The sequence below is a fragment of the Tursiops truncatus genome, chromosome 8 (genome assembly GCF_011762595.2).
Source record: "Tursiops truncatus isolate mTurTru1 chromosome 8, mTurTru1.mat.Y, whole genome shotgun sequence".
NCBI classification, from domain to species: Eukaryota; Metazoa; Chordata; class Mammalia; order Artiodactyla; family Delphinidae; genus Tursiops; species Tursiops truncatus.
The window spans coordinates 30235012-30376793 of NC_047041.1; the positions used below are offsets into that span (position 1 = coordinate 30235012).

Sequence of the window (141782 nt, forward strand, 5' to 3'; positions counted from 1 at the left end):
CTTTCTGAAAGAAGAAACACTCTCAAAAATTGTTAATGTGCCACTTTTTCTATTATATTGAATTTAACCTACAATTTTCCATATCAACCAAATTTGTGTAAATCCAGTAAGCCCTGGAAAAAGGTCAAGAACATAAACACAGGTAAAACACCTTCTCTTCTTTCAACAAATTACCTTCCTTTAAGAGAGTGAAGTCAAGGTGAGGAAAATATGAAAAGTGCTTTAAGGAAGTATAATGTTCTATGAAAATTCATAGTAGAACTATCTCACAGAGCAAGGAAAGGGAAAACTTTGTGAATGAAGTAACATTTAAACTGGACTTTGAAGAATAGGTAGAATTGTATTAAGTAGAAATAGAGGGGAATAAGAAGTATGACAAGGTAGGGGAACAAGTTTCAAGACACATTTGAGAAATAATGTAATTCAGTTTTTTTGGAAGAGTGGGAAGTGAAGCTCAGAAGTCATTTTCAGTCATTTTTAAACATGGCAGGTTCTGAGTGTTATAATTGGTATTTGCCTTGGTAGGTAATGTAAACCACTGAAGTCATTGAGGGCTCACTAAATGTTAAATGCTATTTCTCTTGCTCAGCACTTATAAGTGTTGACTGACTCAGCTGTCATCGCAATAAATTATAATTGGGGCATGAGTAGTTGAGAATTAAAAAGAAATGAATAAAAAGCTAGTGAGCTTAGTGAACATTTTACTTTTTCAAAAGAAAAATAATAATAGAAAAAAGTTCTGAAGGCAGCAAAGGTGTATACATCAGAGACTCCCAAACAAGCAAGCAAGTCATGGTCTGGGCATTGTCTCATCATCAAAATCTCATAGAGGTGTCCTGAGCTGCCTCACACATCTCAAATCCATATCACAGACTTGAGTGCTGGGAGAGAATGGTTCCAACATGTCTGGGCTGAGCCATGGTACAAGCAGTACTTATCCCCTGCAGGACACTTGATTTGAACTTCCTTAGAGGAGTGCTACAGCTGCAAAAGTCTGTAGGCTACTCTCAAGTATGTGTTCCTGATGAGCATTTTCCAGACTGTTTAATAAAATATTTAGATGGAGAAGTATTATTGGCAAACAAATTAAAATGCTCAAAATAATCGGTGAATAAATGGCTATAGCATGACATACAAATAGCCAAAACTAAATGTGCAGTGCTTCATTCAAAATCTCCACTGAATGGATATGTCCAGATTTTGCCTATGATATTTTAAATAATTTTAATCTTAGGAGAATGAAATAAATAAAAATCTAACCATGAGTATGAGACTTTTTGCAGACAATTGAGCCTTCCAAGAAATGCCCTTTTATTTGTATCATTTAGTATCTATTTATTCATTCATTCATTTATTTATTCGTTCATTCAACAATCATTTGTAAATACCTACTATGCTGAGGAAGTAACTATAGGCTACAATTTTATTAATTTTGGTAAAGAAGTAAATGTTATTGAGTGGTAGCTTTAAAAGGAAGATACTTTCAGCTCTGAGGGGCAGGGTGGTGGCACAGAGACATTATTGTAGACATGACATGACATTAGACAACCTAGCATCTCACAACATTATCTCTGTTAGGGAGGCAAAGTTTCTATATCCAGAGTGTGTGTGTCATGTCTCCTCACAAGAGCACCATGAAGACTGCTAGGAGGTGGACTGGAGTTCCACAGACACATGTCAGTAAATGACTTAGTGCTGCTGTGTCCATCATTTTTACCTGGAGGGTAACCACGAGGACTGAAGTAACCAAAGGCGCAAAGTGTCTGTTAAGCATCTGGCACACAGTGGTTATCCAAAAAGCCACCATGTGGCCATATGTAGGGAAAATATATTGGGTTGGATAGATCTTTCCCTCATGTTACTCCGAAAACAAAGCAGCATTAAATATTTAAAGCTTCTGGCTAAAGGCCATTTCAAGATCTGTAGGACCAAAAAAAAAGAAAAAAAGTAAAAAGAAAAGAAAGAAAAAATATCTGACAATCAAATTGAATTATAAAATTAAAAACTGAATCACTTTGCTGTACACCTGAAACTAACACAACACTGTTAATCAACTATATTCCAACATAAAATAAAAAGTTAAAAAGGGTTGAATTTCCAAGCATAAAAAATATGAAGCAAAATTGAAATTCCAAGATTGAATTTAATATGGAAAAATACAAACACATTTGAGTCTTTCCACAAAGCAGCCAGCATGGAAATAATTTGCCTGTTTGGAAATAGGAGTCAGTTGACACTCCATACTTCTGAGAGCCCTCTTAAACCTGTCATTCTCCCAGAGGGAAAAGGGTAGCAGGATAATTTCCACAAAAGTACATCCAAAAGGGGATTATGGGGAAAGAAGAAGCTCCCAGAGAAAAAAACATTCAGATGTGAAGAGCAATACAATTTTAACACGTTTTGAGTTTCTTGGAAACTATACTCAGTGCAAGCATTACTAGGATTTTGGTAGGATTGAATCACCAGCTTTTTGTTCTAGATTTTTGTGTTTTCTTTTTCACTCTCAAATAGATCACTCACAAGCACGAGCCTGGGAGTTAACGTGTTCTGGTATAAATACCTAACTTGAAATTTCAAGATTTAGGACCATGTGAATCTTTGAGGCTTTAAACAAAACTTAACTTAAAATTCTTTGTTATTTTAGGAAGAAATTTAACAAAAAGCTATTTTAGGTATCCAGTTTCCAATCCATGTCAGCATAGCTGAAGTTGTAACAAAAGACTTAGAGCATTTAAGTCGAGAGCTCTGGACTCAGACCATGAGAAAAATGTGTTAGTCCAGGCTCTGTCTCCTCTTTTCCCCCACGCTTATCCTCCCATCCCTGCAGAGGTGTGATCCCAGATCTGTAGGCAACTACTCTGTCCTTTAGTTTCAACTGGAAAATCAAGGTCCTGGACTAGGTCCATGGTTTTTGAGATTCACTGCACTGAACCCTCATTGTTCCTTAGAAATTGAGGACTTTGCTAAAGAAAGGGGGATGGGGGCAAACTGGGAGTGATATAGATGGGTCTCGCAGCCCATTTCCCCTTTCATTAGAGCACTTCTCCTATCATCTGGTTTACAAATTGGTCTTCCAAAAGAGATTTTGTTTAAATGATACAGTAGTTTACAAGGTTTGAAAACTTCTAGACCATAAGATATAGACTCCTGCCAGACTGAACAGTTTATGAGACTCTTCCAGGGTGATGCTTATGTAATTTCTGGCCCCATCCCAGATGGTCACAATGTTGTTCTCTTGTGTTAACCTAGTGACCCTTGTTCTCCAGACCCCAGTGGAGTTGGGGGCAACGTCACATTGACCAGATTCCCTAACAAAGTGTGTCAACCACCCTTTGACTGAATACACAATCTGTGTTCAACCTCTAATGTAAAGAGTTCCTTTCAGTATATACCTTGCCTGTGCTGGAGTGTCTTTAATTGCCAGTGTTCTTTGGTCCCCACCCTCCATCTAATGCCTGTGAGAAAGAGAAGGTTTCATCTTCATGAGAGCTTCTTCCAATTCCTCTCACCTCCATGAACTCACATGTTAATCCACTCAGATGAGGAACCTGTGGTTAAAGATTAAAGAGGAAATAAGCTCTTTCACATCAATTCAACCACTACTGAAGAAAGATTTATGCGTAAGATGCATTTCTTAGTGTCTCGAGGAAAACAGAAATTGGTAACGTGAGAAAAGTCCTGAGAAATCAAACCTGACATGATGGGGAAGGTGGGTGACACCATCAGGTGCTAATGTCGAAGAACACAGGCAAGTGATTCTCAACTTTATGTCACATTTAAACTCTTTCTTTGAAGGAGGGTGGGGCATGGGTAAAGGAAGCTACAGATTTAGACCAGCTTGCCTTACCAAGAGTGGAACAGGTACCACTGGTGGCCCCAAGACACTTTAATGTGGATCCTGAAGAATGAATATACATTTTTCATTACATAGCCATGTATTTATTTTAATATGCAGACAAAAATAATGACCCACTAAGCTATGATTTTATGGATATGATAGCTTATAATGAGGCAAAACTTTTAGAGTAAATTTAAAGAAAAACACAAAAATGATATTAGAGGTGGCACTAAGATTTGGCAAAAATCATGACAGAGGTAGAAGGATTAATGAAAGTCAGAAAACTAGGGCTAGACCAGGTCCAGAGTCTCTCGTATCCCAGTACTTTCCAGTAAAACTGATCTGTGCAACTTCATACAGACTTCTGTTAAAGCCATCTTAAGGTGTCCCATAAGATGTTTCTTTATTAATTAACCCCATTCCATCATAATTGGTGCACAGAAGATGCTAAATAAGATCTTTGAAATAGATGAATGCATAAATACATGAATGAATGCATACATGAAAGAATAAATAATTGCTGCCTAGCCCCAGGGAGCAGAGATGTGCTCACATTGAGGGGAAGATTAAAAATAAGACCTCAGACTCATAGTTGGTCTTTTGCTAGCCCCTGGCTCACCTGCTACATTCTGACAGGTTTCAGGGAAGGATCCTATTTGTCCCATGATGCCGCTGGGCAGTGTCTACACAGGGTGGGGAGTTACCTCATACCCCACCTGTGGACGGGGACCTTCTAAGCCAAGGTTCTCAAATCTTGGGCCTGAATGAAAATTAAGGGAAACTATGGTGTTAAGAAAATAGTGTACAAGGCAGCTTAGCAAAGGTAGAAGGGAACCCCACTGAACCTGGGAGAGCCACCCCCAAATGAATGCCTGTCAGTACAGGTGATGAACAGCCATAGGGCATGGATGTCAGCAATTCTGTCCTCTGCTTGGGGAGAAAGGTGTGTGTATAACCCAGAGCACTTTATGACCAGCAGGATCAAGTACCAAAGTCTATTTTTTAAAAAGTCTGTGGAGTACTCTGTGATCTGCAGATATAATAACGTCTTTCTCAAACAGGATAGAAATGAATTGAAGAAAACAACTGTTTACATTTTGGATGTGTCTCCTTTCCCCATGTTCTGTTTAATGTTAATCATAAGCTTGCAACACCGAACAATCTCAAATAATCTGCTTGGAGTCACCATTTGTGATGATTGCTCAGATTATTCACTGATAATCAAGAGGATGTTATGAAATGTGAGTCAGACAGCCTCTGGCTTTCTGGAAGTGCCAGAACCCTATATATATAGACGGAACTTCCTAGTTGAGACATTGGAGCAGCAGGGAGGTGGGAGCCATCAGATTCCTTAAGCTGAGAAGGAAGACAGAGGCCAGCATGCCCAGACTGCCTTTGCTGCTGCTGCTGCTTCTCTGGGGCGTGGGGTCTCACAGCTTCCCAGCAGCGACTTCAGAAACACAAGAGCAAGATGTGGAGACAGTGCAGGTAAATGCTGAATTTCATATGCCCCAAATGCAAAAGCCTTTATTTACATTTTCCCACAGTATAACAGAGTAACAGCAGTATAATAGAGTTTATTTAAGGATGGATGCCCTACAAAGATAAATTTTTGTCAGAAAGGGCACTATCCCCAAAAATGTATCTATCCATGCATAGACTCTCCTTTTCCAGTTAGAAATGATAGGGAACTAAAAGAACAATATGCAAATTTGTCTCTACAAATTATAATTCTGACTTCATAATAACTAATGGTAGGGAAATTTCTACTCCAAAATTACAGTTTCCACCAATAATAAGAATAATAAGGACCATGCAATCTAAACACAATTTTAAAAGTAGTTCTGTGTTTCAGCTATAACTTTATACTGTCAATATTTAGAAAAATTAGAAAGATTTCCCATCCAGTGTTTCAATAATTTTATCTTTCATCAGAAATACCTGGAAAACTACTACAACCTGAAGAGTGATGCGAAGCAAGTTGAAAGACAGAGAAACAATGACCCAGTAGTTGAAAAACTAAAGCAAATGCAAAAGTTCTTTGGGCTGAAGGTGACGGGGAAACCAGATGCTGAAACCCTGAATGTGATGAAGCAGCCCAGATGTGGGGTGCCTGACATGGCTCAGTTTGTTCTTACTCAGGGGAGCCCGCGGTGGGAGGACACACACCTGACCTACAGGTAATTAGACTGAGCACCAGAGTGGGAATGCTATTTCCCATCAGAGCCATCAGAAATGAAATCCGATGTGTCTGTATTTTATTTCATTTGAAGGATTGAAAACTACACACCAGATCTGTCAAGAGCAGCTGTGGACCATGCCATTGAGAAAGCCTTTCAACTCTGGAGCAGTGTGTCACCCTTGAGCTTCACCAAGGTCTCTGAGGGTCAAGCAGACATAATGATATCCTTTGTCAGGGGAGGTAAGCTCTTCTTGTAGCATGAAAGTATTCTCACCTTAACTTCCCCCTGCCTTTGAATCTCTTCAGCTTTGCAACTAGATCTCCTTGTTTAAGAAAAGTGTTTATTTTATGGACTTAAGAATGAAAACTATATTGCATTTGCTGCAAATCTGTTGGCCTCTTAGCAAAGCTAATGCTTACTCTCCTGGGTTAGCCTAAGTAAGAACCAAGAGGAACTTTTGTTGAATTTTGTTTCTTGCAGATCATCGTGACAATTCTCCCTTTGATGGATCAGGTGGAAACCTCGCTCATGCTTTTCAACCAGGCCCACATATCGGAGGGGATATCCATTTTGATGAAGATGAAAGGTGGACCAACAATTTCAGAGGTAAGTCAGCTCATCTTGCCTCTCTCAACCCTTCTCCCCCCACCCACTTTCTTGGTTCATTGTAATATTGGTTGACTTAACTGAAAGAATGCATTAAAAAAGTATGCATTTTTCTGCTACCACTTAGAAAATTAATGGTGCATTTAGAAAATGTAAGAGAAGAATTATTTCTGTTAGTAAGAACATCTTATTGGCTACAAATAGGCTACTCTGAAATTTCTAGTAAGTAAATGTTGAAAATCTTAATGTTTTCCTTGTGGGCATCTACATAGAATCTTTTTTATTGGAAGAAGACACCAAAGTGTAATAATGTTAGTAAGATATGTGGAAATCAAGAGAAGAGAGGTTGTATATATTTTCCAAAATTTCCAGCATTAAACATGTATCAATCTGTAAATAGGAAAAAAAATGTGTTAATAGAAGACTATTTCTTCTCTGTGAAATAATATGTGCCATCTAGCCACTGACAAGACTGACTAATCTGTGCTAGACTCTTGGTTGGCTGAATTTGCTTTTTAATTGTAATCATAGAGTTTAGGCTTTAACTGGTCTCTTCACTATTAATAAATGCATTCTTCTTACCTTCAGAAAATTATTTTATACATTTCAAAAAGCTATTGAGAAAATAAGAACATTAATCCTTTAGAGTTATAGATTACTTCTTAATTAAATGTCTCAAAACTGAAAATATTTCAAATAATTGCAAATGGGTTTATTATCCATTTTAGATTATAACTTGTATCGTGTGGCAGCTCATGAATTGGGCCATTCCCTTGGAATTGCTCATTCTACTGACATTGGGGCTTTGATGTACCCCAACTACATCTTCAGTGGTGATGTTCAGCTATCTCAGGATGACATCAGTGGGATCCAGGCCATCTATGGTGAGTATAAAGAAAAACATTATAGACAAGGGGTCATTAGAACAGCCATTGGCTTTATCCTTTAAGAAGCTTTCATTGGTTATGTAGTTTTCCAAAGCCAGGTGGAACTAACTCCAGATCTCTTGTTCCTTTAGGACCTTCCCAAAATCCCACTCAGCCAATTGGCCCGCAAACCCCACAAGTGTGTGATAGTAAGCTAACTTTTGATGCTATAACTACAATCCGGGGAGAATTGATGTTCTTTAAAGACAGGTAAGACATCAGTTCTTCTTTGTGTTATGTATGTGTAATAACAGGACTCACTGCTATGGGTACATATGGGCCACTACTATGCTTCACACATTGTTTATCTTACATTTGTTTACATACATTATTATAATTATAGTTGAGTGTAAACAATTGCTTGCTCTTGCACAACATAATGAACTTATAACAACCTTTTCCCCAGCATGTATTCTGTCATTTGATTCTCATAAAAATTACCATTGAAGTAGAAAATCAGTAAATATAATTCCATTTTACAGATCAGTAAAGTAAAGCAGAGAGAAGGAAAGAGATCCTTCAGGGCACAGAGTTTCTTGGCAACAAAGCGGTAATTGGTCTTCTGACCTCTACTCCAGGCCTCTTCTCATTTTTGTCACTCTTTAGAATGATAAGTATGTCAGTATTTTATTAGGAGAAATCAGTCCTTTTCATAGCACCATCATGCTGAGAAGGATTGTGTAGACCCCTTTTAAGTATCATCCTGGAAAAGACAGCCCTTCCAAAGCCTGTGGTCATAATAGGACTCTGTCTCCACCCCTTTACCCTGGGAGGGGGCAAAGAAAGATAGGAGCCATTGCAGGGAGAATCCCCGAGAATTCATGAGGACCCTGTCTGTTGAGGGTCAGGGGATATGGGCAGTCACAATGTGCTTCCCTCCTCAGAGGAGGATCCTAGAACTCCCTCAGCAGTGTGTGGCCTCAGGAAGGCTAAGGTCCCCTCACACACAAGGAATAGGCCTGCTCTGCATACAGTTCTGATTCCTAAAGGACAAGGCAAAATAATAATACAGTCATTTTCTGAATAATACAGTCTGCCGCACATAGAAAGTAAGGATGCTCTAAAAGGCTCCCTTCTCCTCACCTCTCTTCTTGGAGTGTCACTGGAACTGTTTTACCGCTTTGTGATCATATCTACCCCAGAAAGCAGTGTATTGGCTCCTAATGCTTCCCATCCTGTGCTTTACTATTTCTGAGTATAAAAGATAAGGATGGATATAAACCATACAGGGTGTGGCTCAGTGCTGGGGAGTGCTAGGAAAGACTTGGTTTTAAAGGAAAGCTGTCAATATAGCAGGATGTGCTTATCAAAGCAAGTATTTGAAGGATGACTCCAAAGAACAGGAAAAAGTCTAGGATTTGCAAGAACTGAAAGGACACTGAGATCATTTAAATGTCACCAGGTCATGAAGCCACAGAAGGTTAAGTCTAGAAACAGTAATAGTAACTGACTTGCCCAGGGTCTCACAGCCAGGCAGAGGCAGGACTGGATCGAGAAGTCAGATTTGACTTCCAAGGCCAGAGTCTTCCCTGTGGCCTGGAATTGGGAAAACTCTTCTGTCGGCCCATGTGACAGTCTATGCTTTGTCGTTACCCCAGTCAACTTTGTAAACCACCAACCAAAGGAAGACAAAGGGAGTAGCTGCTAGATCTGAGTTTAAAGTTAACCTTTGCCTCTTAACAGTTGCATGGCCTTGGACACCTCCCTTCGCCTCCCTGACCTCAATTGCTAATCTGTGAGATGAAAGCAATGTTCTCTTGTAGGATATTTGTGAGGTAGGGCATGATGTAGGTAAAGTGTGCACTAAATGCAGGATGTTAGCGCTGTGTCCTAGGCCCTGGTGTGCTTGCCAAAGATGATTGTTACATTTCGAGAATTTTGCAAGCTGGTTGTTAAACAGCATTATTAAAAGTTAAATTATTAACTTTAGAGTTAAATTATACAACTTACAATTGTATTTAAACCAAAGGTAATAAAAGTAATCAGAATTCATCCCTTTGTAATTGTTTTGCTGCATTTTACTATTTATTTATGTTCCTGAGGCAGTTTATGCCTGATGTATCCGTAGAGTGGAAACGCTATACAGTGGTGCACCACCGCAAATCTCTTGATTTGCAGTGGTTGTAATATTTCCACCATGAAAATAAGCAAATGCTACAAACCAGGACTCCTCCCCAGCCCCATCGTGGAGAGCCAGATGTTAAACATTTATGAGCACACTACTAGTGCCAGCAATAGAAGGACCTGAATGACAGCCAGAGCTTGCTATGGATTAGATAAAAACATTTTTCCTTCTTTCAAATCAGGTTCTACATGCGCACAAATCCCTTCTACCCAGAAGCTGAGCTCAATTTCATTTCTGTTTTCTGGCCCCGTCTGCCAAATGGACTTCAGGCTGCTTATGAGGTTGCCGATAGAGATGAAGTTCGGTTTTTCAAAGGTAATGTTTCCAATTATCTTTCAGTTTTTATGCATTAAAGTTTCTTCTGCTTTTGGGCTGATATATGAGACTACTAGCTACTTTATTTCCATAGACTTAGGAAAATCTAGCAAATCAATGGGAGTCTATCACTTTAGTTAAGAATTGCATGGTGCATGTCTGAATAAATTTAAGTGAATAGCATATGACTGGAGATACATATTTTATGGCCTGTTCGTGAATGTGGACTTATGTAGCTGTTTTCTGTGCAAACTGTTTATGTATTTTAAACCCTCTCCACATTCTTGGGGTGCTCAGGAGTAAAACTGAGAAGATGGAACAGAAACATTTGAGTTGGATGGTTTCCTAGAGCCTATTTTATACTAATAACTCTCCTGAGAGAGGAGGCCCCACAGGGCAGCCAGATGGGGGTGCTGCATCCTTGATGTCAGAGTATGGTCTTCAGACCAGCAGCACTGACACTGTCCTGGGATCTGTTAGAAATTAAGAATCTCACTTAACCATAATACTGACAAAGTTCATCCATATTGTCAGATCCTATTCCAGACCTTCTCGAAGTTTAACAAGATTGCCAGGCAATTCGTACGTACATTAAAGTGTGAGAAGTCCTGAACTACCATGAATAGAATGGGGTAAACTTCTTTGATTCTATCAGAATGAAACATGCTCCAGTGATCAGCTCCTGACTTTGAAGACACTATGCCAAACATCAGTATTTCTCCAAATGTATGTTTGGCATAGTGCAGACAAACATTAAGACACCTGACCCAGTCACACACTCAAGGCAAAGAACTCAATACAGTTCAGATGGGCAAAAAACTTTGAAACGGGCTTTCTAGCCCTTATATAATGAAATTAAATGAGATTTTAGATACACAAAGTTTCAGACTGGTTTTTCCTGAGAGATAAATGAGGATACTTGAGCGAAAAGTACAAGCCTGGCTACAAGACGTAAGACCAGTTTTATATGACATGGAGTTTACTAAGTCTAAATATGCAGAATCTGGACACAGCCTAAATTCAAGTACTTGGAACTGTAGTCAGGTGCAATGATTTCTACCCTGGGTTGCTAGTCATTACAGATTGTGAGTCATTACAACACTCTGGCCTTTAGGATACCCTTGGTGTGAACTTCCACAACCCATGGGCAACCTGGAGAAGTGAGGTTTCTATCACTGAGGTGGCACGATGAACTCTGTAGTCATTTGAACATCTGGCTTTGGAAGGAAGCCCCCAACTCCACAAACCAGTCATTCTCAAAGCTTGCTACAGGTTAGACGTGTCTAGGAAATTAAAGAAAAATACTGATTTAATTGGTATGGGGTAGGATACCAACAACGGTATTTAAAAAAAAATAAATCTCCCTAGATGATTCTAATGTGCAGTCAGGATACTCCTCTAGCACACGAGACTAAGCATTTAGCTGGAAATCCACTTACTGTCTACTGGTGCCCTGGGCAAGTGTTTTCATCCTGTTCCTTGATTTCCAGGTAATAAGTACTGGGCTGTCAAGGGGCAAGATGTGTTATACGGATACCCCAAGTACATCTACAGATCCTTTGGTTTCCCTAGGACTGTGAAGAACATCGACGCTGCTGTTTCTGATGAAGATACTGGGAAAACGTACTTCTTTGTTGCTAACAAATGCTGGAGGTAAAGACTGGGTACAGAAAATGGTAGGGTATCTATTCTTTCTACATAGAGAGAAGTTACTAAATTGAAACATATAAAAATGAGTCTCATAGTGCCTTGGCTAGCTGCCTTTTCTGGGAATGGCTGTAGCTTGTCCAGCTTCCAAGTTGGTTGACCAATAATCATCACGCAATTCCTGTCCCAGAGATCCAGGGAGAATGTGGACCTGAATTTGAAAACGAAGATGTGAAAAGGAGGGCATTCATCTTCATAGGGCTGCTGTAGCCAACAGGAACTTATCTTTCACTGCATTTGACATTAATAGCACCTACTGGAGAAGTAGAATTAGATGTTGGAGTTCAGAGGGAACTTATAAATCTTCTAGACCACCCAACATCCTACCTCACATCGTCCCACCTCCTATTTTTACACATGACCTATGGAATTAAAAGGTCTTATTACATTCTTGCTGGTGAATTCCCTGTAATGGTTTTGTGAAGGCTACACATTTAACAAATAGTTCTGACACTTCTAATTATTTTTTTACCAGGTATGATGAATATAAACAATCCATGGATGCAGGTTATCCCAAAATGATAGCAGAAGATTTTCCTGGAATTGGCAGCAAAGTTGATGCTGTTTTCCAGAAAGACGGTAGGTGAATATATACATATTTCCTCTATTTTGTTGCCATGGAATAGCATCAGTATTGTTATTTGGAACAGAAAATACCAAAAATATTTATTCTCACAAATGACTTGTATTTTTGAAGACTTAAAGTTAAACCTAGAAATCACTTGTATAAGGTAATAAGTCTCTTTTGTTTTATTTCTAGGATTTTTCTATTTCTTCCATGGAACAAGGCAATACAAATTTGATACCAAAACTAAGAGAATTTTGACTCTCCAAAAAGCTAATAGCTGGTTCAACTGCAGAAAAAATTGACCACCTGTTAAAAAGTTAAACAGAAAAATATATTTCAGGAGTCCAAGGAAGGTGCTTTCCTGAAGAGACATATATTTAAATAAAATACAGAGTTATGAAGTATAATCTTATTTATACCCCATTCTGCATAATTTTTATGACTTAGAATGTAATGTTTTATGTACTGCTATAATTTAGTTCCACAAATAAGGTCAAATTCATGGCTCCACAGTTCAATTCTCTGCAGATGTGGAAGGAAGGAATAGGCAGTCACATTTGGATAGTCCTGGCCAGTGGATTGTGCCCAGAAGTGACCAATATCACTTCCAGATGGAATCATTGGATTGCTGGTGCAAACTTCTCCAGCGCTGTGATGATTGTAAAAGCACATCTTGAGAGAATTTCCACAAGGTTGAAGAAGCCTGAATTCCTGGGCCAACACTCTGAACAGTTACCTTAAACCTCAGTAGATTTTGCTTAAGAAATAAACTTTCATTGTGTTAAGCCACTAAGATTTTAGATTTTGTTAAAGCTGTGTAACCCAGTTTTTCCAGACAAACATTATCTAGTTTATCATGCCTAATTTGGGAGGATGTTAATGGAGGTAGGAGTCCTGTGGGTAGCTTCCAAGCCCTATGAGTTTTCTGAGTAGCTCAGAGAGTGCTCAGAGTGTTTGCAGACTTTCCAAATACACAGAGAGTCTTGAGAATATTTTTTGAGTTATTCATGATTCTGAGGCAGGCAGTTCTCAACTCAAGAATTTGGACAGCAGTGTAACCTTCACTTTGGACAAATCTCTCTCTCCATTAAACATTTTTATATTAAAGTATAACATAAATGCAGAAAAGTGCACATATCATAAATGTTCATGTCAATGAGTTATCACAAAATTAACAACCCCACGTAATTCTCACTCAGTAAACAAAACATTACCAGTGTCAGGGAGGGGGAAATATCTCCCTTACCCGTTTTGAGCTCTTGTGGCTGAACTAATAATAAAGTTGACACAAGACAGATTAACAGAAGAAAAAGAAAGTTAATTTAATTCATGCACATGGAGGTATCATAGAAATGAGACCTAAGGATTGGCTAAAGCAGGCAGCTTTTATACTTTTTAGATAAAGAAACAATAAATTTGTGAGGAACTGAGAAGACGAAGAAAGTTAATTGGTGAAGAATCTAAAGAGAGTTTGGGCTTGGGGTAGTAAACTAAAACAGTAACAAGGTTTGTATATTCAGTCCTGCATCCCTATCTCTGGAGATAAGGATGTCCTACTACCACCAGATGCAGGGATGACACTGCTGTCAATCTGATCCCCCCATAAGTACTGATATGACAGCTGTTTATGATGAGGGCTCTCAAAAAAGTCTTCCTTTCAAATTACCAATTTATAGGATCCAACATCTGGCCATTGATGTGTAAGGTATTATATTCATTTCAAATACTGAGTCAAACCAGTAAACCTTTTTTGTGGCTTAACCAAAGATGCAAGAGACATCTCACAAGAGAGTATGTATCCCTCACATGATCCCATCACTGCTCAACTCTTTCTTAGCTTAGTTCTTCAGAATAAGAGTCTGAAACAGGAATTCTTTGGTGTTGTCATTGTGGGAGGAGTGCTCTCAGGAGAAGAGGAGTGGGGGACATAGTTTAGAACAGGGAAAAAGCTAAAGAATGTGATCTCAAACAGAGCTTGCTTTGATCTTATGAACAAGGAGCTCTGGAGCAAAAACTGAATTACAGTGAGTCCCACCTTGAGGCAAAGGAACTAGACTTTTGCACCTCTGTGTCAATCAGTTATCAGTTGAGGTCTGTTTTGGGGAGAGGAGCATTGCTCCCAGGCAAGATGATCCCATTTGGCAAAGTAACAGGGGACAACTGGAAGTTGTAGCAGTCAACACTTGCAGTATCCATGAGGATGCCGAGGGGGATCTGGGGACAGTACCAACAGCATTCTCTATATATTCTCTATCTCCCAGAGTAACCACTATGCTGACCTCTAATACCTTAGATTAAATTCACCTATTTTTTAACTAAATTAGAACAACTGTGTATTATTTTGTATCTACCTTATTGTGTTGAACATTATTTATCCACTGGTAATGGGCTTTGTGTTGTTACCATTTGGGGGCTTTTATAAATAATGTTGCACATATGTAGGCATTTCTGTTGATTATATACTGAAGAGTGCAATTGCTGAGTCATAGAGATTATCAGACACTCTTCAGATTCTTCCTTGGCCTCATCTTTCTTTTATCCCTGACACAGCAGTGGTGACTGGCTTTGTACAGGTTCTAAACCAGCTTCTAAACTAGAAGCTGTTCTCGTTGGTCTGTGCAGTGTGTTTCTTGCTTCCTTCTCTAGGTTTTTCCATCTTTTCTGTTGATGGTCCATCCAGCTCTGTTATGGAACTCATTCAGAGCTCATGAACATACAATCTAGAAGTGAGAAGAGTAATAATTTGTGGGACAAATATTTTACCAATGTGAGAGTAATGGATGAATAAATGCATTTCCCTTTCTTTCTTCAGAAGGGTGTTTCTAAGACACATTTCCAGTAGTCCCTCAGACAGTCCCATATCGTACAACACATTTCTCATATCTGTATACAGTTGACAATTCATCTGTGTATTGTCTCTCCTGCTTTCCCTGCTTCACTCTCCATGTCTCTCAATCCAGCTCCCTGGATTACACTTAAATTTTGTCTCAGGCTCTGCTTTCTAGGAATGCTAGAGTAAGATAACTTGTGCTGAAATGTGGTAGTGATAACGCTTGGTATGTAGTGGCATCACAGTTACTAAGACTTTCATCTGTGGTTGATTGTGAAAAGATGATGAATGGTGAGGTGTTGGGTTATCAGGTGTCTGGGACACTTCAACAGTATGAGAGGGAGGGTAATTTTAAGAAATGTGGAGTGAGCTGGTTAACTGCCCTGGAAATTTGATAAAGAAAGTAATAGGCTCAGAGAAGCCAAATATCAACTCAAGACGTACTGTGAAAGCTAACAGACTTTAATGGCAACATTTAAGAAAATCCTCATCTATTGTAGACTATGCCAAAAATCAATCCCAGATCTAACTGCAAAATTGGACACTTTCTAGCTGGAATAATGGGTAAACAAACCTGAAAATCTTGAACATCTAAACTTCTCTGAAAGCTCCACATGGGTAGAAGTATCAATAATATCTCCCTCTTGACAGAGGAGGACAACTTACCCTTGTGTAGAGAATCAACAAAGACCATATGTGACTCAGCATCTCACAAGATAATGCTCGTCCTCCTCCCAAATTATCTCCCTCACCCCTCATCATTTTCAGGCAAATGACTAAAGTCAGGTCTCAGTTTAGCTCAAATCCTAGCTATAGCAGGAAATCACTAACACACCAAACTTGTTGTGGAGTGATTTGAGAGGAGAGTTTGGAGATTTCCCTTACTTTCTATAAGCCCAGTTGTGCTGAAAAGTATTTTTTATTAAATATAGTTGATGTACAATATTATGTTAGTTTCAAATGTACTATATAGTAATTTGACGTTTGCATACATTATGAAGTGATCACTATAATAAGTCTAGCCATCTGTCCCCATGTAAAGTTATTACAATACTATTGACCATATTTCTTATGCTGTATAATACATCCCTGTAGCTTATGTATTTTATATCTGAAAATTTGTACCTCTTAATCTTCTTCACCTATTTCACCCCTTCCCACCCCTCTCCCCTCTGACAACCACCTGTTTGTACTCTGTATCTATGAGTCTGTTTTCATTTTGTTATGCTTGTTTATTTCTTTTTTTTTAGATTCCACATATAGTGAGATCAAATAGTATTTATCATTCTCTGTTTGATTTATTTCACTTAGCCATAATACCCTTTAGATGCATCCACATTGTGGCAAATGGTAATATTTCCCTTTTTTATGACTGAGTAATATATCATTACATTTATATACCAGATCTTCTTTATAAATACATCTATTAATGGACACTTAGGTTGCTTCCATTACTTTCCTATTGTACATAATGCTACAATAAACATTGGTGTGCATATACCTTTTTGAATTTGTGTTTTTTCTTTCTTCAGGCAAATACCTAGAAGTGAAATTGCTGTTCTACTTCGCTATCACATATGACAGTTCAATTTTTAATTTTTAAGGAACCTCCATGCTGTTTTCCATAGTGGTTACACAAATTTACACTCCTACCAACAGGGCATGAGGGTTGTCTTTTCTCCATATCCTTGTTATTTATTGTCTCCTGGATGACAGCCATTCTGACAGGTGTGAGTAGTATCTACATGAGGTTTTGATTTACTTGACCCTAATGATTAGTGCTATTGAACATATTTTCATGTGTCTGTGGGCCATCTGCATGTCTTCTCTAGAAAAATGTGTATTCAGGTCCTCTGACAATTTTTAAATTAAGTTGCTTGTTTGTTTGTTTGTTTATGTTGAGTTTTATGACTTCTTTTTAGTTTTTGGATATTAATTCTTTATCGGATATATCATTTGCAAATATATTCTCCCATTCAGTAGGCTGTCTTTTCATTTTGTTAATAGTTTCTTCCCTGTGCAAAAGCTTTTTATTTTGTTGTAGTTCCATTTGTTTATTTTTGTTATTATTTTCCTTGCTGAGAAGACAGTCAAAAGAGTATTGCTAAGATCACTGTCAAAGAGCATACTATGTTCTCTTCTATAAGTTTTATGGTTTCAGGTTTTACATTAGAGAGTTTAATCCATTTTGTGTTTATTTTTGTATATGGTGTGAGAAAGTAGTCTAATTTGATTCTTGTGCATTTAGCTGTCCAGTTTTCCCAATACCATTTTTTGAAAAGACTCTGTTTCCTTCATTGTATATTCTTGCCTCCTTTGTTGTAGATTAATTGATTGAAATTAAAACCAAGACTTCCTGTTTTCCACAACAGTGTCCTAAATGCATTTCTAAAACTAAAAGGCTTCACTGAAATTTTCTTGGGCTTCTTTTTTTGATAGGCAATAAGTTCTGGGCTGTCAGAGGAATTGAGGGGCAAGCAGGTTATCTAAGAGGCATCCACACCTTGGGTTTTCCTCCAACCATAAGGAAAACTGAAGCTGTTTCTGGTAAGGAAAAGAAGAAAACATACTTCTTTGTAGAGGACAAATACTGGAGGTAAGAAGCAATAGGAATGACTTTGTATGGAGCCTAATTAGGAAAATTATTTTCTTTCTTTAAGGATATCCCCCACTCCCACAATCAAACTTCCTCTAACTTCAAACTTTCTGATTGTGAGGAAAACAACTTGTAATTATTCAACTTCCCAGATATAACAAAGGACTCTCAGAACGGCTTATCCCTGGGTTATATGTCCAGACACCAAAAGACATCAGGAGAGACAAACTGAGGTCCAGACAATGAGCCACCATAGGAAACCCAGGTGTATCAGGCTATAGAGACAAGGTCTACAGGGCAAGTGTGATAAAGAACCAAAAGCTATTTTAGCCAAATGATTTAATTCACTTTGCATCTTATTTGTATATAGTTCTCATGCATTCAAAGCAGAAAGGCACTTGGGCTCTGTGTGTCTAGGCTTAGAAGATTGACCTCAGACATATGTATGGAACCTTTGTAGAAGAGCATGATGTCCTTGTATCTGGAGAAAATATTGATTTATGTGCTAAGCTTTTAAGTCTAAGAAAGTCACATATTTGTATAGTTATAAAAATATTTAACACTTCCTTATACCACTTGAGAATTTTATCCAGGATTTCACACTGGAACATTAACATGATATCATACTGTTGCATGTAATGGGGGCTCTACATAATGCTGAATTGTATTTTTTTTCACTTGGTACAGATTTGATGAAAATAGCCAGTCCATGGAGCAAGGTTTACCCAGAATAATAGCTGATGACTTTTCAGGAGTTGAGCTGAAGATTGACGCTGTGTACAGGCATTTGTTAAGGGGACACTCATTGCATTGCCAGTGGGGACACTTTGGGACATTTTATGGTATCAAAATGAAGAGGAGACACAAACCAATTTTTAAATTGTTCAAGCTTATAACCTTTTAACTCTAAACTCTAGAAAATTTTCATTTTCCAATTTATGCTAATTGGGCTTAAATTTTTTTCTTGAATAATTTCCAAGTCTGTTTCATACTTGCACATAAAATCAAAAGATGCTTCTTCACATCATAGCCATTTCAGGTCACTATTTTGGTATAAAAATACAACCAAGTGAGAGCCACGTTTACTAATGGCTGGTTGTCTTTCTCCCCTGTCTCCTCCTTGTTGTCCATTCTCTCCTATCCCAAGGAGAGATTAAAAGAGCCTTGTCTGGCTTTCTGTTGCAAGCTGCAATTGTCTACATTAAATAATTCATTTGTAAATAAATGTTAGTCCTGTTATATGCTGAAAAGAGACACAATTTGATTCCTGGTAATGAGCGGATGGGAAAGCAAAACATGTACCTGCTTTTAAGGAATTCTGGAGGGAGTTGCCAGGGCTTGACATCATAATGTTCATAAGATTGCTGATCTTGTTACTAAGATAACTTGGCCTTAAAGTATGCAAAGCAGGAAATGGACCTCCAGTGCATTTTATTGTCGGCCTGATTTTCTTGGGTCCAATTGCATCTCAAGCTGTGATTAAGTATCTCGTGGGCGGAAAGGGGATTGGGAAGAAAGAGGGGAATAAACGAAGGTTTTAAAATAATCCTGGAATTTTATCTATTTGAAGGTAGTATAATCTAATGTTTTTAGATCACTGGCTTTGGAGTCAAAAGAATTGGAGTTCTCCCTCCATCTTTTATTAGAGATGTTACCTTTGGAAAATTGCAAAATATTTTTTATATTTAGTTTTGTCTTCATTCATAATACTTCATACTTTTTTTGTACGGACAGATGAATAAAACATGTAAAGCACTTAGCACAGTGCCTGGCACAGTACCACTTAATAAATATCACTCATTATTAGCTCACTCTTATTTTGAGTTATGCATGTTGGAAAATTAATCTATTTGAAGAATGCCCCATTATTTTCCTCTTTTAAATTCATAGGACTTTTCTATTTGTTCAGTGGGTCATCACAGTTTGAGTTTGACCCTAATGCCAGGATGGTGACACGTGTATTGGAGAGTAACAGCCGGTTATATTGTTAGGTGAGATATGGGAAAGACAGATTCATTTTAAGTGAATCTAATCATTATGCACATCATTTATTACGACTCAAAATGTTTAATTCTTCCTGCATGTGCCATTGCCAAAGAAGATGAGCCTTGCAGACATCATCATGGTCATACAGCACTTATCTGGACTACTCCACTTGCTGTCAGATTACATTGAATAGAAGTGAAAAATACTCATGTGCAATAAGCAAGATAATCTACATCCATGAGTGCTTTATTTACTGTTTAATAAAAATTTTGATTTTGGACCTGTTCCTTACTTTCTAGAATAACTCATATTCAATACAACGACCACACTGTGGACTGAGCATTTAACAGATGTTCTGCTGGTAAGTGTAGTAGGAACACATATTCCCTGGATGGGGCATATGCTGTCATGTAGTTTCTCCCATCCTCCTCCAAGACGACCTTTATTTTCACCTCCCAGATAGTGTAAGTGTTCCTTACACACCTAAGGAAGAAAGAACTTAATCAGTAGTTGTCCTGTAAGACTGGTTCTGGACAAAATTGGGAAATAGAATTCTAGAATGTTGGTGCTTAGGAACCTAGAAAATCATCTAGTCTGTGTCATCATTTACAGGTGGGGAAAAAAATTTGTTTGGAACCCCGCCCCCTCTCTTTTTTCATATTTATTACTATTTGCAGTTTTATTCCCAGATGGAGAGTCTTCATAGTCTTCTAGTACTTTAATTTTTTAAATTAATCTTTATTAGAGTATAGTTGCTTTACAATGTTGTGTTAGTTTCTACTGTACAGCAAAGTGAATCAGCTATACGTATACATATAGCCCCTCTGTTTTTGGATTTCCTTCCCATATAGGTTACCACGGAGCATTGAGTAGAGTTCCCTGAGCTATACAATAAGTTCTCATTAGTTATCTATTTTATACATAGTATCAATAGTGTATGTGAAACCCAATCTCCCAATTCTTCCCAACACCCCTTTTCGTGTCCACACATTTATTCTCTATGTCTATGTCTCTATTTCTCCTTTGCAAATAAGATCATCTACACCATTTTTCTAGATTCCACATATATGTGTTAATATATGATATTTGTTTTTCTCTTTCTGACTTATTTTACTCTGTATGACACTCTCTAGGTCCATCCACATCTCTACAAATGACCCAATTTCTTTCCTTTTTATGGCTGACTAATATTCCACAGTATATATGTACCACATCTTGTTTATCTATTCCTCTATTGATGGACCTTAAGGTTGCTTCCATGTCCTGGCTATTGTAAATAGTGTTGCAATGAACACTGGGGTGCATGTGTCTTTTTGAATTATGGTTTTCTAAGGGTATGTGCCCAGTAGTGGGATTGCTGGGTCATATGGTAAATACTATTTTTACTTTTTTAAGGAAACCCCATACTGTTCTCCACAGTGGCTGTATCAATTTACATTCCCACCAACAATGCAAGAGGGTTCCCTTTTCTCCACACCCTCTCCAGCACTTATTGTTTGTAGATTTTTTGATGATGGCCATTCTGACCAGTGTGAGGTGATACCTCATTGTAGTTTTGATTTGCATTTCTCTAATAATTAGTAACATTGAGCATCTTTTCATGTGTTTGCTGGCCATCTGTATGTCTTCTTTGCAGAAATGTTTATTTAGGTTTTCTGCCCATTTTTTAATTGGGTGCTGGTTTTTTGATATTGAACTGCATGAGCTGTTTGTATATTTTGGAGATTAATCCTTTGTCAGTTGCTTCTTTTGCAAATATTTTCTCCCATTCTGAGGGTTGTCTTTTCGTCTTGTTTATGGTTTTCTTTGCTGTGCAAAGTTTTTAGTTTTATTAAGTCCCTTTTGTTTATTTTTGTTTTTATTTTCATTACTCTAGGAAGTGGGTCAAAAAAGATCTTGCTGTGATTTATGTCAAAGAGTGTTCTGCCTATGTTTTCATCTAAGAGTTTTATAGTGTCCGGCCTTACATTCAGGTCTTTCATCCATTTTGAGTTTATTATTGTGTATGTTAGGGAGTGTTCTAATTTCATTCCTTTACATGTGACTATCCAGTTTTCCCAGCACCACTTATTGAAGAGTCTTTACTCCATTGTATATTCTTGCCTACTTTTTCATAGATAGGTGACCATAGGTGTGTGGGTTTATCTCTGAGTTTTCTAACCTGTTCCATTGGTCTATATTTCTGTTTTTGTGCCAGTACCATATTGTCTCGATTACTGTAGCTTTATAGTATAGTCTGAAGTCAGGGAGCTTGATTCATCCAGCTCTGTTTTTCTTTCTCAAAGATTGCTTTGGCTATTTGGGAACTTTTGTGTTTCCATACACATTGTAAAACTTTCTGCTTTAGCTCTGTGAAAAATGCCATTGGTAATTTGTTGGGGATTGCACTGAATCTGTAGATTGTTTTGGGTAGTATAGTCATTTTCACAATATTGATTCTTCCAATCCAAGAACATGGTATATCCATCTGTTTGGGTCATCTTTGATTTATTTCATCAGTGTCTTATATTTCTCTGTACAGGTCTTTTGTCTCCTTAGGTAGGTTTATTCCTAGGTATTTTATTCTTTTTTAGCAATGGTAAACAGGAGTGTTTCCTTCATTTCTGTTTCTGATCTTTCTAATCTCATAGCATTGTGTTCAGAAAAGATGTTTGTTATGATTTCAATTTTATTAAATTTACCAAGGCTGGATTTGTGACCCAAGATGTGATCTATCCTGGAGAATGTTCAATGTGCACTTGAGAAGAAAGTGTATCCTGCTGTTTTTGGATGGAATGTCCTATAGATATCAATTAAGTCTATCTGGTCTAATGTGTCATTTAAGGCTTGTGTTTCCTTATTTATTTTCTGTCTGGATGATCTGTCCATTGGTGTAAGTGGAGAGTTAAAGTCCCCCATAATTATTGTCTTACTGTTGATTTCCCATTTTATGATTCTTAGCATTTGTCTTATGTATTGAGGTGTTCCTTTATTGGGTGCATAAATATTTACAGTTGTTATAACTTCTTCTTGGATTGACCCCTTGATCATTATGTAATGCCCTTCCTTGTCTCTTTTAAGAGTCTTTATTTTAAAATCTACCTTGTCTGATATGAATATTGCTACTCCAGCTTTCTTTTGATTTCCATTTGCATGGAATATCTTTTTCCATCCCCTGACTTTCAATCTGTATGTGTCCCTAAGTCTGAAGTGGGTCTGTTTTAGACAGCCTACATAAAGGTCTTGTTTTTGTATCCATTCAGCCAGTCTGTGTCTTTTGGTTGGAGCATTTAATCCATTTACATTTAAGGTAAATATCAATATGTATGTTTCTATTACCATTTTCTTAATTGTTTTGGGTTTGTTTTTGTAGGGCTTTTTCTTCTCCTGTGTTTCCCACCTGGGGAAGTTCCTTTAGCATTTGTTGTAAAGTTGGCTTGGTGCTAGCTTTTGTTTGTCTGTAAAGCTTTTGATTTTTCTGTTGAATCTGAATGAGATTCTTGCTGGGTAGAGTAATCTTTGTTGTAGGTTTTTCCCTTTCATCACTTTAAATATATCCTGCCACCCTTCTGGCTTGCAGAGTTTCTGCTAAAAAATCAGCTGATAATTTTATGGGGATTCCCTTGTGTTATTTATTGCTTTTCCCATGCTGCTTTTAATGGGTTTTTTTTTTTTTTGTATTTAATTTTTTTAGTTTGACTAATATGTGTCTTGGCATGTTTCTCCTTGAGTTTATCCTGTATGGGACTCTCTGCACTTCCTGGACTTGGGTGGCTATTTCCTTTTCCATGTCAGGGAAATTTTCAACTATAATCTCTTCAAATATTTTCTCAGACCTTTTCTCTTTCTCTTCTTCTTCTGGGACCCTTACAATTCAAATGTTGTTTAATGTTGTCACAGAGATCCTTGAAATGGTCCTCATTTCTTTTCATTCTTTTTTCTTTATTCTGCTCCTTGGCTGTTATTTCCAGCATTCTATTTTCCAGCTCACTTTTCTGTTCTTCTGCTTTGGTTATTCTGCTACTTTTTCCTTATAGTGTATTTTTTATTTCAGTTATTGTGTTGTTTATCTCTGTTTATTTGTTCTTTAGTTTTTCTAGGTACTTCTTTAAAATTTCTTGTATTTTCTCGATCTGTGCTTCCATTCTATTTCTGAGATTTTGGATCATCTTTACTGTCATTACACTGAAGTCTTTTTCAGGTAGATTGCCTATTTCCTCTTCATTTATTTGGTCTTGTTGGTTTTTACCTTGCTCCTTTGTCTGTAACCTATTTCTCTGTCTTTTTATTTTGTCTACCTTACTATGTTTCTGGTCTCCTTTCTGCAGGCTTTGGGGTTGCTTTCCCTCTTGCTTCTGCTGTCTGCCCCCAGTGGGTGAGGTTAGTCCAGTGGCTTGGGTAGGTTTCCTGGTGGAAGGGACTGGTACCTGCACTCTGGTGGGTGGAGCTGTATCTTGTCCCTCTGATGGGCAGGGCCGCATCAGATGGTGTGTTTTGGGGTGTCTGTGATCTTAGTATGACTTTAGGCAGCCTGTCTACTAATGGGTGGGTTTGTGTTCCTGTCTAGCTTGTTGTTTGGTATGGGACATTCAGCACTGGAGCCTGCAGGCAGTTGGGCAGACCCAGGTCTTGGAGTTGAGATGGAGACTTCTGGGAGAGCTCTCACCAGTTAATATTCCCTGGGGTCAGGAATTTTCTGGCAGTCCAGCATCCTGGACTCAGCACTCCCACCCCAGAGGTTCAGGACTGACCCCAGCTGGTGAACCAAGTCTCTGCAAGCCACATGGTGCAGAAAAAAAAGGGGGCGGGGGGTGGAACAGACAAACAAAACCCAAGACAGATAGCAAAGACAAAAAGAAACAAACAACAACGATTAAAAAAAAAAGAAAACAAACGAACAGACAGATAAAACCCAAGACAAATAGTAAAAGCAAAACCAAAGAAACAAAAACTAAGAGTAACAAAGAAGCACACATACAAAAAAAGAAACAAAAACAAAGAAACAAAAAAAAGGAAAATCAGAAAAAAAAACCAAAACATAATCAATTAAAAACAAACTAACAAAAACAAAACACAAAAGTATAATGCATACTAAAAAAAGAGAAAACATAAAACAAACACACAAAAATGATTTTTAAAAAGATTTAAAACAAAACAAAGAGAAAAAAACAAGGAAAAAATACAAAAAAATGAGAGTAAGTAAAAATTTAAAAACTAAAAATATAAAAAATTTTAAATTAATAATAAATTTTTTTAATAATATTTAAAAACAATGGAAGAAAGCAAAGCATAAAAAATAATAGTAATAATATTTTCCTGAGGTCTCAGCTGTCAGTGTCCTTGACCTCATTGTGAGCCACAGTCAACCTCTGCCTCCCCAGAGGCCCTCCAATACCTCTAGGTAGGTCTCTGGACCCACTGTGGGCACTGTGGGGCAGCTCAGACTCTGATCTGGCCCAACTCCCACGTGTACTTGTCCCCAAAGGCCAAGGCTACTAAAGCTAGACCAGTCTTAGTTGTGGGAACACTCCTTGTCCATTCAGATATTCCATAGACACAGGGTTTACCAAGTCAATTGGGTGATTTAATCTGTGGCTTTTGCAGCTTCACAGAAAGATATTCATTCCTCTTCCTTAGTTGCCCTTCCCCTGGGACTCAGCTATGGTTTAAGCCCTACCTCTGCATGTGGGCCACCTACAGGGGTCTTCTCCCAAGGCTGCCCTGCAGCACTCAGGTCTGCCTTGGTGAGGACAGGGCACAGAGGTGGCACAGTTGCTGGGGTTGTGGGAGCCCCATGAGCAACAGGTGTGCAGGGGCTGTTGGTGGCCACAGGCATGAGAGATCTGGCCTTAGAGGGAGATTTTCCTAGTGCCTTCCAACTATCATGAGAGGATCAGCCCTGGCGGTGGCCTTTCTTAGTACCAGGTGGCAGGCATGCAAGGGCCAGCCCTGGTGGGATACTTTCCTAGTGCCTGGTGGCAGGTGCAAGAAGGCCAGCTTTGGTAGGGGCTTTTCCTAGCACCTGGCAGCAGGAACGTGTGTTCTGGCCTCGGCAGGGACCTTTCCTAGTGCCTGGGGAGGCAGGGGCCGGCATGTGGGAAGAGAGCTGCAATGGCAGCTCCACCCCTTGAGCATCACTCAACAGTGATGCTTTGCTTCTATGGCAAGGGGTTTCCTCCATAAGCATTCCTGGTTGTGCATTTCCTTCCTCCCATCCCCTCAGTTGTCTCCTCATAGCCACTAGCAGTCATCTCCGTGGTTTTTCTCTCCAATGCCCATGTTCCAGCTCCCAGGCCTCATATGCACTGGCAGACACATGTGAGTGAGAAACAGGTCTCACTCTGTCCTGTCTGCCACAGAAGCCATTTCTCCCTCCTCCAGCAGCCTCTGATCTGCTTCTGTCCCAACTGATTTCCCCATTGCTTAGGCAGCTTCCCCAGATACAGGAGCCTCTCCTCTTCCTCAGATCCCCTCCAGGGGTGCAGGTCCCATCCCACTTCCTCTCCTCTTCATTTTCCTTTCTTCTTTCTTTTGTCCTACCCAGTTATGTGAGGACTTTTCCTGTCCTTTCTGGCATCCAAGTTCTTCTGCTAGTGTTCAGCTGGTGCTCTGTGAGAATTGTTCCATCTGTAGACGTATTCTTTTTTTTTTTTTAACATCTTTATTGGGGTATAATTGCTTTACAATGGTGTGTTAGTTTCTGCTTTATAACAAAGTGAATCAGTCATACATAATAAACATATGTTCCCATATGTCTTCCCTCTTGCGTCTCCCTCCCTCCCACCCTCCCTATCCCACCCCTCCAGGCTGTCACAAAGCACCGAGCCAATATCCTTGTGCCATGCGGCTGCTTCCCACTAACTATCTACCTTACTACGTTTGTTAGTGTGTATATGTCCATGACTCACTCTCACTCTGTCACAGCTCACCCTTCCCCCTCCCCATAACCTCAAGTCCATTCTCTAGGAGGTCTGCGTCTTTATTCCTGCCTTACCCCCAGGTTCTTCATGACATTTTTTTTTCTTAAATTCCATATATATGTGTTAGCATACGGTATTTGTCTTTTTCTTTCTGATTTACTTCACTCTGTATGACAGACTCTAGGTCTATCCACCTCATTACAAATAGCTCAATTTCGTTTCTTTTTATGGCTGAGTAATATTCCATTGTATATATGTGCCACATCTTCTTTATCCATTCATCCGATGATGGGCACTTAGGTTGTTTCCATCTCCGGGCTATTGTAAATAGAGCTGCAATGAACATTTTGGTACATGACTCTTTTTGAATTTTGGTTTTCTCAGGGTATATGCCCAGTAGTGGGATTGCTGGGTCATATGGTAGTTCTATTTGTAGTTTTTTTAAGGAACCTCCATACTGTTCTCCATAGTGGCCGTACCAATTCACATTCCCACCAGCAGTGCAAGAGTGTTCCCCTTTCTCCACACCCTCTCCAGCATTTATTGTTTCTAGATTTTTTGATGATGGCCATTCTGACTGGTGTGAGATGATATCTCATTGTAGTTTTGATTTGCATTTCTCTAATGATTAATGATGTTGAGCATTCTTTCATGTGTTTGTTGGCAGTCTGTATATCTTCTTTGAAGAAATGTCTATTTAGGTCTTCTGCTCATTTTTGGATTGGTTTGTTTGTTTTTTTGTTATTAAGCTGCATGAGCTGCTTGTAAATTTGGAGATTAATCCTTTGTCGGTTGCTTCATTTGCAAATATTTTCTCCCATTCTGAGGGTTGTCTTTTGGTCTTCTTTATGGTTTCCTTTGTTGTGCAAAAGCTTTGAAGTTTCATTAGGTCCCATTTGTTTATTTTTGTTTTTATTTCCATTACTCTAGGAGGTGGGTCAGAAAGGATCTTGCTGTGATTTATGTCATAGAGTGTTCTGCCTATGTTTTCCTCTAAGAGTTTGATAGTTTCTGGCCTTACATTTAGGTCTTTAATCCATTTTGAGCTTATTTTTGTGTATGGTATTAGGGAGTGATCTAATCTCATACTTTTACATGTACCTGTCCAGTTTTCCCAGCACCACTTATTGAAGAGGCTGTCCTTTCTCCACTGTACATTCCTGCCACCTTTATCAAAGATAAGGTGTCCATATGTGCATGGGTTTATCTCTGGGCTTTCTATCCTGTTCCATTGATCTATCTTTCTGTTTTTGTGCCAGTACCATGCCATCTTGATAACTGTAGCTTTGTAGTATAGTCTGAAGTCAGGGAGCCTGATTCCTCCAGTTCCTTTTTTCATTCTCAAGATTGCTTTGGCTATTCAGGGTCTTTTGTGTTTCCATACAAATTGCAAAGTTTTTTGTTCTAGTTCTGTGAAAAATGCCAGTGATAGTTTGATAGGGATTGCATTGAATCTATAGATTGCTTTGGGTAGTAGAGTCATTTTCACAATGTTGATTCTTCCAATCCAAGAACATGGTATATCTCTCCATCTATTTGTATCATCTTTAATTTCTTTCATCAGTGTCTTATAATTTTCTGCATACAGGTCTTTTGTCTCCTTAGGTAGGTTTATTCCTAGATATTTTATTCTTTTTGTTGCAATGGTAAATGGGAGTGTTTTCTTGATTTCACTTTCAGATTTTTCATCATTAGTATATAGGAATGCCAGAGATTTCTGTGCATTAATTTTGTATCCTGCCACTTTACCAAATTCATTGATTAGCTCTAGTAGTTTTCTGGTAGCATCTTTAGGATTCTCTATGTATAGGATTATGTCAGTTGCAAACAGTGACAGCTTTACTTCTTCTTTTCCGATTTGGATTCCTTTTATTTCCTTTTCTTCTCTGATTGCTGTGGCTAAAACTTCCAAAACTATGTTGAATAAGAGTGATGAGAGTGGGTAATCTTGTCTTGTTCCTGATCTTAGTGGAAATGCTTTCAGTTTTTCACCATTGAGGATGATGTTTGCCCTGGGCTTGTCATATATGGCCTTTATTATGTTGAGGTAAGCTCTCTCTATGCCTACTTTCTGGAGGGTTTTTATCATAAATGGGTGTTGAATTTTGTCAAAAGCTTTCTCTGCATCTATTGAGATGATCATATGGTTTTTCTCCTTCAATTTGTTAATATGGTTTATCACATTGATAGATTTGCATATATTGAAGATCCTTGCATTCCTGGAATAAACCCCACTTGATCATGGTGTATGATCCTTTTAATGTGCTGTTGGATTCTGTTTGCTAGTAATTTGTTGAGGATTTTTGCATCTATGTTCATCAGTGATATTGGCCTGTAGTTTTCTTTCTTTGTGACATCCTTGTCTGGTTTTGGTATCAAGGTGATGGTGGTCTCATAGAAGGAGTTTGGGAGTGTTCCTCCCTCTGCTATATTTTGGAAGAGTTTGAGAAGGATAGGTGTTAGCTCTTCTCTAAATGTTTGTAGATGTATTCTTGATGCATCCATGGAGAGAGATTAACTCCACGTCCTCCTACTCCTCCACCATCTTGAAATCCCAGCCCCCTCTTTTTTAAGCCAAATGTTTCTTCAGTGGTGCTCCCTGACTGCTCTACAGACCAGATTTCTTATACCCTTCTCATTGTCTCATTAAAATATTCTCTTGTTATCATTTTGTACCTGGCAGTTCCTGAGAGATAAGACTTTGTGTGGACATGCCAATGGTATGACAGGCTGATCAACACCAATTTTATGCATTACGTCATACCAGGTACACTAAAAATCTTGTTCATTCTTTTATTGATTCACTTAAATGAAAGGCACTGACTTGGGTACAAGGTGTAGGATAGTGATGAAAACACATTTAACCCAACTTCCTTCAGTTTTGTCTTGTGGGATTAAGAAATCAAACAAAAAGTATACAAATTAATATATAAATTATAAGAATGTTATTAAAGAAATAACGGAGTGGGCTTCCCCGGTGGCGCAGTGGTTGAGAGTCCGCCTGCCGATGCAGGGGACGCAGGTTCATGCCCCGGTCCAGGAAGATCCCACATGCCGCGGAGCAGCTAGGCCCGTAAGCCATGGCCGCTGAGCCTGCGCGTCCGGAGCCTGTGCTCCGCAACGGGAGAGGCCACAACAGTGAGAGGCCCACGTACCGCAAAAAAAAAAAAAAAAAAAAAAAAGAAAAAAGAAATAACGGAGTGGTAAGGGAGAATAATGTTGGTGGGGAGGGAGCTACCTGGTAAAGTTTAGTTGTTAGAATAATTCTCTCTGGGACAATAACAAAAAAAATCTAAATTCAATTAGCCAGGTGGTTGGATAGAAGGATATACATCATTTTAGGAAGAGAAAATGAAAAATAATGTGGATGTTCATAGGTGGAAAAATCTCGGCATATTCAAGGAAGAGAAAAAGATGGGTGCCTGGAGGGTGAATGTAGAATAAGATGATATTAAATAGGTAGGAAAAATCAAATTGTTCAGGGTCTTTCAGCTGTATTAAAGAGTTCTATTTTATTTTAAGTGCATTATGGATTTGTTGAAGGAGTTTTTAAACAAAGAAATGACACAAGCCATTACATATTTTGAATGACTACTCTAGCTGGAGAGAATTGGAAGAAAATGATGTTGAAAGATGGAAGACAAGTTAAAGGACTATTACAGATGACAAGGGAAGTGGCAAGTGTAGGGCGTCTCATGGGAGATTGAGAGATATGACGGAACTTGAGACATTTTAAAATCATTCAGATTTAACAATGAACTAGATAAAGAGTTCTGAGGGGGCAAGAAAGAATATTCAAATAAATAAAAATTATATTTAAGTGGAAAATAAAGAGTTCTGAGAGAAAAGAAAGTGGGGGAAGACTGGAAGAGAAACACTTCTGTGGGAGATGGTTAAGAGTGTAGGAGATAAAAACTCCCATGAGATAACCAAGTAAAGGTTTCAATTGTCCATTAGAGAAAGGAGTCTGGAGTCCAAAACAGAGTAAGTAAAACTGTGGGTGGTTGGGCAAATTAGTGAAGTCATGGGAATTGATGAGGCTATATGTAGAGACTGCAGATAGAAAAGAAAACAGTTCAGGACTGAACCCTGTAAAATGATGTGTCCCTCAGGTTAGGCCAAGTTATGCTGTGATCAAGAACAACTCCCACATTTCAGTGGATCAAAACTAAAAGTCCATCATGATATTCTATTGGGATTTCTACACCAAAGTGTCCTCACTTCAAGACCCAGACTCATGAAACAGCCACCACTTTGAGCTCTGTCCTTAACTGTGGCAGAGGGAAAGAGGAATTGGTAAATTTCACACTGACTCCTAAAGCTGTGTGAAGGTATAACAAACATTGATCTGTCTACATTTCATTGATCAAAGGAAATTTATATTGCCTCCTCTAATGCCAAAGACTGGCAAATGATATCCTGTCATACGTCTGGGAGAAGAATCAGGAATATTTAGTGTATAGCACTAGTCATAACCACAAAAGCATTTTTCTCACACAAAAAGGTAACATTTCTTTATTTTACATATTTTACGCTAGATTTTTTGCATTGAAAGTACATGGAAATGACCTAAGGTCTAAAAGGGAGGAAATATTATTTATTTAGTGAAAAGTTCTCCTTCCTATTTCATCTCAGCCTCCTAATTCTCTTTTCCAGAGGAAAACAATGCTACTAATTTCTGCTAATTTTGTGTGAATCTTTCCATCTCTTCTATGCACTTATAAGTATGTCTACGAAGTCTTTTCCGCCCAAAATGTAACATACTTTATATCCTATTCTAAACTTCACTTTTTCTCACTTAATATATCTTGGAGATTGTTCTACACCAGTAACAGAAGCTGCCTTATTCTATTAAATAGAGACATAGTAATCTAGGGTATTAATCCATCATTTATTTAACAAATGCTTGTTAGTACACAATTGGGTTTGTTTTCAATATTTTGCTTTTAAAAACAATAATGTAATTAATAGCCTTTTACATATGTGATTTCATAGGTGTATGTCTGTTGAAAAACTCTAATACTTAAGGTCTAGGCAGAGCAGAAAGAGCTGGAGAAGCAACTCATTGATTTGGTAATATGAAGGTCATGGATGATCCCCAAAATGGCAGCATAGATGGGGAGATTGTGGCAGACATATGACCAAAGCATCCCTTAGGATGATTTTTGTAAAGATTGCCTTAATAAAGGGAACTCATTGGCTCACCAACTAAAAGAAAAGTCTTTGGGCAGTTTTCAGTTTCAGTTTACCCAGTTTCTTCTGCTGTTCTTTTGGCTCTGAACTCTGAATGACAGCTTTATCTTTTAGGTTGAATTTCCCTGTGGCAGCCTGATGACTTCAGGCATTACATTCCTTCGATATGTTATGTCTATCTGCCAAATAAGATTTCTCTGCTCTCCTCTGATTGAGCTATCTTTGTTTATGAGCCACACGGAATCAATCTTCTACACGGAGGAAGAGAGAGCAGGACTACCACGACTGGCTTAGACCTCTGGAGGGTGGAGGTGTGCTTAATCCCACCTTAATCACACTGCTGCTATTCAGTGGGTAAGGAGAGAATTAACAAAGAGGTAGCAACATCAACATTTTCCACTAAGAATGATTGCGAGATAAGAAGATGGAAAGTGTACACTGTCAATTTTGGGAAAGGAAGCACTAATGAAAATGTTTTCTGTTATGTTTCCAGGCTAGATTAATGGTTCTAATGAATTCATTTATTCAGTTGGGGAGGTGGGTAAAGGAGAAAAGGAACTTCAATTTATAGACACTGTACAAGGTGCTTTATGTGTTCAATTCATTTAGTCTTCATAATAATATAGTAAATTGTAATGTCTCTCAATTTCAGAACTTAGAAGGATAAACTTTCCTTGATCAGGAGCTGATAAACAGTCACACCAGGATTCTACTTCAGAACTCTTTGGCTTCAAAGATCTAGTTCTTTTTGAGGTTAGATTAACATATTATAAATCATTATACTCTAGTTAATGTTTTTGCTTTTAAGGGCACAAAAGTTTGTTGAGATTGTTGTCCTCTGAGATTGTAGTTCTCTGATATTGCTACATCATCCCCACCAATGTGTTTCTGATTCTACAGAATACATATGAAAATAACTGAGAAGAGTAAGCACTAAAAGAAAACAAGATTCTGACTCAGAATCTTGACACTGATTCAGGATTTTTCCTCAGAACTGATGGAGAAGTATTGGCTTCATGGTATTTTTTTTTTTGACAGGTTAGGAGATGTTAGACTCAGCAATATCAAGTGGAGTCCTTTGGATTCCTAAAGACAAGAGAACTCTGATGCTTACAATTCTATTCCCTCAACACTATGTGTCCTTTTCAGGCTTGTTTCTTCAACAGTGTTCCCTGGTTTAAATACAGCACTAACCTTATATATTCATCTTGAAGGCTCAGTCTACTTTGATTTCTTATTTTGCTCACAAGCCACATTCCCTCAGTTGCCATATCCTGTGAATTCTGCCTGAGCCACGTCTGGAGAGACACAATAAAGGGCTTCAGCTGGAGAGTGGCAGAGTGGACAGGAGGAGATACACATGACAGATGTTACTCAATCTTTGTAACTTTCCAACTACATGTCTGTGCTCTTGTTGCCCCTACTCTGACCAATCTTCACCTGGACACTTTCCACCCTGTCCATGATACCTTCTCACATAAAATTAACTTCTGGCACAAATTTGGTAAGTCTTGGAATCAGTTATGGCATGACCAATTTCTTAGAGCAAGAAACCATTTCAGATGCAGGTGCTAATTAGATTACATCCAGTGGACAAAATACAGCTCCAAAAGGGTTATAAAGTCAAGACCAGTCATAATCTAGTCGAGCAAATGAAGTTTAAAGATTAGTCAGTGGAGAAGCCTGAGGCTATCCTGAACTTTGTCCTCTTTAAGTCTTGATCTCTTTATCTGGATGCAGACTATATATAAATATATACTAAAACTATGAAACTTTACTAGGATGGATTTTGGTGTTGATCATTCTCTTATTTTTTCTCTTGGATATGGCATATGTACCCCAGCTGTGGATTCAAGTCTTTTATTTTTGGTAAGTTATCTTGAGTTGTATTTTTAAATATTTTCATGGTTACATTATTTTGGTTTTCTTGGTCCATGACACTGATTTACTTGTCTTCCATATTCATTCTTTTCTCTCTTGCCTTTTTAAACTATATCAGTACTCAAAAAACTAATTTTGGAACAATCAAACACAATTAAGTTTTGAAAAAAGAGTGACTCAAGAATCTTTATAACTAGACAAACTGCACTTCAACATAAAAGCAACAATTTTGAACATATAGAAATTCAAGGAATATAGTTTTTGAGTTATTTTTAACTTCAGCCTTCCTTTGATGAATGGAGAAACTACAGCAAAAGGATTGATTATGAGGATTGAATCCATTGTCCCCGAAAATAAGATCAAAATGAATGTGAGAATTATGGTAAATATTATAATGTAAATGTTAAAAATTGGACAATATGGAAATTATATATCCAACAAAAGTGAGGAGATGAGAGGGAGAGCAGTAAGAGGTGAAATAAGTATGCTGATCTCTTTTTGTAATAAGATGGATAGCAATATTATTTAAAGCTGATAAAGTAATAGAGATATAAGTATATCTAGAGATATAAAGGTGGATTGATTTTGGTGGTGTCATGGAACAGATGACAGAAGTGTGACTGAAGACAGAGAAAGACAAATAGGATATGATATCACTTATATGTGGAATCTAAAACAATGATACAAATGAACTTATTTACAAAACAGAAACAGACTCACAGACTTTGAAAATAAACTTATGGTTACCAAAGTTGGGGAGAGCAGGGATAAATTCAGAGTTTGGGATTAACAGATACACACTACCATATATAAAATAGATAATCAACAAGGACCTACTGTATAGCACAGGCAACTGTAGTCAATATTCTGTAATAACCTAAATAGGAAAAAATCGGAAAAAGAATGGATATACGTCTATGTATAACTGAATCACTTTGCTGTACATCTGAAACTAACACAACATTGTAAATCAACTATACTCCAAATAAAATTACAAAAATAAAATAGAAGAGAGAATCAAGATGGCAGAGGAGTGAGACGTGGAGATCGCCTTCCTCCCACGAATACATCAGAAATACATGTACATGTGGAACAACTCCTACAGAACACCTACTGAATGTGGGCAGAAGACCTCAGATTTCCTAAAAGGCAAGAAACTCCCCCACATACCTGGGTAGGGCAAAAGAAAAAAGAAAAAACACAGACAAAAGAATATGGACTGGACCTGCACCAATGGGAGGGAGCTGTGAAGGAGGAAAATTTCCACACACTAGGAAGCCCCTTTACTGGCAGAGAAGGGGAGTGGCAGGGGGAAAGCTTTATAGCCACAGAGGAGAGCACAGCAACAGGGGTGCAGAGGGCAAAGCACAAAGATTCCCATACAGAGGATTGCTGCCAACCAGCACTCACCAGCCTGAGAGGCTTGTCTGCTCACCCACCAGGGCCGGTGGGGGCTGGGAGCTGAGGCTCCAGCTTCAGAGGTCAGATCCCAGGGAGAGCACTGGGGTTGGCTGTGTGAACACAGCCTGAAGGGGGCTAGTGCACCACAGCTAGCTAGGAGGGAGTCCAGGAAAAACTCTGGATCTGCCTAAGAGTCAAGAGAAAATTGTAGTGGGGTGCGCAAGGAGAGGGGATTCAGAGCACTGCCTAAATGAGCTCCAGAGACTGACGCGAGCCATGGCTATCAGCGTGGATGCCAGAGACAGGCACGAAACGCGAAGGCTGCAGCTGCAGTCACCAAGAATTCTGTGTGCAACCACAGGTCACTATCAACAACTCCCCTCCTGGGAGCCTGTGCAGCTGCCACTGCCAGGGTCCCGTGATCCAGGGACAACTTCCATGGGAGAATAGGCGACCTACATGCAGAAGCGAGGCCAAATCCAAAGCTGAAGCCCAGGAGCTGGCGGGGTGGGGTGGGGGGGAGAAGAGAAAGGGAAATCCCTCACAGCAGCCTCAGGAGCAGCGGATTAAATCTCCACAATCAACTTGATGTACCCTGCATCTGTGGAATGCCTGAATAGACAAAGAATCAACACAAAACTGAGGCGGTGGACATTGGGAGCAACGATATATATATGTTTTTATTCCTTTTTCTCTTTTTGTGAGTGTGTATGTGTATGCTTCTTTGTGTGATTTTGTCTGTATAGCTTTGATTTTACCATTTGTCCTAGGGTTCTGTCTGTCCTTTTTGTTTATTTTTTTAGTATAATTTTTAGAGCTTATTATCATTAGTGGACTTGTTTTTTGGTTTTGTTGCTCTCTTCTTTCTTTCTTTTTTATTATTATTTTTACATTTTTTATTTCTAATAATTATTTTTATTTTAATAACTTTATTTTATTTATTTTTTCTTTCTTTCTTTCCCTTTTTTTCACTTTTCTTCTCAGCTGTGTGGGTTACAGGGTCTTGGTGTTCCAGTTGGGTGTCAGGCCTGTGTCTCTGAGGTGGGAGAGCTGAGTTCAGGATATTGGTCCACCAGAAACCTTCCAGCTCCATGTAATATTAAATGGTGAAAGCTCTCCCAGAGATCTCCTTCTCAACTCTAAGACCCAGATCCACTCAACAACTAGAAAGCTACAGTGCAGGACACCCTATGCCAAACAACTAGCAAGACAGGAACACAATGCCGCCCATTAGCAGAGAGGTTGCCTAAAATCATAATAAGGTCACAGACACCACAAAAAACACCACCGGACACAGTCCTGTCCACCAGAAAGACAAGATCCAGCCTCATCCTCTAGAACATAGGCACCAGTCCCTTCCACAAGAAAGCCTACACAACCCACTGAACCAAGCTCACCCACTGGGGGCAGACACCGAAAACAACAGGAACTATGAACCTGCAGTCTGTGAAATGGAGAACCCAAACACAATAAGTTAAGCAAAATGAGAAGACAGAGAAACACACAGCAGACAAAGGAGCAAGGCCAAAACCCACCAGACCAAACAGATGAAGAAGAAATAGGCAATCTACCCGAAAAAGAAATCAGAGTAATTATAGTAAAGATGATCCAAAATCTTAGAAATAGAATGGAGAAAATACAAGAAACGTTTAACAAGGACCTAAAAGAACTAAAGAGCAAACAAACAATGATGAACAACACAATAAATGAAATTTAAAATACTCTAGAAAGAATCAATAGCAGAATAACTGAAGCAGAAGATGGATAAGTGACCTGGAAGATAAAAGAGTGGAAATAACTACTGCAGAACAGAAGAAAGAAAAAAGAATGAAAAGAATTGAGGACAATTTCAGAGACCTCTGGGACAACACTAAAAGCAACAGCATTCGAATTATATGGATCCCAGAAGAAGAAGAGAGAAAGAAAGGGATTGAGAAATTATTTGAAGAGATTATAGTTGAAAATTTCCCCAATATAGGAGAGCAACGAGTTAATCAAATCCAGGAAGGGCAGAGACTCACATACAGGATAAACCCAAGGAGAAACATGCCAAGACACATATTACTCAAACTATGAAAAATTAAATACAAAAATATATATATTAAAAGAAGCAAGGGAAAAACAACAAATAACATACAAGGGAATCCCCATAAGGTTAACAGCAAATCTTTCAGCAGAAACTCTGCAAGCCTGAAGGGAGTGCCAGGACATATTTAAAGTGATGAAAGGGAAAAACCTACAACCAAGATTACTCTACCCAGCAAGGATCTCATTCAGATTCGACAGAGAAATTCAAATCTTTACAGACAAGCAAAAGCTAAGAGAATTCAGCACCACCAAACCAACTTTACAACAAATGCTAAAGGAACTCCTCTAGGCAAGAAACACAAAAGAAGTAAAAGACCTACAATAACAAACCCAAAACATTTAAGAAAATGGTAATAGGAACAAACATAGCGATGATTACCTTAAATGTAAATGGATTAAATCCTCCAAACAAAAGACAGAGATTGGCTGAATGGACACAAAACCAACACCAGTGTGTATGCTGTCCACAAGAATCCCACATCAGACCTAAGGACACAAACAGACTGAAAGTGAGGAGATGGAAAAAGATATTCCACACAAATGGAAATTCCAAGAAAGTTGGAGTAGCAATTCTCATATCAGACAAAATTGACTTTAAAATAAAGACTATTACGAGAAACAAAGAAGAACACTACATAATGATCAAGAGACCAATCCAAAAAGAAGATATAACATTTGTAATATTTATGTACCCAACATAGGAGCACCTCAGTACATAAGGCAAATGCTAACAGCCAAAAAAGGGGAAATTTACAGTAACACAATCATAGTAGGGAACTTTAACCCCCCACTATCAACAATGGACAGATTATCCAAAATGAATATATAAAAGAAACACAAGCTTTAAATGATACATTAAGCAAGATGGACTTAATTTTTATTTATAGGACATTCCATCCAAAAACAACAGAATAAACTTTCTTCTCAGTGCTCATGGAACATTCTCCAAGATAGATCATATCTTGGGTCACAAATCAAGCCTTGGTAAATTTAAGATTATACAAATCATATCAAGTATCTTTTCAACCACAACGCTTTGAGACTAGATATCAATTAGAGGAAAAAATCTGTAAAATATACAAACACATGGAGGCTAAACAATACACTACTTAATAACCAAGAGATCACTGAGGAAATCAAAAACTACCTAGAAACAAATCACAATGAACACACAACCACCCAAAACCTATGGCATGCAGCAAAAACAGTTTTAAGAGGGAAGTTTATAGCAATACAATCCTACCTCAAGAAACAAGACACTTCTCAAATAAACAACCTAAACTTACACTTAAAGCAATTAGAAAAAGAAGAATAAAGAAAATCAAAGTTAGCAGAGGGAAAGAAATCATAAATATCAGATCAGAAATAAATAAAAAAGAAATGAAGGAAATGATAGCAAAGATCAACAAAATTAAAATCTGGTTCCTTTAGAAGATAAACAAAATTGATAAACCATAAGACAGACTCATCAGGAAAAAAAGGAAGAAAACTCCAATCAATAGAATTATAAGTGAAAAAGGAGAAGTAACAACTGGCATTGCCGAAATACAAAGGATCATGACAGATTACGACAAGCAACTATATGCCAATAAAAGGGACAACCTGGAAGAAATGGAAAAATTTTTAGAAAAGCACAACCTTCCCAGACTGAACCAGGAAGAAATAGAAAATATAAACAGACCAATCAGAAGCACTGAAATTGAGACTGTGATTAAAAATCTTCCAAAAAAAACAAAAGCCCTGGACCAGATGGCTTCACAGGTGAATTCCATCAAACATTTAGAGACGAGATAACACCTATCCTTCTCAACCTTCCAAAATATGGCAGAGGGAGGAACACTCCCAAATTCATTCTATGAGGCCACCATCACCCTGATAACAAAACCAGAGAGAGATGTCACAAAAAAGAAAACTACAGGCCAATATCACTGATGAACACAGATGCAAAAATCCTCAACAAAATACTAGCAAACAGGATCCAGCAGCACATTAAAAGGCACATACACCATGATCAAGTGGGGTTTATCCCAGGAATGCAAGGATCCTTCAATATATGAAAATCAATCACTGTGATACACCATATTAAAAAATTGAAGGACAAAAACCATATGATCATCTCAATAGATGCAGAGAAAGCTTTTGACAAAATTCAACACCCAGTTATGATAAAAACCCTGCAGAAAGTAGGCATAGAGGGAACTTACCTTAACATAATAAAGGCCATATATGACAAATCACAGCCAACATCATTTTCAATGGTGAAAAACTGAAGCCAGTTCCTTTAAGATCAGGAAGAAGACAAGGTTGCCCAATCTCACCACCATTATTCAACATAGTTTTGGAAGTTTTAGCCAGCAATCAGAGAAGGAAAAGAAATAAAAGGAATCTAAATCAGAAAAGAAGAATTAAAATTGGCACTTTGCAGATGACATGACACTATACATATAGAATCCTAAAGATGCTACCAGAAAAATATGACAGCTAATCAGTGAATGCGGTAAAGTAACAGGATACAAAATTAATGCACAGAAATATCTTGCATTCTTATACACTAAGGATGACAAATCTGAAAGAGAAATTAAGGAAACACTCCCATTTACCATTTCAACAAAAGGAATAAAATACCTAGGAATAAACCTAACTAAGGAGACAAGAGACCTGTATGCATAAAATTATAAGACACTGATGAAAGAAATTAAAGATGATACAAAAAGGTGGAGAGATATACCAAGTTCATGGATTGGAAGAATCAACATTGTGAAAATGACTATACTACCCAAAGCAATCTACAGATTCACTGCAATCCCTATCAAACTACCAATGACATTTTTCACAGAACTAGAAAAAAATTTTCACAATTTGTATGGAAACACAAAAGACCCCGAATAGCCAAAGCAATCTTGAGAAAGAAAAACAGAGCTGGAGAAATCAGGCTCCCTGACTTCAGGCTATACTACAAAGTTACAATAATCAGGACAGTATGGTATTGGCACAAAAACAGAAATATAGATCAATGGAAAAGGATAGAAAGTCCAGAGATAAACCCATACACATATGGTCACTTTATTTTTGATAAAGGAGGCAAGAATGTGCAATGGAGAAAAGACAGCCTCTTCAATAAGTGATGCTGGGAAAACTGGACAGCCACATGTAAAAGAATTAAATTAGAACACTCCCTAACACCATACACAAAAATAAACTCCAAATAGATTAAGACCTAAATATAAGGCTGACACTATAAAACTCTTAGAGGAAAACACAGGCAGAACACTCTATGACATAAATCACAGCAAGATCCTTTTTGACCCACCTCCTAGAGAAATGGAAATAAAAACAAAAATAAACAAATGGGACCTAATGAAACTCAAAAGCTTTTGCACAACAAAGGAAACCACAAAGAAGACAAAAATACAACCCTCAGAATGGGAGAAAATATTTGCAAATGAAGCAACTGACAAAGGATTTATCTCCAAATTTTACTAACACCTCAATATCAAAAAAACAAACAACCCAACCCAAAAATGGGCAGAAGACTTAAACAGGCATTTCTCCAAAGAAGATTTACAGATAGGTGAGAAACACATGAAAGAATGCTCAACATCACTAATCATTAGAGAAATGCAAAGCAAAACTACAGTGAGGTATCACCTCACACTGATCAGAATGGCCATCATCAAAAAATCTACAAACAATAAATGCTGGAGAGGGTGTGGAGAAAAGGGAACCCTCTTGCACTGTTGGTGGGAATGTAAATTGATACAGCCGCCATGGAGAACAGTATGGAGGTTCCTTAAAAAACTAAATATAGAACTACCATATGACCCAGTAATCCCACTGCTGGGCATATACCTTGAGAAAACCATAATTCAAAAAGAGTCATGTACCCCAATGTTCATTGCAGCTCCTTTTACAATAGCCAGGACATGGAAGCAACCTAAGTGTCCATTGACAGCTGAATGGATAAAGAAGACATGGCACATATATACAATGGAATATTACTCAGCCATAAAAAGAAACAAAATTGAGTTTTTTGTAGTGAGGTGGATCGATCTAGAGTCTTTCATACAGAGTGAAGTAAGTCAGAAGAGAAAAACAAATACTGTATGCTAACACATGTATATGGAATCTAAAAAAAAAAAGGTTATGAAGAACCTAGGGGCAGGACAGGAATAAATATGCAGATGTAGAGAATTGACTTGACAACACGGGGAGGGTGAAGGGTAAGATGGGACAAAATGAGAGAGTGGCATGGACTAATATATACTACCAAATGTAAAATAGATAGCTAACGGGAAGCAGCCGCATAGCACAGGGAGTTCAGCTCAGTGCTTTGTGACCACTTACTGGGGTGGGATAGAGAGTGTGGGAGGGAGACACAAGAGGGAGGAGATATGGGTATATATGTATATGTATGGCTGATTCACTTTGTTATACAGCAGAAAATAACACACCGTTGTAAAGCAATTATACTCCGATAAAGATGTTTTGATTGATTGATTAATTAATTAAATGTTAGTCATTGGAGAACACTCTGAGCTAATAAATACTGGGAAATTCAGACAGAGAGGCATGCCACAGGCACTTGGAAGTTTGGATATGACTAGGTACCTGGGTCCCAACCTCTAGTTCAAGAATAAAGCCCCAAATTATGAGGCAAGGGTGCGGGTGGTATAACGTAAATATGAGGAGACCAGCCATAGACAACCTAGTCTTAGAACAAGAATTTCTTAGAAGAAACACAAGACAGACTATAAGTTATCCAAACTAAAGTCAAAGACTATTAAACAGACTTGAACTCCCACATTATGACAAGACCAGCACTAATGGAGAATTGAGAAGAATTCTCAAAAAGATGTGCAGTGGATATTTTAGTGATTCCTACCTCTGGTCAATTTTGGTTCCAGAAATTGGAAAATATATGACTGCAACTTCAGGAAGGGATCAAGTGGCTCTAGCTTTGGAGAGATGGAAGGGTGTTGTGATTGTGAATAGGCAGGGACTTGTCAATAAATAGCCATAGGATGGTGGTGATGAGGCACAAAAGAAAGTAAGTAAATACAACCTGAGTGAGCTCAGAAGTGGGTTTTCCCCAGTCAAGTCTCAGTGACTCCTTGAGATCCTATACAGAAATCCCAGAAAACCCATGGTTCGACTTTATCCCACAGAAATGGAAATACTGTGTGTTGTTTTAATCCACTAAGTTTGAAGTAATTTTTAAACCAGTAATACATATCTAATACAGTGAGTGGTCTTATTTGGAGTCACACATACATAATAATTATCTGATAATTCAGGTAAAAAATCCTGCTCAAGAAGGTGTGAAGGCAGAAATGTCTCACTACTTTTTGGAGTTCCAAATCTGGCAGTGATACCTGTGACGTAGAAAGATGTACGACTGCATCAAGGGTGAGCTCAAAGGCAAAATTTTATGGTAGGGAAAACTGGCCATTTATGCCTTTGCTTGATTTGGGGTATTTTTCTTTTTCTATTTTACCTTCTTATCCAGGCACCAAGTAATACACATTTTTTGTAGCCATTAATGAAATTATGAATGATAAAATGTCTGATGTGTTTGAGTTATAAAAATCTTTTCTTGTTATTGACAAATATTGGGGTTCAGATGTTAAATACACTTGTAAGAGACAGAGAAATCGTAGAGTCAGAGCAAAACACACACAGATAGAGAAAACAGAGACAGAGAGACAGATGGACACAGAGGCAGAAGGAGAGACAGAGAGAAGGTAAAAGGTGACCTGGTAGCAGTAAGTACAGGTTTAGGCAAGAAAGTGTGAACCACATTTGAAATGCCTGAAGATGATCCAGGTATGAACAAACCTAAGGAGGAGAAGTCTGTGAATCGGTGAAGGGGCAAAGTGAAGAAGGAAAAGACTAAGATGGCATAATTAGGACTACATTTGGAAGTTACACTGGGCCAGGCCACCTAGGAAGCAACCTGGAGATAAGGGAGGGGAGAGCAGCCTGGAAAGCAGTTTTATCCTAAGCCCCAGAGTGAGACTGAAAACCTAGTAGAAGGGTGTGTATGCCTCACAGACCATGAGCAGAGAGAGTTCAAGCCAGTCTACCTAAGAAGCAAGCCCTGACTGTTCTCTAAATAGAGAAAGAGGTGCTTGCATGAAACAGGTTCCTGGAGGTTGGATGGCAGTTGTTCCTCCTCTACTCCTTCATTCATTGAATAACCCACTCACTTAGATATTCGGTGAAGTCTACTGTACAGTGGGCATTATATTAGAGACATGGACATAGAGCTTTACAGACATGCCTGTCCTCTTGCAGAGCTTATATTCTCTAGAGGGAGACAGAGAAGTGAACAGTCTATGTGATACAATCACAAGTGCTTTGGCCATATGGCGGAAGCATACAGAGCTGTGGGATCACCTAGAAGAAGTTCCATCCCAATAGCCAATACTGATGAGTCATGGGAGGCCATCAAGAGGAAAAAACACTTAAGTGGAAAATCAAAGAACAAGAATTTAGAGAGTAAGGGAGACTGAGGTGGTCAAGGTAGAGAGAAATTAGAGTATTAGAAGGTGTTTAGACCTTGTGGTCTAAAGCAGTGCTTCTCAAACCACTGGTTGTGAAGGACCAGTTTCTTAAATTCCCAATAAATTATCGACCAATACTTTTGTGAAATACAATAAAAAGTAATTACTAAGAAAATAAAATGACAACGTTTTGAGTGCTCAATTTTTGGACTCAATAGACAGAAATTTCTGTCAAACTGCTAGAAGAGCCTCGAAGCATTTATTCCCCATTTTTGTACTTATCTCATTATAGAATAATAACAAGCCATTCCTGGACCAGCAAAGAGGACACTTTGAATAGCACTAGCCTATAATATACAAGTAAAGATATGCATTACACAGAGGGGAAAAAATCAGGGAACTCTACTGACTGAAGCATTTTCTGTGTGTAGTTGGCATTCAGACTACTGAAAATCAAGTCTAAAAATTAATTATGCACCTAATTGTATTGTAACAGATGAATCCTCAACACTCCCGTTAACACCAAGGCTAATATTCTGATAGAGACAGTGAGATCCCAGCAACTGGAACAGGGAGAATTGGGAAAAGTTGGGAGAGGAGATGGGGAAATCTTCCCTTTCTACCTGTTCTTCAAAGTACTTTTATTATTTGTTGCCATGAAAACTTCTTAAAATAAACCTTCTGTAGTTCAATTTGATTGACTTGGTTAAACAGAAAATCAAATAAACCACAAAAGCTATCCCCCACACATTTTCTCCATTGCTTTCCAGCTACCTCCTTGAGCTTGGGACTCAGCTCAGGAGCTACCTCTCTGAGATGCTCCCTTTGTTCTCCCAGATGTGTTACATCATACTCAGGTGCTCACAAAGCACTTTCACTCTCTATTATAACTAGTGCCTCAAATTTGTCTCATATCAGGATGAAACTTCCTTGAATTATTTACCATTCTAAATTGCTCAAGAGCATAATAGTTAGCATGAAGTAGGTGCTCAATAAATGATTGTTGAATGAATGAATAAATAGGTCTCTAAGTCTAAGCAGGAAGTAGTGTTTGATCTTAGAGTAAAGAATGAGTGGGAGTTGTCAAGCCACCAGTTTGGAGAGGAAGGGTGTTCTAAGTGCAGGGAACCACATGAGCAATGGCATGGAGATATTAGATGACGTGTCATGTTTGGGGACTCCCAAGATGTTTGGTTAGAGTCAAGAAAAGAGATAAGTGGGACTTCCCTGGTGGTGCAGTGGTTAAGAATCTGCATGCCAATGCAGGGGACACAGGTTCGAGCCACGGTCCGGGAAGATCCCACATGCCGTGGAGCAACTAAGCCCGTGCGCAACAACTACTGAGCCTGTGCTCTAGAGCCCATGAGCCACAACTACTAAAGCCCACAGACCTAGAGCCCATGCTCTGCAACAAGAGAAGCCACAGCAATGAGAAGCCCATGCACAGCAACAAAGACCAAACGCAACCAAAAATAAAATTAATTAATTTTTTAAAAAATTTTAAAAAAGAGTAGGCACTTTTGATGTATATTTTGGAGAGAAGATTATGAAGCATTCAACTTATAATTAAGACCATGAAATTCTATTTAATATATATGACAGTTGAGTTAAATGCCTCCACAGGGTTCATGACTAACCTTACCTTATTTATTTCATGATTCATTTACACACTTATTAATTCAATAATAATTCAATCATGGCATCAAATCTATTTTTGAAGCAAGCAGGATATACGTTTTGAAATAATGTACTCAGTCAGCTAAGAAGCACACCAAACTACCCTCTACTACATGATACATTTCTTCAGCAACTCAATAGACAAACATTATTTCAGTAAGTGAGCAGGGGAAGGAATGACCTGGCCTCCCAAAGATTTAATCAAGGGAGATTTTCTGGTTGTTTATTGCTGCATAACAAAAAAAAAAATTCCCAAACTTAGTGACTTAAACTGACAATCCCTCATGATTCTGTGGGTTAACTGTTTACAGCTGTTCAGTTCTCATTCACGCTCTTATGTGGCTGTAGTCAGATGTTTACTGGGGCTGGTCATTGCAGGCTTCTTCACTCACATGTCTGGCGCCTGGCTGGAAGGGCGGAAACAGCCTGACCCCCTACAATGCAGCCTCTCCATCTGGCTGACTTGGTCTTCCTAATAGCATGTAGCCTCAGCAAAGGTAGATTTTTGAGACAGAAAGTGAAGGCTGCCAATCTCCTAAGGCACTATGTCATTTCTGCTTTTTTCTAATGATCAAAGCGGTCATAGAATTCACCCAGATTCAAGAGGAAAGGAGACATAGACCTTTCAAAAGCTGGGGGGAATAGAATGCCAAAAATTTGAGGCCATATTTTTTTATCTGCCACAGAGATATTTAAAGATTTGTACAAACTTGATCCCCGCAAGGTCAGTTGTAAACACAGCTCTTGGGGAAGAGTCTTCCCTGGAGCATGAACATGGCAGTGATAGATCTGTTGATATCCAGAATTTGAATCCTAAGTGATTATATCAGTAAAGCTTTCCCAACAAGATTAATGGGGTGGTATTACATTGTCATTAGCTAAACCAAAATTTGGTTATGCAAGATACTTGACTTTAGGGCACAGTTTATCTCTCTTGGAGACATGTCATTTTAACAACTATTCTTAGAATCACATTTAACTTGTGGTGATGATGATTGTGCAGGAACACCTGACCACATGGCTGTTTCCTGGGCAAGGCTCCTAGATTGATAAAGGACATGATTCAATGTATAGTTTATAATGTGAATTCAACAGAAAATATTTTTCTCTTATTGCAGTTTCCTCAAGAGTTACATTTCTTTAGGAAGTTGAAATCCACTTTGAATGACCTCACTCTATTCCTTGAATCATTTTCCAGTTGTTTTGTTTCTAAGAAATAAAACAACCTAGGATTTCTCAATTTTCCCATCTTTCACGTGGAGTTTAATTAGATGATTTTTAAAAAGATCTCTTGAAACTCTAAGAAAAATGAACACTCATTGAGAAATGTGTTTCAGTGTGACAAACCATGAACTACAGATACATCACACACATTATTCCATTTAACTCTCCCAAAAACCTTTTTTTTGGAGGATATTTTTATCATTCTTCCTATTCTCCAGTCAAGGAGACCAATTTCCATAGAGAGATTAACCGGCCAAGTTCTTCATACCTAGTTGAGAAGGGACTTAGGATTCAAAATTTTATCTTCCTCTCCCCAAAATCTTACTTCAAAATGTTGCCTTCCATCCAACAATTATGAGCCTATGATTATGAAATTATTCAGCATTTGCAATGAAGCTACTTACAGTATCAATCACTCAGGGTTTCTATGATATGTGTCCTATGTTTTTAGTACTTTAGTTTATATTCTCTCTTTTTATGCCAGAAAGACACTTTATGTACAACATTTCCCCTTTATATAACTGATCACAGAGAAAATCTATTATGGAAATTATAATAATTATAGTTTTTATTAGCACAACTCGCAAAGGATTCATCAGTACAGTTACGCTTTAAAAAATTCGGTGGGTGAAGCATTATAATTTCCTTTTTACAATTGAGCATCAGATAGGTTAAGGAAATTCTCCACATTTGTGAAGTTTATAAATGGAGGAACTGGAACTTAAACCTAGACCCTTTGACTCTAATCCTGTGCTTTTTCAAGGCTGCTGCTTGGAAGGTGTAAAAGAACCACCTCCAACCTCACACATGCACAGCTCTCCGCAGACCCAAAGTCATTATTTGAGGGAACAAAGCACAAAAACCAGAAAGAACATTGACTTTGAAGTCAGTTCAGCTGTGTTGCTCCCATCCCAACTGGGGAGGATAATCTAAGTGTTGATTTTTCCTCACCTGTCAAAAAGATCAACTGGCACCTTTCCTCTAGGTGCCTAGTGAGAAACAGGCTTCTCTCATCATGCCACAGATGTCCTCTGGATCTTGGCTTCCCACATATAGTTGCCACTGAGCTGGAAAGTGGAGCAGGATTCTCCAGACTGAAGGGCTGCTCCTTCTCCTCTGATGCTTTTCCAAAGCTTTACCTCAACCCTCCCACTGCAGGACATGGAGGATTAGATATTCAGGTGGTATTGAGATTTCCAAAGGGCAGAGACATGTTGCCTTGAAGGAGTTTTACTTTCCATCCTGGAAACCAATCTAAGTCTAGAGATGACAAAGCATCTAGCTTTCTTCTTGACAAATTTCAGAAAAATTAGAAGGCAAAGTAATACAAACTAGTATCTCAATATATTATCCTGTTACTATGCTTTTAAATTCATATATCCCCAGAAAATAAAAATATGTGTGCATAAATATATGTCTGTATATATGTATACATACACACACACAGAGTGCCCACCTATATATTCATATATGTGTGTGTGGAAATATAGAAATAAATATGCAGATACACAAATAAGTAGCCATTAATATACATATATGCAGAAGCTGAAAGTAACTATGATCTCAGATGGGGCTTACAAAGCCAGGGAGAATAATAAGCCACTAATGTGCTTGTGCAGTTTCATGGAGAGAGCCACTTGTGGGATCTTAGCCATGGCCTGGGAGGTATTTTCTCTGAAAATGATTATGCCCTATTCACTCTTTCTATACATCTTCAGCTCCAGAACAGACTGTTCTCCCTTTGAGGAGAGCGTAGTCTGGGATCTGTTCTTCCTCAGGTACCATGCTTTTCCTGAGGTGGAGAGCACTGGCCTTTCTAGAGGTCCAATTTTACCCACCGTTAACACCTGATATTTTAAGATATAATTGTGGGTTTTAGGACTATGGGAATTCTCTGTCCTTTAGCTTACAATGTGATTACTTGGTAAATTAAAAATCATAATAATTACAAATTAAATAAAAATAGATGCAGATAAATTAAAAAATTATTTTAAAATATTAGCATGTATTTGTGACAGGCACCATCTTGAATTCCTTGCATATAAACAATACCTATAGAAAATAATGGTAATATCATAAAAATAGTAATGAGAAATTGGTAAACATTAGAAGTTACTTCCCCTTTCAGTTGAACCTGGAGATAAAATATCACTCCATGGGAAACACAAAGACCATATTTAACCCACTTCCTGAGATTGCATGAATCTCTAAAAATTTACACAATGTGGCTTGTAGAACTAGAATTTCCTCTCCATGTCCCTTAACTTCTATCTCTAACCCCAAACCATATTTATATTTAGTCAAGTTTCAGTGTTTGAAAAAGTTTGGAGATTATTCAATTTTATCATCTCTCCTGGATCCCACAGAAGAATGTCAGACAGATCACAGGAACTATTAGACAACAAGTGGTATTTTCCAAAATTTAACAAACTATATAAACACGTAACTCCTTTAAGTTTTCTTTAGTTAAATCTCCAAAGAATGCCAGGTGGAAAACTCATGTCCATTTTGCCAAGATCTGTTACTGTTAATAAGAAGCTAGGTAGCCAAGATAAAGTCCCCCAGAATGTGGCATGCTCAGGAGAATAGAGATAATGGATTTATGGAAATTAGTACTGTAAAGGCTGAACGTGGCATTACCATTACTGTACTCTTGAGAAAATTTCCTGGAAAACATACACTTGTTTTATTGGTCAGGGTCCAAAGAGGAGACAGAAACTGTATAGTAATTTGAGCAGGGAAAGTTTAAAGAATTATTAACTATAAAAGAGGACTGAGTCATGAAAGATTGGCCAGTGAGAAGTAAGGAGAACTCTAAAGAATACATGAATAACAGATACAATCTATGTCAACAGCTGAGTAGAGCTCCAAATAATTTCTCTCACTTGAAGACTTCAATCCAAATCTCACTGTAGAGGACGTGGCTGCAGCTTTCTGGATGGTAGAGAAGTTGCTGAGATGGTGTACCACTAACTTTCTGGAACTTTCCAGGGACTTTCTAGAAAGCTGCCCAAGGGGGTGCCATGGGATACTGTTTACAAGGAGGAGCCTTGGGAGGCATTCTACCGCAAACCTAACTGAAGGAATGTCATGGAAAACTACTGGCCACTGGGTCATATCAGCAGGAGTCAGACTTGGAGAATGCACACACCACAGGAGCTGGTCACTGGGGAGGACACACACACTGCAGAACCTGGAGAGAGAAGCACACCAGAAACAAGAAAAGAGACTGAAGAGGTCTCTTCCAATGTCCCTGCTGAGCCCACTACTGGCACAACTGAATACGATGCTAGCCAACAAAAGAGAATTATTTACTGGGATCATCTCCATTATTGTATAACAAGCACTGATGGGTAAAAATGTATCTAACAAGCAGTGACTTGATAAATGGCTCAGTCCGTTTCATTGGCTACTCAGGTTCCATATGTACTCTTCTACACATAGTTGAACTTTCACATGACAATGAAGCAACATTTTTATTTCCACCTAATAAGATGAAGTTATCCTTCTTGCAAGCGAAGAAGTATGTAACCTCTTCCCCCAAATGAGGAACTACACAGTCCCAACAGTACTTGTATCCATTGCTGTCTGTACGTATTATTCCTGTCACAGAATATCTCTTACCTAAAGACTAAATGGTAAAGTTGACTTTCGACAACTTGTACTTAAAATAAAAATGGAAAGGAGAGATAAGAAAAAATGGTTAGCATATACAAATAAACACAGACAAGCAAAGAGAAAACAGGTGAAGCTACTATAATCATCTATCTTCCCTTAACAATTCATTCAGAAGCCAAGATGTCTGCATTGTTTCTTGATATGCACTGAGAGCTTGGTTTCTTGTTTTGTGCTCCAAAGACCCGAGTTTCATTCCTTCCTCCACTACTTACTGACTGTGCAATCTCAGGCAAGTACCTTAATTTCTGTGAGGGGTTCTTTATCTATAAAATGTGACTAATAGTATCTGCCCTAATTGATTTATAGGATTGTTGCAAAGACAGACTTAAGATCATGTTTGTAAAAGGTGTAAAGCCCTAAAGATATTAAATATTCTTGCTTTCATCTAGTGCACATTTGATCAAGTGTTGAGTAATTGAAGGAAAACAATAGCTCAAACCAGTTGGCATTATAATAAATTAGAACTGAGAAATGAATAGCCTAAAAAAATAAAAATAGAATGCATACAAATCTTATAGTTTTTTGTATTGTGTAATATTCCTCTTTGTCAAAAAACAGAAGCAAATTTAGCAAAATAGAACATAATCTGATTCGTCATCTAAACGTGATTCACAGAAAACAGATCTGAAGGTAAGAGATAAACATACAACCAAAGACACAAACAAGCAAGTCATAGTCTGGTCATTGCAGCATGACAAAGATCTCAGAGTTGTCCTGAGCATCCTCATATATCTCAAACCCTTGTGCACAGGGTTGGGGGCTGGGAGAGACTGGTTCTGACTAATCTCAGCTGAGCCATACTACAAGCCATTTTAGTTTGAACTTCTTAGGAAGAGCTACACTTAAGAGACAATTTGGCTTGTACAAGGACTGTGGTTTCTGTCTGTACTGATACGCCATAAATCTGCATATCGCACTGATTGTTTGATAAATTACACAAAAGAGAAAATATTGTCGGCATGAAAATGAACAAAGTGTGCAGTCAAAGCTGACATGAAATGACCTTGGGAAAGGATATCAATCTTTATGTACAATGTCTCACTCAGACCATTCACTCAACATACACTCATTCTCTCTATGATATTTTAAGCAATTATGCATCCTAAAGAAGATAAAATAAACTAATCTAATCATAGAGTAAGGTATTTTTGCAAGTAATTGAACCTGAAAAATCCATCGCTTCCTCTGTTCCTTCACTCAGTCAATAGTTATGGATCATCTCCTAAGTACCACATGGGGAAGTGGAGGGAGGGAGTATAAACTCTCCTTGCAAAAAAAATGTTGTTATGAAGGAAAAAAGAGAGACAGAGAAGTAGCATGAAGGGGAAGTATGATCCTGGAAAGTTTCTTTTAGGATTAAAGAGGACAAGGATAAGAAGGGGAAGAACGAGAAAAAATTTTCATTGAAAAGATATTGATTAATGTAGCAAAAATAGAAAATTACTAATAGATGGAGTAAACTACCAGAGCAAATGAAATAGCAATAATAAAATCTTCTAAAAGACTTCTGATTCCAGGTACAGACAAGCAACTTGCTTCTTATCATCACGTGACCACCCTGAGGAGCAAATGTGAACCTGAGGAGCACAAACATTTCTGATCTCAGGTGAATTTGAATGAGAAATCCTGGACAGTGGGAGACAATAGAGGGAGGAAGGAGGTCCAGAGGATTCACATTAAGGTGGGAAAGTGAGGGTGACTCAACAGGAGTTGCAGTCCTTTGGGTCTCTCTAGTTTGGCTGTGATGCACTTTAAACCAGCAGGGACCTTTCCACAGCAACCGTTGGGGATTACAGGATCCTAGAAGCAAGTAGCTCAATCATCGCACTTCCCTGTGGGACTGTGAGGCTTGAGTGAGAGCCCACTTTGAGGGCCCAAGGGTGATTTTATGGCATCTCTCCTTTCTTAAAAAAAAGAAACAGATCTGGACAGCAGTCAACATGGTAAAATCAGATTTTGCTCAAGAGCTATTGCAATAGGGGGAGAGAGAATTGGTATAGAACTAGGCTTGATTCTGAATACAGCATGGACAAGGGGGGATTTATAGCCAAAGAGCAGTGTGGACGTCAGTGGATAGAAAATTATTAAAAGGAAGCATTAAGGTTGAGGGAGATTCTGGTTAAATTGACTTGACAGGATTCTTGCTGAAGGCTGACCAAGGCAATCAAATACCTAGAGATATCGAGGGTAGGGTGTTCTGCTAACCTGACTTTTAGAAGATTCTTGTTACAACTGGACAAGGCAGGCCCAAAAAGAATGGACGCCAAGGTTGAGGCCTAGAGGGCTTAGTGGGGTCTGACTAGAGTTGGTCAAAGAGGGCCCTTTATCATCTTTCACAGCCAGTAGACAGAACATTTGCCTTGATTCTCAAGAATTGCAATATGGCTCCCTTGCACCAGGCTGCAACAGCATTGTTCCAGTCTGCCCAATTTTAGCCAACAGTGACAATCAATTTTACCAGCAATGGTGGTGGTGGCAGCAGACTAGCAGTGAGAGACAAATTCTGACCTCAGACAGCATCTTTTTGGAGCAGCTGGGTGAGGAGGGAGATGGTTCTCTCAGCTCCTTCATCTTCATGAAACCCCTCCCAGTGAGATAGTAATATCTGTGAATGTCTTAATGACCACTGCAGAGGAGTTCCTTTAGGGGAAAATCATAAAATGGAAATAAGAATTCTGTCCTTTAAGAAAAAAAAGTGAAGAGGAATCTTAGATAATTAAATGAAATATTTGCAAAGTGCTCCACTAATGAAAACTATACAACAATACTTGGGCCTTTGAATTCAGGCAGAAAAAGCAAGATAGAGCAAATATTGTACCCATGGGATACCCAAACGATACTGCATCTAGTATTAAGGTAAGGGGTGAATTTTCCAGGCAAGCAGAAGGATGATAAGAGCACTGAGACTAGGAGAATAAATCTAAACTGTGCCCATGTGTTTTTACAGTCTTAGGAAGCCTGGAATGCCACACATTACACAAGCAAAGGCAAGGAGAAGGGGTCTACCACTTAACAGAACACCTTCCACATTCTAACCTTTATGATCTGTACTTTACCAGTAAGTAACTTCCCCAAGGTCACAGAGCTGGTGAACTGTGGAAACAAAAGTTGAACGAAAGTCAATCTGGTTACAAATTATTCCATGTAGTAGTTTCAGTTTTCCCTCCTGCCTCCACTGGACCATGTCATAACATATCAAGTGTGATTTCATTTCTTAATTAATCTCCTTCCAGCTGGAGATTTCCATGGTAAAATCTAAACGGATACCATGTGAAGTAAAGACCTGGTGAGGACTGTAGGGTAAGAACATGTGGCATCAGACCTTTGGTGCCATGGGAAGTCTTCTTCCCTAGTCTCATGGGAATGTGGGAGATAATTGTACCAATTCTTATTCCTTGTGATATTTTCTGTCACTTAGGAGTGAGAACTTCTAGAATGTGTGAATGTGTTCAGGCCTGGGGACACTGGAGCATAATGAATGAAGACTACCAGAACTCTAGGGTCAGACTGATGAGGGTTCAGCAGACTTTTCCACATCTCACCTGTGCTGTGATCTTGGGTTACTTACTTAACCTTTTTGAGCATCAACTTCCTACTATTTTTTAAATGGGATCAAATCCCATTTTCTACCACCTGAGTCTTGTAAGGATTAAATGCACAAAGTATACAAAGTCTCAGAGAGTGCACCCAGCACACAGTAGGTATTCACTAACTGTAAATTATCATGTGAAAATGATTGACTAAGGAGTAAATAAAGTATGATGAGATGGTATGGGGTGGAGCTTCCTCAACATGACACATCAAATGATGAATGCTTCTGATCAAAGACCATTGGCAAGATTTGCTTAAAAGAGTTAGAAAAAAAACTCAACCTCAAAATGAGTTGAAAATTTGAAACAGAACCAAATTAAGTTGGACTTCTGAGCATTAAAGAACATTCTATAGTTGATATTAAGATGGAACGTATGGTATAGGAAGGAATGTAGCATGAGGGCTTCCACACTGTCAGCAGTGAAGAACACCAAGAATAAGAATGGACTGGAGATTATTTAACTATTTAAGGGAAAAGTCAGCAGTCAGCACATGCCCTTACACATTAGAGCTCTCTAGCATGAGCAATTATCCCAAAGATTGTGGCAGCAGGGGAGTGAGGGACCAGAGGTTAGAAGTGGAGGACTAAGTACACCAACCTCCACTCCACCTCAATCAGAGTAAAACTGCTTTAATTTCATCTATGTGGAGGATACATACAAAGGATTTTGCTTGGGCAAAGTGTATAGCAATTAAAAAAACTAGTTACCAAGCACTATATTGAATAACCCCTAGATTTATTGTTGTATGAGTCTTTATTAAACCACAGTCATGGTTCCCTGAGTTCACCAGGGGTCCCCTTTCCTATCACCATGGCTACTGAGTGAGACTGGAAATCCCTGGCTGGAAGCACCAGAAGAACTGAGGTGACAGCCCCTCCACTCAGTGCACATACTCCCTCACCTTGGCTGGGAAAAATGGCATGTGTGCCACCTGTCCTAGAAAATACCTCCTTTCCTGACATCCCTTGCCTTTGCAGGCATCAGAAGTACTCTGTAAAAAAAAAGATTTAATTTCTCCTGAGAAATTCATTCACTTCCCCTTTTCTGCTTGTACTCATGTAATACTCCATTGAGATGAGGAAGTTGTGGTTAAACACTAAATTGACAGGGAGCAAACTAAATTCTTACCCATCATACATTGGAAGTCCACACGAGTCCATTACCTTGTACTTACTGTGTACAAGGTAATGTTGGGGTCACCAGTTTGAGGGCAGAGATTTGTAAAGCCCGTGGAATTCTGTGAAATTAAATGGGCTCGGAAGGAAAGAGGAGGAAGAGGAAGAATACAGCATGAACACTCCCTCTACTTTGCCTGTCGAATTCATGCTCTCAGAAAAGGAGGCTGGATTGCTGAGAAGGGAGGAGAAACCCTCAGGTTTTTCCCAAAGGGTGGAAAGCAAACCACTGTAGGCACAGATGATTGTATGTAGTACAGGGATAATATTGAATGTGAAATCAAAGTACTAATCATGTTTCCATGGATATTATTGCTTAGAATGAGGTTATTTTTGAAGCAATTGAATTAAAAAAAAAAGATTAAAAAAGGATATGGATATGTAGATCTGACAAACCTCCAAGAGGAGGAATGAAGGTTAATGCAGGTCAGGAACCACAGAGCCAGGCCAACTCTACTGTCTCCCCTTGCCCGAGTCTTCCAGGGGAACTAATGTCTGTCTTCTGTGCAATTGTAGCACTTTGTACAAATCTCTTATAGCACAAATTCAAGGTACCATGGAAAATGTACTGACCCATTTCTCCTGTCTCCACCTTAGATGACTGGAATACTGAAGATATTAAGTAAATATCTGTTGAATAGATGAATGCATATGTGAATGGATAATTAAATGCAGTCTATCCCTGTGGATCAAATATGTTCAAGCCTATGGGGAAAATGTTGTTAAAAGTAGTAACAGGGCTTCCCTGGTGGCACAGTGGTTGAGAGTCCGCCTGCCGATGCAGCGGACATGGGTTCGTGCCTCGGTCTGGGAAGATCCCACATGCCGCGGAGCGGCTAGGCCCGTGAGCCATGGCCGCTGAGCCTGCGCGTCCGGAGCCTGTGTTCCACAACGGGAGAGGGCACAACAGTGAGAGGTCCGCGTACCACAAAAAAAAAAAAAAAAAAAAGAACCAAGCTCATCAGTGTGAAGGAATACAAGGTACAAGGGAATGGCCCAGTTCATGTGCAGCAGGGTTGTCAGATTTTCTACTGTTACTAATTTTTGCAAATGATTTTGCAATTATTTTGTGCAATTCCTTTCACTACTTCCCTCTCTAGGATGATAAGCATGTTAGTGAGTTAGAGAAAATAGGTTGCTCTGGTTGGCGGCGTGAAAACAGCCTGCAGGGGGTTAGTGCACCACGGCTAGCTGGGAAGGAGTCCGGGGAAAAATCTGGACCTGCTGAAGAGGCAAGAGATTTCTTCTTCCCTCTTTGTTTCCTGGTGCACGAGGAGAGGGGATAAAGAGCGCTGCTTAAAGGAGCTCCAGAGACGCGCGCGAGCCGCGGCTAAAAGTGCGGACCCCAGAGACGGGCATGAGACGCTAAGGCTGCTGCTGCCGCCACCAAGAAGCCTGTGTGCGAGCACAGGTCACTATCCACACCCGCTTCCGGGGAGCCTGTGCAGCCCGCCACTGCCAGGGTCCCAGGATCCAGGGACAACTTCCCCGGGAGAACGCACGGCGCGCCTCAGGCTGGTGCAACGTCACTCCGGCCTCTGCTGCCACAGGTTCATCCAGCACTCCGTACCCCTCCCTCCCCCAGCCTGAGTGAGCCAGAGTCCCCGAAGCAGCTGCTCCTTTAACCCCGTCCTGTCTGAGCAAGAACGAACGCCCTCTGGCGACCTACAAGGAGAGGCGGGGCCAAATCCAAAGCTGAGCCCCCGGAGCTGTGAGAACAAAGAGAAAGGGAAATCCCTCCCAGCAGCCTCAGAAGCAGTGGATTAAAGCTCCACAATCAACTTGATGTACCCTGCATCTGTGGAATACATGAAGACAACGAATCATCCCAAATTGAGGAGGTGGACTTTGAGAGTAAGATTTATGATTTTTTCCCCTTTTCCTCTTTTTGTGAGAGTGTATGTGTATGCTTCTGTGTGAGATTTTGTCTGTATAGCTTTGCTTCCACCATTTGTCCTAGGGTTCTATCCGTCCGTTTTTTTTGTGTGTGTTTGTTTGTTTTTTCTTTTAAAAAAATTTTTTTCTTAATCATTATTTTTTATTTAATAACTTTATTTTATCTTACTTTATTTTATTTTATCATCTTTCTTTTCTTTCTTTCTTTCTTTCTTTCTTTCTTTCTTTCTTTCTTTCTTTCTTTACTTCTACTTTTTCTCCATTTTATTCTGAGCTGTGTGGATAAAAGGCTCTAGGTGCTGCAGCCAGGAGTCAGTGCAGTGCCTCTGAGGTGGGAGAGCCAACTTCAGGACACTGGACCACAAGAGACCTCCCAGCTCCACATAATATCAAATGGTGAAAGTCTCCCAGAGATCTCCATCTCAACACCAGCACCCAGCTTCACTCAACGACCAGCAAGCTACAGTGCTGGACACCCTATGCCAAACAACTAGCAAGACAAGAACACAATCCCACCCATTAGCAGAGAGGCTGCCTAAAATCATAATAAGTCCACAGACACCCCAAAACATACCACCAGGCGTGGACCTGCCCACCAGAAAGACAAGATCCAGCCTCATCCACCAGAACACAGGCACTAGTCCCCTCCACCAGGAAGCCTACACAACCCACTGAACCAACCTTACCCACTGGAGGCAGACACCAAAAACAACGGGAACCACAAACCTGCAGCCTGCAAAAAGAAGACCCCAAACACAGAAAGATAAGCAAAATGAGAAGACAGGAAAACACACAGCAGATGAAAGAGCAAGATAAAAATGCACCAGACCTAAAAAATGAAGAGGAAATAGGCAGTCTACCAGAAAAAGAATTCAGAATAATGATAGTAAAGATGATCCAAAATCTTGGAAATAGAACAGACAAAATGCAAGAAACATTTAACAAGGACTTAAAAGAAGTAAAGATGAAACAAACAACCATGAACAACACAATAAATGAAATTAAAAATACTCTAGATGGGATCAATAGCAGAATAACTGAGGCAGAAGAATGGATAAGTGACCTGGAAGATAAAATAGTGGAAATAACTACTGCAGAGCAGAATAAAGAGAGAAGAATGAAAAGAACTGAGGAGATTCTCAGAGACCTCTGGGACAACATTAAATGCACCAACATTCGAAATATAGGGGTTCCAGAATAAGAAGAGAAAAAGAAAGGGACTGAGAAAATATTTGAACAAATTATAGTTGAAAACTTCCCTAATATGGGAAAGGAAATAGTTAATCAAGTCCAGGAAGCACAGAGAGTCTCATACAGGATAAATCCAAGGAGAAATACGCCAAGACACATATTAATCAAACAGTCAAAAATTAAATACAAAGAAAACATATTAAAAGCAGCAAGGGAAAAACAACAAATAACACACAAAGGAATCCCCATAAGTTTACAGCTGATCTTTCAGCACAAACTCTGCAAGCTAGAAGGGACTGGCAGGACATATTTAAAGTGATGAAGGAGAAAAACCTGCAACCAAGATTACTCTACCCAGAAAGGATCTCATTCAGATTTGATGGAGAAATTAAAATATTTACAGACAAGCGAAAGGTGAGAGAGTTCAGCACCACCAAACCAGCTTTACAACAAATCCTAAAGGAACTTCTCTAGGCAAAAAACACAAGAGAAGGAAAAGGTCTACAATAACGAACCCAAAACAATTAAGAAAATGGGAATAGGAACATACATATCGATAATTACTTAAATGGAAATGGATTAAATGCTCCCACCAAAAGACACAGATTGGCTGAATGGATACAAAAACAAGACCCATACATATGCTGTCTACAAGAGACCCACTTCAGACCTAGAGACACATAGAGACTGAAAGTAAGGGGATGGAAAAAGATACTCCATGCAAATGGAAACCAAAAAGAAGCTGGAGTAGCAATTCTCATATCAGACAAAATAGACTTTAAAATAAAGACTATTAGAAGAAACAAAGAAGGACACTACATAATGATCAAGGGATCGATCCAAGAAGAAGATATAACAATTGTAAATATTTATGTACCCAACATAGGAGCACCTCAATACATAAGGCAAATACTAACAGCCATAAAAGGGGAAATCGACAGTAACACATTCATAGTAAGGGACTTTAATATCGTACTTTCACCATTGCACAGAACATCCAAAATGAAAATAAATAAGGAAACAAAGCCTTAAAGGATACACTAAACAAGATAGACTTAATTGATATTTATTAGACATCCCATCCAAAAACAACAGAATACAAATTTTTCTCAAGTGCTCATGGAACACTCTCCAGGATATATCATATCTTGGGTCACAAATCAAGCCTCAGTAAATTTAAAAAACTTGAAATTGTATCAAGTATCTTTTCCGACCACAATGCTATGAGACTAGATATCAATTACAGGAAAAAATCTGTAAAAAATACAAACACATGGAGGCTAAACAATACACTACTTAATAATGAAGTGATCACTGAAGAAATCAAAGAGGAAATAAAAAAATACCTAGAAACAAATGACAATGGAGACACGACGACCCAAAACCTATGGGATGCAGCAAAAGCAGTTCTAAGAGGGAAGTTTAAAACGATACAATCCTACCTTAAGACAGGAAACATCTCGAATAAACAACCTAACCTTGCACCTAAAGCAATTAGAGAAAGAAGAAAAAATAAACCCCAAAGTTAGCAGAAGGAAAGAAATCATAAAAATCAGATCAGAAATAAATGAAAAAGAATGAAGGAAACGTTAGCAAAGATCAGTAAAACCAAAAGCTGATTCTTTGAGAAGATACAAAAAATTGATAAACCATTAGCCAGACTCGTAAAAGAAAAAAAGGGAGAAGACTGAAATCAATATAATTAGAAATGAAAAAGGAGAAGTAACAACTGACACTGCAGAAATACAAAAGATCATGAGAGATTACTACAAGCAACTCTATGCCAATAAAATGGACAACCTGGAAAAATGCACAAATTCTTAGAAATGCACAATCTGCCAAGACTGAATCAGAAAGAAATAGAAAATATGAACAGACCAATCAGAAGCGCTGAAATTGAAACTGTGATTAAAAATCTTCCAACAAACAAAACCCCAGGACCAGATGGCTTCACAGGCGAATTCTATCAAACATTTAGAGAAGAGCTAACACCTATCCTTCTCAAACTCTTCCAAAATATAGCAGAGGGAGGAACACTCCCAAACTCATTCTATGAGGCCATCATCACCTTGATACCAAAACCAGACAAGGATGTCACAAAGAAAGAAAACTACAGGCCAATATCACTGATGAACATAGATGCAAAAATCCTCAACAAAATACTAGCAAACAGAATCCAACAACACATTAAAAGGATCATATACCATGATCAAGTGGGGTTTATTCCAGGAATGCAAGGATTCTTCAATGTACGCAAATCAATCAATGTGATACACCATATTAACGAATTGAAGGAGAAAAACCATATGATCATCTCAATAGATGCAGAGAAAGCTTTTGACAAAATTCAACACCCATTTATGATAAAAACCCTCCAGAAAGTAGGCATAGAGGGAACTTTCCTCAACCTAATAAAGGCCATATATGACAAACCCACAGCCAACATCATCCTCAATGGTGAAAAACTGAAAGCATTTCCACTAAGATCAGGAACAAGACAAGATTGCCCACTCTCATCACTCTTATTCAACATAGTTTGGAAGTTTTAGCCACAGCAATCAGAGAAGAAAGGAAATAAAAGAATCCAAATCGGAAAAGAAGAAGTGAAACTGTCACTGTTTGCAGATGACATGATACTATACACAGAGAATCCTAAAGATGCTACCAGAAAACTGCTAGACCTAATCAATGAATCTCGTAAAGTAGCAGGATACAAAATTAATGCACAGAAATCTCTGGCATTCCTATACTCTAATAATGAAAAATCTGAAAGTGAAATCAAGAAAACACTCCCATTTACCATTGCAACAAAAAGAATAAAATATCTAGGAATAAACCTACCTTAAGGAGACAACAGACCTGTTTGCAGAAAATTATAAGACACTGATGAAAGAAATTAAAGATGACACAAATAGATGGAGAGATATACCATGTTCGTTGATTGGAAGAATCAACATTGTGAAAATGACTCTACTACCCAAAGCAATCTACAGATTCAATGCAATCCCTATCAAACTACCACTGGCATTTTTCACAGAACTAGAACAAAAAATTTCACAATATGTATGGAAACACAAAAGACCCCGAATAGCCAAAGCAATCTTGAGAATGAAAAATGGAGCTGGACAAATCAGGCTCCCTGACTTCAGACTATACTACAGAGCTACAGTAATCAAGACAGTATGGTACTGGCACAAAAACAGAAAGATAGATCAATGGAACAGAATAGAAAGCACAGAGATAAACCCTCCCACATATGGTTACCTTATCTTTGATAAAGGAGGCAGGAATATACAGTGGAGAAAGGACAGCCTCTTCAATAAGTGGTGCTGGGAAAACTGGACAGGTACATGTAAAAGTATGAGATTAGATCACTCCCCAACACCATACACAAAAATAAGCTCAAAATGGATTAAAGACCTAAATGTAAGGTCAGAAACTAGCAAACTCTTAGAGGAAAACATAGGCAGAACACTCCATGACATAAATCACAGCAAGATCCTTTTTGACCCACCTCCTAGAGAAATGGAAATAAAAACAAAAATAAACAACTTCGACCTAATGAAACTTCAAAGCTTTTGCACACAAAGGAAACCATAAATAAGACCAAAAGACAACCCTCAGAATGGGAGCAAATATTTGCAAATGAAGCAAGTGACAAAGGATTAATCTCCAAAATTTTAAGCAGCTCATGCAGCTCAATAACAAAAAACCAAACAACCCAATCCAAAAATGGGCAGAAGACCTAAATAGACATTTCTCCATAGAAGATATACAGACTGCCAACAAACACATGAAAGACTGCTCAACATCATTAATCATTAGAGAAATGCAAACCAAAACTACAATGAGATATCATCTCACACCAGTCAGAATGGCCATCATCAAAAAATCTAGAAAAAATAAATGCTGGAGATGGTTTGGAGGAAAGGGAACACTCTTGCACTGCTGGTGGGAATGTGAATTGGTACAGCCACTATGGAGAACAGTATGGAGGTTCCTTAAAAATCTACAAACAGAACTACCATATGACCATGCAATCCCACTACTGGGCATATACCCTGAGAAAACCATAATTCAGAAAGAGTCATGTACCAAAATGTTCACTGCAGCTCTATTTACAATAGCCAAGAGATGGAAACAACCTAAGTGTCCATCATCAGATGAATGGATAAAGAAGATGTGGCACATATATACAATGGAATATTAGCCATAAAAAGAAATGAAATTGATCTATTTGTAATGAGGTGGATGGACCTAGAGTCTGTCATACAGAGTGAAGTAAGTCAGAAAGAGAAAGACAAATACCGTATGCTAACACATATATATGGAGTTTAAGGGAAAAAAATGTCATGAAGAACCTAGGGGTAAGACAGGAATAAAGACACAGACCTACTAGAGAATGGACTTGAGGATATAGCGAGGGGGAAGGGTAAGCTGTGACAAAGCGAGAGAGTGGCATAGACATATATACACTACCAAACGTAAAATAGCTAGCTAGTGGGAAGCAGCCGCATAGCACAGGGAAATCAGCTCAGTGCTTTGTGACCACCTAGAGGGGTGGGATAGGGAGAGTGGGAGGGAGGGAGATGCAAAAGGGAGGAGATATGGGAACATATATATATGTATAACTGAATCACTTTGTTATAAAGCAGAAACTAACACACCATTGTAAAGCAATTATACTCCAATAACGATGTAAAAAAGAAAATAGGTTGTTCTGAATAACACTACTTAAATCAGTTCTCTACAATATGCTGAGGGCAATGTAACCTGGAGCCCAGACAGGAAGGACACCATTTATGTATCTCCCCTTCCAACCTGGAAAAGATGACTATCCCAAAGCCTGTGATCCTAAAGGCCTCTGTCCCCAGAGAAGGGAAGATGCCATTGCAAGGAGAATCCCCCTGAGTTCATGAGGAAACCCCCTCAGGCAGATATGGGCAGTCACATATCATGCTTTCCTCCAGAGGAACAGAAATCCTGGGACTCCTTCTGAAGCGTGTGGACTCAAAAAGGCTGAGCTTCCCCCTCACACCTGTGGATCTGGCCTCCTCTTCCCACCAAACTGATACCTTGAAGGATTGAGAAGCAAATTATGCTTTCTCATAATTTTGGTCCTCCAAAAGATTAAAATTACTAGGAATTTGAATGGAGTCAGCAAGTCTCCCTGATCCTATAAAATGTTTGATGATTTTTACTATTGTGTGTCAGTACCTACACAAGAAAGAAATGCAGGATAATGACAGATATTGCTATAATACATTTTCGTTTGTATTGGTAAATATAGATATGCATGGATTAATACTGGAAGATGTTAATCTTCCCTCCTTCCTTTTTTTCACCCTTCCTCCCTATCTCCCTTCCTTTCTTCTTTCCTTTCTTCCTTCATCTTCTGTTTTAATAGCAAGGCCTTAGTTTGTCATGAAAATCCTCTCTAAACAATTGTGTGAAGGAAAAGTTCCATTTGGCAGGAAGAGTTCAGGTACAGTTGGAATACGGCAATGAAAGGGACCCCTCAGAACATTCCCTGTGACCTTGACATTTACCCTTGAGGGAACTGAAACCTGGACATGGTCACAGATTTGCACAAGGTCCTTAGCCATTTGGGGGAAGATTGAAGCAGGTACTGGCACAAAGATTTGGGAGCACGTCGTTGGTCTGGAGGTGATCCCTGAGGCATAGTCAAAGCGTAAGGAATTGAGACAGATAAGGGAGCAGAGACAACAGGGATGTGCCCATGAGTGGGTTACCACTGTGGCCAGCAGGGGCCCAGTCCCACTTCAGAACCTTTGAAGTCCTCACAGGGCATACTTCAGAACTGTCCCACCAAAGGGCAAGGGACCTGAGGTGTTTTCACCAACATTTTCCCTCTCTGTTTGAGAATGTTCCTGAAAGTGTCAACTAGTCAGCACCTTGGCTGGTGCTGCACTGGTCCAGCCTGCTCCTGGGGCGGGGGAAAGCTCAAGGCTGAGAGGGATTTATGGGGACCATTGCTGAAGCTGCCTGTAACTTTGGTGGTGGGTCCAGGGATTTGAACATCAATGGTGTCTGCTACAGAGACTGACAAGGATGGCTCTTTCCGTGCATCAGTCTTCTTTGTAGAATCCTTTATTATTGCCTGAGGCTGGCTTGCTATGATGCTTGCATTTGGTTTCTGTAGTTTTGGAAACACTTCCATCAGCCCACGTGGAAGTCTCTGCTGTGCTCTTATTCCAGTATCTATGATTGTGAAAAGAACACAAAACTCCCAGCTGAAAGATCATAAAAAAAAAAGAGCTTATTCTGAGCAGCCTTTGCCTCTTACTAGCCTTGAACACCACCTCTAGCCTCCTGAAATCAACCTGACCTCAATTTCTCATCCACTTCCATGTAGGACTTCTGTGAGACAGGATATAATGTAGGTAAACGGCCTATATATATAGTGAGAGAGAGAGAGGAAAAGAGAGTGTGAGAGAGTGATACCAACTCAGGACACATTTACAAGAAGTAGAACATATATCTAGATGGATGCTTGGCCTGGGTCAGTGGGTCAGTATATCTATATGTATGTATCAATACCTCTATTTCTGTATCTATCTACCAACCCAGGCCAAGTTTCCATATCTATATGAATGTCTATATATACCTATATCTGTATCAACTCAGGCCACATTTACAAGTGGAACATATATATATGGAAATTTGGCCTGGATCAATACACACATATATATCTATAGATCTATATACAGATTTCTCTATATAGATATAGATATGATGCCACATTTACAAGAAATAGAACACAAATACTTGTTTTTTGGTATTCTGAGAGAGTCCATAAATATACATCACCACTTTAATGGAGGTATAGAGTGACTCCCCCACCCACTGTCCACATGGATAGATGAGCTACAGTGAATTGATGGACAAAATGCTTGGATTCTGCCATATCCAATCGTATTCCAATAATCAACACTGGCTTTGTGTTCCTTATGCTAAACATTCAGCTCTTGAAAAATATTCAGGAGTTTGGCTTTTATAGACACAAAATATGAGACATTTGACCGAAAGTAACATGAATAATTTAAAATAGTTTAAATAAGTAAAGAATCTTGAAAAAGATCGGTTTAAAGTGTGTATCATGAAAATAAGGATTTATATATATGAAGTTTCAAACTGCCTTTTTGTGACGTGGTAATGTGTATTTGTGCAGAGATACTCTGCCTTCATGATGTAAGATAAATTAATATTCTGGGGGTAACTAAATGAACAAATGCAGAATCCTTTGCCAGGACCCAGACTAGCCAAGAGCTCGGAGGTGTCTTCCAGTCAGATGTAGAGGTGTGCATTGTCCTCCCACTCCTGCAGGACCACTTGTGACCACCCACACTCCCTGTGCAGCTGGAGAAGTGAGCCAGTCACACTAGAGAGAAATGTCTGACTCAGGTGCACCTCACTTTGGAACAAAACACTCCATCCCCTTCTTATTATTTTAAAATAAATTTATTTATTTATTTGTGGCTGCATTGGGTCTTCGTTGTTGTGCGCGGGCTTTCTTTAGTTGCAGCCAGCTGGGGTTACTCTACATTGCGGTGCGTGGGCTTCTCATTCCGGTGGACTTTCTGGTTGCGGAGTACAGGCTCTAGGCATGCAGCCTTCAGTAGTTGTGGCTCACGGGCTCTAGAGCGCAGGCTCAGTAGTTGTGGCACATGGGCTTAGTTGCTCCGTGGCATGTGGGACCTTCCCAGATCAGGGCTCGAACCCGTGTCCCCTGCATTGGCAGACGGATTCTTAATCACTGCGCCACCAGAGAAGTGCCCCCAGCCACTTCTCAAGAAGTGAACATCTGGAGAAAACCTTACCTGGTGTCTTCCAGAGTCCCAGGCGAATCGTTTCATAGCCATTTTTTTGTTTGACAGGCAATAAATACTGGGTTGCTGATGTGGGTGTGATACTGTCCAGATACCCCAGGGACATCTACAGCTCCTTTGGCTTCCCTGGAAGGGTAAAGAACATCGACGCTGCCATTCATGAGGAGGAAACTGCAAAGACGTATTTCTTTGTCCCCAGTGAGTATTGGAGGTAAAGACAGACACTTGGAGCTCTTAGGGCATCAGATCCCTCCTTAGTAGAAGGAGAGTTGCCTTTTAAAATTATTCTCAAATTGTGCTGAAACTCCATCCTCCTTCTGTGAATGGATGCAGCCAGGCTGAGTGTCACTTAGTCCCCTGCCTGTTTTCATCACACAGTGCCTGTCCTTGGAAGGCAAGGGACTTGTAGGATTGAGTTCAAAAAGGAGATTTTTTAAAAGGATGGAGGCTGAGATAAAATTTGAATCAGATTTTTAGAGCTGATGCCTCTTTAGGGATGGTCTAGTCTGTCTGAGTCTCCCATAACCCTATTGAAACGGGACCCTTTCCAGTTAAAAGTTCCTATTAATTTATACCAATGATGCATCCACCCACAATTGTTTTAAGCAGCCTTTGGATTTCAGCAAAGTGGAGATAAAGATAGCACCTACCTCCCAGATTTGTTGTGAAGATTAAATGAATCAGTACACTCAAAGCACTTAGAACAGTGACTGGCACATGAAAAGTTCTTTGTGAATGCTAAGTGTTATTTTTTGTTATTGTATTTATCACACATTCCAATATTTTTTTGTAACCAGGTATGATGAAAACACACAGTCCACAGATGCAGGTTATCCCAAAGAGATAATTCATGACTTCCCTGGAATTGGGAAAAAAGTTGATGCTGTTTTCCAAGACAGAGGTAAAGGCTATCCAGTTTCTCCATTTTGTTACCATTGACATAGCATATGTGCTGTTACTTAGATATGAAAGTAAATTGCATTCATGGAAACTTGTATGTTTTTTCAAGTGTTCATGTGGAAAAACCACTATTTGTCTAACATGATCATTATCTTTCATTTTATTTCCAGGATTTTTCCATTTCTTTCATGGAAAAGGGCACTACAAATCTGATCCTAAAACTAAGCAAATTTTGGCCTCCCGAATACTAACAGCAGGTTCAAGTGCAGAAATAACTGATGGTTGACTCTCACAAAGGAGTTGGAGAAAACATTTCTACTCAGCCCAAAGAAGATGTTTTTCTGAGAAACCAGGTATTTCAGTATTTTATTTGAATCTCTAGGTAATAACAAGGCACAGACATATAAGTACAACCTTATTTAACCTCAGTCTGGACATATTGTATGTTAACTATGTTGTACTGCTTCATGAACTTACACAATTTAGTTTTAAGTGAGTGCTGAGGATGTCAAGGGCATAGTTCACCTTTAGGTTTTCATAGAGAAAAGCTTTTTACCAATATTCTATGATATTTTCAGTAATTACATTTCTCCTAGTAACCACATTCTCAAATATTTTGTCTCTAGGATAGGCATACTCACAATGCAAGTGTGTGGGAAAATATTTAGGATGTATAGAATTCAAGCACTCACCGTTCTCATGGAATATGCAGAACATAAGGGAAGGAAGACTAGTTATTGATCCTCCTCACTTATTTTAACTTCAAATTAAGCCTTAAGTCAAATAAAGGAAGGAATTTATTGAGCTTTGGTTAGGGGTTCTGGAGGGAGCACTGGATTAGGTAGTTTTATGTGTTCCCTCAGTTCCATTTTGGGGAGTTATCTCCAATTTCTCAGTGAGAAAAGTCAGAGATTGATGCCAGCACAACTCTGCACCCTCACTTTTACTGCATAACTATGAGTAAACTGCTTAGATTTCTCAGCTATTCTCCTAGCTATCTTCATAAAGTTAGCTCTTATCCCTAAATATTATTGTTGGGTCTTGTTCCCCTGGTAGTTTTCCTTACAGGATACTCTGAGTGCACTTCACATTACATTTTGCAGGTGTAAATTTGCAGAAGTTAACTACTGCTGCTGAAAAAAATATCAGTACTACACAGATTGTCTTTTTTCTCATTCAGTCAGATTATTTACCATAGGTTTCCTGTGGTGCTCTGTGATTAACAGTGCCTCAATTTTATAGCAAATTATTTGTACAATGTTTATTTTCAAATATTTTTTTCTGTTTACCAACATAATAAATACATGCTCAGAAATTTTGAGCAAGTTGCCAATCCCACTGTGGCTCCTTCCTCTGAACCAAAGCCAAGAAGTACAGGGGACTTCTAGTACAGGAAATACTAGAACCAGACACAAACAGTGAGAAAACTGTGAGTGAGCAGATAGACCCAACCAGCATGGGGGAGGAAATATCCTACAGGGGAGAGGCCGAAATGCCTCCAACTGGGGACAGGCTTTGGGAAGCACACTCTACTTGTGTCCTTTCTTCTCACATGTTGCTCTAGGTCCCGTGTCTGTATGGCAGGACTGGAAGGCAGCAGGACAAGCAAGTAACAAGGGGATAACGTCAGGGCAGTGACCCAATTTCATTCACAGACAAAGCTCAAGTCCCCACTATGATCTACAAGGTCCTATATGCCCTTTCCCCATTACATGCACACCTTCACCTCACTCTCTAATATTCTCCCCCTTGTTTACTCCATTCCAGCTGCATGGACTTCCTTGCTATTTTTTAACATGTGAGGTATATCCATACCTCGGTGCCTTTTCACTGGAATTCTCTTCCCTCAGGTACCTTCATGGATGACTCCCTCACTTATTTCTCAACTCTGTTGAAATGTAACCTTCTCAGTGAGGCCTTTGCTGGTTTACTCTTTTTAATATTACAACCTACACCACCCCTCCACACAAACATACACATATTCCCAATAGTTCTATACAGCCCTACAATTTTATTTTCCATATCTCTTATCACCTTCTAGCATACTATATAACTTAATCACTTATTATATCTACTGTTTATTGCCTGTTTTTCCTGCTATAATGGAAGTTCCATAAGAGGAAGGGCCATTGTTATGTTAACAAAAAAATGTTTTGTTTGATTTGGCTTTGGCATGTTTGTTTGTTTCACTGATATAACTCAAGAACTAAGTAGGTGCTCAATAAAACATTTTAATAAATGTGTGCCGAATTGATGCTGGACGCCAGCAAAGCTGGGAAGTCAAAAACAAAGTATATAGTCAGCTTGACCAACTCCTGAAGGACTCTTCTTTCTGTCCTTCCCAGCCAAGACAGTAGAGAATTACAAACATGGCAGCAGCCCCCAGAATGCTTAGAAGCTGAAAGAGAATTTCTGTGTGGTCCCTCATGGGAGGATCCATTGAGGAGAGTGAGAGGTGAGAGTAACTTGGTGCAGACTTTATCACCAAACACCGTGTCCTGAGATGCTTCAATTCCATCCTAGTCCCCAAACTGTCAAAGAGAACAAGCCAGGATCCAGGTTTTAACTCATCTAAAGAGGCCAGGGAAACTACAGTCCCATGGAAATTTGAAATCACAGGAGAAATATGAACTTGGAATACATATATATGCCATTTCATCCAGAATATGTAAAAAGGTCCTACCAACTGTTAATAAAATGACAAATAGGCCAGTTAAAAATGCACAGAGGTATTAAATTGGATTCTTCACAAAGAAAGACATATAAATGATCAATAAACACATGAAAAATATACTTACCATCATTAGTTATCAAGAAAATAAAATTCTCATAAGGTACTACTATAAACCACTAAAATAATTAATATTAGTAAGACTGACAACACCAAATGTTGATGAGAAGCCAAAACATCTACAGCCCTCATACAATATGGAAATTGCTCACAAAGTTAATTATGTACTAAACTTATGACCTTTTCTACATATTTTCCCAAGCTCAATGAGCACATAATACACAAAAACCTTGTTCAAGAATGTTCATAGCAGCTTTATTCATGATAGCCCAAGTCTGGAAACAGAGATATATTCATACAATAGAATATTACATAAAAATGAATATTACATAGAAAGGAAAGTGAATGACCTTCTACTACTGGCATACCTCATTTTATTGCACTTTGCAGATATTGTGTTTTCTACAAATTGAAGGTTTCTTATAACCCTGCATCAAGCAAGTCTATTGCCACCATTTTCCCAACAGCATTTGCTAACTTTGTGTCACTGTGTAACATAATTCTCATAATATTTCAAACTTTTAAAGTATTATTATATGCGTTATGTGATCGTGATCTCTGGTGTTACTATTGTAATTGTTTTGGAGCACCACAAACCACACTCATATAAGATGGCAAGCTTAATTGATAAATGTTGTGTGTGTTCTGACTGCTCCAATGACCAGATGTTCCCCATCTCCCCATCTTCTCTGGCCTCTCTATTCCCTTAGACACAGCAATATTGAAATTAGTCCAGTTAATAACCCTACAATGGCCTCTAAGTGTTCAAGTTGCACATCTCTCACTTCAAATAAAAAGCTAGAAATGATTCAGCTTAGTGACGAAGGCATATCAAAAGCTGAGTTAGGCCAAAAGCTAGACCTTTTGTGCCAAAAGTTTAGCCAAGTTGTGAATGCAAAAGAAAAGCTCTTGAAGGAGAGTAAAAGTGCTACTCCAGTGAACACAAAAACGATAAGAAAGCAAAACTTCTTTATTCTACTATCACCATATGGCACATGTGGCGAAACTTTAGTCACTTTCCTATTAATACTGGAAATAAGGGAAGGATGCCTACTATCACTGATATTTGTTCAACATAGTCCTGGAACTCTGGTCAAAAATTGACAAGAAAAATAATAATGGATATAGAGATTAAAAGGGAAGAGTCCAAATTACCATTATTTTCAGATAATTAGGTCATTTACGTAGAGAAACCCAAAAGAATCAAAACCCTTTAGACAGAAGAGAAATTTTAATATTTCCAAATATAACATTAACATATCATAATCATTTATATTCCTATATACTCACAATAAAAAGTCGGTAAAATATAGAAAATAAAACACTAATGGCTACAGTAAAATCTACAATCTACCTAGGAAATAATCTAGCAAAAATAGACCTTAACCTTAATAACTAAAATTTTAAGAGCTATTAGAGATATATAAGAAAAACTGAATACCATATTCATGAATAAATGACCTAAAGAGATGAAATAATTTAAAGATGATCTTTTCCCAAAATTAATTTATAAATGTAATGAAACTTCAATTCTATCCAAACAGTATTATTTGGAAAACAAAAACACTGATTGTGAAGTTTTTATGAAGGAATAAATACACACAAAGAGCTAAGAATTTTGACAAAGCATAAAGAAAGAAAGAGTCCCACCAGACACTGACGTTCTCACAAAACCATTATAAAACTAATACAGGAGCACAGATAGAAGCTAATGGAACCAAATATGAGTCAAGAAACATATCCTTGGCATGATAGAGGAGGCATCACAAGTTAGAAGGTAAAGAATAAATAGTAAATAATGTTTGGAGAAAATTGGTATACTATATGGAAAAAATAAAGGTGGATTCTTTCTCCCGTTCGGTGTTCATGATTAATACTCTTCACCATGTATTGGGTTGACCAAAATGTTCATTCAGGTTTCCCAAATGTTTTGGTCAACACAATATTTCCAGCTCTCCACCTACTGGACACATGGAAGTATTACACTGCCTGGCTTACTGGCAGTGGGTGGGGCCACATGACTAGCTCGAGAGTGAATTGTGAGTGGTGGTGGCATGCGGCTCCTCTGGGCTGGAACATTTAATTGCCTGCACAGAACCCTTCAGACGTCTTTTTCCATCCAACGTAACAACTGATAGAATTCAAAACTATGGCTCCTCCGGAAATCTGGGAAACAAGGTTACTACCATGAGAAGAGCCCCTCTGTCCAACCAGGATGGATGCATAGCATGAGCAAGAAGTAAACTTTTATTGCTTTAAGAAACATTGAAGAATTCAGAGCTTATAACCACAGAATAATTTAACCTATCCTCTTTGGTATAAACCACATACAAAATTAAACTTTGAATGGATTTAAGATCTCAAAGTTAAAAACTATAAAAAATAAGTGAAAAAATCAATAGAATATTTTTGTTACCTTAAGATGGAGAAGAATATCTCAAACAACACCAAAAAAAGCATAAACTATAAGAGGTAAATTGATGTTTGACTACATCAAAATACAAAAATTATATTAAATGAGGGACATCAAAAACAAAGGCAAGGAAAAATTGAAAGATAGAGAAGATATTTGCAACATATGAAACTAAAGAAGGATTAATATGTGGTCCATACAGGAAATTCCTCCAATTCAACATGAAAAAGATAAGTAATTCAATAGAAATACAAGTGAAGAAAATAAGCTAGCAATTAACAGGAGAAGAAACTTAGGGAACCAAGAGCATCTGAAGAGATATTCAATGCAACTTTTCTTTTTCTTTTATATTAACATTTTTATTGGAGTATAATTGCTTTACATTGGTGTTTTAGTTTCTGCTTTATAACAAAGTAAATCAATTATACATATACATACATTCCCATTACTCCTCCCTCTTGCATCTCCTTACCACCCTCCCTATCCCACCCCTCTAGGTGGCCACTAAGCACCAAGCTGATCGTCCTGTGCTATGTGGCTGCTTCCTACTAGCTATCTATTTTACATTTGGTAGTGTATATATGTCCATGCCATTCTCTCACTTCAACCCAGCTTACCCTTCCCCCTCCCCATGTCCTCAAGTCCATTCTCTACATCTGCATCTTTATTCCTGTCCAGGCCCTAGGTTTTTCAGAACCATTTTTTTTTTTTGGATTCCCTATATATGTGGTAGCATATGGTATTTATTTTACCCTTTCTGACTTACTTCACTCTGTATGATAGACTCTAGGCCCATACTCCTCACAATAAATAACTCAATTTCATTTCTTTTTATGGCTGAGTAATATTCCATTGTGTATATGTGCCACATCTTCTTTATCCATTCATCTTAGGTTGCTTCCATGTCCTGGCTATTGTAAATAGAACTGCAATGAACATTTTGGTACATGACTCTTTTTGAATTATTGTTTTCCCAGGGTATATGACCAGTAGTGGGATTGCTGGGTCATATGGTAGTTCTATTTTTAGTTTTTTAAGGAACCTCTATGCTGTTCTCCATAGTGGCTGTATCAATTTACATTCCCATCAACAGTGCACGAGGGTTCCCTTTTCTCCACACCCTCTCCAGCATTTATTGTTTGTAGATATTTTGATGATGGCCATTCTGACTGGTGTGAAGTGATAAGTCATTGTAGTTTTGATTTTCATTTCTCTGATGATTAGTGATGTTGAGCATCCTTTCATGTGTTTGTTGGCAATCTGTATATCTTCTTTGGAGAAATGTCTGTTTATATCTTCTGCCCATTTTTGGACTGGGTTGCTTGTTTTTTGATATTGAGCTGCATGAGTTGCTTATAAATTTTGGAGAGTAATCCTTTGTCAGTTGCTTCATTTGCAAATATTTTCTCCCATTCTGAAGGTGGTCTTTTCATCTTGTTTATGGTTTCCTTTGCTATGCAAAAGCTTTGAAGTTTCATTAGGTCCCATTGTTTATTTTTGTTTTTATTTCCATTTCTCTAGGAGGTGGGTCACAAAGGCTCTTGCTGTGATGTACATCATAGAGTGTTCTGCCTATGTTTTCCTCTAAGAGTTTTATAGTGTCTGGCCTTAAATTTAGGTCTTTAATCCATTTCGAGTTTACTTTTGTGTATGGTGTGAAGGAGTGTTCTAATTTCATTCTTTTACATGTAGCTGTCCAGTTTTCCCAGCACCACTTATTGAAGAGGCTGTCTTTTCTCCATTGTATATTCTTGCCTCCTATATCAAAGATAAGTTGACCATAGGTGCGTGGGTTTATCTCTGGGCTTTCTATCCTGCTCCATTAATCTATCTTTCTGTTTTTGTGCCAGTACCATACTGTCTTGATTACTGTAGCTTTGTAGTGTAGTCTGAAATCAGGGAGCCTGATTCCTCTAGCTCCGTTTTTCTTTCTCAAGATAGCTTTGGCTATTCAGGGTCTTTTTTGTTTCCATACAAATTGTGAAATTTTTTGTTCTTGTTCTGAAAAATGCCATTGGTAGTTTGATAGGGATTGCAGTGAATCTGTAGATTGCTTTGGGTAGTATAATCATTTTCACAATGTTGATTCTTCCAATACAAGAACATGGTATATCTCTCCATCTGTTTGTGTCATCTTTAATTTCTTTCATCAGTTTCTTATAGTTTTCTGCATACAGGTCTTTTGTCTCCTTAGGTACATTTATTCCTAGGTATTTTCTTGTTTTTGTTGCAATGGTAAATGGGAGTGTTTCCTTAATTTCTCTTTCAGATTTTTCTTCCTTAGTGTATAGGGATGCAACAGATTTCTGTGCATTGATTTTGTATCCTGCTACTTTACCAGATTCATTGATTAGCTCTAGTAGTTTTCTGGTAGCAGCTTTAGGATTCTCTATGTATAGTACCATGTCATCTGCAAACAGTGACAATTTTACTTTTTTTCTGATATGGATTCTTTTTATTTCTTTTTCTTCTCTGATTGCTGTGGCTAAAACTTCCAAAACTATGCTGAATAGTAGTGGTGAGAGTGGATAACCTTCTCTTGTTCCTGATCTTAGTGGAAATAGTTTCAGTTTTTCACTATTGAAAATGATGTTGGCTATGGGTTTGTCATATATGGCCTTTATTATGTTAAGTTCCCTCTATACCTACTTTCTGGAGGGTTTTTATCATAAATGAGTGTTGAACTTTGTTGAAAGCTTTTTTGCATCTATTGAGATGATCATATGGTTTTTATTCTTCAGTTTGCTAATATGGTGTATCACATTAATTGGTATGTGTGTATTGAAGAATCCTTGCATTCCTGGGATAAACCCCACTTGGTCATGGTGTATGGTCCTTTTAATGGGCTGCTGGATTCTGTTTGCTAGTATTTTGCTGGCGATTTTTGCATCTATGTTCATCAGTGATATTGGTCTGCAGTTTTCTTTCTTTGTGACATCTTAGTCTGGTTTTGGTATCAGGGTGATGGTGGCCTCATAGAATGAGTTTGGTAGTGTTCCTCCCTCTGCTATATTTTGGAAGAGTTTGAGAAGGATAGGTGTTAGCTCTTCTCTAAATGTTTGATAGGATTCACCTATGAAGCCATCTGGTCCTGGGCTTTTGTTTGTTGGAAGATTTTTAATCACTGTCTCAATTTAAGTGCTTGTGATTGGTCTGTTTATATTTTCTATTTCTTCCTGGTTCAGTCTCAGAAGGTTGTGCTCTTCTAAGAATTTGTCCATTTCTTCCAGGTTGTCCATTTTATTGGCATATAGTTGTTTGTAGTAATCTCTCATGACCCTTTGTATTTCTGCAGTGTCAGTTGTTACTTCTCTGTTTTCATTTCTAATTCTATTGATTTGAGTCTTCTCCCTTTTTTTCTTGATGAGTCTGGCTATTGGTTATCAAATTTGTTTATCTTTCAAAGAACCAGCTTTTAGTTTTATTGGTCTTTGCTATTGTTTCCTTCACTTCTTTTTCATTTTTTTTCTGATCTGATCTTTATGATTTATTGCTTTCTTTCTGCTGACTTTCTGGTATTTTTGTTCTTCTTTCTCTAATTGCTTTAGGTGTAAGGTTAGGTTGTTTATTTGAGATGTTTCCTGTTTCTTGAGGGAGGATTGTACTGCTATAACCTTCCCTCTAAGAACTGCTTTTGCTGCATCCCATAGGTTTTGGGTCATTGTGTTTTCATTGTCATTTGTGTCTAGGTATTTTTTTATTTCTTCTTTGATTTCTTCAGTGAACTCTTTGTTATTAAGTAGTGTATTGATTAGCCTCCATGTGTTTGTATTTTTTACAAATTTTTTCCTGTAATTGATATCTAGTCTCATAGCATTGTGGTCAGAAAAGATACTTGATACAATTTCAATTTTCTTAAATTTACCAAGGCTTGATTTGTGACCCAAGATATCTCTCAGTCCTACTTTTTAATCATGGAAATATGGATGTAAACAAGATACAAAGGTATATCCATTAAAATGGCAGAAATTAGAAATTCTGATAAAATTAATTGCTGGGAAAAAGATGGAGAATATAAACATTCATTTACAGCTGGTATGAGTGTTCATTGGTACAACCATTGTGAAGCAATATCTGCTAGTATTGTAAGAATGCCTAAGCCCTAACCCCAGCAATTCCACTCCTGGGTATAAATTCTGACCATGGTCCATAGGAGACTTATAGGTGGATGACTATTAAAGAACTATTTGACAGCAGGGAGGTAGTAGCAGCCTGGGCGGCCTTTGTTTAGTGACTGACAAATAGGATGTGAGCTATCTATATCTATCTACCTATCATCTATCTATCTATCTATCTGTCTATCTGTATTATCAGAATACTACGCAGCAGTGAGAAGCAGTACACTAAAGTAACTTTAGAGCAGCAAGGACTGACCTCAAAGATGAAGTGTTTATTGAAAATGTAAGAAACAGAATGAAATATAAAGAACAGTGCCATTTAAAAAAAATAATAAGATCCACATACAAAACAACACTATATATTTTTCAGCAATATATGCAGAGTTAAATGAACATTTGGAAGGAAAACTAGAAGGAAATATATTAAATATTTTGAGGCTGCAGAGGGTATTTGTGCTGTGGATGGTAAAGAGAAGAACGGTGAGAAAAATATTAAAGGTGTCTATATAGACTAATAAGGATAATGTGTCATGAACTGAGGGCTGTGTGTAACAAAATTTGAGTTAAAAAAAAGAAAGAAAAAAGAAGGGAAATGGAAAAGGAAGGAGAAGGGAAGAGAAAGAAAGGGAAGGAAAGGAAATGGGAGAAAGGAAAAGGAAAGAAAACTTGAAAAATACTAAATATTCCAAAAATAGAACACGAATCATCTGTAATCTTACCACCCAATGATAAGCACTGTTAATACTTTGGGCTATTAACTTCTGGTATTTTTAATGCTTATGCTTTTCTTTATAAATATGAAAATATATTGTGCCTACTTTTTTACAGTCTGAATTCTTCACATAGTAAATATCATGATATTAAGTAGTCCCTATGTATGTATTAACTGAAAAAGTACTTACTGATCACATACTATGTGGATGCTCTATTTTAGGCATTTTGGATACCTCAGTAAACAAAACAATGAGAGCTGTTTTCGTGGGGTTCAAGGAAAACAGATACTAAGTAGTCAATATAATTTATTTAAGTATATAGGAAGATGACACATGTCATGGGGGAATAAGAAAAAGTTCACAGGAAGAGGAGAATGAAGAGTGCTGGGGAGGGCGTGTCAACTGAGTCACTGATTAATTAGAATAGTCAGGTTAGGATTTATTGGCAAGTTGTCCTTTAAGAGCAGACTTAAAGAAGAGCAGGACCTAGGCATGTGAAAGCCCGAGGAAGAGTGTTCAAGTAGAGGGAATAGTCAAGGCAAGGACCCTAAGATAGAACATGCATGATGGAGTCAAGGAAAAGCAAGTAGCTTATGAGGCTCCGGCAGAGCAAGGGAAGCCAAGAATAGGAATTGAGGTAAGAGATGGGCCAGATCAGAAAGGCCCTTGTAATCCATTGAAGGACTTTCATTTTCACTCTGGGTAAAATCAAAATTGGGACCTCTTGCAGCATTTTGAGCAAAGTAATGTATGCTGACTGCTGTGTTGAGCATACATTGTAGAGTAGCCAGAACAGAAACAAGAAGGCCTATTGTCCTGGCAAGAAATGATGGTGGTTCAGACCAAGGTAGCAGTGGAGCAGAAACATGAAAGAAATCATTTCCATGCTTCCTTCTCTTCTCTGCACGGATATCAATTTTCTTGCAGGTTCTTCTGTACCTCATTTCTGTTGATGGTAGGTAGTCATCAAGTCTTCAACCGTTATTTGACAGACTTAAAATATTTTCTTCTACCAGCAAATTGTGCAAATTGTCCAAAGCAAATTGTGACATGTATGACAGCCACTGTGTGACCATAGATGGCCCTATCAGTGACCTTCTAAAACTGCTACCTACAACATGACATTAAGATTTTCTTCTGTTAATGGAGTACAAAATTGTGTGCTTAGGGAGTGTGTGGCCACTCTGTGGAGTTCTCATTCTGTTTTCTCACCTGCAGCCAACTATGCATTTTAATGGGCCTTGGCTGAGTCTCCAATGCTCAGTTCTCCAAGTAACCTGCCTCGTTCAAACCCTTGCTAAGTGAGATAACGGCCATCTGTGTTCACGTTTCTGTTTCAGACTACTGACCTGATCAAACAGCTCACTGCCTAGATGGACTCTGGGCACCCTCTAGTAGTTTTACATGGGCATGACCACCACTAGCTTGGCTAAGGATGACAGGTCTCTTCCATGACTTGATTTAGGCCTTGTTTACTACTCTACAGCAGCCTAGCCTTGGAGAATCTGACATTTTACACTCGGGACACACTGTAGTCCTGGAAACTTCTTCTATATCTAATAACAATCTTTAATCTTTAGCATTAAGACATAGAAAAATGTCTGGACGGAGACATATCAAAACGCTAACAGTGGTCATCTCCAGAGGATGGGAGTGGAGTGAGGTGGGGGGTTTGGGGAACTTCACATTTACTTTTCGTACTTCTGCGTGTTTGAAATTGTTTTCTTTTTTTTTAACAGCATATTCCTGTATTACTAGAATACTTTTAAAATAAAATAAATCTTTTGAATAGCTCTTTGTAGTTTATAGTCTGCTTTTCATCTATTACCTCTTTAGAACCCATGGCTATCCTGTGAGATACTTTCCTAATCAGTTGTCAGAGAACTCTTATCTATTATTTTGCACTATGTGCAGACACTTTCCATGCAAATCTATATTTAATCATCACGACAATCATACTGTGTAGCTGATATTGCCACCATTTTACAGGAGGAAACTGAGGCTTATGGATGTGAAGTGAATTGTTCAAGATTCCACAGCTGTAAGTGGCCAATCAGAGATGTGAAATTGAGGCACAGAGATAAAGGAACTTGTCCATGGTCAAGTAAACGGTAGAAAGGGGTCAAACCCAGGTCTCCAGACTTCCACTCCACATACAAAAGATAAACTAGCTGCCTGTGAGGGCCCTGGGACTTCGGCTCAGGCTCCTCTGAAGTTCTGTCCTCATGTGCAAGGCAACCACACTTGAAGAATTTGGAGGAAGGAAGGGTCGGAATATTCCTATGGGGACCTTAGTGTAACATTTGAACTAAAGAAGCTACTAAGGTAAAATGTGACCTCCAGGGTATGACTTTGTTGAGCTTTAATGGAACGAGTTTGGATCGAAGTTATGAAACAAAAACTGAATTCCCAAATCCACTTACATTACACACCTGCTAGCCATGTGACCTTGGGTAATTCACTTAACCTCTCTGATCCTCGATTTCTGTATTGCTTTAAAAACCCATACTTAAGAGATTTACATGAAAGTGATCTTGCAAAGGCACTTACTACAGCCCCTGATTTATAATGGGTGTTTAGTAAGTACTCAAATGGGTACCAGGTTGGGTGTAGGTCATCCTGGGATTATAGGGCATGATCTCCTAAAGGACTTTCGAACCACATGCAGACCCACAGATTCTCAGGTGCCCTTCTCTGTGCAGTCACTCCACACATTTACTGGCCACCCCCATCTCTTCCCATTGAAAATTATTGCCACACATTTACTGGCCACCCCCATCTCTTCCCATTGAAAATTATTGCCCCAAAGATGTCCACACTCAAATCCCTGGACATCTGTGAATATGCTAATTTACATGGCAAATGAGACTTTACAAGTGTTACTAAGGTTAAAGACCTTGAACTGGGGAGAGTATCCATGTGGGCCCAATCTAATTACCAGAGAACCTTTCCCAGCTGTGGTCAGGGAAAGATGTGATGTCAGAAGAAGGGTTAAAGAGAAGCACTCATTCTGGCTTTGAAGACGGAGGAAGGAGGCCACAGCTGAGGCACACAGGCAGCCTTTAGGGACTGAAAGCAGTAAGGAATCCAGTTCTCCCCTGGAGCCTCCAGAAGGAAAAAAAACCATGCTGACACCTAGATTTTAGCCCAGTGAGACCCATATCAGACTTCAGACTATACAACTGTAAGAGAATACATCTGCCTTGTTTTAAGCCACTAAACTTATGGTAATTTGTTACAGCACCCATAGGAAACTAATACACAGCAGTATGTAGATAGCCAGTCACCAAAAGGCCTATGTGGTGTCTTTCTGATATTCCAGGTTTAAAGAGTTGAGAACCATTGATCAAGACAAGGGAGAACAGTATCAAGTGGGGTCCCTAAAGATGTGAGACAGAGTTTATTCAGATGAGCTCTCGACTCCAGTGGTGCCAGGCAAGGGGGAGGCTGGGCCAGGAGGGGACAAGGGCAGAGGTGCAATGTGAGGAAGCACTGGATGAGGCCTCCAAGAATCTGAGTGTGAGGGGAGGGTGCGAGGACGGTGGTGATGAGAAGGCCATTGGTGTGTTTTGTTTTGTTTTGCTCTGACGGCATTTGCAGACAGAGGGGGAAGGCGTCAATGAGGGAAAAGAAAAAGAGTGGGGAGAAGGTTTAAAGAGAACAGGCTCTGGTGTAGAAATACAAAGAGAGATCCGTGGACACCAGGAAGGGCAGTTATCAGGAGTCTGGGATGAGGGAAATCAGATTTTTGTGACAGAAACTGAGGTAATTTGCCTATGGTAGGAGGTAGTATCTCTTGGTATAGCAAGGTGGGCATGAGACTGAATAACCAGGAGCGGAGAAGATTCAGAAAACACACACCTCAGGAGAAACGAAAAACAAGACATCCCAGCCATAGAGCTGGACTGCTTGAGGAGGGAAGAGAATTTGGGCAAATTCAGTCAGCAGTTGCCTCCCACCAGAAACAGAGCAGCTTGGAATGGAAATGCCTATCATGTCGTGGTCTGTTCTCATGGGTCTCTGTCAAACGGGTATGTGTACAGTTACTGACTATCGCTGGGTCATTTTTTTTCTCCTTTTTGTCTTATCCTCAACACCTTCCAGTTGGGAGGGGAGTTGAAAAGGAAGGGGGTGGTAAATGGAAATGTTTGAAGCTAATAAACAAGGTAGGGATTGGATCCTTGTTGCCAACGGTAGCCTTCTCATAGGCCTGGGCCACCACTGCTGCTCAGCCAGGCTTTACTGGCCTCAGCTGCCAGTTGAATTTATTACCACAGCTTTTGTAAGTCACCTCCAATTCCTTCAGGCTCAAGCCCTGACCTGGCTCCCACCTGCCAACCTCAAGACAACAGCTCTTATGTTATCCAGACAATAGATATTATCCAGTGTAGATTCCCCAGTGTATGTCTGTGTTGTGAATGGTTGCCCCGGAGACGAGTTGTGTGGTGACCCAGGTTCCCGCCTGTCTTCCTCAACCTCATTTATTCACCACCCATCTTTGAACAAAGAGAGATATCTCTCCTCTTCTTGTAGGAAGACCCATGGCCATCCCCAGGGCCAGGTCCTTTCACTACAACTTTTTTTTTTTTTTTTTTTTTTTTTCCATGAGAAAAAATTTTATTTATGAAAATTTTAAGCAGTACAAAACTCGGAAGCTCCATTCGGGTGCAACAGACATGAATATGATACTAAGCAACTCTAGTCTTTTCCATAAATTGAGTAAGATGTATAAGTTTGACAGAGCATATAGTAATCCTTAAAGCAACAATCCTCAAATTTCAATATGACCCTGTATATTTCTAAATAAGCCAGGCTAGAATGAGCTAGAGTTTTGTTTTTAAGAATATATTGGGGGAAAAAAAAAAAAAAAGAGATGTAACTGACAATTACATGAAGTGATCTGAAAGAGGTACATAGAAGCTTAAATGAAACATTTCACATAGATAAAATATTGACGCCTTATAAACCCATATGGCCCACAGTTTCGGTAAGACTACTAGGTTCTCTAGAGGATGAAGAGGTGGCCTTTCACAGCTTACCCTATTCATAACTTGTTATTGTTCAATTTCTACTAAAGTCTGTAGTATAATTAGCTACCATCAGGTAAGTGCTTTTGCCTAGAAGAGGACTGAAGTTCTGTTATTAGAGCCAGCAGAGGGAACTTGACCTTAAAAATCTAGGTCAAGAATCTACAGGATGGGTCTTTTTAGAAACCTGAGTTAGTTGTACAGGGGCTTAGGTAAAAACTATTTCAAAAGAATTTGAGAGCTTTAAAGGTAGTAATGTCTTTTCAGGGGTAAAACGTGAAGAAGCCACAGACACTACATATATACGAACAAAGTTAAGAGCAGAAAAAGGTCTTTTGGCTAAAGTGAGAGGACAGTACAGAAATATTTACAAAAGAGGGTTCAGAGAAAAGGAATATTTACGGGATATTAAATTATGAATGTTCAGCCATAATGAGGCCCCTTCGAACTCCCAGAACCTTTGCTTTCTTCTCCTTTCGTTCTTGCTCATGTTTCTTCCGTTGCTCCTCCCTGGTCTGGCGATGAGGCTGTTTATAACTTTTCTTGTGTAAGCTTACTCTGTTGACATGTTCATTCAGAGAACTGTTTTCTTTAGATTGTCCCCATGGTTTCAGTTTTCCTTTGTGTGGCTCATAGTTGAGGGGACGAGACAAACTTGCTTTGAGATCAAACACTGGTTTTCTATGGGAGATTGGAGTCTGCACTGTCTCAGCTGTCAACTTGAACGGGGTAATAACAGCAGCAGATTCAGCCCTTGTGGTCTTTAACTTGTGTGTCTCGAGCACAGCCTGGCCTTTTGGGGTACTCCCAGATGTGGTCACATGTGCAGACTTTCTGGCTGGAGTCTTGGTCAGTGAACGCTTATGCTCATTATCTTTAGTAGCAGCTGAAAACCTGACGTTCATCTTAGCTGCTGAGAGCACGGAGCGCTTGGCCAGCCCCTTCACACACGAGGTGCTACGGCCTGCGTGAGGCCGGCCTTGTGAGCCCCGTTGGCTGGCGGGGGTACGAGCCACAGAGAGTCTTTCTCGGGGAGGAACTGGAGTTGCCACCACTCCCTTAGTGCCGGGCTGCTTCTTCAGTTCATTAAATGAATTGTGTTCTTCAAAATGTTTCTTTTTTCTCTCAACATATTGATCAATGGACTCCATTTCCTTAAAACGAGCCTCATGAAGCTTCTTAAAATTTGGAGTAGTGCTTGCAGTTCTTTTATTTTTTCTGGGTTTGGAAAACCCATCTGTGTAGAGAGACTTCTTTCTTTCTGAAGGTATCTTTGGACCTTCATTACCATTTATTCCACTTTTTCCTGAGGGCACTGCATTCTCATCTTGACTCTTGTTTGGTAGAGAAGGAGCTTCTACAATAGTTCTGAGAGCCTGGTTTTCATGCTTTTCTTGATTCTGGGAGTCAGGGCTCCTGTAGACAGTCCTGCGCCTTCTCCTTGTTTTGGTGACATGGCCCACTGGCTCCCTCTCAGCTTGCTCCTGGCTGCTGAGCTGTACCTCAATCTCATCACAAGAAGATGCAGAAGTTTGAATTTCATCCTGATTCTCATTTTCTTTTCTAGCTTCATTTTTAAGGTGGGCTTTTAAGGCTCTTAACAACTTGTCTGCCCTCAGGTTAGCCCGGAGGCCCAGACTCTTGGCCAAGTTCTGCAGGTCACTGTACTTGAAGGAGTCCAGCTCCTCCAGGGAGGGGACGGTCATGGCGAACTGCAATCCAGGAGACCACGCAGAGGATCTGTCCTCCACTCCCAAAAACGCCGTTCAAAACTCTTGCGCCGCTCTAAGCCCACTACAACTTTTATACCATCCTTCAATTGTTCTCCTCCCCATCCTAGTCTGTCCTAGGCACTGTGACCATGTCAGCTTTATTAACTCATCTCAGATCACCACTAGGCCCAGAAACCAAAAATGACTGCTTTTTATTGACCTTTTTGATGTTCAGTCCCTGCCATTCGACCATCTGGTTCCAACCTACCTTTCCAACGTGTTTCCCTTTATAAATTCTATCCTTACAACCCCAGTACCTTGTTAGTCTCCACATATAAACCAAGGTTTCTGTGATATTGTGATTTATAAGAAATATATATTTGGTCATTCAGAACCACAGTTTCTGAGTCACAGCTCACAAAACCCATGGGATTTCCTAAGTGTTGAGAATGATAAAGGTGTCTTTTGTTAATGAGGTGACTTTTGGAAAATGCCTAAGAATGGAGGCTGGTCACTGAAAGATACAACCATATGATTAAATGTTGGAACTCTCAGCATGACCCACTGATCTCTGGGGAGAGGGGCAGGGGAGGAGGTTGAGTAAGAGTTGGGCAGGGGAGGAGCTTGAGTAAGCTGCCAATGGCCAATGATTTAATCAATCGTGCCTATGCAATGAAGCCTCCATAAAAACCCAAATGGACAGAGTTTGGCGAGCTTCCAGGTTGGTGGCCATGTGGAAATGAGTGCCCCTCCCCACACACCTTGCCCTATGCATCTCTTCCATTGGGCTAATTGTGAGTTATATCCTTTTATAATAAATGAGTGGTTTACTAACTAAAATGTTTTGCTGAGTTCAGTGAGCTGTTCTAGAAAATTAATCAAACCCAAGGAGAAGGCCGTGGGAACTCCTGATTTATCGCCAGTTGGTCAGAAGTACAGGTGATAACTTGGGCTTCTGACTGGCGTCTGAAGTGGTGGGGTCGGGGAGAGTCTTGTAGAACTGAACCCATAACCTGTGGAATCAGATATTCTCTCCAGGTAGTGTCAGGACTGAGTTGCATTCTCAGAAACCCTGCTGGTGTCCAAGAATACCTTGTCGGATTTGTGGTGACCCCACCCCCACTCCAAACACACACACACACACACACACATTGAAATTGCATCTCAGAATACCAAGTCTCTCATATCTCTGCCTTTGCTCTTTGTTTCTTCTAATTCCACCCTCATTACCTGAATATCAATGCCAAAATTCAGTCCATTGTTTGAAATTTATCTCAAGGCCACTGCCTCCATGAAGTCTCTGCTGATCTCTTCAATGAGTGTGATTGTTCCTTCTCTTGAACCCTTACGGTGTGGATGTTCACGTTCTTGTGTATGTTCTCTATATTCTCTTACAAAGGAGTTCTTAACTCATTCTCAGAATCACTTGGGATGCTCCCTAAAATTATGTATGCCTGTGCCCTACCCCAGAGATTCGGACATGGGGGCTGGAGTGGAGCCCACTTATCTGTATTTTTTTTATATTTATTTATTTATTTGGCTAAGCCCAGTCTTAGTTGCAGCACACAGGTTATTCCTTGCCACATGCAGGATATTTAGTTGCAAGCATGCATGTGGGATCAAGTGTCCAAACCAGGGATTGAACCAAGGACCCCTGCATTGGGAGCTCAGAGTCTTAGCCACTGGACTACCAGGGAAGTCCCACACTTATCTGTATTTTTAATACAGACTCTGATGTAGAGCCAAGACTGAGAACTACTGCCTTATTTTGAATTTTTCCTCACTGAGAGAACAAAGGAGAGATTACCAGGAAAGATAAATGGAAAGGTATGTTGGAATCAGATCTCTAGACCTCACTTTCCTTATCTTTAAAATAGGGATAATAACCCCTTCTTCCTTGCATTATTATGAACCTAAAGGGAGATAATATATAGCCAACATCTAAGGCTGAGTCCTAAGAGTGAAGACACCACACACATTCCCTCACTTGACAGTAAAGACTGCCAGCTTAGTGCAGTGTTTAGTACATGATGGCTTGTGTGATTTTTAACTTAACCATTTATACTCTGTGTGAAGGGTGTGTAACTTACACACATATGTTCCCTGGCTGCCCTGAGCTCTGGATGCTGAAGGAAGCTGTATGGAAGTTACTTCATCACTCAGTGGCTTAACCTTGAAGCACTTCTCTTTCTGGAAAAGAGGAGCTTTTCAACATTGCTAACTCCACTTATAGCATGGACATAAGAACGATCATGGCCATAACTTCATCACACTCACAATACAGGGAAAAGGGCACAGGAGGGTTTACATGGAGCTCCCACATACACTCTCTCATCCAATCCTCCTGAGGCCATACGAGGGAGATGTTAATGTCCCAGTTTTATAGATGTGGAAGTCGAGGCTCAGAAGAACTTAGATGATTTGCTAAAAGTTACATAAGTAGGAAGTGGCAGAACTACAATTCGAACCCAGTTAGTGTAATTTCACATCTGATGCTCTTTACCTTCACCACAACTGACCCCAACAATTATCTGTTCATTTGATCAGGGGGTAGAGACGTCCATCCTGATCATCACAGTTCAAAACTGCTTGATGCAGAAGACATTTTGCCTGTGAATGAATCAAAGGTCCACCTGCGTCACTGGGTAAACTTCTGTACTTAGTGTGTGCTGTTTCCTCTACCACTCACATTCCCCGTTGGCAAACTCCCACTCAGCTTTCAAGATTCAGCACACAGGAGCACCTCCAGGTAGCTTTCCCTGCTGCCTATGCCCACTCCAGCTAGCTAGACACATTCTTCTCCTTTTTTCTCTCTTTTAAACTAAAGAGAAAACAAACTATATCTATGCAATCAGTTCCTTCTTGTTGGGCTGAAAAAGCAAAACTAAGCTGTAAAATTACAAGTTGCTACCTCTGCTATGGAACAGCACATCGGGTGATCAGACAAGGTTGCTATCTACAGGGGGTGGCATTATGGAGACAGAATGGTCCTCCATTGTCATTCATTGTCTCTGTCCAAAACTAAATTTCCACTGTCTTTTTTACTTGCTCTGAAATTCATATTATGGTGAACAAAGACTTCATTAAAAAAAAAAAAGTTAGCTCGTTTGTCTTTTTTTTTTCTAGTAAGAAATTGGCTTAAATGGCCCCTAAGTGCACACTAAAATGGAAATGACTGATAGCTGGTCTTTTCCCAGAAGCAGATTTTCAGAGGAGAGAGAGCCTGAGAGAACTCTGGGTTCCAGGCACCAGAAGAAGGGAGGTGCAGACACTGTGGAGGTGAGGGGAGGTCAGGTGTAGAGAAAGAATTCAGAAAGCGGAAGGCGGAGGCCCTGAAAACAGGTGTGGCTTTCTCCACCAGGTGTGTTCTGGTTTTTAACACAACATTTACACAAACACTAGAAAACTGAGTTTACCAAAGTTTGGGATTCTTGTCTAAATTGTGTCCCATTATGTTCAGGAGAAAGTACATTTATAAACCTTATAAACAAGGTAGTGAATCAAAATAACATAGGGTAGACCAATGTTAAGGCATTCTCATTTAGGAAGAAAAGGTTTTTTCACTAAAGATCTAATGCAGAGGAAGCCACATCATGACTAAGTTGTGTACACAGGGGAGGTTAACATGATCATGACCTTGGAACTGCTTGAACAAATTGGGAAAAACTAGCACATGAGGACAAGGAATAGATCCCCAAATCTCTGCACATCCACATTCTACTTTTTCTTTGAGGACAAGTTCACATGCTACATCCTTCATGAAGAATTCCCTGATTCTACCTAACCCAATCATTGCACTTTCCTCCAGACTCCCACAGTATTTAATCTGAACCACTATTAACTTATCTCCAATAATCTAGTACCCATCACAGCACCTGGCACACAATAGGTGTCAGGAAATATTTCTTGAGTGAATGTAAGAATCTACATCATAAACATTCATCTGCTATCCGGATAGGTTCTAACCCAAGACATATTTCTTTGGATTGTCTAAAAGGCTCTTAGGAGACTCCAGGAGGGAACTGAACCATCTACCATAGCATCTCAAATAATATATTAACACATGTTATACATCATACATGTTGACATATACATTTATGCACAGGAATACCTGCCCTTACAGAATACAGTTGGCCCTTGAACAACATAGGTTTGAACTTCATGGGTCTACTTATACCTGGATTTTTTTTCAATAATAAATACTACAGTACTACATGATCAGCACTGTTGAATCTGCTGATGTGGAATCATGGATACAGAGGAACTGAGTATACACAGGGCTGACTATAAACTATATGCAAATTTTCAGTTGCACAGAGGGTCAGCACCCCTAACCCTCCCCCTTGTTAAGGGTCAACTGTATATATAAATATATGTAAATGAATGTATACAAAGACTGTGTATGGTAACAATCTACATGCACATAGAGTCAGAATAAGTGAGACCAGGTGACACAATTTGAAAGCAAGCCCAAGGGCCTCTGATCAATACAGCTGCTACATAGCCATGTTGCCTGAAAGTCCTCTCAGGGTCTTTTCCGTTGGGAGTGTACAAGGCATCTCATGCTCACTCTCCCTGTCTTCTCCATGAACACAAGCCAAGGCCTCCCAGTTGTTACAGCCCTGGAGCTACTGCTCCACCGTGGGCCAGCCGGGTGCTGGAGTGGAAGACTAGAAAACAGGGCCTGATGTGGTAGCTGCCAGCTCAGCCTCTAAACATACCCCCTACCATTGAATCCTGGCTCCTCCATAAGGTTAGCATGTGATTTATATAAGCCATCTCACTTCTCTGGATTTTCTTTATATCTGCAAAATGCAGATAATAATAGCATCTACCTCCCAAGGTCTTGTGAGGATGGACTGAGGTCATATACATACAGCATGTAAGTCTGGGACATAATAAATATTTAGCAAATGATCATTATTATCATTACCATCAGTATTGGTTTCTTTGTCTTTCCCATGCAAAATCTAGCTTGCAGAAAATGCATTGACGCTAAAACCACATCCTCCAGAAACTGCTTTAGGACCCCCATATACATCCAGCTTTGTCACGACGCACACAAGCACACATGTTCCTCACCTACAACAAGGGTGGGTAAGTGCAGAGCTTCTCTAGTTAGGCTCCTTAGCCCCAAGATACCTACCACTAATCAAACAATATTCTACTGCATAAATTAATACAGCCTCAGCATCTGACATGCCCAGAAAATGTAACTGCTGTTCATTAACTTCAGAATTAGTCTCTTATTCCTTTTCCTTGACCAGACAATTTTGCAAAAGTAAATATCTAAAAACCCCCAAAACAGAGCAGCAAATTGTACTTTTTTTTCCATTGAAAGACTCCCCTATTTGGGGGTACTAGATCACATTATAACATTGCAAAACTGTCAGAGTGTAATTAACCCGTGTTGCTTCACATTCCTGATGTGGCAATTGTTTAAGACAGGGCTTTATAAAGGACCAAATGAAAGCAGTGAGTGACATGGGATGCTCTGAACTTCAGGGTACCCATTAGGAGAAGGGGCAGAAGGAAGGCCAGGAGAGGTAGTTTTTGAAGACGAGGCCATGTTCAGTCTGAAGATGCTTCCACTTCTGCTGTTACTCCACGTGCAGCTTTCCAAGGCCTTTCTAGTACATTCTGAATTCCTAGAAGAGAAAACTACAAAAATTGTTCAGGTAACTCAACTATCAATTAGGTGGGCAGTTGATTTGCTGGTGATGAGGAAATTGTTTGGGTTCTCTTCTCTTTTTAGTTAAAGCAGCCTGAAAGAATTATGTGAATGATTTGTTTGAGGTTAAACGTCTGGTTTCAATGATTTGGAGAGTTCCAAGCTGGGCCCTCTGAAAGCCAGGCATGCAAACAAGCTGGGCTCTTCAAACCCTCAGAAAATACTGCTGCCGAGCTGCTGCAGCTGGAGAAAACTTTTAGAAGGAATGGTTTTAATTATAAAATGATTTTCTTTCTCACTTACCTAAGATTTTCCCTTCTGGTGTATCTGCAACACAGTTACTACATGACTGGTGCTTTCTACATGGACTTGTTTTGCAGCCAAAAATCTCAGGTGTACATAGAGCGCGAGGATGGGAAACTCTAAGGAACTAGAAATCAGTTCATAGTGTAATCATATTTCCTAAAACCAGATTATGGGGCTGTTTATAAACTCTTGAAAGCACTGTAAAAGCAAAACTGATAACTTTTCTCCATTGTTTCACAGTATGAAAGGCCAAATTTTTAAAGGAACACAAGGGAATGCTGTCAGAAATTTGTCATGCACAATTTTCTTAGCATTACAGTTTTAGAAAAGCATTTCTTCTTGTTATTTTTCTTTCACTTAAAAAAATATATTTCTTACAATGATAACAGTAACCCATGGGCTAATAGAAGTGATTAAGTGCTTACTCTGTACAAAGCGCCCCTGCTCAGCATTTCACAAACATTGTCTCATATCATCCTACAACAATCCTATGAGGGCAACGGATTATTATTTCCACTTTAGAGACAAATGTGAATCTGAAGTCATCTAAGTGATGTGTCCAAGGACACAAAATTAATCTGTGGCAGAGCTAAGATTTGAACCCAAATCTATCTGATCTCAAAGCCTGTGTGAGCACAAAATTGCTCTGTCCTGTGTCACTTGCAAAGTGCCACTTAAGGATGCTTAAGGTGAGAGAAAGAAGTTTCATGATTAGCTTGTTAACACCCCTCAGAACCTTCTTAATGAGCTTTGGCCCCTCCCAAAGAGTTACTGTGGTGGATAAAATGCTAATGACAGTGATGCTGCTGTTGCCCCAAAACATGTTTGGAATTCTTCTTTTGAAGACGTTAATTCTCATTTGAGAAGCAACATGGTGAATTGGGACCTGATTATCTTCTTGGCAAGTTCCTTATTTCTCTGCATCTTCATGTCTTAATATGTATGATTAAACCTTCTCTACAGTAGTGAAAAGAGGATTAGAAAAGAGAATCTGCATTGCTGCAACTAATGCTTCAAGGAGTCAATAAATGCTGATGCTGTTTTGTTTTTCGTTTTTTTATTAAAAATAAGAAGGCAGTCTCCTGACTGTGTACTAGCATTTTGCTTGAGAATGTGGAACTCATCCCTTATGAAATACCTATTTTTATGCATAAATATTAACTGTAGCACTGAATGGATGGACTGTTCTTTCCAGTAGGCAATGTTCTCTCCAAGTCAACCAGAAAATGTGTGCTTTTATCTTTGTGACTATCAGGTTATTAGTTTTGGTTTGACCTCTGCAATAACTTAAAAAGGAATGCAAAATGCACAGAGAACTGAAGGAAATTTCACAGCAAATCTGTTACATGTTTGACTTTCTCCAGAATTACCTAGAAAAGTTCTACCAATTACCAAGGTACAAATATCAGTCTGAAAGGAAGAACAGCACTAGTGTGATTGTTGAGAAGCTTAAAGAAATGCAGCAATTCTTTGGGCTGAACATAACAGGGAAGCCAAATGAGGAAACCTTGGAGATCATGGGAAAGCCTCGCTGTGGAGTGCCCGATACTGGCAATTTTATGATAACTCCAGGAAACCCCAAGTGGAAACAAACTAATCTGACCTACAGGTAATATTTCTAGAGTTTGAGAATTCACTCATTCAGCCCATGTTCACTGAACACTTATGATGTGTCAGGCACTGTTCTAGGATTCGGAATACACTAGAGACAAACAAATGAATAAATATCCCTGCTCTTATAGAGTTTAGATTCTAGTGACTGAGTATGAGAATGAAAGGGTAAAGATCCCATGGGTTCTTTTCAATCCAAAGCCTGCCATTTTTGTCTTCTTTCTCTATCAATCTAAAGAGGACTATGGCAATGTTAGGCTGTCTCCCTAAGAATTCACTTTAGGACCCAAAAAAGGCTTAATCATTGCTGGAGAGAATCTAGCCCCACCATTCATGCATCTTGATGATAATAACAATAATAATGTTACCCAATGTTTGTTGAATACTACTATTTGCCAAGTAGTGAACTAAATGCTTTACATACATTTAATCCCACAACAACCTTATGAGAGGGGTACTATTTTATTATCCTCATTTTATGAATAAGGAAACTGAGTTTAAAGACATGTAGTAACTGGTCCAGAACCTACGTCTGTCTTCAACCCTAAGTCCCGCACCCCTCCTTGCACCCTCTTCAGTGGTAGCACATCACATATGCACAAACTCCAAACTAGAGCAATTCAATCTACTGACGGACTGCTGTTCTAAACAATAATGAACACTTCACACACCTTCTCATTTTGAAGGATTATTAACTATACCCCAGACTTGTCAGAGGCTGAAGTGGAAACAGCTCTTGAGAAAGCCTTTAAACTCTGGAGTCGCGTGTCACCCCTGAACTTCACCAAGACCTCACAGGAAGAAGCAGATATCAAGATTGCCTTTCTCCAAGGAGGTAGGCTCAAAGCAGTCATGCTCGATTTTGCTTTCCCTGGCTAAACTGAGACTTGGCAAATACCCAATACAAATCATTTTATTTCAGATCATGGGGACAATTCTCCATTTGATGGACCCAATGGGATCCTTGCTCATGCCTTTCAGCCAGGCCCAGGTATTGGAGGAGATGTTCATTTTGATGCAGAAGAAACATGGACCAAAACCTCCAGAAGTAAGTTAACCAAGGTTATGTCCACATGCAGCTTCTAAATGAACTTTTCCACATTAGAATTTGCCCTCCTACATACACACACAGCCAAGTTATTGTAACATTTCACACTCACACAAACTGATCATTTAAAATTCTTGCTACCTCAAGATACTAAGTTAATTTAGGTTTAGAAAAAATCCTGAAGCTAAATTCTGACCTTGTTTCCTAAGGCAGGAATCAGAAAACAACAGATCATGGCTAAGTCCTTCCTGGTCCTATTTGTATAAATAAAGTTTTATTGGAACAGGGCCACATACTCTTTTGTTTATGTATCATCTATGGCCGCTTTCATACCACAATAACAAAGCTGAGTGGTTGACACAGAGACCATACGGCTCATAAAAATCTAAAATATTTACTATCTGAACTCTTATAGAAAAAGTTCGCTTACCACTGCTTTAGGGTATGTATTTTAATATTGTGAAATTTAATGATGTTTGAAAAAGATTCCTATTTTTGGAAATTCAGAAATAATTGGTTTATTTAGAAAACTGACCTATTTAGGAAAGAGCAGCCATCTAGTTATTCTCGTTCATCTGGTGATTTCATCTTCGTGGAGCTCTTTTTCAATGATACGTTTCCATATAGCAAACTACCCCTTTCAGGAGAAAACTCAGAGTAAGAAGAAGATCACCTGAAGGGAAGAACTGAGAATAATGAGAGGTATATTCAGACCATATGGTACTTTACAAGGCTACAGGGTAACAAGAAGCCAAAGAACACTTTTTAGAAAATAATAGGAAAGGAGCATTTTACCATTGCTTGGGACCTGTTCCTCCCACCATTTTCTCAACATAAATGTTCTGAGTGTTTATTCTACCTAAGTCCCTGTGCTAGGAGCTGTGAGTACCCAAAGATAATAAACACTCCCCACGACTTTGCATTCTTATTGCCCTCCCCACTAGTTCAGACGGTCATTACCTCTTACCTGAATTAACTGGTCCAGATTCCCACCTGGACTGTTCACCTCCGATCTCAGCTCCCTCTAATTTTCCCCAGCACTGTAAGAAGTTTTGTCCTTGGAAAGCCCATCTTTACATTTGGAAAGCCCAGTGTTTACATTTTCCAGGCCAAATATGTCCACATACCTTCACTTGACACTGAAAGCTCTTGGAGATCTTCCAAACTCATCTTTCATGGCTTGTCTTCATATTTCACACACAGCAGTCACATGGCACATTCACTGTTTCTAGATCACACCATGTGCTTTCCAACTGCCCTACATTTGCTCACATTGCTTCCTCTTCCTGAAACACCTTTCCCCACACCCTAAGCCCCACCTTTGAAAATCCCTCTTTTCCATGCTACGTCAAATGCCACCCCCATCCTGTCTTTCAGCTGGAAATGAAGCCTTCCTCTCAGAATAACAACAGCCTTGATTTTTTCTTCTCTAACTGCCCTCCTTATTATTCTGTGCATTCTGTTTGTTTGCACACATCTCCCCTTTTAGTCTATGCATCATCACAAATCTCCCAGAGCCCCTTGCCCAGTACTCCAGACACTCAAAGATGTTTTTTATAGCATTTATGAATGCAAAATGGAAGGATGTGATGATCAAGAAAGAAAGTCTTGGAGCATGAGTAGAATATTACAAGGGTAATTATCATCAGGAAGTTGAACATGGTGATAAGAACACAGGTCTTGCCATCATACCTGGGTTCAACCCCAGCTCTACCACTTATTAGTTGCAAGGCCAATATAACAGGGTATTCAAAAATCTCTGGGCTTCAGTTCCTTTATCGTAAAAGTAATCTAACAATTCTTCATAAAAATATTGTTAAGATTAAATATTATTACAATTCCTAGCATATAATAAAGTGCTGTACAACTATGATTGTTTTTTAAGTAGACATGTAAGAAAATGCACAGTGTGTTTGTGAAATGGCACATAGACTAGCTGGAGTGAAGGATTCACATCAGAAATCTAGTCCTCAAATGTCTGCTGGAGCCAAATGGAGTAGTCTTGAACTTGGCAAAGGAGCTCAGGCTTTATTTGACAGGAAGTGCAAGCCTTGAAAGTTTTTAAGCTCCCAGTTATGAAAGGCACTATGCTCATGGAAGTTAAAAGATAAGGGTAGGAAGCAATAAGAAGCAGCGTTTGTCTCTTTCTGGTGGAAAATTCCTGAAGCTTCCTGGAGAGCTCAGAATCAAGGAAGAGCTGGTGCTGAGTGGTCAGGGAGCCAAAGTGAGTCAGCTCTGCATCTGAGGCCACTCTTGCTGCCTGGCAGACTGAGACTCTCCTCATGGGGCTGTGGGCCTGGGAGACTGGAGAGGGGTAGGGGTGGGTGCATGGGAGGAGAGGGCTTTTGAGAGTCATGAGACCTGTGATGGCCCTGCCATCACTTGCCTGAGCCCCAGGCCCATGAGATATGGGAACTGGAATAAAAGCAGCAGTCTTTCTTGGTTCTAAGATTTGGTGAGGACCTCATACTCACCTAATCTTAACCTATAGCCCCTACCTTGATTCCTTCCAATCTCCATTTCTTCAGGTACCTGAAGAGAAAAGGAAAAAGGCAGGCATGGGAAAGGCTGTTTCTCCAGGGAGTTTTGGCTCAGAAGCTGCATTCCTTGAGATCCTATTTCCACCACCCTTCAGTCTACTTGGAGCCATTCACCACACATGCTTGCATTTCAGATTACAACTTGTTTCTTGTTGCTGCCCATGAATTTGGCCATTCCTTGGGGCTGGCTCATTCCTCTGACCCTGGTGCCTTGATGTATCCCAACTACGCTTTCAGTGAGCCCAGCACCTACTCGCTCCCTCAAGATGACATCAGTGGCATTCAGGCCATCTATGGTAAGGTCATCTGAAGAGCAGCAGTACCTGGTGAGACCTGGCCATGTCAGGGACGTTCATTGCAGTCTTGGCTATGGTGATCGAAGTTAGAGGGCACCTGGGAGTCCATCAGGAGGAGAATATATGGGTAAAATGTGGTGAATGCCTGCCATAGAGTAATGTACAGCACTGAGAAGCACTGAATCAGATGTACATAGATGAGTCTTTAAAACATTGTGCTTCCTGGAAAAGAAAGAGAATGATACATGTTACTCAGTGTATAAATTACATAATACATGAATCTACACAAATTAAATATGTATATAGACAAAGCAAGGCATTTTCAAGAAACATGCTAACAAACATGTATACATATATATTGAACATATCAAGATTGTTTTCTGTGGGGGAAAGAGGGGAGTGGGGATGGAGTATGGAGAGAAAGAAACATCTTTTAAAGACAATACTGATACTTTTCAGGGAGGGATATAGAGGCCTTTGCCTCTGTCTAAGTATTGTCTGATAAGACCATTGCCTCTCTCTTTCCTCTTGCCCTCCTGCCCCCTAGTGGCTGTAATAACAAGAAACCAGAGAAGAGGTTTGTAGCTCTCTAAAAATAAAAAAATTTAAAAAATGTTTTGTTGATTGGAAGGGAGTGTCGTGGAGTCGAATTGTGTAAAACATTCTCCCTCTCTGGTTGGACAGCAGTACAAAACGAAGCATGCCAGGGTCCCACAACTACAAATTTTATTCATGACAGTAGAATTTTCAGGGATGATGAGACCTAGTCTAACTGCCTCTACTCCCCAATTCCTTTTCCCCTGAAAACACCTCCCTTTCTCACTCGCCCATATTTGAACTGTTAGCAGCCTTTCATTCTACAATGGGAAAATACATTAAAATTTAAATACTTATAGAAAAAAATATTGCTACATTTTGATTTAGATTTATGCTGTGAGGGCCTCTTTCCAGAAGGTGGATTTTAGTGAGAAAGGAGAAAGTAGATACTGAGTGACTAAAAATGCAGAAAGAGGAGGCAAGAAGGGAAAGAAGCATGGGATTCTAATTTTAAACTGCCAGAGGGGAGGGGGAAGAATTCAAATTTCTTTATTTCACAACTTAGCTTGGAACTCTCCCTAATGCTACCATTACTCTTTTATTTTTGTTTCATTTTTTTTTAATTGGGGAATAGTTGTTTTGCAATGTTGTGTTAGTTTCTACTGTACAGCGAAGTGGAGTTACCTGTGCTATACCTCAGGTTCTTATGAGTTATCTATTTTATACATATTAGTGTATATATGTCAATCCCAATCTCCCAATTCATCTTACCCCCCTCTTTTATTTTTTAATTTTAAAAAATAAAACTTTTAAGAGGGCCTAATGTGTGATTAATGTCTTATAGGATAGTCAGCTAGCATTTCTTTTCATATGAAAACCCTTCACCAACCTGAGAAGTAACTGAAATACACCAAAATTCACCCTGGACTCATGCTTATAAAAAGTCTTTTTACTTTCAGGACCTTCGAGCAACCCTGTGCAACCTACTGGACCAACCACACCCACAGCCTGTGACCCCAGACTGACATTTGATGCTATCACTACACTCCGCGGAGAAATACTTTTCTTTAAAGACAAGTATAAGAATGAACTATTCCTTCCTTTGACTTCTTTTACTGGCATAACTTAAAACTGGATTCTAATTAAGTCACATATTACACATTACCCAGCTTTTCCTTTGAATTCTATGCATATGAATCTCGTTGGAATTGATAGTGCTTTCTGGGTAAATCAAAACATCCAGGAAAAGAAAAATAAAAGCTAAAACATCTGTAAGCATTTAGATGTTTGTGATGATGTAAACAAACATGGACTCTAGCTGATGGGAACTCTATAGCTGGGTTTACCCAACACCAAAATAGCATTCAATTCCACCCAAATTCATTCAAGTGAATGGAAACTGTCACTTAATAAGCTGCAGGGAAAATCATCTGACTGAATTTTTCAATTTTCCATTGGCATTCTGTGATTGTGCACTCACAGGCTGAGTGTACTTGTATTGCTTTTGCTAGAATATTCTAAATATTCTCTTCATATTGTAGCAACAATAATGAAAGAGACTAACAAGATAAAACTTGTCAATGTGTGAGGAGGCGGGCAATGTAAAATGTAATCAAATAAGGTCACTCCTATCAGCTCATCTGAAAACTGTAAAATACTCACCAGATGGACAGTATCACCATAAAGTGCTGGCCATATGCTGGTCACTGTGCTGGAAGCATTGCCTTCACTGTATATTATATCCTCCCAGCAATCTTATAGGATCAATACCAGCCCAAGACTCACAGAAGCTGCCTGCTTAGACTATTGTATGTGGTTTTCTCCCTTGTGTTCCATTAGGTACTTCTGGAGAAAGCATCCTCACCTACGAAGAGTCGAACTCAATTTCATTTCTCTCTTCTGGCCATCCCTGGTAAATGGTATACAGGCTGCTTATGAGGATTTTGACAAGGACCTAATTTTCATATTCAAAGGTAACTGCCTAAGGTTTTCATCTTATTTTAGTTCCTCCTGAAGGGAAGGGCAGGACTTCTTTGTGGTCCCTTCCAGTTTCAAGGAGGTGAGTCAAGGAGAGAGTGTTAGGCTAGCTGGGCTTTTGTCACGAGACCTGGGTTGGGTCGCATCTCCACCACTAAATGCTGTATGAACTTGAGCATGTTGTACCTTCTTCAGGCATCAGTTTTCTCATCTACAAAATGAGAACACTTTATTAGACCACCTTTAGCCTTCCTCCACCCTCATCCCAGATATAAATTTCTAAGATTCCCCAAGGCTCTAGTTCTCTGTATAGAAGTCACATGAGATAAGACGTTCAAGTGTGGGGCCCTGAGTGTCAGGCTAAGAAGTTGGAAATGCTTTACAGGTTCCAGGAAATCACTAGAGTTATCATAGCCCAATGGTCTTGACTTTACCACCTCTATCTTTTCAAGACTATTTTTTCCATTTTCATTTCTATGATGAATTTATGCAAAGATTAAGAATTGGTATACATTCTGTAGGAATGGAAAAACTTTATCTAATATATAACCTGAATCATTGGCAGGCAATCAGTACTGGGCTGTAAGTGGCTATGATATTCAGCAAGGTTATCCCAAGAATATAGCAAACTATGGCTTCCCAAGCAGTGTCCAAGCAATAGATGCAGCTGTTTCCTACAGGGGAAAGACATACTTCTTTGTAAACAACCAATTCTGGAGGTAAGATAAACTATTTTTTCCATTAGAAATTGAAATTTGTGTTTCTTTACCATCTTTACAAACCATCATTGATTAGGCAACTGAAGGTTAAAAATATCTAGGTGGTCTCTGATAGGCATTCTTTTTCACAAGATGATAGATGTCGCTCTGGCTTTTGAAAATTTTACAAAGTTAAGATTCCTGCACAATGGTATTGAGGATTCTATATCCTGAAACAGAGCAAACTTTAATAAAACACTAAAATGGGATGCAAAGAAAGAGTTAGGCTAAGTCTCATTTATTCATTAAATTCTAAGAGTTAAATTCTACTACACTCAAGCAAATGTTATACAGAACTTGATTCCCAACTTGAAATTATTATTTATATTTATTCAGATAGAGAGACTATGAACTAATTAAGTAAAAGCCTTAGAACATATAAGCTCTCCTTTTTTAAAATAACACTGCCCCAACAATCAGAAGCCTGTTTTCATATTAGTGATACCCATATATTTTATAAATATGTATGTACCCTTAGGTAGAGAAGTTAACCACTGTTAGTTTCCCAGTAAATAGGACATTGTGAAGAACAAATGAGAAAATATGTGTGAAGGCATTATGTAAAGTACATACAATTTAAATAAAACTATTAATCACTGTACACTGTATTGGTCTTAAATGTGGGACAATTATTTTTTTCTCATCAGATATGATGACCAAAGTCAATCCATGGAACCAGGTTATCCCAAAAGCATAGCAAGTAGCTTTCAAGGAATAGAAAGTAGAGTTGATGCCGTTTTCCAGAAGAATTGTAAGTAGAAAAAAAAATAACCTAATAAATTAAAAAAAAAATTTAAGTAGCTCATTTGCATTGCAAAGTTATATTAGGACAGGAGTGGGGTCTTTTTAATTGAAAACATCCAAGATCTGCTACAAGCTAATTCAATACATTATATCTTTTTTCTTTTTCTTATAGCCTTCTTCCTTTTCTTCAGTGGACCAAGATATTATGCATTTGATCTTAGTGCTCGTAGGATTACTAGAGTTGAAAGAAGCAATAGATGGCTTAACTGTAGATAAAGCCGAAGCAAAATCAAGTGTGTTTGTGTCCATTTTCTGAATATGGAAGGGAGATCTAATCTGCATATCTATTACATTGTGTCCTATTTATACTTTTCTCAACAATAAGTAATATTGTTTGGTCTCACTGTATTCATTGGACTGATCCTCACTGAAAATACGTTTGGAGTATTCCACTGTTTGCAGAGGCTGATTTTGTCCTATGTTCCATCTCAGGTTAGTGAATCCATCACAAGGAGAAGGAAATTAAGCCTTCTTTGCCACCTCAATATTCATTATTTCATCACTTGCTATTTGACTTATTTGACTTCTAAAATGCCCATTTATTCTTAAGTCTTTTAAATATGTCTTAAGTGTAACTGCTACATGTAATTTAGCACTGGTTTTGGTTATAGGTAAGGATTATGAACAACATAAATAGTACACATTGCCTTTTGCCAAAAATGTGATGCTATTTTCCACTCTTGGAAAGAAATGTTGTTGATACTTGTTGTGGATTGAATTGTGTCCCCCCAGAAAAGTATGTTGACGCCCTGACTCCAGGTACCTACAGATGTACCTAATTTGGAACTAGCATCTTTGAGGATGTAATTAGTTAACATGAGGTTATACTGGGTCAGAGTATGCCTAAAAACTGATGTTCTTATAAGAGGAGAGACATAGACACACAGTGGAGAAGGCCATGTAAAGATAGAGACAGGATTGGAATGACGCATCTACATGCCAAGGATTGCTGGCAACCACCAGAAACTGGAAGAGGCAAGGAAGGATCCTCCCTAGAGCCTTCAGAGAGAAGAACATGGCCCTCCTGACACCTTGATTTTGAATTTGTAACTTCCAAATTGTGATTTTAAAAATTTCTGTTGTTTTAAGCTATGAAGTTTGTGATACTTTGTTAAGGCAGCTCTAGGAAGCTGATACAGTACACCTGAACTTATGGAAATGAATCGGTACAGAAATACAGACTTGCAACCCCAGTAAAGATTACTGGCATCTTCCCAGGGGAGCAACAAAAAGGAGGGGTACCACTTCCTCTCCCGCCTCCTGGCTTCTAGAGTTCAAGAAAATGGGCCAGTTAAATCTGTTGTTCCTTATTCCTGGGATCCTCAGGAGGACACCCTCTACAGATAACCAGGGTTTGCTGCACAAACAAAATAGTGTTGGGCACAAAATTCAATAAATCTCATTTAATTGAGTTAAACTGAGGTTAGATGCATAAATTTGCTAATGGCTCTTTTCCGTTAAGAACTTTAAGATTTGTGGTATCAAAATGACTAGTCTAGACATTAAAATCATTATAATGTCGTATCTGCAGTTGTTAGAATGTAATGCAGTGCAGCTTATTACACAATAAAATATGTGAATTGTAAAATATATTTATCACTAGCACATCCTTTTTTCTTTTCCTGTTAAAGTTTTTAAACCCCACAGATGATTGATTTAGTATACTTTGATACTTTTTTCTCGTTCAAAATTTATCTATTAAATGATTTCAAAATAAATATTTTAAATGACCAACTTGTGATCTACTATAATTTCTTAAGATACTACCACATAGTTCATCTAAAGTATAAAAAGGAAATTTCAATATATTTGCAACCATTTTCCTTTATCAGAAATATTACAACATTGATATTAAACTTTTAGATATTACTTCACAGGTTTATGAAATATTTTATCAATATTCTATGTCCTCAAAGATTCCCTCAATTATGTCAATACATTATTCTCAACCTATTTTACAAGATAAGAAAATAGAAACTAGTATATACTATAATTTCATTTATTCATTTATTCAACAATTAATCACCTACCTGTTCCAGATGCTGTGCTAGGGAAAGTGAGAGAGACATATAAGCAATTCATTGTATCAATGTCAAAGGGCAAAAGGACCTGTAAGAACTGGATATTTCCTTAAGAGTCAATTCCAGACTATGGCATTTTCTAAAACTTCTTATGAAATCAGTTTTTAGAAGCACGAAGATGGGAGATTCATCTCAGAACAGCTGCTAGTTGTGCCAGTTAGTTATGATAGATTCTTGGCCCAAGCTTCATCCGTACATTTTCAAGATAAGAACTGAGTTCATGTTATTTCTTTAACCATATTTCACAGTCATAGGAAGTGAACAGCAATACAAGGTATAGTAAAGAATTTTTAAAATTAGCCCTTTTTTTGGTTTTCTTCTTGACAACATGTGGTATTTTTTGGATGTTACATTGAAGTTTTATGTGAGGACAAGAGATTTAAGACTCTAAGCTTAAAACTTTAAGAATGATATTACTTTTATCTTAGGTTGAGTTTCCTAAAAAGCAAAGACTAAGACAAAACTTCAGTGCAGTTACTTTATTCAGGACATGGTCCCAGGAAGCAAGAGTGAGGTAGCAAGCAGAGTGAAGCAGAAAGAGGGAAAGTCAATACAAGTATGTGTTACTGAGGTTTCTACTATGGGCAGCTGGGGCTCAATTCCATCAGGACCTCCTGAGAAGCTTACAGAACACCTTTCAATTGTTCAAATCTCCAGTGGATTGGAGGCTGGATCCGATCCAGCCTCCAATCCCTCCTTCAATTCCCTCCTTCAACATTAATCCTTCAATTCCCTCCCCCACTGGGTAGCTCTAAGGAATTGGCCTGTAGGCTCCATGGCAGCTCAACGCCCTGGGTAGAAAGCAGAAAGACATCCAATCTGTGGTTAAGGTTGGACTTTGTCAGAGTAAGGTGAGTTACACAAGCCTGTCCACCACCATACAACTTAAATCAGAGGTACACTGAGGGGATTCTGACACGGGGCACCAGAGGCACCTCCTATAACTTTGTTGTTGGGATATTAAAATTATGGAAAATTGGAGGTGACATCTTTGGAGAAACTTACTCACCCAAGAAAAAAGACTTACAGATACCAACACTATAGAAATCTCAATGGGACAGAGACTGCTAGTTACCTATGTTAACATGATTCCCCCCTTCCTTTGCTGCAGTAAGAACCCAATTTCATTTGAGGTAGCAATGCATCCAGCTAAGAGACTACATTTTGTAGCCTTGCTTACAGCTAGATGTGGCCATGTGTTTAATTTCTTGCAAAAAGTGTAAGCAGAATACTCTGTGGGCTTCTGGAAAGAGACTGTGTACTTACTTTCTCTACGTTCCTCCTTCCTGCTGCCTGTAATGCAGATACAATTGCAGAAGCCACCTGGACAATAAGGCACTGGCACTGAGAGAGTGGTGTAGCTAGGTGTCTGTTGCCTACATCCCTGATGATGTGGTGTTGTCATACAAGCCATGGACTGCCACATCTGGCCTTCTCTTACGTGAGGAAGAAATCAATGTTTATTAATCATCTATTATTTGGGTTTTTTCTCTTACATTTTGACCAAATCTCATTCCAGCTAATACATCACATGAAGTGTCTGGAACCCGCCCCACCTCCCTGCAGTAAAGGCCATTAACTGGCAAGCCCTGTCAGTGCACACATAGTTTCCAGTCAGCTTTCCTGTCTCTCAATCTTAAACAGATTGCAGAGTACAACATATCCAAACATTTTTTTAAAAGCTTCTAATGTCAAAAACAGACGCCAAAAAAGAAACTTTGAAGAAATAGAGACAGTCCTGGGAGCAAAAGAGAATGTCAAAATAAACAACAAAAAAACCCCTTAACATTCTTTAAAAATAAGACATATTTTACATCCAAAAAACATTAACAAAATACAAAAAAGTATACTCAGAGAACTAGAAAGAGCTCTTGGAAATTAAAAATATAACTGAAATAAGAAACTCAGTAGGTGAGCTGGAAATAAAGTTGATGGAAAATAGTAAAGGATATATTGAAAACACAGAGATTTAATCCAAGAGTTCCAGTAGATATGTATTCCAGAAAGAGAAAGAGGAAACTGGGTGGAAAGAAATTATCAAAGAAATAATAGAGGAAAGCTTCCTTGAATTAAAATTTTCATAATGAAAGAGCTCTCTTACTGACAAACAATGTTAATGCAAAAAGACTCACATTAAGAGACATCATTATAAAACTTCAGAATATCTGGTTAAAGAGACTTTCAAAAGTTTTCAGAAGAAAAAAGAAAAATATCAAGAATCAAAGTCTTTTCAACAACAATACTAGATTCTAGAAAACAATGGAACAGTAACTTCAAAATTCTAAGGGAGATTTATTTCAGCCTGATATTCCATAACCAGAAACACTCTCAGTCAAGTGTGAGGATGGAATGAATGGCATTCTAGATACGAAAAGATTAGAAACATGCATTTTCCTTGCACACTTTCTTAGACCCTCCATCCCTATTTCCCATGGCTATCTACACATATATTTGCTCCAGTCAGGACAGATTTCCTACAGCTCATTTCCACCATGGTACCTGTTTCCTGTGGCCTCCCTCCACTCATATGCCTTCTCCTTTCCACTGTGAAAACCAAATCTCCTACACGTTCTTCAAGAGCCAGTGCAAGCTCCACTTGCTTGAAGCCTTTAGGCCACACACATCTGTAGTGATCTCTTTACCTTTTGACCCTTCTCAGTCTCTAGAATCTTCACATGCATTTTGCTACTTTTGTCATTTTATCCGGCATTAGTCTCTGTATATGTCTGAATTCTCCAACAAGATTGGAACAGTATCTTAGTGTGACAGGAAAATAGAAAGTGCTTGGTAAACATCTGATGTTTACCCAGTTAATTAGGATAATCTGATTCTTGAATCAATTGTCTTTTCATGACACCATACTTTTTTTTTTTGAGAAACAGACATGGCTTGTTTGTTAGAATGCAGAAAGTATCTGTATCAAGAGCAAGACAACAGATGAAATTGTATTTCTCAGAAAAAGCAACAAATTACAATTTTGCAAACATAACAGGTGATTTCAAAAAAGATAAAATTTTTTTACAAAGAAAATTGTCTTTTTATACAAATATTTTGGGCTTTCATTCAAAGGAAGATTATTTCATAAACTCGCAAGAATTTACGGATAAGAAAACCTTCAACTTTGCAAGGACAAAAGTAACTTGGAGGCTGACTTTATATTATTTTGAATTCAATAATGAACAATGACTGTGTTTACCAAACAATTGTAGATCATGATTGCAAAATCAAGTTACCCTAAGAAAAAAAAAGCATATCATGACACACCCCATGGCAAATGTCCTTTTCTGTTTTTAATCAAAGGATGATACAAGTCAACTCACGCCACGTCTCACTATTATTTTCTAAATTCTATGCAAACAGGACAAGGCTTCAACTGAAGAGAGACAAGAATGAAGAGGCTTCTTTTATTTTTGGTCCTTGTAACATTTTCTTCTGCATTTCCAACAGACCGAAAGATGCAATATGAAGAAAGTATGCAACTGGCTCAGGTACTGTCTCAATAAATATTATTAATGACTATCAATAAAACTTTTACTTTATTGATTGTATTGGGACTTAAAAAGACAGCTAGTTCCTACCAAAGAGTCCTGAACTTTCTTGTGAGGAGATGCTTTTCCTTTCCTTGGCTCTAAGGACATCAAGGAAATTTGAGGGGTGGAGAGTAGGGGTGGGGTGGAGGACAGGCAGGATTTGCTACAACTTTAAGCAATAGTTACAAGTGAAGAGATAGTGAGAGTAGAAAGGGTCAGCCCTGAAAGAATGGAGGTCTCCATAAAAGCATTTGAAGACCAACCAGGAGAACCCAACTATATTTTGGAGCCACTTATCCCTGTATGTATGAAAAACACATTGTTTTGGAGATTCCCTGTAAAAATCAGTCCAATTTGCCATATTTGGTGAAATTATTTACATTTGAAAAATGGATAATCACATCTCCTCTAGAATTTGTTTCAAGGAAACACCAAAATGAAAGTAACAGCAACAATATGTAAGACACAAGATAATTTAACACACAGAAGAAGCTTGCTTCTCTTCTGTGGAAGTTCGGAGTCTCATGGGCTGTATGGGTTTAGCCAGTTCTGGTCACACATAGCTCAATGAGTTCTTGAAAACTGAAAACACAGGGTGACTCTTTGCTTTCTTCTTTGTTTTCTTCCTCTCTTCTTTCTTCTCTCACTCCTTCCTTTCCCTTGTTACTTATTTCCTTTTTCCCTCCTACTGCCAAAAAGGATTGCAGAAAATTTTGTTTTCTCCTGAGAGGGAGATCTGCTCTCCTGTAGTCTGTGCCTTTTTTTGTCTTTTTGGTCAGGCATATCTCAACCAGTTCTACTCTCTTGAAATAGAAGGGAGTCATCTTGTTCAAAGCAAGAACAGAAGTGTCATAGACAACAAAATTCGTGAAATGCAAGCATTTTTCGGATTGACAGTGACTGGAAAACTGGACTCAAATACTCTTGAGATCATGAAGACACCCAGGTGTGGGGTGCCTGATGTGGGTCAGTATGGCTACACTCTCCCTGGGTGGAAGAAATACAATCTCACATACAGGTAATGCTACTGCCCCTAATCTAAAGGAACATGAAAATAATCTCTAAGGAACAAAAATAATAATAGTTTATTTTACCGAGCACTTCCTGTGTGCACAGCACTTGATAGATTTTATTTATTCCGTCCTCCCAAGAAATTTGTGACATAGGCATCACTGCTATTACCACCTTAAACACAGAGAAACAAAAGCTTATTTACCATAGGCCATTTTACACAGCTCTTCTCAGCAGACTGGCTCTGGCAGATATGCTCTAATCTCTAGCCTCTGCCACCTCTATAAAAGCTCAGGACCAGGATCTGCCTTCTGATTGCAGATGCTTAAAGGTACAAATGAAGTGTGCTCAAGGGAAAATGGGAAGACCCTGGAGCACAACCAGTTCATGTCAGAGGTGTGTGAGTCAGATTGTCAAATCTAAGGTGGACCCCAGACATCTCAAGGACAGGGAGCTGGCTTATTGGCAGAAAGAAGATGAAGTGCACCTGTGACCTGAGATAGAGTCAGTGACTTTGACCACTGCTCTAGAGCCTTCCTGGCTGGCCCTAAAGAGTCCTTCTGATAGTTCTTCCTTCATCTTACTGAGCCTTAGGGATTGAGATAAAAATACGTTTATCAAGATAGGGAATATAAATTAAGGGAGATATTTTCCTGAGTAACAAACTCTTTGTGGCTTTCAAGTGAGACTCTTAATATATGACACATGCATAAGACTGATTTCTACAAGTCGTTTGAGAAAATAAATCTCAATTCTTTTTAGAAGATATTTATAATACAGTCATATACACAGCAAACACATACATGAGATTAATGATCTCCCACTTAAGATGTGATCTTAGGGAAATCATTTAACCTCTTTGATCCTCATTTGTTAAAGTGTGATAATACTACCTGATGAATAGGGCAAATGAAAGATTGAATTATATAGCATACGTAAAAGTACCTTATTTAAATAGTAAAGTAGTGTACAAATGTAGCAATAGCACCGTACCAAAAGTTACTGCCGCATATAATTGATGACATAGAAATTATTTTCTTTCCATAGTATGTGTTTACATGCATGTATAACCACCAATTGATATATTTTTGTTAATTTCTAAGAATCATAAACTACACTCCAGATATGGCACGAGCTGATGTGGATGAGGCTATCCAAAAAGGTTTAGAAGTGTGGAGCAAAGTTACTCCACTAATATTCACCAAGATTTCCAAAGGGATTGCAGACATCATGATTGCCTTTAGGACCCGAGGTAAGGTTTTCAGCAGAGAAAGCTATATGGCTATTTTCATCCCAGGAGCTTTGAAGATGCTGATCCTTTTTCCCCCCATGAATTGTATCTCAGTCCATGGTTGGTGTCCTCGTTATTTTGATGGCCCCTTGGGAGTCCTTGGCCATGCCTTTCCTCCTGGTCTGGGTCTGGGTGGAGACACTCACTTTGATGAGGATGAAAACTGGACCAAGGATGGAGCAGGTGAGCCCAATTTTCTTTATGAACAAAATTTTGTTATTCATACAAATTCCTAAAGGAATAGTTTTGCAACTAGTTGCTTTTTACTTCCCAATTTCCCTACGATTTTTCATATTCCAGATGACGTTGAAGAAAGTGTCCAATGTCTGTTCAAACCATTGTGCTTGTCCAGTTCAGAGCCTTATCCACACAACATCTTCATAAAGTTGCTAATCCGGTTATGATCAGAACATTCTTCCTTTACTCAGATGTTCATTCATATACCCACAATGCCTGAAGGGCCACTATGTGCCTGGAACTGTGCAAGGTGTTGTACAGACCACAAAGTTGTACTCGAAAAGTTCCAGCTCTTCAGATGTTCATGATCTTGTGTGATGTATAAAGCTTAGACCCACTCACCACCATACAAGGCAGACTGTGCTGTCTGTTATACCCATGGCAGAAGTCATCTCTGGCTTGAGGACTGAAAGAAGACTCTGGGGAGGTGGTGATTCTAAGTTAGTGATTGAAGGATGCTGTGTGGGTTCATGACCCATAGGAAGTCTGTTTATATGCATGAACCTCTTCTAGCTCTTGCCTGTCTGCCAGGGTATTAGACCCTGGTCTTTATATTTGACTTATTTCTTCAGACTAAGTGGGTTGATTTTATTTCTTTTCATGGGCCTCCCTGGCACTAAAATAAGAGAGATTTTATTACTTTTCAAACAAAAAACAAAACTTTACTATAGTAAAAATATGTGCCTCAAATGAAGGAGCAGGTTGAGTAGACTCTCGTGTTCTCACACTCTTTTTTTCTATCATTGACTACAGTCATCTTGGGTCTGGCATCTGGTTTCCCAGGTCCCAGGAAAGTGGAGGCTGTGTCTTTCTGGTGGATGGTACGCAAGGCCACAATTCAGTCCTGACCAAGTAACTCCAGACAGTCTGTGGGTCAGTTTTACAGTTTCTGCAAAACTGAAAGCCAGTGACTCAAAATGATGCGTGGCCACTCCTTGCTAAGTCTGATCATGTGATGTAATTGTTTTTCCAAGAGCTAGGAAACAAAGAGGGTAAAGAACTCAGTGCTGGCTGAACTTCAGGTACCGGGGAAGTCTGGAATTGGTTGCTGCCACTGCCACGTGAGTTACATCAAAGACAAGAAAATGAAAGGGGTGGGGTGACACCATGACCCAAACAACAGAATAGTTGAATGGACCATGTCTGTATCTCCTGCTGAAACATGTCCCAATATTTCTCTGGATTTGGCCTAAAGGCAGTGTGGATATGTCCAATCAGGCAGTTATAGGAAATATCTTAGTGCTCACCAAAGTCAGAATGACTCCACTTTGTCAGCCAGGATTTACTTTCATATCTAGAGGTAGATATGAAAGTTTCACTGTCATTTTATCCCTATTAATTCCAATACTTAGTAGTAAAATTACTATTACACATACTGCAACAGGCCCCTAGCCAAAGGGGATGTGTGGGGTCGATTACAAAAAAGTCCAATTTGATCTGGGCCTCAAGTTGGCAAAACTTGCTTGAGCAAAGCAGAGGATAAATATAGCCCTCCACCAAGTTATGGGTGGATAGCCAGGCAACAATACTAAAATGGGTTATCTTCTAACTACTTTGCTACATTCCCTCAGCTTTGAAATTTTTGGCCCTGGGGGATGCCCAATCATATAACTCTTACCTCACTGACATAGAAGGGAAAATGCCTTCCTGTTCTCTAATAAAAACATAAAATCTCAAGCATATGTGACCTCCAATCAGATTTTTTAAATAGAAAATTTGGCAATAATGTATAATATATGATTACCTTCTTTACGTATATGTAAGCTCTCTCTATGGAAAGGGCACAAAAGTCTTAGTGTAACTTCCTTAAAAGCAATAGACAACCGTCATCTGCTAATCCCACTGTTTCCTAAGGGAAGGACAGTCACTGCGTGGTGATGTCAGAGGAATTTGTGCACATAGAGAGGCTTTCCTGAGAATCTCCCAAAGTGAGGTCAGTGTCAAGCCTGTATGTGAATGTAAATATTCTACGCACACATATGTACTAAACAACTGAAACAAACCTCAGAGACCACTACAGATGCAGTGTTGGGATGGAGAAGAGCAGTGGTCTGTGGCTTGGCAGACCTTACCTGCAGGAAGATGACACATGTTATCTGTAATAAAGGTGAAAACACCTTGCAAAGCACTTGCCTTTAGCAAACATTCAGAAAGTGTTTGACACTGATGATTATGTTGGTGATTATTAGTATTAATGATAATGATGATGATTAGATAGAGTGATTTCTAGGAGAAGGAAAAACTATTCACAAAGGTACTCATGTATTATGTATCAATGTATCCATTTAGTCACATCTCCAAGAAGGCAGCAATGTTGTCTTTTTTTCTACAGTATCATACAGCCTATAATATTGTCAGCACGTGAGAGACACTCTACAAATATTTGATAAATGAAGTCACGCGACAAATCTTTACTCAACATCTACTCTGACTCACGCTCTGCAATAGAAATGGAATATACAATAGTGTACAAGACATAGACCCTGCCCTCCAGGGGTTTACAGTCTAGAGGACACACTCTACCAAATGGCAATTAAAATTAGTATGATCAACCGTGGGATAAAGGGAACTATGGCAATGTAATAGGAGCACATAAGATAAACTCCAATCCATTTACAGAGGTCAGGGAGGAAGTGATGCCAAACCTGAGACCTGAAGGCTCTGCAGGAACTCTGAAGACAAAGTGGAGTAAACAGTTCTAGACAGAATAACCCAACCAACCCAAGTATTAGAATTGTGGTGGAACAGAAGGCTAAAATGGTGAATAGGATTCAGATTAGAATCCTTTATAGAAGGTCTTGAAAGCCACGATAAATGTTTGGACTTCATTCAGATGATCTGAGTTTGAATTACTTTTTTAAAGAGTCACTTGTCCCATCCCCATCCAAAAGCACATGCAGTGATATTGCCAGCAGCAAAAGCCAGAGCAGAAAAGCATGAGCGTCCATGAAATAATTTTTTGCCATTCCATGTTCGTTTTGTGCAAACATCACTGGACAAAGCGCCATAACAAAAGGCTCAGCCTTTTCCTTCATGTCCATGGGCTTAGTTGCAACTCCAAGGACAGTCTTTTATATACTTAGAAACTTACAGACTGTGGGAGAGACAGAGAAATAAAAAGGCAAGTCCAACCATGCATGGTACAACTTCTGGTGTGGTAAAGTACAGAGTACTATGGTCTTGTATAGGAGGCACAGCTAACCATTCGATCATCCACATAAAAACCTGGATATCCAGCAACCATCACTAAGCAGTTTCTCAGTCACCAGGAATAAAAGATGATTAAGACATGGTCCCTGTACCGAAAGGGTACACAGCTTGGTGAAAGAAATAGACAATGCAGTACTTATCTGCAAAGACAGAATTAAGCACTGAGTCTACAGAAGCCGAGAGAGGTGCAATTAAGTCAACCTGGATAGGAGCTGGGGAATAAGAGAAGCCTCATGAGGGAGATGGCTCTAGGGGGATTCCTGAGGAATACATAGGATAGCGGGGAGAAAGGGGGGTGAGAAAGTAATACGCTGGGCAGAAGGGATGGAGATATGGAGACACAGAGATTAGAAAGAACATGGCATAGACGAGAAATGCAAATGATTCAATATGGCTAGCTCATGGAATGTGAAAATAAAATATGAGGCTGGGAAAAAAAGCAGGGACTCGTTCATGGAAGGCCATGTTTAGGTATTTGGACTTGATCCTACAGCCAATGGAGAACCTCTGAATAATATAGGTAGGAGAAATATGATCACATTCAGCAGCCTAAAAACAACCAAAGACTGGCGGCTTCTCTCTCTCTCTCTCTCTCTCTCTCTCTCTCTCTCTCTTTTTTTACTACTATCCATTTCTGAGACACCTGTTTCCTGCCATCTGTTAACTCTGGGTTATATTTCTCCATGATGTGACTAATACCAATTATCAGTCTTGAAATATTTCCCAGATAAATGATGGTGAATATGTTATAAGAATTATCTGCTGTTTGGCAAGCCTTTTCTTCATTCCCTTCAGTTACTTCCTAATTTCAGATGCAATCATTCTCCTTCTGAATGACTAATGTACTCATGTTTTCCCTGTTTTTGTTAAGGATTCAGCTTGTTTCTTGTGGCTGCTCATGAATTTGGTCATTCACTGGGGCTCTCTCACACCAATGATCAAACAGCTTTGATGTTCCCAAATTATGTCTCCCTGGATCCTAGCAAATACCCACTTTCTCAGGATGATATCAATGGAATACAATCCATCTATGGTGAGCAACGAATCTGAATATATGTGAACTGAATTGACAGCCTTACAGGAAGGAAGTTGAGAAAAATCACTTCTTGAAATATTATCATGAAGAAAATATTCTCTTGGGTAAGATCCTTCTGTAGGTATTTCTACATGCCTTCTTAATTCACTAAGGTATTTCTTTTCTCATCAAAGGAAGTCCACCTAAGACACCTGCTAAGCCAAAGGGACCCACTGTACCCCATGCCTGTGACCCCGATTTGACTTTTGATGCTATCACCACTTTCCGCAGAGAAGTAATGTTCTTTAAAGGCAGGTAAACCCATTCCCTTAAACACCTCAACTTCCTATGAAGATTTTTCTTTTCAAGAGATTTGGGGATAAGAGAGCTGTGGGGGTAGTGAGAATATGTGCCTTTACTTTTCGTTTTATAACTGCCCATATTGTTTGAATGTTTTATTCTGTGCACATATCTCTTACTTGTTTGATAAATTAATTTTTAAATGTTTTTAAGCAAATTTTTAAATTGCCATTGAAACAGAGTCTACTTTCAGTGACTTCTTAGCTAAAATAACACACCACTCCTGGTGGTGTGTTGGAGGTGGCTTATACCATTTCAGGATCCAATTGTTAAATTTTCAAGAATTTTGTAAACTGGTTCACATCACTTTGGTAGCTTGAAACTGGCCATGGTTGGAGTATTTACACCCTGGAAATCATCAAATGATAAAAATTAGGTTTTTTTCCTACCTGGAGAGCCAATTGTTAAATACGCATCAACAGACCTTTCCCTGAAGCTGAATCAACAATGTTAGCTGTGGTAGGAAATCTCTTCTCTCACTATATATAATTTACTGCACTTAACTTGCAACATGGTGTGTCAATTATGTATACCATGACCATATTTTCAGAACAGAGTATCAAGACATACACCAACTGACAAGGATATAGGGGCAAAAGAAAAGAATATCTGAAATCAGACTCCTGCCACCCACAACTATGTAGCACTGTAATTACATGCTGTCACTACCATGCTCTTAATAGTCGAGGCTGAGAGACCACTTGTCAGGGATGGGTAGACAGCATGGGAAGGAAAATGGACTATACGGACTTTTCAAGTCCTCCTCATAGGCTCAGAACTTTACAGCCAGAAGGGAAATCTGAGGAAATATTTAGCTATGCAAAAATAATAACATTTCTTTATTCTAGCAAACATCAGCACCAAAAAATTCTTCTTAGATGGCTTGGTATTGGTTTAGAATGTTGGGAATTGCTGCTTTGGCAAAAATGAGGTGATTGAGCACACTGAGAACTATTTATGAGATTTCCATAGGTATTTTGCTACCCTAAGTTCCCAAAAGAGTGGGCACAAAGTCATGTCCTGACCTTGGTAGTCCAAAGGGTAGAATTGAACTCATAACCATCTAAATTTGCTGTGGAAATTTGTATTAATGCCATAAATTGTTTGAGGAAAATATCAACCAATTAGATAAGGGACAAGTGTCAGTTTGCAGCATTTTCATTGAAATAGATATATATACACTGTGTATAAAGTATGGTTTTCTGTCTAACACAGGCATCTATGGAGGATCTACTATGATATCACTGATGTTGAATTTGAATTGATCTCTTCATTCTGGCCATCTCTGCCAGCTGATATTCAAGCTGCATATGAGAACCCCAAAGACAAGATTCTGGTTTTTAAAGGTAATTTTACCCATCATTATTCCTCTTCTCCCTCTGGATGCCTGAACTGTTCAGTGGGTATTTTAGTGCAAGGAATATAATCTTCATGAATGAGCAAAATAGACAGGGCTTCTGCCCTGACCTGAGGTTCCTATTGTAAAGAATAACTATCCAAGGATTCTCAGTGGTTGTGAAGATAAACACCATCCCAACAGCACAGGAGAAAAGAAAACTGTATAACAAAAACTAAAAAGTGTTTTTTTCTGAAAAATAAAGGTAACCCATTTCTCTTCTGTGTTCCCTTTTTACTAGGGTTGTTAGATGTGGCAAATAAAAATAAAAGATGCTTTGAATTTTGGACAAACAACAAAATAATTTTTTAGTATAAGTATGTCCTTTGCAATATTTTGGATACACTTATACCAAAAATTAGTCATCGTTTATTTGAAATTCAGATTCAATTGGTATCTAATATTCAAATTAGCAACCCTACTTTTTACATGGATTTCACCAGATTACTTGCCTTTGAGAACACTTGGGTGCTGAAATTTAGGAGAACATGTCCAAATATACTTGACTGTTTTGTCAGAGTTGGAAAGAATTAATACAATGAATTCAATTGACATGGGTATGCACACTACTAACTATAGGTATATATTACTTGTGTAATGTTAATGACATAAGCAGCTAAAGAAAGCAGTAAGAATAAATGGAGACATAAGATTACTAAATCTCTAAGCATTGAACCTGAAAGGAACTAAGCATCTAATTATTTTCAAACTTCTTAAGACAGCTATTTCTCCCTTTAGGAGATAAATCAGAAGATAATCACTTTCTCTCTTCCTAGATGAAAACTTCTGGATGATCAGAGGATATGCTGTCTTGCCAGATTATCCCAAATCCATCCATATACTTGGCTTTCCAAGACGTGTGAAGAAAATTGATGCAGCTGTCTGTGATCGAAACACAAGAAAAACCTACTTCTTTGTGGGCATTTGGTGCTGGAGGCAAGTCTACAGACAATTGACCCTTTGTTTTACTCTGGAAAAAAATATCCAGATAGCTTCCCTTTAACATGGGCAAAAATAAAATTAACCTACAGTGTTCCTAAAGTGTTATCTTGAAGGCAATCTCAGGTGGATGGCATTCGCCAAACAAAAGAATGTTTCAATCAGTTCAAAGATCTTTCTCCAAGTTAAAAAAATAAAGATAAAATCATAAAGCTGGTGATGCCAACCAAACCACCAATGACAAACATATCTAGTCAAAATCTTTGAAACTCCAGGATGAGCTCTTATTTTGATTTAACAGTTCCAGAGAATAGCATCAATCTGGCAAATTATGTGGCTTTTTCCCCTCATAATTCCTTGCTTTCAAGACATTATAAGTGATTTAACCAAACATAATCTTTGCCATTTTTATTTTATTATTCATCCAACTCGTTTTCTTCCAGTAGGACTACTTTTTTTTTCTACATCTTTGCTTGACTCCAAGGAGGCAGTAAAAAATTAAGCCCTCCCCCTCCAAAACTAAGATCCCCTGAAAACTTTTCAAATCCATGTCTCCAGGTATGACGAAGTTACCCAAACCATGGACAAAGGGTATCCACACAGGGTGGTAAAATACTTTCCAGGAATTGGTCTCCAAGTGGATGCTGCTTTCCAACATAAAGGTAAGTGCCTGACTATAAGGATACTTTGAAGACTTTGCTGACTGTGAAGACAGCATGAAATCTTAAATGTTTCAATTTTAATGTCATTTTATTACTCTAGAGTACACGTAAATAATAATAAACTTTAATCTGAGGGCCTTATCAAAAACTGAATAGTAAGTTCTGAATTATATTCTCTGTCATACTATTTCAAAACTGCAAAAAGTACCAAAATTAACTATCACTGATCCAAGATACCTTATAAAGATACCCCCGAAGAGGTTTAAGTGTGAAAAATGACTAAGCACGTGAAGTGAACAGTGATTCTCAATCTTAATGTACATAGTTTAATATACACAGCTTGGGGTTATGAAACTACAAGTTCCTTAGAGTTTCTGAGGCAGTAGGATTGTGGGTAAGATCCAGGAATCTATAGTCTTAAAAGAACCTCAAGCAATTTAATGCATCAGTTCAGCTACTATATCTTCAGAGACAACAAACCAGACCATGCAGTAAGCAGGAGTCTAAACATGTTTTTGAGTAACACCATCTGTTATTCTTGTGAAATCTAACATGGAACCTCAAAAACTAAAACAGATTAACCAGAGCAACACTAGGAAAATGAGGATGTAGGGACCAAGGCCATACTCACATTTCTCCCCCTCTCTGAGACACTTTTTTGAAACCTAGTTTGAGAACCTCTGGCATAAACCACAGTCTGACTAGAAAGGTAGTAAGCCCTTGAAACTCATGTTTCATACCTTGGCTTTTTTTTCAGGGAAATAAAAATAATATTTCTCATGTGACTGAGCAGAGTAAAATGTATCTATATATGTATCTATATAGTTACACATTTCTTTTCTCTCCATATAATGTTCAGTTATTTTATTCTATATTCATAAAATTTTAAAGTGTGGAATCATTGTATAGTGGTGCAAAGTAACTAATCATGATTCTCTCTCTCTAGGATTCTTCTATTTCTTCCGTAGATCAAAGCAATTTGAATATGACCCTAAGGCAAAGAACGTTACCCGAATAATGAAAACCAATACTTGGTTTCAATGCAGAGAACAATTACATTCATCATCTGATTTTACTATCAGCGAGGAAAATGTACATTCAGGGGGAGGGGAGATGTTTTATCATAAGAATTTAAACTTGCTTATTTTCAGTATTGTTCATGTGCTGAAAAACTACAGTTATCAATAAATTCATAGACCTAAAATAAACCTCAAGGGGTCTTTTAATCTGAACTCTGCTTCAAAGGAGAATAGAACTATTCTTTAACATCAAGTTGCCAGTCCTAGTTCTAAATATCTATCTAGTTAAGAGTCAAACAGCTTTTTGAGCTTCCTGATTCTTTTTACAGGAAGTTATGTGTAAACAAAACTCTCACTGGACTTTAAACATATTTTGTGCTTTGTAGACTTGAAGAAGTAAGACGTTTGTTATAATAACAAAATACTGAAGACATTTATTAAACCAATCTTTAGCATTCTATTTTGTCTGGACCTTTGGAGTTGGGGAAGCTTGATAAACTGCATCCCTTATCCCTACCCATGTTCTGAACCCACTGAGAAATAACATACAGTTGGGAGAGTAAAATACCACCTTTATTACTGAAAGGCTTATATTGGAGAATATATCTGTGGACAAGAAAGCTTCCTAATATCAAATTCTAGAGTGATGGGAAGAACTGGAAAGCACCATGCCTCCCCAAGGCACCATGCCTCCCCAAGGCACCATGCCTCCCCAAGAAAAAGTGAGCTGCCTACAGACTACATGGAGCCCAAAGAGAAAGAAACAAGGATGGAGCTTCATGTGCCTAGTTTCTGCTCCCAAATTCACCATTCAAATAAGTTATTCCACCTACCAAAGAGAGGAGTGAGAGCCTAGAGAGATGCAGGAAGTGTTACACTAAAGATGATCCCCCAAGAATTAAGAAACTAGCAGGAGTAGGAAAGTAGTGTTCCTTCGAACCCTCCCAATCCCACCCCAAGCATAGACCAATACAATGAACCATTCCTTAGAAAGTTTAAAAGCAAGTTGTGTGCACACTGATCTCATATAAAAGAAATGTAGAGATTTCTTGTGTTTCCTGTGTATATGGGTCAACTGGGCTTAAATCTATTGGTAGAAATTTCCTGTCATCTTTATATGTATCTGTTGTATGTTTAGAAACCCAACCATGTACCTGTTGGTTAAGTTTTACCTTTACACCCTCAAAGCTAAATGCTTAGCAAAGCTCTACATTAATTTTCTGACCCAAAAGATGGGAGGTTGTCAGTTGAACTTGATTCTGATTAGGTGATGGATTGAGTAGTGTCAACTGATAGAAAATAAGCACAGAATATCTCAGGAATTCCTACAGCTAGTCCTCCAAATCACACATTTTTTTCCTTGGGTTAAGTATTACCAGATTCCTAAAAGAAAGGGATATAAGAGGAGTTTTAAGATGGAGGAAGAGTAAGAAGTGGACATCACCTTCCTCCCCACAAATACATCAGAAATACATCTATATGTGGAACAATTCCTAAAGAACACCTACTGAATCCTGGCAGAAGAACTCAGACCTTCCAAAAGGCAAGAAACTCCTCACGTATCTGGGTAGGGTAAAAGAAAAAAGAAAAAACAGAGACAAAAGACTAGGGATGGGAGTGGCATCAGTGGGAGGGAGCTGTGAAAGAGGAAAGGTTTCCACACACTAGGAAACCCCTTCATTGTTGGAGATGGAGTGAGGGGAAGCTTCAGAGCCACAGAGGAGAGTGCAGCAACAGGGCTGCAGAGGGCAAAGCAGTGAGATTCCTGCACAGAGGATCGCTGCTGACCAGCGCTCACCAGCCCCAGAGGCTTGTCTGCTCACGCACCAGGGCAGGTGGGGGCTGGGAGCTGAGGATCCAGTTTCGGAGGTCAGATCCCAGGGAGAGAATTGGGGTTGGCTGCGTGAACACAGCTTGAAAGGGGCTAGTGAGCCACAGCTAGCCGGGAGGGAGTCCAGGAAAAAGTCTGGAACTGCCTGAGAGGCAAGACTTTTTCTTGCCTCTTTGTTTCACGGTGTGCAAGGAGAGGGTATTAAAAGTGTCATCTAAACGAGCTCCAGAGATGGGTGTGAGCCGCGGCTATCAGCGCAGACCCCAGAGACGGGCATGAGATGCTAAGGCTGCTGCTGCACCACCAAGAAGCATATGAGCAAGCACAGATCACTATCCACACGTCCCCTCCTGGGAGCCTAGGCAGCCCGCCACGTCCAGGGTCCCATAATCCAGGTACAACTTCCCCTGGAGAACAAAGAGCACACCTCAGGCTGTTGCAACTTCACACTGGCCTCTGCCACTGCAGGCTCACCCCACATTACGTACCCCTCCATCCCCCCAGCTTGAGTGAGCCAGAGCACCCTAATCAACTGCTACTATAACCCCATCCTGTCTGAGTGGGAATAGATGTCCTCAGGCGACCTACATGCAGAGGTGAGGCCAAATCCAAAGCTGAACACCAGGAGCTGTGTGAACAAAGAAGAGAAAGGGAAATTTCTCCCAGCAGCCTCAGGAGTAGTGGATTAAATCTCCACAATCAACTTGATGTACCCTGCATCTGTGGAATACCTGAATCGACAATGAATCATCCCAAAATGAGGCAGTGGACTTTGGAAGCAACGATATATATATATATATATATATATATATATATATATATATATATATGTTTTCCTTTTTTTCTATCAGTGAGTGTGTATGTGTATGCTTCTGTGTGTGCTTTGTCTGTATAGCTTAGCTTTTACCATCTGTCCTAGCGTTCTGTCTGTTCGTTTTTTTGTTTTGTATTTATTTTTGTTATTGTTGTTGTTTGTTTGTTTCATTATAGTTTTTAGTGCTTGTTATCATTAGTGGATTTGGTTTTTGGATTGGTTGCTCTCTTCTTTCTTTCTTTTTTTATTATTTTTAATTTTTTTCAATTTTTAAGAATTATATTTTATTTTTTATTTTAATAACTTCATTTTATTTTATTTTTTCTCTCTTTCTTTCTTTCTTTCTCCCTTTCATTCTGAGCCAGGTGGATGACAGGGTCATGGTACTCCAGCCAGGTGTCAGGCCTGTGCCTCTGAGGTGGAGAGCTGAGTTCAGGACATTGGTTCACCAGAGACCTCCCAGCTCCAAGTAATATCAAATGGCGAAAATCTCCCAGAGATCTCCATCTCAACGTTAAGACCCAGCTCCACTCAAAGACCAGCAAGCTACATTGCTGGACACCCTACGCCAAACAACAAGCAAGACAGGAACACAACTCCACCCACAAGCAGAAAGGCTGCCTAAAGTAAGGTCACAGACAACCCAAAACACACTACCAGATGCAGACCTGCCCACCAGAAAGACAAGATCCAGCCTCATCCAGCAGAACACCAGCACTATTCCCCTCAACCAGGAAGCCTACACAACCCACTGAAACAACCTTAGCCACTGGGGGCAGACATCAAAAACAACGGGAACTACAAACCTGCAGCCTGAAAAAAGGAGACACCAAACACAGTAAGTTAAGCAAAATGAGAAGACAGAGAAACACACAGCAGATGAAGGAGCAAGGTAAAAACCCACCAGACCAAACAAATGAAGATGAAATAAGCTGTCTACCTGAAAAAGAATTCAGAGCAATAATGGTACAGATTATACAAAATCTAGGAAATAGAATGGAGAAAATACAAGAAACGTTTAACAAGGACCTAGAAGAACTAAAGAGAAAAAAAAAAAAAAGAGGAACAACACAATAAATGAAATTAAAAATTCTCTAGAAGAAATCAGTAGCAGAATAACTGAGACAGAAGAATGGATAAGTGACCTGGAAGATAAAATAGTGGAAATCACTACTGCAGAGAAGAATAAAGAAAAAGAATGAAAAGAATTGAGGACAGTCTCAGAGACCTCTGGGACAACATTAAATGCACCAACATTCAAATTATAGGGGTCCCAGAAGAAGAAGAGAGAAAGAAGGGACTGAGAAAATATTTGAAGAGATTATAGTTTAAAATTTCCCTAACATGGGAAAGGAAATAGTCAATCAAGTCCAAGTGCAGAGTCCCACACAGGATAAATCCAAGGAGAAACACACCAGGACACATATTAATCAAACAATCAAAAATAAAATACAAAGAAAAAAAATTAAAAGCAGCAAGGGAAAAACAGAAAATAACATACAAGGGAATCCCCATAAGGTTAACAGCTGATCTTTCAGCAGAAACTCTGCAAGCCAGAAGGGAATGGCAGGACATAGTTAAAGTGATGAAAGAGAAAAACCTACAACCAAGACTACTCTACCCAGCAAGGATCTCATTCAGATTTGACGGAGAAACTAAAACCTTTACAAACAAGCAAAAGCTAAGAGAATTCAGCACCACCAAACCAGCTTTACAAAAAATGCTAAAGGAATTTCTCTAGGCAGGAAAGACAGAGAAGGAAAAGACCTACAATAACAAACCCAAAACAATTACAAAGATGGTAATAGGAACATACATATAGAAACTTACCTTAAATGTAAATGGATTAGATGCTCCAACCAAAAGATAAAGATTGGCTGAATGGATACAAAAACAAGACCTGTATATATGCTGTCTACAAAAGACCCACTTCAGACCCAGGGACACATACAGACTGAAATTGAGGGGATGGAAAAAGATATTGCATGCAAATGGAAATCAAAATAAAGCTGGAACAGCAACTCTCATATCAGACAAAAATAGACTTTAAAACAAAGTCTATTACAGAGAAAAAGAAGGACACTACATAATGATCAAGGGATCGATCCAAGAAGAAGATATAACAATTGTAAATATTTATGCATCCAGTATAGGGGCAACTCAATACATAAGGTAAATGCTAACAGCCTTCAAAGGGGAAATTGACAGTAATAAATAGTAGAGGATTTCAACACTCAGTTTTCACCAATGGACACATCAACCAAAATGAAATAAACAAGGAAACACAAGCTTTAAATGATACATTAAACAAGATAGACTTAATTGATATTTATAGAATATTCCATCCAAAAATAAAAGAATACACTTTCTTCTCAAGTGCTCATGGAACATCCTCCAGGATAAATCATAACTTGGGTCACAAATCAAGCCTTGGTAAATTTCAAAAAATTGAAATCATATCAAGTATCTTTTCTGACCACAATGCTATGAGGTTAGATATACATTACAGGAAAAAAATCTGTAAAAAATACAAACACATGGAGGTTAAACAGTACACTACTTAATAACCAAGAGATCATTGAAGAAATCAAAGAGGAAATCAAAAAATACCTAGAAAGAAATGACAGTGAAAACACAACCCAAAAACCTATGGGATGCAGCAAAAGCAGTTCTAAGAGGGAAGTTTATAGCAATACAATCCTACCTTAAGATACAAGAAACATCTCAAATGAACAACCTAACTTTACAACTAAAGCAATTAGAGAAAGAAGAACAAAAATATCCCAAAGTTAGCAGAAGGAAAGAAATCATAAATATCAGTCAGAAATAAATGAAAAAGAAATGAAGGAAACGTTAACAAAGATCAATAAAACTAAAAGTTGGTTCTTTGAGAAGATAAAAAAATTGATAAACCAGACTCATCTAGAAAAAAAGGGAGAAGACTCAAATCAGTAGAATTAGAAATGAGAAAGGAGGAGTAACAACTGACACTGCAGAAATACAAAGGATCGTGAGAGATTACTACAAGCAACTCTATGCCAATAAAATGGACAATCTGGAAGAAATGGACAAATTCTTAGAAAAGCACAACCGTCTGAGACTGAACCAGGAAGAAATAGAACATATGAACAGACAAATCACAGACACTGAAATTGAGACTGTGATTAAAAATCTTCCAACAAACAAAAGCCCAGGACCAGATGCCTTCATAGGTGAATCCTATCAAACATTTAGAGAAGAGCTGACACCTATCCTTCTCTAACTCTTCTAAGTAGCAGAGGAGCAGCACTCCCAAGTTTATTCTATGAGGCCACCATCACCCTGATACCAAAATTAGACAAAGATGTCACAAGGAAAGAAAACTACAGGCCAATATCACTGATGAACATAGATGCAAAAATTCTCAACAAAATACTTGCAAACAGAATCCAAGAGCACATTAAAAGGATCATACACCATGATCAAGTGGGGTTTAGCCCAGGAATGCAAGGATTCTTCAATATATGCAAATCAATCAATGTGACACACCATATTAACAACTGAAGAATAAAAACCATATGATCATCTCAATAGATGTAGAAAAAACTTTTTAACAAAATTCAACACCCAATTACGATAAAACCCTCCAGTAAGTAGGCAGAGGTAACTGACCTCAACATAATAAAGGCCGTATATGACAAACCCACAGCCAACATCCTCCTCAATTGTGAAAAGCTGAAACCATTTCCACTAAGATCAGGAACAAGACAAGGTTGCCCACTCTCACCACTATTATTCAACATTGTTTTGGAAGTTTTAGCCACAGCAATCAGAGAAGAAAAAGAAATAAAAGGAACACAAATTGGAAATGAAGACATAAAACTGTCACTGTTTGCAGATGACATGATAATATACATAGAGAATCCTACAGATGTTACCAGTAAACTACTAGAGCTAATCAATGAATTTGGTAAAGTAGCTGGATACAAAATTAATACACAGTAATCTCTGGCATTCCTATACACTAAGGATGAAAAATCGGAAAGTGAAATGAAGGAAACACTCCCATTTACCATTGCAACAAAAAGAATAAAATACCTAGGAGTAAACCTACCTAAGGGGAAAAAAGACCTTTATGCAGAAAACTATAAGACACTGATGAAAGAAAACAGATGGAGAGATATATCATGTTCGTTGATTGGAAGAATCAATATTGTGAAAATGATTATACTACCAAAAGCAATCTACAGATTCAATGCAATCCCTATCAAACTACCAATGGCATTTTTCACAGAACTAGAACAAAAAACTTCACAATTTGCATGGAAACACAAAGGAACCCGAATAGCAAAAGCAATCTTGAGAAAGATAAACAGAGCTGGAGGAATTAGGCTCCCTGACTTTAGACTATACTACAAAGCTACAGTAATCAAGACAGTATGGTACTGGCACAAAAACAGAAATATAGATCAATGGAACAGGATAGACAGTCCAGAGATAAACCCATGTACATATGGTCACCTTATTTTTGATAAAGGAGGCCAGAAAATACAACAGAGAAAAGACAGCCTCTTCAATAAGTGGTGTTGGGAAACCTGGACAGCTACATGTAAAAGAATGAAATTAGAACACTCCCTAACACCATACACAAAAATAAACTGAAAATGGATTAAAGACCTAAACGTAAGGCCAGACACTGTCTAACTCTTAGAGGAAAACATAGGCAGAAAGCTCTATGACATAAATCACAGCAAGATCCTTTTTGACCCACCTCCTAGACAAATGGAAATAAGAACAAAAACAGACAAATGGGACCTAATGAAACTTAAAAGGTTTTGCACAGCAAAGGAAACCATAAATAAGATGAAAAGACAACCCTTAGAATGGGAGAAAATATTTTCAAGTGAAGCAACTGACAAAGGATTAAACTCCAAAATATACAAGCAGCTCATACAGCTCAATATCAGAAAAACAAAAAACCCAATCCAAAAATGGGCAGAAGACCTAAATAGACATTTCTCCAAGGAAGATATACAGATTGCCAACGAACACATGAAAGGATGCTCAACATCATTAATCATTAGAGAAATGCAAATCAAAACTACAATGTGATATCACCTCATACTGGTCAGAATGGCCATCATCAAAAAATCTTCAAACAATAAAGGCTGAAGAGGGTGTGAAGAAAAAGGAACCCTCTTACACTGTTTCTGGGAATTTAAATTGATACAGCCACTATGGAGAACAGTATGGAGGTTCCTTAAAAAACTAAAAATAGAACTACCATTCAACCCAGCAATCCCATTACTGGGCATATACCCTGAGAAGACCATAATTCAAAAAAGACATGTAGTACAATGTTCATTGCAGCACTATTTACAATAGCTAAGACATGGAAGCAACCTAAGTGTCCATCGACAGATGAATGGATAAAGAAGATGTGGCACATGTATACAATGGAATATTACTCGGCCATAAAAAGAAATGAAATTGAACTAGTTGTTGTGAGGTGGATGGACCTAGAGTCTGTCATACAGAGTGAAGTAAGTCAGAAAGAGAAAAACAAATACCATATGCTAACACATATATATGGAATCTAAAGGAAAAAAAATGGTTCTGAAGAACTTAGGCGCAAGACAGCAATAAAGACACAGATTTAGAGAATGGACTTGAGGACGCAGGGAAGGGGAAGCGTAAGCTGGGATGACGTGAGAGCATGGCATGGACATATATACACTACCAAATGTAAAACTGATAGCTAAAAAAAAAAAAAAAACTGATAGCTAGTGGGAAGCAGCCTCATAGCACAGGGAGATCAGCTCGGTGCTTTGTGACCACCTAGAAGGGTGGGATAGGGAGGGTGGGAGGGAGGGAGACACGAGAGGGAAGAGATATGGGGATATATGTATATGTATAGCTGATTCAATTTGTTATAAAGCAGAAACTAACACACCATTGTAAAGCAGTTATACTCCAATAAAGATGTTAAAAAAAAAAGTGAATACCATAATAAAGTGAGTCACATGAAAAACAGAAAAAGAAAGGGATATAGAAAAGAGTGATTTCATCTTTGAAGCAGAAAGTAAATTTTAAGAAGTGCAGCTTAATACATAGCATGTAGGAGTTAGTAGGTGCATCTTTCAAAAAAAATACTGCTGGAATAATCAAATATACAAACATGTTAAAAAAAAGGAAATTTCAATTCTTAACTCACACTGTTCACAAAAACTAACTAAAAATGGGTCATAGACCTCTAAATAGAAGAATTAAAACTATAAAACTTCTAGAAGAAAATATTTTTTTAAATGTTGTGATCTTGGAGCAAGCAAAGATTTTTAGATAGGACATAAAAAGTGTGAACCATAAAAGAAAAAATTGATGAATTAAACTTCATCAACATTTAAAAGCCTTGCTTTTCAGGGCTTTCCTGGTGGTGCAGTGGTTGAGAGTCCGCCTGCCGATGCAGGGGACACGGGTTCGTGCCCCAGTCCGGGCATATCCCACATGCCGGGGAGTGGCTCCACCCGTGAGCCATGGCCGCTGAGCCTGCGCGACTGGAGCCTGTGCTCCGCAACGGGAGAAGCCACAACAGTGAGAGGCCCGCGTACCACACACACACACACAAAAACCTTGCTTTTCAAAAAAGAAGGAAAAGCCACACTTTGGGAGTAAATATTTTCAAAAAATATAAATGTGATAAAGTACTTCTATCCTGAATATATAAAGAATGCTTCTAACTTGAAAATAAGAAGACAAACAGCTCAGTTTTTTAAATGGCTAAAATATTTGCTATATGAGTGGCAAACAAACACATGAAACGATATTCAACATCTTAACCATTAGGAAAATTATAATTAAAACCACAATGGGATACTACTACATACCCACCAGAATGTTTAAAATTTAAAAGACTGAAAATACCAAATGTTGACAAGATGTAGTAGAGTAACTGGAACTCTCTTAGAGCATTGGTGAGAATGAAAAATGATGCAGGCATTTGGGAAAATAGTCTGGCTGTTTCTTATGAAATTAAACATATACATGTCATGTGACCCAATGACCTCACTCCTAAACGTTTATCCAAGAAAAATGAAAACATAGTCACATAACTGGTTGCACATAAATGTTCATGATAGCTTTATTTATGATATATAAAACCTGGAAACAACCCAAATGTCTATGAATTAGTGAATGAATAAACTGTGGTACATCCCATGGACAACTACTCAGCAATAAAAAGTAACAAATGAATAATACATGCAACAATATGCATGCATCTCAAAAACATTATGTTAAATGAAAGAAGACAGACACAAAAGACCACATATCATATGATTTCATTTATATGAAAAATTATAAAGGCAAAACTATAATGATAGAAAACAGATGTCTGGTTGCCAGGGGCCTGAAGTGGAGGAAGGGACTGACTACAAAGGAACATGTGTGATGGAAATGTTCAATATCATGATTATGGTGGTGGTGACACTATTGAATATATATTTTTTAAGACTGTACACCTAAAATTAGTGAATTTTATTGTACATTAATTCTACTTCAACATTGCTTATTAGAAAAAGTAGTGCAAGTTAGTACTTAACATGAAGTAGATTTTCAAATGTTGATCAGTCTTGTTTTGTTTCCTGACATCTATTCTCAGTCTGTGGCATAAATACCTGTGATATTTGGAGAGCATCTGAAATTGCACTCAGATTTGCTTATGGGCAGTTACTGTCTCCTTGATTTTCAAGAAAAAATTTGATACAACTATAAGAATAATCCTATTTTCAACCCAGTGGAATATCTAAAAACAGTTTTCCAAGGAACCTGTGTTGACTATTAGAGCAATGTTAAAGATTTATAAGTATAACCCATAGGTCAGGTGATATCACTCATCCTTTGATATTTAAATGAACTTGACTTCAAAAACCCTATGGAGTTTTCTAAGGCCCTCCACCAAGCAGTTGGGGGAAAGCGTTCTTATTCTTAATGTCCTTTAGCCAACCCAACATTCAGTCATCTCTCCAGTCACTTCTGCCCTGGACTCCACCCTCGGTCTCCCCTGTCTGACCTCCTCCGTGCTTTGCCCTCTATGTAGAACCCAAGTTCCTCCTTATTTATTTTTCTTTTTAAACATAAAGCAGTTAAGTTGTAACTTTGTTTACTGTCTCTTGAACATGCCATCAGGGCCTCCCTTTTCTTGGAAAAGCAGCTTATTTTTTCTCCCAGAGAAGAGTACCAAAATACACTTTGACCTTGCTTCATAAAGAAGACGTTTTAGTTTCCCTTTGCTAGCCTGGAGAATGGGATGAGTATGGGCTCGGGAACCAGACTGCTTAGGCTTGCGGCCACTTCCTCCATTTAACAGCTGTGGGACCTTGGGCAAATTACTGACCTCTCTGTGCCTTGGGTTCTCCATTTGTGAAAAGAGGCTGGTAAGAAACCCAGACACTGAACAACTGGTCACATACGGCTCATAGAATCAGCACTTAAGGCATAGTGTCAGATAAGTGTGAGCCATCATTACTGTAATTAGGTAAGTTAAACAGTTTATCCAAAAGTACAAACAGTTGGAAAAACTAGAAGCCTGCTGTACCACACACATACTGGGAACAAATTAACTGGAACAGCAAACTTTATTTTCTCAAGGACCTGTGATCAGGTCCTGAAAGAAAGAAACAGCTTTAAAATAAGCATGAACAAGACTATGTCAACAAATATTATTCATTTTGGAGATATGAGCAGCTGAGATGGAACAAATAAATTCACACACAGAGAATGTATTGAATTCCTCTTGCCTCGGGACAAAGAGAGAAACTCATCATAACCTTTCTATTATTTACCATGGATGGACTCTCCTAAGACTCTCAACTGAATTAATCATTTGTCCCAGAGGAAAACAGGGTGATTTATTGTTGTTTTGGGTTTTGGTCTTGCAGTTATTTTGAACACATGACATATATATATATTTATTTATTCATTTATTTATTTATTTTGGCTGTGCTGGGTCTTCACTGTGGCACATGGGCTTCAGAGCATGTGGGCTCAGTAGTTGCAGCTCATGGGCTCTCTAGGTGTGGCATGCAGGCTTAATTGCCCCGCAGCATGTGGCATCTTAGTTCCCCAACCAGGGATCAAACCCATGTCCCCTGCATTGGAAGGCGGATTCTTAGCCACTGGACCACCAGGGAAATCCCGTGAACACATGACATATCTTTGGGCTTGAAATTCAGCCCCTTGTTTGTCTTCACATATAAAGAATCTTAAAAATGAAGATCAGCACCTAAGAAATATCTTCAACATACTTAAATTGTCATAATATCATAAATTTGGGGTCTTTATTCACTCACTATCCAATACTAATCTATCCGAAGTTTCCACATGAAAATAAAAATCCACTTTGAATCACTTAGATTTAGAATTTGATCTCTAGGAACATCAAACAAATACAAACAAGACAGTCAACAATGAATTTAAGACCTCTTTACAGTGATAAGTTTCCAGAACAGAGAAGTGTTTCTGTCTGACTACTATTTATAGTTTCATGCAGTATTTTTTGCTTAATTGACAATAAGGCCAAATTTGGTTTTAATCCTGAGATTTGACAAATTAATGATTTTTTTCCATTTTTTAATAAATTACAGTGCTCAATTTTACCAGCAACAAATAGAAGCATTTATCTTCAAAGTTTGTTTTATTGTTTTGATACACTGAAATTAGAATTTCAGGTTTCCTGAACTATTTTTAAAACTTAGAAGCAAAAAGAATCAAATAGGAAGTATTTCAAATGACAAATTCATGAAGATGAAATGGAAACTAAATGAGTCTAAAAGCTTCAGGAAATATGATACTAGGAATTCGAAGGAACCACATATGAAAATGCATCATAAATTATAAGGTTCTTCATATGAATGTGTTCTTCTCAGGAGTCTTGCATTATAAAATCTGTTAAGATGGATTTCATGTAGCTTGGCACATTGTTATTTTTCACATAACAGTTACCTTGGTATTATAATTGTTAATCAGTCTCAATTATTCAATATGTGTTTAATGCCTGCTATAAGTCAGGTGCACTGCCTGTTGAGACATATTCTCTCATTCATCAAATATTTATTCACTGCCTACTATGTGCCAGGCACTGTTTTAGGAGCTGGGGGTATAACAGTGAACAAAACAGCAAAGCCCCTGCCTTCAGGGACACCATATTCCAGTCAAAGTAGAGAAACTACAAATAAACAAAAAAGTGTACATATATCAAGGATGATAAATGCTCTGAGGAAAAGCAGAGAGCAGATTGTGCCGGTGCTGGGCCTGTTTGCCTTGTAGTTGGTTCCTCTGCTCAGAGCAAGATGGTGGGTGCTGCCCCCTGCAGGCTCAGCACAGGCCTCAGTGAGTTCATCCAATGAGAGGTACTGAGAGCCCAGAGGGCAGGAGAAGGGAGAAGCCAGCATCGGTAGTGGTGGCTGTCTCCCCATTGCTCCAGCTCTGCCACAACCACTGTGTTGCCTGCCTCCGCCAGGTGATATGGGTGGCTTTCTCCCACCTCCATGAGAGGACGGGCACTAGCGATTTCCTACTGTTTCTAACTCCTGGATTGTTTCTTTATCTCCTCTGGCTTCTCAGCCCTCACTCATAGAACTAATTTCCTGCATTAAATCCCTCCTGTTTAAAACACTCAGAGTGATTTCTGTTTTCCGGTTGACACGTGACTTAATACTTTGAGAAAGGGGATAGAGAGCGTGGCAGACGTGAGCTTGGTGAAGACCTGAGACCTATATCTGAAGTAAGTGAGCAAGCAAACCAACTTGGGGAACACAGCACCCCAAGAGGAACAGTTCGAGGCAAAGGCTCTGAGGCTTAGCTGCAGAACTGTGAAGAGGCACTGGTGACCCAGGGAGAATTGAGGCAGGGTTGGAGGGAGGAGATGAAATTGGAGAAATGGCAGGGACACAGATCGTGTAGAGCGATATAGGTCTTTATAAAGACCTTAGATTCTAGAGAGATTTAAGAAGAGAAACAACATAATTATTCGATTTGTATTTTAAAAGAATCACTGGCTGCTCTGAGGACGATAAACTGTAGGGGCAAAAGAGCAGAAACAGGAGGTGTATATCTGCAACAGCAGATGATGGTGGTAGCAGTGAGAAACCTGAGGATGTACTTTGAAGGTGGGAACCACAGAATTTGCTAATTGATTGGATGAATGGTGTGATATGAAGAGAGGAGTCAAGTATAACCCAACTTTGTTTCTGAACAACTGGAAGAATGGAGTGTCCATTCACTGAGGTGACCAAGTCTGTGGAAGCAACAACTCTGAGGAGAAAATCAAGATGTCTAGTCAGCAGTAGGATACACAGGTCTGAAGTTGGGAGGAAAGGCTGAGCATGGCGGGATCCATCTGGGGGTTACTGTGTAGACACAGGATCAGATTAGATCACCTAGTTAGTGGCCCAGATAAAGACAAGAAGAAACTGAGGCCTGGTCCCTAGTCACTGACAGATTAAAGATAAATTGTGTTGGGCATTTTGATCCCCACAGCAGTTCTATTTATGTACGTGGGCACATCCTTCCTGTTGGGTATGCATTCATGTTCACATCAACAATGTATGTCATAGTTTTATATGTATATTTTATAGATATCTCACACATTTTTATCAATGAGGAAAAATTTATGAAATGAGAAAGCTTCCATCATGCCATTTGAGGAGAGACCTACTGTCTGTGTTTGTAGGAGAACTCTGCCTCACCTCATTGCCAAATGGTCTGCAAGCTGAGTTTCTGGCCTTGTGGGCTATTGTGATTTTATTTTAATAAGCATTATAAACATTGACATTTTTTTCTTTTTCTATAAGAATGGAACCTGTTTTAAGAAACAACAAAAAGAATCAATGCAAGAATTTAAAATTAGAGGCAACATTTCTAAGAAAACCTCACTTGATCATTTTCCACCTCAGTTATTGCATTCAAATTAGGAAAACATCCTGCTCTCAGACCTGACTCCTGGTGGCAAGAACAGCATGATATCAGAATGGAGTACCTACCCTGTTTGAAGCAGATAAAGAGTTTTTCAAGCGGAAAAAGAATGCTCCATTTTTAAGCCCTTGTCTTCACTGTTAAAGATAGTTTATCTGCAGCTATTTCTATAAGGACTTTCTAAATAATCATAGTGATATTGACCATTTATTAAACACAATAATGATAGTTACTTTATGGTATCTCTTTTATCCTCATATCAATCCTATAAGGGGGGGTATTGTTGCATTTTATAAATGAAGAAATGGGATTTAGAGAGATTATTTTTCTTGCCCAAGGTCACATGATAAATGTCAGAACCCAGATCCTGTCTCATATAGTCACATTTTCAATGTTCTCATGGAAATGAATGTTCTAACACTCTTATGTCCTGTACTGACCACCACTCAAAACAAAGCAAAACATTACTCCCTTGTACACATTTTCTATTTACCTATAAGAACCTGATTCTCCTGTTCACCTCACAACCAGCAGCAGCACCCAGCAGGCTCCATTGCAACATGTTTCCTGGTTCTTCTGCAATATGTTTCACCAAAGTTCTGATTTCATGATTGCTGTGGTTTATTTTCTCAATGTGTGTAAAGGAAAAGGAAAGAACACAGTATCTTCCCTGTTAAGCAATGCTACAACACACCAAGTGACCAAACACTGTAACCCAGGCTATGCTGGACCTGATAGTGCCTGCATCCTTCCATGAAAACACTCCTGTTGAATGCAATTGTGAAAGAGGCTCTGGGGAACCCAAACATCTCAACTCTTCAGCCTCTTGACAAGGGGCTCCCTTATTTTACAGTAATTCAAAAATAACTAAAAATGTTGGTTTGCAAGTTATTTGTACAGAACTGCATAAGAAAAGTATGACAATAATGATGATTAAATTTTCACTAATTATTTTCACATCCATGATCTTATTTGGTTCTCAAGATGACCCTGGGAGGTAAGAAAGAAAATGTTGTGGTAATAAGTCCATTTTATGCAGAAAAAAATTAAGATACACATGAGTTGCTAACAAAGATGGAATTCATATTCAGCTACCCTGGCTAATGGTTCTGTGTTCTTTTTACTACAGCACTTTCCTGTATAACATTTTTCACCTCTCCAACTTCTTTTTTGTTGTTGTTGATGTTGTTTTAGTCTTAAATAACTCCCTTCTTAAATGTAAGGACCATGCCTTAGGAATCTTAATATTTACTATAGTGTCTAATACCTAGGAGGCCTCAAGGAATATGCACTGGATTGAAAGAAATGATCTTGCAGTCATACTTTTATGATCTTGTTTAGATCTTCATTTTCCCTGCATTTATTCCATAAGACACAAGCCTGGGATCCCAGTGGTGGTTTGGGGAATATTAAAATCCAACTCACTGCCCTGCATCATCCAAAGAGAAGCATTCCCAAATACTGCCTTCTCCTCTCCCCGAGCTGGGCATCTCTACCAGCTAACCTTGGCCGGGCCTCGGGCAGAGTCCAGGTGGACTCCCATCACCTCTCATGGCGAGACCTGCCCACCTTTCTCCTTGGTTGCAGCCTCTGGGCTGATGATCCTGGGCTGGCTTGGAGTTGGATCTAGGCTGCCAGGCCCTCTTTTTCTTATTCCTCATTTTGTTTTTTCATGGCCTTCACCTCACTGGTAGTAGCTAGATCTTAGTTCTTTGCTTCATTCCCTTGTGGGAACCTGAAAGTTTCATTGACTGATGTTACACCATTTTTAACACCTGGCCTATATCCTCTGGGCCATCTTCTACTGTTGAAACTGTGAAACTTACCTCTCTTTGGATAAAGGTGTAATAACTGAGCTCTTCTGAGCTCCAGTAAATCTGCAAAGGAAAATCATTTACATCTTTTAATATCTGTGTGGAAGGGACCGCATTTTCTCCCAGAAAACATAAAATGCACTTAACAATTTCTTCCTTAGAGAAGTAATTCTTAATCCTAGATGCATGTCTTAGTCAGTTTGGCTGCTATAAAAAAATACCATAGATTGGGTGGCCTAAACAACAAACATTTATTTCTCACAGTTCTGGAGGCTGGAAGATCAGGGTGCCAGCACGGTGGAGTTCTTGGTGAGGGCTCTCTTCCTGGTTATGTCCTCACATGGCCTGTTCTTGGTATGTGCATGCAAGGAGAGAGAGATCTCCTGTCTACTCTTCTTTTTATAAGGACACTGATTTCACCATCAGGCTCCCACCCTCATGACTTAATCTAACCCTGATTACCTCCCAAAGGCCCCACCTCCAAACATTGGGTATTAGGATTTCAACATGAATTTGGAGGGGACACAAACATTCAATCCATAACAATTCACAATTAGAATCATTTGAGAAGCTTTTAAAATTACCGATAATTAGGCTCCTTTATCCCAGACCAATTACATTAGAATCTCAGGAGAGTGGGGCCTGCAAAGAGAGAGTCTGCATTTCTAAGAAGCTCCCAAAGACACTGGTCCATAGACTTCCTTTTAGTAGCACGGACTTTCTAAAACAGTGGTTCTCAAATGCTAGTGTGCATCAAAATTACCTAGAGGGCTTGTTAAAATACCTATTGTTGGGCCCCACTTTAGACTTTGGGATTCAGTAGGTGATCTTATGGCTGGTCTGGAGACCACACTCTGAAAATCACTACAGTCTGCACTGCCCCCACCACCACACCTCCTGCCTTTTTTGTCCTCCTAACAGCATTGTGGCTACAATGGTGAAGGCCTGAGAGCAGAGAATGTAAAACCAAGGAAGATAGGTAGAGAGCCCACATCCCTTGACTGTCCTTTGGTCTGTCTCTATAGAGTCAACTACAGAACTTGGATCAAGGAAGCTGGCAGTCACTTCTGTCCACAGTCCCCATTTGTGTGCCACACTTTTACTAAACAGAAGCCAGCCTCACATTCACTTGGGCTTCCTGATAAGCAGGCACTCAATTCCCAAAGAAAATAGGCAACTCCCCTGGCTGGCCCTGAGTGTTTGGAACACTATAGTGAGTGATTAAAGACAGTTGTGAAATATCTGTCCCCAAAAAAGACCAGCATCCTGAACTCTGAATGTTCAGGAATCTGTTGACTCATCAAGACCTCATTAAATCAATTGTACATATTTTGAAAGGGTACTTGCTCACAAAAATAGTCTGAGGACAAAGACAGCATTTTCCCTCTATAGTGTTATGTGACTAGCTGATGAGGGGAAAGGGAAGTGGCTGACTCGGAGATAATTCCTGATTTATTCTTCTTGCTGGAGGAGGGCTGCCACTAATCACTTCCCCTATTTTTGCCCCTTAGGCTCTGAGTGAGAAAAGGAGGGGGCAAAGTAAATACAACGGTAGTGTTTGTGACAGTCCAGCGTAGTCCAGGCAGCATGAGCCAACCGCCAGCGCTAGGTGGGTTTTGGATTGGTCATTACTAAGGAGGGTGATTCCATCACAGAAAGTCAAAAACCCCATTTCTGGAAGTTGATAGCAACCAGTCAGATTCCACAAACCTCTGTAGAGTTATTAGGAAGAAACCATCAGGTTCAGCCAGTGAGAGAACTTTCAAACCAATGACCAGAAGAGAATAAAACCAGATCACAGAACAAAGCACAGACCTGGATTAGCTCTCTCTTAACTTCTGTCTTAACCTCTTTCAACACTCTGAATGGTCCCAATAGGTCAAGTCTGCTTTTCACAATTCGCTGAATTCACAATCTTTTAATCTTATTATTTAAAATTCTCCATGCGCCACCTAGTGAAAACTTTTTGAGCTGAAAACGTGCTCTTTCATCTATTTTGCAGGGTCTGACCACTGTTTAATAAAGGGAAAAATGCAAACATATACAACCTACACCAATGCTTCTCTAATGTTAAAGTGCATATGAACCATCAAGGGGTCTTGGTAAAGTGCAGATGCAAGGTGGCCTTGAGTAGGGCCTGAGATTCTTCAAAAAACACTTGGACTATAAAAGGTTTATTCCACCTAAACTGGTGTTATAGATTACATCATATGTTTTAAAACATTTTTTCCTTTCTACATAAGTTACAAATACAGAAATCACAGTAGAAAAACTGAAGAATTTGACCAAAAAGATTTAAAATTTTTCCATGGCAAAAATACTATAAACAGGGTAAAACAGGAAATATATTTGCATATGGAAAGGGGCTGTTTCCTTTTTTAATGTTGAAAGCTCTTCACTAAGAAATAACTACCAACTCAACAGAAAAACTGTCAAATGACAGGAACAGTTCATGGCCAATAGAAGGAAGGCTTACATATGAATCTATGCTCTATATCACTTGTAATTGAAGAAATAAGATAAAAAGTCATTGATATATATATATATATATATATATATATATATATATATATATATATATATATACTTTTTTTTTACCTATCAGATCATCAAAGTTTTTCGTCTGATTTTTAATGTGAAGCATGTAATGTTAATGAGAGTATAGGATAAAAAGCATTCTCACACCCTGCTAGTAAAGATGTAAACTGTTGCATTGTAGTTGATGGGAAAGTAAAATACACACACCTTATGATCCAGTCAATACCACATCCAGGAATTTATCCTAAGGATATATTTGCACACATACACAAAGTTGAGTATCCCCAGAAAATCATTGTGGCACTGTTTTTAGTTGTAAATTATTGAAAATAATTAAATATGCATAGATAAAGAACCAATCAAGTAAATTATTATATATCATTACAACTGAATACAATGCAACCACTAAAAGAAAAATATAACATATTACTGATATTAAAAATATCTAAGAACTTCATCAAAATTAAAAACTTTTGCTCCATGAAATGTCCTATGAAGATGATAAAGAAACAAGCCATGTTCAGGATGCCCCTGACCACACAGCCAGCCATAAAAAGAACCAGCCCCCACCCACCATCAGGTATGACATCAATTCCAGGATTCCCAGGGCCCTGCAGCCAGAGACCCAGCCCTGCCCACCAGTGGGCCATCACTAGCACTGGAAACCCCAGGGTTCCACAGCCAGTGCCTCATGACCTGACCCCACTCACCACCAGCCAACAGCTTCCACAGACCAGTGGCCAGCCATGCCTACCAGACTTCCCATAGTAGTCAGCCCACTACAACAGAAGGACTCACACAGCTTTCATAGGGGGCACCACTAGAGCATACAACTCTGGTGACCAGAGAGTAGTACACTGTTGGGATGCACAGGATGTCTCATACAAAAGGCCACTTCTCCAAGGGCAGGAAATGTAACCAACCTACCAAAGACACAGAAATAAAAATAGCAAATTAGACAAAATGAGGTGACAGAGGAACATGTTTCAAATGAAAGAACAAGATAAAACCCCAGAAGAACTAAGTGAAGTGAAGATAAGCAATCTACCCAATAAAGAGCTCAAGGTAATGATCATAAAGATGATCAAAGAACTTGGGAGAAGGGTGGATGAACAGAACAGAGTGAGAAGTTATAAGAAGAACCAAAGAGAGATGCAAAATACAATAACTGAAATAAAAATTACACTAAGAGAATGAACAGTAGATTAAATTATACAGAGGAGCGAATTAGTGAGCTGGAAGACAGAATAGTGGAAATCACTGATGCTGAACAGAAAAAAAAAAGATAAAAAGAAATGAGGATAATTTAAAAGACCTGTGAGACAACAAAGAGTGTACTAACATTTGCATTATAGGTGTCCCAGAAGAGAAAGAGTGAGAAAGAGGCATAAAACATATTTGAAGACATAATGGCTGAAAACTTGCCTGACCTGGAAAAGGAAACAGACATCAAGGTTCAGGAAGAACAGAGTCTCAAAGAGGATCAACCCAAAGAGGAGCACCAAGACACACTATAATTAAAATAGCAAAAATTGGGACTTCCCTGGTGGTGCAGTTGTTAAGACTCCATGCTCCCAATACAGGGGGCCTGGGTTCGACCCCTGGTCAGGGAACTAGATCCCACACGCAGGCCACAACTAAGAGTTCACATGCCACAACTAAAGAGTGGGTGAGCTGCAACTAAGGAGCTGGCAAGCCGCAACTAAGGACCCAGCAAGCCACAACAAAGGAGCCCTCCTGCTGCAACTAAGACCCAGCGTAACCAAATAAAAATAAATAAATAAACAAATATTTAAAAATATAAAATAGCAAAAATTACAGATAAAGAGAGAACATTAAAGCAGTAAGGGAAAAGCAACAAGTTATCAACAAGGGAACTTTCACAATGATAAGTGCTGACTTTCCAGCAGAAATACCACAGGGCAGAAAAAAGTGGCACAATATATTTAAAGTGATGAAAGGGAAAAACCTACAACCAAGATTATTGTCTCCAACAAGTCTTTCATTCAGGTTTGATGGAGAGATCAAAAGTTTTACAGATAAGCAATAGCTAAAAGAGTTCAGCACCACGAGAAGGGCTTTGAAGGAAATGTTAAACAAACTTCTCTAAGTGAAAAAGAAAAGGTCACAACTATAAATATGAAAATGGCAAAAGGAAAAAGCTCATTGATATAGGCAAATATACAGTAAAGATAGTAAATCAACCATGAACAAAAGCTAGTATGAACGTTAAAAGACAAAAGCAGTAAAATTGGGGGACCTTCAAGATGGTAGAGCAGTAAGATGCAGAGATCAACTTCCTCCTCACAGATACATCAAAAATACATTGAATGTGGAACAACTCCTACAGAACACCTACTGCACACTGGCAGAAGACCTCAGACTTCCCAAAAGGCAAGAAACTCCCCACATACCTGGGTAGAGTGAAGGAAAAAAGAAGAAACAAGACAAAAGAATAGGGATGGGACCTGCACCTCTGGGAGGGAGCTGTGAAGCAGGAAAAGTTTCCACACACTAGGAAGCCCCTTCACTGGTGGAGACGGTGGGTGGTCGGGTCGGGGGGGAGTTTGAAGCATGGAGGAGAGCACAGCAACAGGTGTGCAGAGGGCAAAGTGGAGATATTACCACACGGGGGAAAAGTGCCAACCAGCACTCACCAGCCTGGGGGGGCTTGTCTGCTCATCCGCCAGGGTGGGTGGGGGCTGGGAGCTGAGGCTAGGGCTTCAGAGGTCAGATCCCAGGGAGAGAACTGGGGTTGGCTGCATGAAGACAGCCTGAGAGGGCTAGTGCACCACAGCTAGCCAGGAGGGAGTCTGGGGAAAAGTCTGGATGCCTAAGAGGCAAGAGACCATTGTTTCGGGGTGCACAAGGAAAGGGGATTCCCACCCTATGTGTCCACAGAAGGCAGAGCACCAGTACAGGGAGCTCCAGAGACGGGCACGAGCCGCAGCTGTCAGCTCAGACCCCAGAGATGGGCATGAAACGCTAACGCTGCTGTCGCCACCACCAAGAAGTCTATGTGCAAGCACAGGTCACTAACCACACCACACCCTGGGAGCCTGTGCAGCCCGCCACTGCCAGGGTCCCGTGATCCAGGGACAAAATCTCCACGAGAACACACGGGGCACCTCAGGCTGTTGCAACGTCACAGTGGCCTCTGCCACCACAGGCTCACCCTGCATTCCGTACCCTCCCTCTCCCGAGCCAGAGTGAGCCAGAGCCCCCTAAGCAGCTGCTACTTTAACCCCTTCCTGTCTGGGCAGGGAACAGACACCCCAGGCGAGCATGCAGAGGTGGGGCCAAATCCAAAGCTGAAGCACAGGAGCTGGGCGAACAAAGAAGAGAAAGGGAAACCTCTCCCAGCAGCCTCAAAAGCAGTGGATTAAATCTCCAAAATCAACTATATGTACCCTGTATCTCTGGAATACCTGAATAGAAAAAAAATCACCCAAAAATTGAGGTGGTGGACTTTTGGAGCAACTGTAGACTTGGGATTTGCTTTCTGCATCTAATTTCTTTCTGCTTTTATATTTATCTTAGTTTACTATTTAGAGATTATTGTCATTGGTACATTTGGTTATGCATTTGGATGCTCTCAACCTTTATATATATATATATATTTGTTTGTTTACTTTTTCTCTTTTTGGGAGTGTGTCTGTGTGCACTGCTTTGTGTGATTTTTTTCTGTATAACTTTGCTTTTACCATTTGTCCTAGGGTTCTGTCTGTGCATTTATTTTATTTTATTGTTTTTTTGGGTTTTTTGTTTGTTTGTCTGTTTTAGTATAGCTTTTAGCCCCTGTTTTCACAGGTGGATTTGTTTTTGGTTTGGTTGCTCCCTTCATTCTTTCTTTCTTTTTTTATTATTTTATATATTTTTTAATATTAATAATTTTTTTATTTTAATAGCTTTATTTTATGTTATTTATCATTCTTTCTTTCTTTCTTTTTCTAAATTTTCTTCTGAGCCATGTGGCTGACAGGGTCTTGGTGTTCTGGCAGGTGTCAGGCCTGAGAATCTGAGGTGGGAGAGTGGAGTTCAGGACATGGGACCACCAGAGAACTCCTGGCCACACATAATATCAAACTGAAGGAGCTCTCCCATAGATCTCCATCTCAATGCTAAGACCCAACTCCACTCAACAACCAGCAAGCTACAGTGTTGGTCACCCTATGCCAAACAACAAGCAAGACAGGAACACAACCACACCCACTAACAGAAAGGTTGCCTAAAATCATAATAAAGTCAGAGACACCTCAGAACACACCACTGGACACAGACCTGCCCACCAGAAAGACAAGATCCAGCCTCATCCACCAGAACACAGGAACTATTCCCCTCAACCAGGAAGCCTACACAACCCACTGAACCAACCTTAGCCACTGGGGACAGTCACCAAAAACAATGGGAACTACGAACCTGCAGCCTGCAAAAAGGAGATCCCAAACACAGTAAGTTAAGCAAAATGAGAAGACAGAGAAACACACAGCAGATGAAGGAGCAAGGCAAAAACCCACCAGACCAAACAGATGAAGAAGAAATAGGCAATCTACCTGAAAAAGAAATCAGAGTAATTATAGTAAAGACGATCCAAAATCTTGGAAATAAAATGGAGAAAATACAAGAAACATTTAACAATGACCTAGAAGAACTAAAGAGCAAATAAACAATGACGAACAACACAATAAATGACATTAAAAATTCTCTGGAAGGAATCAATAGCAGAATAACGGAGGCAGAAGAACGGATAAGTGACCTAGAAGATTAGCTAGTGGAAATAACTACTGCAGAGCAGAATAAAGAAAAAAGAATGGAAAGAATTGAGTACAGACTCACAGATGTCTGGAACAACATTAAACACACTAAATTCGAATTATAGGAATAACAGAAGAAGAAGAGAAAAAGAAAGGGACTGAGAAAATATCTGAAGAGATTATAGTGGAAAACTCCCTACTATGGAAAGGAAATGATTAATCAAGTCCAGGAAGGGCAGAGAGTCCTGTACAGGATAAATCCAAGGAGAAACACAGCAAGACACATATTAATCAAACTATCAAAAATTAAATACAAAGAAAAAATATTAAAAGCAGCAAGGGAAAAACAACAAATAACATACAAGGGAATCCCCATAAGGTCAACAGCTTATCTTTCAGCAGAAGTTCTGCAAGTGAGAAGAGAGTGTCAGGACATATTTAGAGTGATGAAAGGGAAAAACCTACAACCAAGACTACTCTACCCAGCAAGGATCTCCTTCAGATTCGATGAAGAAATTAAAACCTGTGGCACAAATATACAATGGAATATTACTCAGCCATAAAAAGAAACGAAATTGAGCTATTTGTAATGAGGTGGGTGGACCTAGAGTCTGTCATACAGAGTGACGTAAGTCAGAAAGAGAAAGACAAATACCGTATGCTAACACATATATATGGAATTTAAGAAAAAAAATGTCATGAAGAACCTAGGGGTAAGACAGGAATAAAGACACAGACCTACTAGAGAATGAACTTGAGGAAATGGGGAGGGGGAAGGGTAAGCTGTGACAAAGTGAGAGAGAGGCATGGACATATACACACTACCAAACATAAAATAGATAGCTAGTGGGAAGCAGCCACATAGCACAGGGAGATCAGCTCAGTGCTTTGTGACCACCTAGAGGGGTGGGATAGGGAGGGGGGGAGGGAGGGAGTCACAAGAGGGAAGAGATATGGGAACATATGTATATGTATAACTGATTCACTTTGTCATAAAGCAGAAAGTAACACACCATTGTAAAGCAATTATACTCCAATAAAGATGTAAAAAAAAAAAAAAAAAACCTTTACAGACAAGCAAAGGTTAAGAGAATTCAGCCCCACCAAACCAGCATTACAACAAATGCTAAAAGAACTTCTCTAGGCAGGAAACACAAGACAAGGGAAAGGCCTACAATAACAATCCCAAAACAATGAAGAAAATGGTAATAGAAACATACATATCGATAATTACCTTAAATTTAAATGGATTAAACGTTCCAACCAAAAGACATAGACTGGTTGAAAGAATACAAACACAAGACCTGTATGTGTACTGTCTACAAGAGACCCACTTCAAACCTAGGGACACATATAGACTGAAAGTGAGAGGATGGAAAAAGATATTCCATGCAAATGGAAATGAAAAGAAAGCTGGAGTAGCAATTCTCATATCAGACAAAATAGACTTTAAAACAAAGACTATTACAGGAGACAAAGAAGGACACTACATAATGATCAAGGGATCAATCCAGGAAGAAGATATAACAATTGTAAGTATTTATGCATCCAGTACAGAAGCACCTCAATACATAAGGCAAATGCTAACAGCCATAAAAGGGGAAACCAACAGTAACAAAATCATAATAGGGGACTTTAACACCTCACTTTCACCAATGGACAGATCATCCAAAATGAAAATAAATAAGGAAACACAAGCTTTAAATGACACATTCCTCTTCAAGGAATTCATGGAAAAGACTCTGACAAGTACAGGTTTTGGTAACTGACTATACTGCTGAACTGAATGAAAAGCATTTTCAGAACTCTAATGGAAAACTGATGAATTCATAAAAGTGCTAACAAAAGATCAAGATGAAAAAAAATTAATTACATGGGACTGTGTGAACTGATGAGGATGATTATAATTTTTGTGACTTTCTATTTGAATTAAAAAAAAAAATCCCAAAACGACTCAGAGGCAAAAAATATACAAATCAATTTTCACTGCAAAGTAAAGGAGCTGTTACAGTGGAGGATTACTGGACTGAATGTCAATATTATGACATAGTATGAGTGTGTTTCATGTTTGGTAATTGCAATCATTGTTGTTTTTGTTGTATTCATCCATTTACAATGCTTGGTGTCAGTTTATTTATCTCTGGAAAAAATAAAATAAAGTGTGTGTGTGTGAAAAAAGA

General features: G+C 38.9%; 3 protein-coding genes and 1 pseudogene across 7 annotated transcripts; 3 read left to right on the plus strand and 1 right to left on the minus strand.

Annotated features, from left to right (window-relative positions):
- The first annotated feature begins 5163 nt into the window (after positions 1-5163).
- On the plus strand, positions 5164-13057 carry MMP1 (matrix metallopeptidase 1). Its single transcript, XM_004325631.4, has 10 exons — positions 5164-5326; positions 5774-6018; positions 6112-6260; positions 6502-6627; positions 7356-7511; positions 7646-7763; positions 9860-9993; positions 11484-11646; positions 12176-12279; positions 12461-13057. Exons 1-10 carry the CDS (start codon positions 5219-5221, stop codon positions 12568-12570), a joined length of 1413 nt encoding a protein of 470 aa, XP_004325679.1. The 5' UTR covers positions 5164-5218; the 3' UTR covers positions 12571-13057.
- Positions 13058-56186: 43129 nt separating this feature from the next.
- Positions 56187-100877, plus strand: MMP8 (matrix metallopeptidase 8). 3 transcript variants are annotated; one of them, XM_033862097.2, is made up of 13 exons: positions 56187-56846; positions 65978-66140; positions 66727-66830; positions 67000-67182; positions 90945-91189; positions 91878-92026; positions 92114-92239; positions 94914-95075; positions 96572-96689; positions 97452-97585; positions 98155-98308; positions 98995-99098; positions 99264-100877. In XM_033862097.2, the coding sequence occupies exons 4-13, from the start codon at positions 67108-67110 to the stop codon at positions 99365-99367; spliced, it is 1371 nt and encodes a 456-aa protein (XP_033717988.1). In that variant the 5' UTR covers positions 56187-56846; positions 65978-66140; positions 66727-66830; positions 67000-67107; the 3' UTR covers positions 99368-100877. The 3 variants fall into 3 exon arrangements, with proteins under 3 accessions (XP_033717988.1, XP_033717987.1, XP_019804379.2); XM_033862096.2 differs by having other exon boundaries at positions 65978-66127; XM_019948820.3 differs by lacking the exons at positions 56187-56846; positions 65978-66140; positions 66727-66830; positions 67000-67182 and adding an exon at positions 88992-89281.
- LOC117313392 (nucleolar and spindle-associated protein 1 pseudogene) lies at positions 81694-83648 on the minus strand (annotated as a pseudogene).
- Positions 100878-104564: 3687 nt separating the features above from the next.
- On the plus strand, positions 104565-116091 carry MMP27 (matrix metallopeptidase 27). 3 transcript variants are annotated; one of them, XM_004329284.4, is made up of 10 exons: positions 104565-104720; positions 105542-105780; positions 106877-107025; positions 107119-107247; positions 111383-111544; positions 111721-111841; positions 113102-113232; positions 114059-114218; positions 114780-114883; positions 115830-116091. In XM_004329284.4, the coding sequence occupies exons 1-10, from the start codon at positions 104622-104624 to the stop codon at positions 116069-116071; spliced, it is 1536 nt and encodes a 511-aa protein (XP_004329332.3). In that variant the 5' UTR covers positions 104565-104621; the 3' UTR covers positions 116072-116091. The 3 variants fall into 3 exon arrangements, with proteins under 3 accessions (XP_004329332.3, XP_033717991.1, XP_033717992.1); XM_033862100.2 differs by having other exon boundaries at positions 104586-104720; positions 105462-105780; XM_033862101.2 differs by having other exon boundaries at positions 104590-104720; positions 105576-105780.
- Positions 116092-141782: the final 25691 nt, after the last annotated feature.

Bases quoted from the DNA above. Each gene is read 5' to 3' on its own strand.
- MMP8 (XM_019948820.3), top strand. From the start codon at position 89,171: ATGTTCAGTCTGAAGATGCTTCCACTTCTGCTGTTACTCCACGTGCAG. The intron at 96,690-97,451 runs GTATAAGAATGA...GTGTTCCATTAG, and splicing joins ATACTTTTCTTTAAAGACAA to GTACTTCTGGAGAAAGCATC. The intron at 98,309-98,994 runs GTAAGATAAACT...TTTTCTCATCAG, and splicing joins GTAAACAACCAATTCTGGAG to ATATGATGACCAAAGTCAAT.
- MMP27 (XM_004329284.4), top strand. From the start codon at position 104,622: ATGAAGAGGCTTCTTTTATTTTTGGTCCTTGTAACATTTTCTTCTGCA. The intron at 104,721-105,541 runs GTACTGTCTCAA...CTTTTTGGTCAG, and splicing joins AAAGTATGCAACTGGCTCAG to GCATATCTCAACCAGTTCTA. The intron at 111,545-111,720 runs GTGAGCAACGAA...TTCTCATCAAAG, and splicing joins TGGAATACAATCCATCTATG to GAAGTCCACCTAAGACACCT.
- MMP1 (XM_004325631.4), top strand. From the start codon at position 5,219: ATGCCCAGACTGCCTTTGCTGCTGCTGCTGCTTCTCTGGGGCGTGGGG. The intron at 6,628-7,355 runs GTAAGTCAGCTC...TATCCATTTTAG, and splicing joins GTGGACCAACAATTTCAGAG to ATTATAACTTGTATCGTGTG. The intron at 12,280-12,460 runs GTAGGTGAATAT...TTTTATTTCTAG, and splicing joins TGCTGTTTTCCAGAAAGACG to GATTTTTCTATTTCTTCCAT.